General features: G+C 41.2%; 3 protein-coding genes and 4 long non-coding RNA genes across 7 annotated transcripts; 6 read left to right on the top strand and 1 right to left on the bottom strand.

Annotated features, from left to right (window-relative positions):
* Positions 1–26652: 26652 nt before the first annotated feature.
* LOC129250459 (uncharacterized) lies at positions 26653–30511 on the bottom strand. The gene is made up of 4 exons (XM_054890082.1): positions 29577–30511; positions 28718–29429; positions 28136–28476; positions 26653–27394 (listed from the first exon to the last, which is right to left on the bottom strand). The coding sequence occupies exons 1-4, from the start codon at positions 30509–30511 to the stop codon at positions 26653–26655; spliced, it is 2730 nt and encodes a 909-aa protein (XP_054746057.1).
* A 1988-nt stretch (positions 30512–32499) lies between these two features.
* LOC129249987 (ATP-binding cassette sub-family D member 1) lies at positions 32500–102819 on the top strand. The gene is made up of 7 exons (XM_054889635.1): positions 32500–32598; positions 93929–94068; positions 94128–94300; positions 95837–96711; positions 96774–96863; positions 102402–102527; positions 102609–102819. The coding sequence occupies exons 2-7, from the start codon at positions 94008–94010 to the stop codon at positions 102694–102696; spliced, it is 1413 nt and encodes a 470-aa protein (XP_054745610.1). The 5' UTR covers positions 32500–32598; positions 93929–94007; the 3' UTR covers positions 102697–102819.
* A 6713-nt stretch (positions 102820–109532) lies between these two features.
* LOC129249986 (uncharacterized) lies at positions 109533–109956 on the top strand. The gene is made up of 2 exons (XR_008582777.1): positions 109533–109664; positions 109746–109956. It is a non-coding gene; the product is annotated as an uncharacterized LOC129249986 (long non-coding RNA).
* Positions 109957–117369: 7413 nt separating this feature from the next.
* On the top strand, positions 117370–117771 carry LOC129249985 (uncharacterized). Its single transcript, XR_008582776.1, has 2 exons — positions 117370–117479; positions 117561–117771. It is a non-coding gene; the product is annotated as an uncharacterized LOC129249985 (long non-coding RNA).
* Positions 117772–123977: 6206 nt separating this feature from the next.
* On the top strand, positions 123978–124351 carry LOC129250035 (uncharacterized). The gene is made up of 2 exons (XR_008582798.1): positions 123978–124059; positions 124141–124351. It is a non-coding gene; the product is annotated as an uncharacterized LOC129250035 (long non-coding RNA).
* Positions 124352–130377: 6026 nt separating this feature from the next.
* Positions 130378–130779, top strand: LOC129250823 (uncharacterized). The gene is made up of 2 exons (XR_008582814.1): positions 130378–130487; positions 130569–130779. It is a non-coding gene; the product is annotated as an uncharacterized LOC129250823 (long non-coding RNA).
* A 7038-nt stretch (positions 130780–137817) lies between these two features.
* Positions 137818–138316, top strand: LOC129250034 (ATP-binding cassette sub-family D member 1-like). The gene is made up of 2 exons (XM_054889681.1): positions 137818–138024; positions 138106–138316. Exons 1-2 carry the CDS (start codon positions 137837–137839, stop codon positions 138191–138193), a joined length of 276 nt encoding a protein of 91 aa, XP_054745656.1. The 5' UTR covers positions 137818–137836; the 3' UTR covers positions 138194–138316.
* Positions 138317–144179: the final 5863 nt, after the last annotated feature.

Here is a 144179-nt window from a genome sequence, read left to right as displayed (position 1 = left end):
GTATATGGTAACTAAAGTTTTACCCAATGACCGCTACGTAGTAGAAGATCTGCCAGATACTACAACTCGGCGAAAACCTTACGCAGGTGTATTTACAAATGAAAACATGAAACCGTGGTGTATTCAAGGTTTAGTAGACGATGATTTCGATGATGAGAAGTCAGGTCCTGATATCAACCGAAATCACATCGATGACAACGACCGCAGAGAATCGTCCGGAGATACGATCAATCAGGAAAGGCCGAGCTGTCAACGACAAATGGCAAGCCTAGTATCAACGACAAATGGCAAGGCTGGAGGATAGAAGTAGAGTTTGGTGAAGCAGCTTTCGTTTTCCTTTGTAACTGAATTTTCGATTATTTTATTATTTTAACAGATTCATATAACAATAAATATATGAGAATATATATTTAACACATATGTTAAGAATAACAAAAGATAAACATGTTTTTCCTAAACAGGAAACTGGGTGTGTTCGAGCCGTTAAATAATTACTGCAATATTGCAACCCTGTTACTTTACTGATGCTCTGTAGCTGAGACTCAGCTGATACTGTGCAGCAATATTGCAATGTTTATTTTTCGTCGAACGTGTTGCTTAAAAAAATGTAAATTTTAACTTATTTGATAGCAGATGAGATGATGGAAAGGAGTCGTGATAATTGTTAAATAACTTCTGACTTCTCACTTACAAACTTATCTTCCAGACCTGCCCAACAACTTGGTTTCAGTAACGCGTAGTTTTATGCTAAAAAGAAATAATAAACAATATTAGAACATAAAAAGAACATTTTTTGCAAAATTAACTTACTTTTCCTCCTCCATCTCAATTGCGCAGTGAAAATTTTTATGTTGCGTATGATTTACTAGTGATGAAACACCCACTATGTAATATACAAGTCGTGTACTTAAAACAGTAAGATGAGGTATAAGTATAAATACGACTGTCAAATATGTTGACATTCAGTCCAGTATTAACATAGTGTTAAGAACTACCCTAAAATGAAATTCATAAAAATAAATTTTTATATTTTTCCAAAGACAAACAAATCTTTAACTATCTTTCAAGTCTTTAACTAGCTTTGTAACCCAGTCATTAAACGTTGTATTGAATTACTTGAGTAAATAGTACGTTAAAATTGTCTGCTCCTAACAAAATATATATTTTGCGGAAATGTTGACGGTTGCCTACGGGGACCCGACAATGTTGAAAACACTAAAAAACGAGTGAGTACTATGCAATTTCCAAAAAACATTACAACGGTCTATATGACAATAAGTAATTTTTTTACAGATATTTAAGTGATACTGTAAGGGCATTGCTCTTAAGGATCATTTAGGAATATGTAATTAATTTTTTAAATATTTACTATGATAATTTTGATAAGTACATAAACATATTTCTTATTATTACATTACAAGAGGTCAGTTGGTGTTTCTCATTTACATACCTCTCTTCTTATTGAATTATTTTTCAGAAGAAAGCTACCTCATCGTCGGATTTGTGTACGTCAGAAGTCTGCTTACGTGCCGTCTGCTCGCAGTTTGTATTGCTTCGTCAACTGTGTCGATGTTCAAGTCGCGGTGAATGTCAGCGTTTGGTTTATATTTATTATGGTGCATTTGTTATTGTCCTAATTATCTTCAACTGGGCACGTTGCACTATTGTCAAATTGGATTTAATATATTTTATTAGAAGTATTTTACAACATAGAAATCATAACTGTCAATAGTGATGTGGTTGCCGATACCCGAGTGCGCCGACTGTTTATTTGATGACAGGAGGTACTTCGTTTTGTCCTTGTTCACCACCAGACCCATTCACTTTGCCTCTTTATCCAGTTTGGAGAATGCAGAACTAACAACGCGGATGTCAATATCATCGGCATACGCGCCGATTGTGTGCGCTTTTATAAAAAATTGTGCCTGAGCGATTAAGTTCTGCGGCTCACATGACCCTTTCCAACATCAAGTTAATGAAATCAGACGACAGCGAGTCACCCTGTCAGAAACTTCGTTTGGTATCAAACGGCTCGGAGAGGTCCTTCCCAATTCTGACGGCGCTGCTCGAATTGAGCAACGTTATCTTGCATAGCCGTATTCATTTTGCGAGGATACAAAATTTGGACATCGCGGCATATAGGTACCAGAGAACTGCAAGCGGTTGTATTTTTCTGACTTGCGATCCACTCACGAAAAAAGCGGTATCAATATGTACGACCAACGCAAACTAAGCGGTGTTTGCGTTGAGCAGAACCGCAACAGAGCAGTAAATGTTCTATGTATATCGTTTGTACATCCGAGTTTTCCTTTGTTCAGTCTTTGCTTCGTTTATAACTACCGCTTGTGCGATCACTTCGGCTATGCGGTGCTGCATATGACCGCTGCCGAATGACAAAAAAACTGAAAACACCGCCTGCACAAATAGATCATAACACACAAGCAAAAGGGTACCGCTAAAAAATATCTATGCCATCGCGCGTTCACTCAATACATAAATGATTAGCACTCGAAGGAGTCCACTTTCTTATTTATGTTTGTTTATCTTTGTTTTCGTCGGCAGTGCATTAACAAGGGGCACGAATCACTCTACTTGCAGTTTTTTTTTATTATTTACATATATACCATTAAACTAGGTAATAAAATAATTTAAATAACCCAAAAGCAGATATCTATATTAATGTGTGCATGTGATTATATGTTTATTTTTGAAAGATTTATAAAGGCGGAGAATTCAAATTTTATTCCTGAGAAAATTTCTAATGGAAGTTACTCCTTATCTAATAAGCAGAAGGTTAAAAGTTTCATTTGGAACGTGTTGTGCGAAATCTTGAAGGAAGATGGAGCGGTATACTGCCGCAACTGCCATAAATGTCTGAAATACATTGGTCTTCAAGCATTCAGCCTGAATCGTCATAAATGCTGCCGCGCACTCCAACAGCCGACAGTTTTAAAAACTGTTACGGCAGAGGACAAAATCAACTGCATTGAAAAATGTGCAGCGTGGGTGATAGAAGATTGTCGTCCATTTTTGGCTATTGCTGGTTCAGGCTTCAAAAAACTTGTACAATTTTTTATTAAAATAGGTGCAACCTACGCAGAAAATGTAGATGTGCATGATCTACTACCGGACCCAACTACTATTTCACGTAAGTTACAAAAATCGGCAGATGAAGCGAAGGTCCGACTAAAATCCGATATAAAAGACGTTGTCAACAATGGTGGTGCATCTGCTACAATTGATATGTGGACTGACAGTTACGTAAAACGGAATTTTTTAGGCGTAACTTTGCATTTGCAGAAGGATTTCAAGCTATTGAGTTTTGTATTAGGGATGAAATCAATGGATCTTGAAAGGCCGACGGGAGATAATATATTGAAAAAACTGAACTCGTTGTTCAGTGAATTCGGCGTGGAAGATACGAAAGTAGTAAAATTCATAACGGACAGAGGATCAAATATTGGCAAAGCTCTTCAGTATCACACGAGATTAAATTGCAGCAGTCATTTGTTTGCAAATGTCTTACAAAAGTCCTTTGACGAGACAACAGAACTCATGGAGCTACTACAGTCGTGCATAAAAATTGTGAGATATTTTAAGAAAGCAAATTTGCAGCACAAGTTACCAAGTTCCTTAAAAAATGATTGTCCTACTCGATGGAATTCCAATTATACGATGTTTAAATCTATCGTAGATAAAAGGTTCGATATAAACGAGTTATTAAAAGAGACAGAAGAAAGTCAAAGGCTATTGCACATAAATATTTCAATGTTGAAATGTCTAGTGGAACTCTGCGGTGACTTTCAAGTCGTTTTTAATAAAATGCAACTTTGCAGATCGCCTTCTCTGTGCTACGTTATTCCATCAATAAATAAAATTCAAAATCTTTGTGCGCCAAACGATGCAGACATAGCTGCCATTTCGGTTTTAAAGGGCAAAGTTATGGAAAACATCGAGAAAGTATGGATAGCAAATTTGAGTATATGGCATAAGACTGAATTTTTTTTGTTTCTACCAGCTGCAAGTATGCAACCAAACGACCTCAACGAAATTAAAAGTTTTTGCATTTCTTACAGTGATCTACAAACTGTACCACCAAATTTTACATTGCAATCAGCGGTAACAATATTCCCATCGGATAATCGTTATTTACCAACTACTTCTGATCTGACAAGTCCTGTTATACCGTCACTTTTTTCACTAAACACACCTCGTAACATTTGCGAAAATCTTCCAATTTCTTCGACAATACAAAACAGTCATTTCTTTTTTGCGGATTTATTGAGAGTATCAGAAATGTCATCACCAGAAAATGTTGCACAAGAAGTAGAGAGATGCAGTTCTGAAATAGTTATATTAGAATGACAGAAGATTTTGACTTGATCGAATGGTGGCGAAACCATTCAAATGTCTATCCCCAATTATCCAAATTCGCCCTCCAAATACATTCGATTCCTGCCAGCAGTGCAGCTTCTGAACGTGCATTTTCATTAGCGGGTAACATTATAACCGAAAAGCGAAATAGAATTGGGCCCACAACACTTGACAATTTGTTATTTTTGCATTCAATGCATAAAACCTTCAATAAGTTGCAAATGTAAATATTTTCTTTATATCTTTATACATAAGGATAAGTTAAAAGAAAAATTATTATTTGTTTTTGTACGACAAGTAATTTGTAAAAGAATGAATTTGGTTTTCAATTTTTATTTTAAAGTTCATTTTATTTTCTGTCATAATTAATAGTAATATACAATAATATAATAAAATAATATCACTGCTTCAATAAAGAAAGAACTTTTCATTTAAAAATACTGCTACACATGTATAAAAATCCTTTTTTTCCGTGCGCTGCTATGAATTATACTCGTACTGCAGACAATCTCACTACATATTTGCAAGGGATGACGACGCAGTGTTTGCGGTGTTTTCCTCATTTGATAGATTTCACACGTCACACCGCTTAGCCGAAGATGAATATACGATTGCTTTCAAATCTAACACCCGAGTATACGAGATATTCATACACTCAACAATCGCGGTAATAGCGGTATTGATTAGCGCATACACCGCTCTTTTGCTTTCCGCTCAAATGCGTGCAGTTTTTCTGAAAATGTACTGTGAAGATCGAACAAAAAGAGAGCAGTTTTTGCATTTGACCGTCATGGAAATGAATGCTTGAGCTCAAATCACTTGTCGTTTGAGTATGAGTAGTGGTCTTGAAATTTTATTTGTGGAATTTTTGCGTTTCAGTTATAGAAAAACAGAGTACTGAAGCGGTGTGCAAGCAGTAACATTACACCGCTGCAGTTCTCTGATAGGTAGTTCTTTTCGTATTGTCGACTACAGCTTTAAAGTCCACGAAAAGATGGTATTCGTCGATTCGCCTTGCATGGGTATTTTCCAAGACTTGGCGTATTGTGAATATCTGGTCGATGGTAGACTTTCCAGATCTAAAGCAGTGCTGTCCAAAATGAAAAATGTGAGTGTATAAGTGAGAACGAGAGAATGGGAGCAGCCCAGTGGGAAATTTAAACCAAAATAAATAAATATTGGATTGGAGTAGAAAATTTTTGTGGGAGGATTCGAAATGCCTTTGATATTACATCTATAGCTTCCTTTGAACGACTTGTAACATAAAAGGCATTGCAAGTCGCCAAAGGCATTTTCTAGCATAAAAAAGTTTTCACAGGGCATTGTATTGCATACATTAAGCGTCGCGGACAAACGTGATGTTTATTCGTTGCTGGTTTGCTAACGACTGAACGATGGAGAGTAAGAATACGTGTCATCAATTGATGTATGGGATGGACAGCACTGATCTAAAGCCACACTGATAAGGTCCAATCAGTTCGTTGACGGTGGGCTTCAGCCGTTCACACGTTCATACGCTCGCTGGAACCTTATAGGCGATATTTAGAAGACTAATCCAGCGATAATTGCATGCACCTTACCAGCGCCTCGCCGCCATGTTTGAATAGCTCAGCTCTCACCTCGACATGGTCTAGAACGACTCCTCAGCATGACACTCTCCGTCGTACCAATTTTTTTTCGGGCTCGCCGGAATCCGATTCCTTCATTGGTCGTGTATGCTGGATGGTTGGGCAATACTCTCAGAGAGCAGGAGTGAGAGTCGAGTTGCGAATCTTCTGGCTTCTGTTGTGATTGCAGATTTTCGATATCTTACATTCTTTGCGTAGGTAGATGCACGTTTTTTGCTGCACAGAGGAGTGCGCATAGTTTGGCTGCAACGAGGTAATGATCCGAGTTGATGATGGGTCCTCGGATCGTACGTACATCTAAAACACTGGAGCCATGTCTTCCCTCTATCACAACATGATCGTTCAGGTTTCGCGTTTTTCGTCCAGCAGGCAGCTTGGTGTATCTTCTTATGCTGGAATCTGGTGCTGCAGACTGCCATGTTTCGGGCCCCAGCGAAGTAGATCAGCCTCTATCCGTTACCGGAGGCACCTTCCCCATTAAGGGACCGGACATTCCAGGTGCATGCCCTCTAATCATTATTGTTAGTTCGTTTGCAGGGGCGACAATAGTACAGGAAGTTCTCATTCCAGGCTTTGTTCGTATTTTGAATGTGGGGGATTTTTAAGTGGCGGGACACAAACCCAGCGCGCAACCAGCTATCCTGGGATGGTTCGCCTTCTCAAGTTGGCTCACTCCCGAGCGGGTGTTCGGAAGCTACCCAGAGGATACTTGGGCTAATCCCGGAAATTGTGAGCTGCTTGAACCATATGTAGGAGAATCGTCCTGGCCACTCCCAAGTGAATGGCGATCAGTACCTTTCCCCACTTGCGTGGACTTGTACATATGGAACCATCCTCCTAATACACTGGCGTGGGGAATTGCTGCGTTCATAGGTTCAATGTATGAATATACGTCGTTATATTTAATATAAAATTTTCTGCCTTGGATATAACTTTTTAGCATTACAAAGAAATCATTTCGCAATCAAGATTGGAGTTTGTGCAGTAATTCAGGGTAGCATACTTTGTCAAAGGATTTAGCTATGTCAAGATATACAGCCACACATACTTGTTTATTGTTGAAGTCTTAATTAATTTTGTAAGTGACTCTGTGCACCTGTTGGATTGTTTAAGGTTTTCGTCTAAATCCGAACTGTTGCTGAGGAATTAAATTAATTCATATTATAATAGCGGACTCATTGGTCGGTATGACGATGCAAACGCGGCGTCTTTATTGGGTTTTAGGATCGCAATGATTTCGGCAATTTTCCATGTCCTTGGGAAGTATTTGAGTATTATAGCAGCGTCGAAAACGACATAATGCTTAATTTAATTAAATTTTAGTGGACAGTATGCAACTGAAATAGTCAATAAGCCATGAGTGTCATTAATTTGAATTGTCATTGCTGATAGATAGCCCATTTTGCATTCCTCAATTTTATTACATATAATATTACATAATATTTTGTCTCAATAAAATAGCTGAGCGGCCGCTGTAACTGAATAGGTGGGTGATTACCATTCGGAATTCAGAGTAAACGTAGGTCCGAATCTCGGCGAAAGATCAAAGTGAAATGAAAAAAAAAAGTTTTTTCTAATAGCGGTCGTCCTTCGGCAGGCAACGGGAAACCTCCGAGTGTATTTCTGTCATGAAAAAGCTCCTCATAAGAAAATATCTGCCATTCGGAGTCGGCTTGAAACTGTAGGTCCCTCCATTTGTGGAACAATGTCAAGATGCATACCACAAACAGGAGGAGGAGCTGGGCGAAACACCCAGCACCTGCCGTGTACCTTATATCCAGGATGATTTTTACAAAAATTTTGTATCCTGGAATTCTTACAAAGGATTTATGACTAAAATGTGTTTCCGATACCATTAGTATGTCAATGCTGTTTTGTCTGATGAAGTTTTGAGTTTCCAGTATACGAGGGCGGATCAATAAGTCCGTGACTTTTTGTATTTCTGACTTCTTTACTGAAAAAGAAATACTGCTCATGTCAACCAGGCATCTGTCAGTTGACTCCTGTCAAAATTTGAACGTGCTGCGTCAGTTGATTCGTGTTTTACAGCTACCTTTATCAGACTACCCAGTAATTTGAGGAGAAAATGGAAAAAACTGAATTTTGTGTGCTTATTAAGCCGATTCACCCTTTGAAACCCACTGTTTCGACTGTTGTTTGGTCTCTGATGTGTGGTGATGGATCCATGTTTCGTCCACGGTTACAAAACGGCGCAAAAACTCCTCCATATTGCGATTAAACAATGCCAAACCTTCCTGTGAAGTTGTTACACTATTGCGTTTGTGGTCGACTGTGAATTACTGGGTAGTCTGATAAAGATAGCTGTAAAACACAAACTAACTGACGCAGCACGTTCAAATTTTGACAGGAGTCAACTGACAGATGCCTGTTGACAGGAGCAGTATTTCTTTTTCAGTAAAGAGGTCAGAAATACAAAAAGTCATGGACTTATTGATCCGCCCTCGTATGTTGGCTTAATGTTGCATTTTATAAGGCTATTGTCAAGTTATATGCTTTGATCATGAATGTTGGTGACGAGAAGTTTTATGATGTTTATCATGTTCGACATTTGAGTGAATATCTGAATTATCATTGCTTTAATTCATGCGTATCATCGTTTTGTGGGATAGTATTTGTTTTATTTTACACTTTGTTATTTGTTGTCTGTGTTACTACCTGTGCATAAGTCCACGAGATTTTTCTGGCAGTGTTGAGAAACGTTGCACTCTTCGGGATTTGTATATCGTGAAGGGCATATTTAATGTTATCGTCTTTTATATGTATTAATATTAGCGGACCCTCACCCGCTTCGCTGGGTGAAAGAAAAATATAAATGAAAAGTGTTCTTTGTTTTTTTCTTGTTTCATCATTTAATTCATGCTCGGCCATGATTTTGTGACTTATTCTAATAACAATGTTTTATTTATTTTAGTGACTTACTCTAATGATTGTAAACTAACAACTTATTCTAAAGCCTTCTGATACACAAGTTTTTTGGTTTTATTTTCATGCGGTGTATAAATATAAAGTAACGATGGTTTCCCTACTCGAGAACATCCTACATACAGTTGCCCATGTCCAAAGCATGGATAAGTTAGATCAATTCCACATAATTGAAGTGTTTGACCTTGAGACTTATTGATTGTAATAGCAAAAGCAAGGCGAATGGGAAATTGAAGTCGCTTAAAATCAAAAGGCAAATCTGTTGAAATCATTGGAATGCGCGGAATCAAAACATCTTCACCTTTAAATTTGCCTTTCAAAATTGTTGCTTCAATTACATTGTTCATTGTCCGTTTCACTGCTAATCTTGTCCCATTGCATAGTTTCGGCTGATGGATATTTCGCAACATAATGATCACTGCGCCGACTTTCAATTGCAAACGATGTGGTGGGAAGCCAGGCAAATTAAGTGAATTCAAAAATTCAATTGGATAATTCACTACATCGTTGGAATTAGTAATTGAATCAATTGATTTATAGGTGACAACTTCACCTGGAATTTGAGTCAAAATACTGGTATTGATTTCATTGACATCGACATTTTTGGCAGCTAATATAGCTCTCTCGCTTAGCCAATCTTGATTTCGATAGTTTTGTGCAATATTTGGGAATACATTTTGCACTAATTGTACTCTTGATTCTGTTACGGTACAAAAATTAGTTGGAAGTGTGATCATGCCTGTATTCTTATCAATTGGCTTTCGTCCATTTCCAATTTGCAACAAATGTTCGGAAAATTCAGTAGCTGTTGGATCATTCTGTAACTGCACACGAACATCAGTAGTTAATGTGAGTTTTTAAACATATCTCCACAGATTAGAAGATTTAAGGCACGCTCTCAATTCATCAGCTGCTGTTGATTTGGGAATAACAGCAAAGTTTGTCGAAAATCACCGGCCAATAGAATTAGTGCACCACCAAATATGTTGGTGTTATTTCGAAAATCTTTCAGTGTTCTATTTAAGGCTTCCAGTGATTTTTTATGAGCCATCGTACATTCATCCCATAAAATAATTTTACATGTTTGTAAAACCTTTCCCATTCCAGAATTTTTTAGAAATGTTGCAAGTTGGTTCTTCATTTACTTGCATATTTAATGGTAACTTTAATGCAGAATGTGCAGTGCGACCGCCGTCCAATAAAGTTGCCGCTATTCCAGATGATGCCAAAGTCAATGCAATATTATTCTGTGATCGAATGGTGGCCAAAATTAACGACAACAAAAACGTTTTTCCAGTCCCACCTGGTGCATCTAAGAAGGATATTCCTCCTCTGTCATTTGCAACATTGTCTATAATTGTGTCATACGCCTCCCTTTGTTCTGTGTTTAATTTTGGTAGGTTTGTTGTTACAAATGTGTTCAGATCATTTCGATATATTCTTTTTCACGTCTTAATTCTGCATTGTATGCATCATGCATCGGACGATTTGGTGCGATCATACCTAACTCACTCAGAGTTTTATTTGCAATCATCAGGCAAAAGTCTTCGATTTTAATTAATGCCTCATTATATAATTCATCTGTATAATTCAAATTTGGATTTGCAGTAATGCGACGTACTTGATGTAGGATATCTTCTGTCATGTGTCTTGGTAAGTACTCCACAATTCTTTTGGGTTTGCTGGGAAACATGTAGCAATAATAATGGCAAATAATGTTCTTATTTGGTGTGGAGAACTTGTTGCACAAGCATCCATAAGAGTTGCATCCCACTGATTATCATTTTCAAGCAAATTCAATTCTTTGCATACTTGCTGATAAGTACAACAAAGATGACCATTAACTCGTTTCAAACTTTCGAATGATCTTGGGCCGGGAATATCAACTAAGAGTAAACGTAAATAGAAACATTCCACTTCACTTGGATGCATAACATCACCCAAATGAACACCTGGATATCCATCTACAGGTATTCCTCATTGCCTTCGTAACCAGTACCTTGATGATGCATTCCAAGTATAATATTTAGGAACATTTGAATAAAGCAATGTTCTTGCAAATGAATCTGTTTCACATAAGTTGAAAAATGCAGTTAGAGTTGTTGCTGGTGGTCGTTCGGCCATCTGTTGAGCAGTATTTTCAGTAAAATAAACACTTTGTTCATTTTCTAAATGGACTGACAAATGAATAACAGCTGGATGGCAAGCATGAATCGGAAATGATAATATTCTCTAAACTGCTTCGTTGCTACTAATGTATCTTCCCATTTGGTAATTAGTAATTTCATCATTTCGATTTACAACTCCAAATACTGCCATGTCACTTCCTTTATTAATATATTTGCATATGTATTTGATGGATTTTACGGAGTTACAATATTCAACATTTATATGTGCGTTTAATGTTTTCGGTAATAATTTGGAATACGGAACTATCCAACGGTTATCGATCTCCACATCTTGATTATTTATTTTCACAGTGACTGTTTTTCCATTATCTTCTGGTGATCTTCTACGGTACAATGGATATCCATCCATGCAGAAACCGTTGCAACAAAGTAGTTGTAAATGTTTTATTTTGCAAAAAAACAAAAAGTGCGAAACAGGGTTTTTACTCAAAAATTCATTACTCAAAAACAACTCATTTTAGCTACTAGGCATTCAGCTCAATTAAAGTTTGAGATGTCCTTTTGATTTAGAAAAAGTTATAAAAAAAAAATACACTTTTTGAAATATTGAATTTCGAAAAAATTTCAATTTTTTTCTTTTTTGCTAAATAAAAAATTTTCAACTACTTTTTTGCAATTGTTTCTACATGAAGTCGCTCGTGTAAGTAATTACGATCATTTTGAACCCAGAATTATTAAAATCGGTTCATTTTTGACTAAGTTATGGGCATTTTAAAAACATTTTTTCTTATATAATTAAAAAAAATCGAGTTTGAGCCGAAAAACAAAATTGCCGATAACTCTTGAAAAAAATTTTTTTCGGGCGAACAAAAAAATACGTGTCTCATTATTTTGACCAGAGAGCAACATATTTAAATTACATCGAAATCGAAGATCATGACCCGAATAGCCCGGTTAAATTGAAATGGAAAGCATCATATGTATGTCCCAATATTTGGTAAATCTTGAATTTTCGTCAAGTCTAGTAACCGCGGCTCCGTACATATGTATGTATGTATGCATCCATATATTATATATTATGTATGTATATCCTTCTAAATGCTCGACGGCCGGGGCTGCTGTGCGTCAAGTGCGCGCATAAGCGTACAGTAAGTTGCAAAAAACAGCAACAACTAGCTTATAAAAAACTTCTGTATCAGATATTTCAATACTGCAGAAAATCTCTATGCCATTTTTTTATGTTATCTGATAATAGCTAAATAATTAATTAGTATATTACTTGACGTACATATGTAGTTCTCTAATTGATAAAAAGTGCACAAAAACATACATATGTGTGTATAAAACCGGAAAGTTACAAACTTACACTGAAAGAGGAGTGTGACTTACATATTTGAATGTTACTGTACATACATTCAGCCTTCGGATGAAGCCCAAAGTGCCAAATAATTTATATTGAAGCTTCTGTGAACTGTTCAGCGCTGTTCATTACAACACCACAATGCTCTATGAATGCGCGCTGGATTCCTTGGACATTTTTTGCGAATCGTAATATTTTTTCTGTGGCAAGTGCACGCGGCCGCATATGTATTGTATATAAATTCACATATTTGTATTTGTATATGCCATCTTCCTGTGTGCCTGAATCATTTCTCTATGAGGACTATTAATTTAATATGCTTGAAGAATTTAAAATAAAACCTATGAATCATCATCATTCTTACCGAATTTCTAATTAGTGACGACAAGTTGTTAATAATACTATTTTTTTTAAGGTTTTTGTTATTAATTTATTATTATATATGAAGGAAAGAATTTGTTGTAAAATTTTTTTATTTTATTTTATTATTGTTATGAGATAATAAAAATATTTCACGCAATTTTCATATATGTATACTTTTATCCAATCAAAATCAAATCTAATACATGCATACATTTTTTCCAATATTTGGAGCAATTTTCATATAAACCTAATATTATATAACGGGTGATTTTTTAGGCTATTATCTTTTTAAACAGTTGGTTTAAACAGCTGACTCACGCTTCGTGTTTTGTTTCACTGTCAAATATCTTCAGTTTAGTCTATAATTTAACCATGAATCGTCTTACAAAACGAACAACGCTTGCAAATCATTGAATTTTATTATAAAAAAGCGTGTTCTGTTAAGAAAGTTCATCGCGCGCTTCTTCCATTTTATGGCCAGTTTAATCGACCTACTGAAGCGGCTATTCGAGCTATTGTGACTAAATTTAGAACCAAATTTACATTATTGGACATCAAACCACCAACACGCTTACGTAGAGTGCGAACTGAAGAAAATATCGCAGCTGTATGTTAATGATGACCATCAATTATCGATTCGTCGCCGTTCGCAGCAATTGAGCCTCTGTTATTCAAGAACGTCGAAAATTTTTCGAAAGGACTTAGGTGTGAAGCTATCAAAATACAGCTGGTGCAAGAATTGAAGCTGAACGACCTACCGCAACGCAGAATTTTTGGAGAATGAGCTCTTCGAAAGTTGGCCGAAGATCCACTTTTTTATCGAAAAATTGTGTTCAGCGACGAAGCTCATTTTTGGATCAATGTGTACGTAAATAAGCTGAATTGTCGATTTTGGAGTGAAGATCAGCCAGAAGAACTGCAAGAGCTACCAATGTATCCAGAAAAGGTCACAGTTTGGTGCGGTTTATGGGCTGGAGGTATCATTGGACCGTACTTCTTCAAAGATGCTGCGAATCGTAACGTAACTGTGAGTGGTGAGCGCTACCGTGAAATGATATCCAACCTTTTTTTGCCCAAAATGCAAGATCTTGACTTGCATGACATATGGTTTCAGCAAGACGATGCCACATACCACAAAGCACGCGTAACAATGGACTTGTTGAGAGGCGAGTTCGGTGAACATTTTATTTCACGTTTGGGACCTGTCAATTGCCCACCCAGATCGTGCGATATAACGCCTTTAAATTATTTTTTGTGGGGCTATGTTAAAGCTCATGTCTATTCAGACAAGCCTGCTTGAATTAACGCATTGGAAGACAACATTAAAGCATTTATATGTGAGATACCGGCCGAAACATTGGAAAGAGTATGCCAAAAGTGGACTAAACGGATGGACCATTTGAAGTGCAGTCGCGGTCAACATTTGCATGAAATAATCTTCAAACATTAAATTATATGGACTGCACTATCGATTTAAATAAAAATTTCATGAATTTTTCTGAATTTTACGTGTTTTTTTTTAAACTTTCCTATAGCTCTTAAAAAATCACCCTTTATATACATACATATGTTGTATGCTAATATGTATGTATGAAGAAATATGCATACATATACATACCTTGGCGCAATTTTCGTAGCCTAATACACATACATACATTAGTCACACAATTTATTCGTACAACCTGTACGTAGAAAATTTCAGCTTTGCGCAAAATATTTGCTGTGACAATAGTTGCGCAAAATATTTGCTGATGAATTGCAGCAAACAAAACTCCCGTTATTTCAACTCACATTGAGGGATTCCAAGGAAAGCAGGCAGACGTGCAAAAAGCTGCAAAACATTTATTCGTATACAGTGGGTTCTGTTTTTATGCGGCTTTTTTTATGCGATTTTGAAATAGTGCGGTTTTTTTTTTATTAAAAAATGCATGTCGACCTATCGGGAATTGTACATATAAACAAGATTCTAAACCAGCTAATCAAAAACTCATCACAGATTACATCAGAAATGCTAACCCTACAAGTATGGAACCGCCTGCATAACCATCTAGATCAGACGTGTACATTTCCTCAAGTGATGAAAGTGATTTTACGCCAAATCCTAAACGAATGCGCAACATGTGGGTATTGTCTGATTATATTTCTGACGTAAATTTATTTTTTGATTCTGACGTTTCTTAAATAAAGATATAATTTTCAAAAATATTGTATTTACAATATTTTGTTTGTGCGATTTTATTTAATTATTTCAGATTCATGCGGTCTATGGAACGTATCTATAGTAATAATATGGGGCTAGTGCCCTTTTTTATGCGATTTTATTACATTATTTCAGATTTATGCGGTTCTTATCACTTTTGAAACGTATCTATAGTTTTACTATAGAACTGGTAGCTTTTTTATGCTGTTTCTTGCGGAACGTATCTACCGCATAAAAACAGAATCTACTGTACTTTCAGTTCATGATATTGTTGTTACAAAAGTAACAGTAAAAATCGTTTGTGTTTGCTAATATTGCTGAAAACGAAATAATTTAGTTTTTTTTAGTTTTTCTCGCTGATTCAGTTTGAGTTTCGCGTAATATCTCGACTGAAAGTGGCAAAAGAGGACGAAATGCGGATTTACCATTAGAAATGCGTAAAATTCTTATTAAATTGTACATGGAAAACAAGTCTCTGCACGAAATCGACAAAAAATTGGCAATCGCTTCATATGGTGCAAAGTGTTATTGCTAAGTACGGTAATACTGGTAAATTGGAAGCTAATCACCACGAAGCCGGAAGGCGAAAAATATTAACTTCACGTGCGGAACGCAACATAGTAGCATCAGTCGCGCAAAATCCCAAGATAACCTCCACGATACTATGCCGAAATATTCAAGAGTCTTTGCATAAAAAAGTGAGCCCATAAATAGCAGAGGGGCACGCCGCAAGCCGTACTTTTCAGATATTAACAGAAAGAAGAAATTGTAGTTCGCCAAATGCTATATAAATGAGCCAGATTTGTATTTGAAAAACGTTATATTCAGTGATAAGACGAAACTTAATGTTTCCGGATCAGATAGAGGAGGAAATGCAATGGTATAGGGGTGCATAGTTGCATCTGGAGTAGGTAAAATGGTTTTTTTTGATGATCGAATGGACAAACATCTGTATTTAGACATTTTGAAGAATTATTTGCATGATACTGCCATTAAACTTGGACTGAATGCTAGAGGGTTTTTGTTCCAACAAGACAGTGACCCAAAACACTCATCATATTTCGTGTAAGAATGGCTTATTTACCACTGTAAGCAGCTTAAAACTCCACCTCAATCACCGGATCAGAACCTAATTGAGCATATCTGGGGGCTCTTTGAAAGAAGAATTAGAAAGCACAAAATAACATCAAAGGCGTCATTAAAGACAGCTTTAAGTGTATTGGTAAAAAGTATGCACCGACGTTTTGAAGCAGTTATAAAGTCGCCTTTAGCCCAACAAAGTATCATACTAAACACTCGTTTTTTTCATTATTTTTCTAATAAAATATCCCTTATATGGCTATGTACGAATAATATTTTTGCATAAAATTGAGCCTAATTTCGTTATTGCCATAAGTTCTCTAATTGAAGATATGAAATTGAAAGTTTTTGTTCCTTAAATATTGAATAAATATGTTATTCTTTACAATATATAAAAATTTTGTTCGTTTGTATACATACATCTTGCTAAGTATCTGGTGTATCTGTTTATAAACTGTAAGTGTATGATTAAATTGTGTGACAACTGTATGTCCTATGATAATATGTATATATTATATAAACAAACAAAAACCAAAAAGAACAAATCTAAAGCTAAATACACACCAGGCAACCGTTGAAGCAACGGTTGCAGCAACGTGTTGCCTTTGCTTAAGAAACACGTTGCAATCGTTGCTTCAATCTCAGTATTGTGTATAACTGTTGTGCAGGAAAGGTACAAGCGGAAGATACGTAAAATTAAATTTTTTAAATGATCGACGAAATGCGTAAAATTACTTCTCTTATTATAATTGACGAACTTTTGTACGAAAATGAGGAAGAAGAGATGCAACAAAAGAAGAGAAAAAAAATCTGGTCCAAAAATTGGCTTTTAAAAAAATCGAATTTTCGAACGAGAGGCTGCTGAAAGAACTGAAGGAAAATGAGCCAGCGGACTATAAAAATTACATGAGGATGGACGAAGCCCTGTTTAGAAAATTGTTGGACTTCGTAAAGGCCAAAATAACGAAACAAGAAACCATAATGACAGAGGCAATATCAGAAGAAATTAGACTGGCAATAACTTTGCGGTATCTCGCAACAGGAAACGCTTTTGCGGACTTGAAATTTTTATCAATTTTATTGTATTCATTTTTTAATTGTTCGTATGCTTTTTTTCTAAAATTTTTATTTTTATATTTTTCACTACTTATATCCCACAGCTCTCTCAAATTTTTATATTCGTTAATAAAATTAACATAATTTTCATTATTTTCAATTGCCATTTTTTCCTTTTTCACTTTATTTTACTCCGCACGAACCTTCTTCTTTGCTTGTGTTCAACGAACTGAACGAGTAAAAGCAGTAAACAATGATACACACGAAGCAACGGTTGCAGCAACCTATCCCAAAAATTAAATTTATTTGATATTTCAGGCAACGGTTGCAGCAACACGAAAATCATTTGGCAACACAGCTACACACGAGGCAACGGTTGCTTCAACATGGCCGAGTTGCTGCAACGGTTGCCTGGTGTGTATTTAGCTTAATAGCTTCTGGTGACGCTCAAGCATGCATGTCCTGCAGCTTAAATATACATATGTGTGCGTGTCGGGTGCATGACGCTAATATCTAAAACTTTTGATTTTCATCATGCAAAAGCCGACAACAAGTATGTGTGACACGAAGCAAGTTCGTGTGTCCGCCGACACGCACACATACCATATAAGCTGCAGGACATGCATGCTTCAGTGTCAGCAGGAGCTATACAAACATATGGACATATCAAATGAACAAATCTATTGCAGGCAAGCAAATGTAAGCTAATGTAAACTACGTTTTTTTATACTTGCGTGGCACTGTCATTTCTCTTCAGCAGCCATATTATTTAATTTCCCCGGGCCGGGACTGAACCTTCTCTATGAATTTACGTTCTCTGCGTACGGCCTGCTCAGTGCTTAGGCAAAGACAAAGCGACACCGCACTGGCTTCGTGTCGATTTCTTTTTATGTATACGAGCAACGGCATCGTTCTCGCCGCGAATTACAACTCGTTACGATGTTTTTGTTTCTCTCTTCTTTTCTGCCGGCCGCTTATCAATATGCCAGAGAACGTTAATGTATAGCGAAGTCTCAATGACAGGAACGTATGGAATTTCGAGGGGTACTCGTCTCGCGAAGACTTTTTCAACACAGACACATTTTTCACCAAAAATTAACAGTAAGGGGCTGAATTATGTAAATTTAGCAGCAGTCGATAAGAATTTGTTGGTGATTAGAAGCAAAGAATGTTAGGTAGCTTTTAATATAACCTATATATTTGAATTTCTCCAAATCATCCAAAATTATATACATATGTTATGTCTCTCTGTCTGGTGTCTGTAAAACTTTGTTGAATCCCTTCAACTGAATCAAAATCCTCTACAGAAAACGCTTCATTACCAGGCGCACAGGATGATGGCATATGCAAATGTAAATTTGTGAATTTATATACATACTAGCGGATCCTCACCCGCTTCGCTGGGTGAAAGAAAAATATAAATGAAAAGTGTTCTTTGTTTTTTTCTTGTTCCATTATTTAATTCATGATCGGCCATTATTTTGTGACTTATTCTAATAAAAATATATTATTTTATATATTTTAGTGACTTACTCTAATGATTGTAAACTAACAACTTATTCTAAAGCCTTCTGATACACAAAATTTTTGGTTTTTTTTTCATGCGGTGTATAAATATAAAGTAACGATGGTTTCTTTACTCGAGAACATCCTACATACAGTTGCCCATGTCCAAAGCGTGGATAAGTTAGGTCAATTCCACATAATTGAAGTGTTTGACCTTGAGACTTATTGATTGTAATAGCAAAAGCAAGGCGAATGGCAAATTGAAGTCGCTTAAAATCAAAAGTCAAATCTGTTGAAATCATTGGAATGCGCGGAATCAAAACATCTTCACCTTTAAATTTGCCTTTCAAAATTGTTGCTTCAATTACATTGTTCATTGTCCGTTTCACTGCTAATCTTGTCCCATTGCATAGTTTCGGCTGATTGATATTTCGCAACATAATGATCACTGCGCCGACTTTCAATTGCAAACGATGTGGTGGCAAGCCAGGCAAATTAAGGGGTAACACCACTGTACACGCGTAAAATAAACACGATTTTTAAAGAATTTTTTTGTATAGAAGGAAAGGGGAAACAATCACTCTGATTTGGGAAGTTATTACTTATGTACTAAAATACAAAACTACAAAGTTTGATCGAAAAATTTTACAAAATGGCGGCATTGGAGATATTTTTGTAATGTGGTTTCTCTTGAAGGAGCTCCGCGGCACGCAGCACAGAGGGTTCAAATTTTAATCTGGAACAAAGAAACATTTTTTTTCTTAATCTAGATAAGAATAGCTAGAGAAACACGTAGGGGATTTAAAAAATATTTATTTTTGTGGAATTAGCAAGCATTTGAAGGAAAAACTCTATTTTGGACTAAAAAAACGGCACTTAAATAATTATAACAATCGTTTAAATTAATCTATCGAAAATCCCCTAAGCTCTTCTCTTGAGAAGGTTATTATACAGACGTAGTGAAAAACCTGATTAAAAATATTTAAAATTGTTTGAGTTATGCTGCGTGCCAATTTCAGAAAACGTGTTTTGAGAAAAACGCGTTTAAAGTTTGGAAATTTGGAGAAGTCGTTAGGTCGGTAACGTATAAAACTTTTTGTTCTGTATTTTAAAAGGTTCAAAGAATTTTTTAAGCATATAAAAAACAAATCAATTTTTTGAAATTTCTACAGTGGTGTTAGCCCTTAAGTGAATTCAAAAATTCAATTGGATAATTCACTACATCGTCGGGATTAATGATTGAATCAATTGATTTATAGGTGACAACTTCACCTGAGTCAAAATACTGGCATTGATTTCATTGACATCGACATTTTTGGCAGCTAAAATAGGTCTCTCGCTTAGCCAATCTTGATTTCGATAGTTTTGTGCAATATTTGGGAATACATTTTGCACTAATTGTACTCTTGATTCTGTTACGGTACAAAAATTAGTTGGAAGAATGATCATGCCTGTATTCTTATCAATTGGCTTTCGTCCATTTCCAATTTGCAACAAATGTTCGGAAAATTCAGCAGCTGTTAGACACACGAACATAAGTAGTTAATGTGAGTTTTTGAACATATCTCCACAGATTAGAAGATTTAAGGCACGCTCTCAATTCGTCAGCTGCTGTTGATTTGGGAATAACAGGCAAAGTTTGTCGAAAATCACCGGCCAATAGAATTAGTGCACCACCAAATATGTTTGTGTTATTTCGAAAATCTTTCAGTGTTCTATTTAAGGCTTCCAGTAATTTTTTATGAGCCATCGTACATTCATCCCGTACAATAATTTTACATGTTTGTAAAACCTTTCCCATTCCAGAATTTTTAGAAATGTTGCAAGTTGGTTCTTCATTTACTTGCATATTTAATGATAACTTTAATGCAGAATGTGCAGTGCGACCGCCGTCCAATAAAGTTGCCACTATTCCAGATGATGCCAAAGCCAATGCAATATTATTCTGTGATCGAATGGTGGCCAAAATTAACGACAACAAAAACGTTTTTCCAGTCCCACCTGGTGCATCTAAGAAGAATATTCCTTCTCTTTCCTTTGCAACATTGTCTATAATTGTGTCATATGCCTGCCTTTGTTCTGTGTTTAATTTTGGTAGGTTTGTTGTTACAAATGTGTTCAGATCATTTCGATATATTCTTTTTCACGTCTTAATTCTGCATTGTATGCATCATGCATCGGACGATTTGGTGCGATCATACCTAACTCACTCAGAGTTTTATTTGCAATCATCAGGCAAAAGTCTTCGATTTTAATTAATGCCTCATTATATAATTCATCTGTATAATTCAAATTTGGATTTGCAGTAATGCGACGTACTTGATGTAGGATATCTTCTGTCATGTATTCTAGGTAAGCACTCCACAATTCTTTTGGGTTTGCTGGGAAACATGTAGCAATAATGATGGCAAATAGTGTTCTTATTTGTTGTGGAGAACTTGTTGCACATGCATCCATAAGGGTTGCATCCCACTGATTATCATTTTCAAGCAAATTCAATTCTTTGCATGCTTGCTGATAAGTACAACAAAGATGACCATTAACTCGTTTCAAACTTTCGAATGATCTTGGGCAAAGAATATCAACTAAGAGTAAACGTAAATAGAAACATTCCACTTTACTTGGATGCACAGTGTAAAGTCGTCCGATTGCATCACCCAAATGAACACCTGGATATCCATCTACAGGTATTCTTCGTTTCCTTCGTACCCAGGACCTTGATGATGCATTCCAAGTATAATATTTAAGAACATTTAAATAAAGCAATGTTCTTGCAAATGAATCTGTTTCACATAAGTTGAAAAATGCAGTTAGTGTTGTTGCTGGTGGTCGTTCGGCCATTTGTTGAGCAGTATTTTCAGTGAAATAAACACTTTGTTCATTTTCTAAATGGACTGACAAATGAATAACAGCTGGATGGCGATCATGAATCGGAAATGATAATATTCTCCAAACTGCTTCGTTGCTACTAATCTATCTTCCCATTTGGTAATTAGTAATTTCATCATTTCGATTTACAACTCCAAATACTGCCATGTCACTTCCTTTATTGATATATTTGCATATGTATTTGATGGATTTTATGGAGTTGCAATATTCAACATTTATATGTGCGTTAAATGTTTTCGATAATAATTTGAAATACGGAACTATCGAACGGTTATCGATCTCCACATCTTGGTTATTTATTTTCACAGTGACTGTTTTTCCATTATCTTCTGGTGATCTTCAACGGTACAATGGATATCCATCATTTCCAGTCATTGTTTCAGCAATTAATTGCCTTGGGTAGTTTTTTGAACATTTACCATCAACCATACATGGAGAAGTTTGATTTAACGTACCACACGGTCCATGAATCATGTTTTTGGTTACAGTAGTATGTAGTTCTGGATCTTCATTTATATCTGGAATTTCAGCACATATAATATAATATGATCAATTTTATCTGTGGTTAGTTTTTGTTTTAACAAAATCAAAATATGCGCATGAGGCAAGCCTCTTTTTTGCCATTCCACAGAATACATGAAACATTATACATCTCCGTAAACTTTATGTTTTACAATGAAATCCATTAGAGACTGTAGCTTTCGTCTAAACACTCTTGCAGTAATGTCATGCCTATCAGTAGCTGATTGCCCAGTATATAAATGATTCTTAATATCATCCCATTTCGGATTGCATGTGAAAGTTATGAATAAGTCGGGTCGACCATAATTTCTGACATAACACATTGCATCTTGGGCGTATTCATGCATATGCCTTGGACTGCCTGTATACGATAAAGGTAATATTACCGTTTGACCAATGTTATTAACGTTGGTATCGTTGTTAATTGCATCTCGTAAATGTATGTATTCGTCACAGCGTAATTTTCTTTGGTTGAATCTGATGTAATTCAATCGTTCTGTTTCTATTTTCGCATACATGTCAACAATGTACTGATGAAATAATTTACGACATTTTAAAATGTGATTCTCTTGATTTTCTCTTATCATGATTCTGTATGCATAATAATTCATTGCGCTTACAGTTTTATTTGTTTTTTGACCATTTGCTGGATTTATTTGTTTTATATCAATCGAATAACCATCTTCACCACGACAGAACATAACATTGCAAAACAATATCTTTTGGTTGAAATTCATCTCCAGATATAACAATTGCAACCTCGTTGCTTGAAGTTGGTTGATTGTATCTTCCACGATGTTCGCCGGCAGGCGTTTTATTTGCATCAATTTTAATTTTATGATTATCAGATGACAATCTTTCGATTGTTGTTTTAAAACTTTGCACCAAAACATTGTGTGTGTGTAATAAATCTTGTAACTCTCTCATAATGACTCTGTTTATATTTCTGGAAAATTCACACCGTGCTTCAAGTTCATCATCGTTGTCATTAATGAAATAAATTTGCAAAAATTTTGACTCTTGATCGAGTAGTGGTAGTAGAAAGAACCTATTAAGTGATATGCTTGTCCTTGAATCTGAAAAAAGCCATAATTTGTGTCGATGAAATCTAATGGTTCATTAGATGTGTCAGCGAATGTTGTTGAACGTTGAAGTTTATGTATTACCTTGAACGTTGGCATGAAGTTATCGGTTATAATTTTTCCAGCACCAAAAGATGTCATTTGAAAACATAAATTATGTGTGGAAATTTTTTCAAGAAAATGTTTGGAATCGGGTGATGTTCCCGATAATAATGTAGCTAATGGTTCGGGCGGATATTGTATGTCTGGTAAACGAACTTTTCCTGCAGCGCAACACATGCCTGGTGTTTCAGTTTTGAATTTCAATGCTTGACAAAATCCGCAAATTTTATCCATACTTCCAATGACAACGTATTTGTGAGATGAATAATCAAGTTGTGGATTATATTGAAATGCTGCACCATTCAAATTTACAGAATTGATATTTATTAGCCGATTATGAGAACGTGACCTAGTACGATCTCTTTGTTGACTTAATCTATCAGCATGATTTTCCTCACTTTCATTTTGTCTGTGATTTTGCACATTTCTATTGTGACGTGTATTACGTCCGATGTTAGCATGTCTTCTACCTCTTGGCATTTCTTTTGCCGAATCAAAGTGGTCTTCTTTATGTCACTCTGAGCTCTTGATTGCTACTTTTCTTGTTTTTAAACTGGAATTCAAATTAACATACTGTTAGCGCCATCTTTTAAAAATATAATTGAACTGTGAGCACGCGTTGAAATGAAAATTACACAGAATGGGAAATGATCAGCAAAAATAATATATTACATATTTTTGAAATTTTTCTTGAAAATATCTACGGAAAGTGTAAAAACAATCTCTTTTCTTAAATATCTTAAGTAAACACTTCTAAAATATTAATTATTTTTGACGATTTCTGTTGTGTGTATTTTTCACACCATTTATTCACTGTGAAAACAATCTCTTCTCTTAAATATTTCTGACGCACTTTTTTATCTCTTTGGTTGATGCCTGGAAACTGCTTCACTTGAACACTTTACCAAATAAAACACTTTCTTGTTAGTTTTAAAACTTACTTTCACTATGCACTATTACTGATAACCTTTGGTAATCTTCTAAGAAAACGGCCTTGCTTAAGTATTTTTTTAGCGACGACCTGTTCCGGTTCATTGAGCTAATGGTTTTGCTTCGGTTATCCCGAAGTGTGGGTGTAAAGAAGAAGTATTTAAGCAAAGTGTTAAGTTAGTCACAGCAGCATTGTGTTACGATTAATTATTGCAGGCGGTCAGCTACTGCTGTGCCTGCTAATTTGTATGTTTCTATTCTATGCGAATTCAGGCGTGCTGCCACTGCTGTATGAATTTATGTCATTGTATGTATGTTTGCATTCCATTGAAATGTATGTAATGGAATGAAAATTTAGGCATAAATACTGCTGCGTTAACTTGTACATATGTGAGTAAAATGTACGCTCCATGCAACCGTTTACAATAACAACCACACGCGTGAAAAGAACGCTGCCTCGTGTATATTGTGTGTTGACAAAGAAGTAAAGGAGATTTTAACCAAACATAGTTACAAACCTTCTCCACATGTGTTTCTTCAATGTGGCAAGGTTTGGTTAAAATCGGTTGAGCCATTCTCCGTAAAGTTCATCACAACGCGAAAAACGGTTGATTTTTTATATGCATATATAGATAACAGTTCGCTGTTTTGAGCGGGCCTGCACACTTAACGCAATTCTTGCAATAATTTTTTGTATGCCCATATTTCTGGCAATTGATGCACTGAGGCGAAGACCTTTTCTGATGCGGAGATTCGAAATTTATTTTACAGTGAAGTAAGCTCGTCTAGTTGTATACGAGGGCTGTTAAAAAAATAAGGTGAATTTCACAATTTCGCAGGCTACGTACATTCGACCTTCGATTATTTTTTTTATGTTTGTACACTCGGCTCGAAGATATGTTCATGGTTTTAGCAATATAGCATGTGTAGTTGGTTTGTCAGAGGCATAGATAAGACAAGTGTTTTGCGTGTTCGGCGATTTTTTTCTATCGACTCTTGGCTCTCCTGAACTCTTCCATTCGGACGATTGGGCTTTGGTTTCGATGTCATAACCATATACAAATTATTCGTCACCCTTTTAAGTAAATCTGGATCATCGTTGACGTCATTCAACAATTCCTGCGCGATGTTCATGCTACGTTGTTTTTGGTAAAAATTCAGCAATTGTGGAACGAACCTCGCTGCCACACGCTTCATGTCGATATGCCGACGCAACTTCTCTAATTGTGATTCGACGATTCTCCATAACAATTTTCTTTCTTTCTGGGTCGTCCAGAGCGAGCGTTGTCATTCACATCTCCTCGACCTTCTGTGAAAAGTTTGTACCATGTATAAATATTTTTTTTACTCAGCTTTTGTGCCCTTAGTTCCATTTTTGACACAAAATTTTATGCAACTTTTTTTATCTATTTTTTTTGATAGCAGAAAATCGGAAAACATTTGTCTTGTTTATGCCTCTCACAAACAAACTAAACACTATATTGCTAAAACCATGAACATATCTTCGAGACGAGTGTACCAACATAAAAAAAATAATAATCGAAAGTTGAATGTACGTAGCCCGCGAAATTTGAAAATTCGCCTTATTTTTTTAACAGACCTCGTATATCTTTGTGATTTTCATTAAATTCAAGCTTCACAGAGAAGAAGAAAGAGGTTGTTTTCTCTCGTTTTTTTAAATGTTTGAGCGAGCTCAGTGATAATGCCATCCTTATGTGCAGAGTGATGCATATTTCGTAGTGTAACATTAAATCATTTTTCTTCCTTTGGACGAAATATGTATTGCAACATTGTGTGTTTCTTTTGTTTAGTAGTTTTATGGTCGATGTGTAGTGTGTTGATTTTTTTGTCTGTATTTCTATTTCGTTATCGTTAAGTACCTTTAGCTCGTAGTTATTTTGAATGCTATCTGAAAAATCTTCACTATTTTGTGAAAATATTTAACTAGTTTAAAAAAAAACTTTATAAGGGTAGAAGCGCGAACTAAAATGAAGAATGCCTGTAACGCCGCGTAATTAAAATATTAAACACCGTGCATGTCCGATTCACAATTCAAAAGTGGAGTTTATTACACATGTACTGTCCTTATATTAGGCCCTAAACTAAGATACGAGAAATAGCGGAAATGGAAGAACAGTAAGTGGAGAGTTAGAGAGAGTTTGCAGTTAGTAAATAGAAATAGGAAGAACGGAAAGTAGGTATAGCTGGAAAAATAGAGTCAATGCTCGGAAGTAAATAGAAACAGGTAAAGAAATAGGGACAGCGAGAAACAGTAAAGTATACTACATACCTACTTATAAATAAACAATATAAATAACTTATTATTAAGCTTTAATACAATTTCAATTTTTAAACAATATAAAATAACTTAATATTAGGCTTTAATACAATTTCAATTTTTAAATTCAATATTATTTAATTTATATTATATTATTAGTTTGCCAGAATCTGGCTTAACACCGGCCACCTTGAAGGAATCCAACAGCCTTCAATTCTTGTTTTCCACCGGCAGCACGGCGAGTTTGTGAATAGGGCGTCGTACTTCACCCGACCTAGTGGTGATGTCTGCGACTCGAATTTTGCCGTCCGCTCCGGGAATGGTTGCGGTTACTCGACCGAGCACCCAATGCTGCGGTGGTACGTTGTCTTCGTGGACGACGACGAGTTGGCCTGGTTGGACGTTGCGCTGCGGGTGCACCCATTTGTTGCGCTGCTGAAGCTCCAGAAGGTAGCTCTTCGACCACGCGCGCCAAAATTGTTGCTTGAGAGAGCAAACAAGCTGCCATCTCTCTAAGCAGCGGCTGAGGTTGACGGGTACCTTCTCCGGTGGCAAAGCTCGCAAGGGGCAACCGATTAGTAGATGCGCCGGCGTTAGCGCCTCGCCGTCGTTGGGGTCGTTGCTGAGTGGTGCGAGCGGTCGGGAATTCAGTACCGCTTCTACTTCGACGAGAAGCGTTGCGCTTTCTTCGGCGGTTAACAGCGCGTTGCCTACGGCGCGCACCAGCAGATGTTTGGCCGACTTCACTGCTGCTTCCCACAGGCCGCCGAAGTGGGGTGCCCTCGGAGGTATGAAGGCGAAGATGAATCCTTCGTCGGCGGCGTATTGGAGAATCTCCTCTTTCTGTGCCAGAAAGGCTTCCCGGAGCTCCCTCAGCTTCCTCTCTGCTCCCACGAAGTTCGTCGCGTTGTCGCAGTATATTTTGGCTGGCATCCCTCGGCGCCCAATGAACCTTTTGAGAGCGAAAATAAATTTATCAGCAGTTAAATCAGTTACAAGTTCTAGATGAACTGCCTTTGAAGCGAAACACACGAAAATGGCAATATACATTTTCACGGGAGGGCGACCGCGAATTTTTAAGGTTATTTGAATGGGCCCGCAGTAATCTACCCCACATATTGTGAAGGGCCGTTGGGCGCGTAATCGATCGGCGGGTAGATTGCCCATGATCTGACCTTGTAATTTTGGCTTATAACGAAAACAGTGAATACATTCTCTTACAGTTCGACTACAGGCTTCTCGAGCATTTACCAGCCATATTTTTTCTCGCAGAAGCGCTACCAATGCCTTTGGACCGGCATGGTGATTACGAAAATGTAGGAACCGGATGTATGCTTTCACAAAGTGCGAGTCTTTGCGTAATAGCAAAGGGAACTTAGCATCATAGGGGATTGGCGCGTTTAATAAACGGCCACCTACTCGAATCAATTTAAACGATAATGATGATTCCGAGTGTTCATGCAGAAATGGAGTTAATTTCTGCAAACTTGAGGGAAGTACGTTATTTTTCGATAATTTATTTATTTCATCGCTAAATTCAAAATGTTGAATTATTTCGACAATTTTAAGGAAACTCAATTGTAATTCCTTTGCCGTGGGTATTATTTCAGATTCTGCTTTTCGCTCTCGTATTTTTCGAAGCCATCTGAGTATATAAGCGAAAATCCGAAGCACTTTTCTGAGAGATGAGAACCTATCAATTATTTCGAGAAGTGGATTTGTTGTGGCATTGATTGCGGTTAACGTAATTGCGTTCTTCTTCTTCTCGAGTGCCTCTTGTTCTGGAGAGAGACTGAAGTTGACATTTTTTGGCCATGTAGCAGGGTCTTCTAGGAGGAACTGTGGACCACTAAACCATATTGAATTACCCAATTCGTCCACGTTACAACCCCGAGACACTTGATCCGCTGGATTTTGTTTTGTGGGCACATGACGCCACGACACATTTTGGGTCCACTCTTGGATCTCGGACACTCTATTTGCGACGAAAGTTTGCAACGACGATGGATGCGTTTTAATCCAATGGTCGCCGAGCTGCGGTTTCATACGAATGACCGAGTAATTTACGGTCGGTTTTGAAAGGCAGTCTGACTTGAAGCCTTCCACATGGTAAAACCTGTGTGGTTTTCGAAAAAAATTCCTCACATTTTGCCTGCTCTGGAGTCAGTCGTGTGGAATTTATTTGTGCAGGTATTTCTTCCAATTCCCAGAATTTTCGGATTGTGGTATCAATACTAGCAACGCTTTCTTCAAATTGACATAATGTGCTACTTACTTGGGCACTGGAGCTATTATTTGTGGCATACTTGCCTGAAATTATCCAGCCTAACACAGTTTTTTGCAGCGTTGGCTGCCTTGGGCTGGTTCTGATCTGACCCACCGATAACAGATCAAAGAATATTTCAGCTCCTAAAAGTATGTCTATTCTCTGACACTTGTAGAAACTTGGGTCAGCTAGTTCAATATTTTGTGGGATTTTCCAGCCATTTGTGTTTACAGTCCGTTCTAGATGATTGACTGATATCGAACGCATTACCCAAAAGTCCGCCGAAAATTCAAAATTGTTGATCCTCGATTTTATATAAGTTTTAAGCTTGCCTTGGACCTTTTTATTTGAATTGCCAATTCCAACTATATTTAGAGCGAACTTTTCTTTACGGATTCGCAATTTCTGCATAAGCTCTTCGGTCATAAAGTTTACTTGAGAACCGGAGTCAAGTAGAGCTCGCGCTTGCACGTAAACACCGGAGCTGGCCTTTACATTAACTACGGCTGTAGCTAACATGACTCGGTCAGGCAGGCTGCTAATATGCATGGCCTGTGACGTCGAAGGTTGCGGCTCGGTCTCAAAGGAGATCGGATATTGATGCAACATGGTGTGATGCGAACGGTTGCATACACCACAGCGATTTGCTTTGCACTTTGTGACCGTATGTCCCTTGCGCAAGCAATTTATGCACAGGGAAATAGATTTTGCAAAGTCAAATCTTTTAAGTGCAGTAAGCGCTTGGAATGTTGGGCAAACTATTAAATAATGGTCCTTGGATCCACAGTGAAGGCAAGTCGGCAGTTTGGAATTTGTCGCGATAAATGTTGTTTTTGAGTGTCGCAGTTGTTGATTTTTTGTTTTCTGCCGCGTATCTTCATTATTTGGCCTTTGTTGGGATGAGGAAGCTTCTTCAGCTGATAAATGCTGGTATCTCTTGTTTAGCATAGCTTCACACTCAGCCCAAAGCGGCAGCTTATCATAGTCAAGTTGCTCCTCCCACTTTGACCGAGTAGTGGGATCAACCTTCGACATGACTATGTGAATCAACATCGCATTTGAAATAAGTTTATCGTCACCCAGCGATAAGAGGGAGTCATATACTGCAGACACTGTATCGATCATTGATCGCAACGACGACGCAGAAGGCCTTTGGATTTTTGACAGTTCAAAAAGTTTAGACACTGTATTAAAGAATATCAGGCATTTATTGTCATAAACCTTTCTCAAACTTGCCAACGCCTTTGGATAATTTTCTTCCGACATTTGGAAGGACTTCACTGTGCCTAAGGCTTCACCGGATAGACATGATACTAAATAATTAAATTTTTCAATATCCGGGATTGTGGGATCATTATGCACGAAACTCTCAAACAGACTCATAAAGTTTTTAAACTCGGAATATTCTCCTTTGAACGTAGGTAACGACATTTTTGGTAGTCGCGAGCTGTGAGGTGCAGTAAAAGATGTTTCGGCAGTTGACGATTTATTTCTCGCCAGAATGGACTTTATAATGGACTTTGTTTCTACAATTAAGTCCTCTAACTCTCCACGGGCAATGTCTTCTTCGTCGATTTCCTCAATTTTCGACTGACATTTCATGAGTTTTTCACTGTGGGAGTTCAATATGTCGAGTCGGCACTCCAATTCGATTGGATCTAGCGACATGGTCTTTTCAAGGAGACCCGTTTTTATGCGCACTATGCTGGTTTTTGCAACAGTTCTCTGGCGCTTTAAAGACTTTAAGTCAATCATCTCCTTACTTGGAGAGAGACTTGAAATAGCCGTCTTTGGTTTACTCATGGTTTGAGATTAAAGTTCGCTGCTTTAGCCTGTGGCTTTTGTAAAATGAAAACGGTTCTGGAAGTTTGTCAGCACGAAAACGAAAACGAAAGCGATAATACTGAAATATATTATATAATAGCTCAAACTTGACCAGAACCAACGAAAACGAGACGAAATTAAGCAGCGAACAATTGAGTCTTTGCTCAAACAAAATTTGTATTGTCGAAAAGAAAAAAAAAATTTTTTTTTTGAAAATATTGTGGTTGATTAACAAACCGCAATTTCTTTTGGTTTTTTGAAAAAATCCCGAAAATAAACCGAAAAATAGTACTCGCAAATTATTTGGCGACAAACAAGTTCCTCTACCTCGGGTCGTTGTTTTCGGGGGTGAGTTTTGTGCACGGTAAGGGCATGCGGTAAGGAAATTCCGTGCGGGCTTCACTGTTTTCAGCATCACCCCCGAGAAGAACTGCGTTCTTTTAATTACATATTTACACAATACATCGGTTTGTGTGGGGATGTGTTTGGTTGTATCTACACAATGTTGCCATTGATATTTTTGCTTACACACTTTTTCACACATCCGCGTTATCAGTTACAATTTTTCATTGTTTAATAAACCAAAGCCAAAAACTAACAAATGCAAATAGTTCATTTATCTATAATTAACAATATTCAACAGTATTTTTAAGCTATTTTAACAAAAATTATCATTTTTCTAAGTTTATTTTGTAAATGATTTCGAAATGTACTGCTTGGCAACACTGTGTGGTGAGAGAGCAATCAGCTGGGTCGAAATTACGGAATTTTTTTAATAATCGTGAAATAAAATCTACGGTACTACGATACGGAAGGAAGAAACTTTTCGTTTACATGGGGTTCTCATTAGTTTGATTGAAACAGCTGGGTCGGAATTGCGTTTACGGGCTTCACTGTTTTCAGCATCACTCCCATTATTTCCTCTAGGCGAAAGCGTAAATAAGGGATATTATGGGAGCGTACTGAAACGTTTAATAAAGAATGTTCGCCAGAAGAGACTGGAATGTTGAAGAAACATCACAACCAATCGCAAATACATATTTGAATAAAAATTATGTTAAGGGGTTAGGCCAATATAACGGCGGAAAAAATATGTATATTTTTCTAATTTTTTTAAAAGCATAACAAACTAAATCGTAATTCTGGAAAAGGTACTTTAATATAGATGTCTTAAGTTTTAAAAATTATTTTTATCAAAGGAATAGATAACAAAGCGACTGGTTCGTGGCAGAAATACACTCCAGAGTTTGCCATTGCCTGTCGGGGGGCGATCGCTGTTAGAAAAACTGTTTCTATCTTTGATGTTTCATGCACAGTGATTCGAACCTGCGCACTTCCGAGTGATAATCGTGCACCAACCCATTCGGCTACGGCGGCCGCCTCGACTTAAAATATAGTTTCGATAAAAACGCGTTTTTAGTACGGGACGCATCGAACTGAGAATGGATGTGCCAAAATGTGAAAAAAGAGTGTTGAGATATTTTTGCCACCTTCATGCTTTCAGTATGTGTTTATAATTTTAAGGTTAGAACATCTTTCAACAATTTCTTTTTAATTTTCGTATTGGCATTAATACCATTCGCCCGCATTTACCTTACAGTGCTCCGTGTGACTTTTTTCCTCTTCCCATGATACAAGTTTACATGTCGTGGAAAGGGGATCGGAACTATTGAGACGACAGAGATGAATTTACAGATGCCGAAGGTGAGCGGAATATGTGTTTCAGTTACCATGGAGAGAATTTTGAAGGGAATAGAACATGTTACTAATAGATAAGTTAATCCTTTCCATTTTATTGTCATGTTTTAGTTGCCTTTTGAACAGAAGCAATGCCATTATTAAAGGCACACTAGGCATTCGCTATTACATCTATGTATTCGAATTTAATTTTTGAAAATTTGTTAATGTTATGTATCGTTTTAGTTGGCAATAAGGTTATTTAATTATTTTATTTCGTTTTTTGTTAGAACTCGTTTGGTGCGACATTCATATCGCTTGTATTTCAAGAATCAAAATTACTATCGGGTGTCCAATTTGGATGGGCGATTGGAAAATGCGGATCATAGGTAAACCAATGTAGAATAGTGCGTAAGTACAAATATCTAATAAAGCTCATAAAACAAGAAGGTAACATAATTCTATCGTTTATTTATTTTTGCAATGTTTTTTCACGCACAACTTATGTAAAGAGTACAGTAAACAGATTATAAGAAAAGTTTTTGTCTCGTGGCATATCCGAGAGAGTAACATTATAGTCTGTAACATATTTTTTAGCGTGCGTTCCATAGCTGTCTGAAGTGCGGTAATCGAGGAACAAATGCCATCGTTGTGTAATATAGTAGACTAGCAAACCCGGCCCCCTTCGCTGGGCATACTAAAATAGAATAGATATGGTTTAGAACAGAAAATATATGGTTTTCATATTATTTATTTCTTTATTCTTTATTCAAGCGCTTTGGCATAAACAATATTTTTTGTTTTTCTATTTGTTTTTGAGTAAATATAAAATATAAATTGAAAATCAGGAAAAAAGAAGATTGTTTTTAAATTTCAAATCAACGCATATGAATAAACAATCGTCTTTTTTCCTGATCATCCATGAATTTTTCGTTTCAATTTATATGTTTTATTAAGCATTGGAGCTTTTTTAACCATTATCCATTTATATTTTTCAAAAAAAAAAAAAAACGAAAAAAATTGTTTTTTCCACGAACACATAATTTCATTCGGATTTCACATTAAATTCTCAAATTTCGTAAGAAATTATTCACTGTTCCAAAATCCACTCCAAAAAAATTCACAAACAATTTTTACATGTTGCACTTACGTTTTTTCCTTATGGCATCCAAATCAGAAAGAAATATTGACACATTGTTTGTTGTAAGTTTGGTTTAATTCGGTGCAAAGACACGGCGGATCCACGTTTTGGCATATATTTCGAGACCCTAGTCATCAATAGGTATGAAAATTACCCCGTATTAAAGCACTTATCAACAGCTTTCATTTGATACCCATATTGTACATACACAACCAAAGGTTACCCGGGTCCACGTTTTGACCTATATCTCGAGACCCCAGTCACGTAGCGGCATGAAAAATACTCTGTACTAAGGCATTCACCAACAGCTTCAATTTGATATCCATATTGTACAAACACATTCTAGGCTCCACGTTTTGGTCTCTATCTCGAGACCCTAGTCACGGAGCGGATGGAAATACTCTGAACTAAAGCATTCACCAACAGCTTCCATTTGATACCCATATTGTACATACACGTCCGAAGGTTACCCGGGTCCACGTTTTGACCTATATCTCGAGACCCTATCTACCAATAGGTATTCAAACTATACGGAAATTATCTTCAATACCTACTTAACAATGTGTGTAAGTTTGGTTTAATTCGGTTCAAAGACACGGCGGGTCCACGTTTTGGCATATATTTCGAGACCCTAGTCATCAATAGGTATGAAAATTACCCCGTATTAAAGCACTTATCAACAGCTTTCATTTGATATCCATATTGTACAAACACATTCTAGGGTCCACGTTTTGGTCTCTATCTCGAGACCCTAGTCACGGAGCGGATGGAAATACTCTGAACTAAAGCATTCACCAACAGCTTCCATTTGATACCCATATTGTACATATACATCCGAAGGTTACCCGGGTCCACGTTTTGACCTATATCTCGAGACCCTATCTACCAATAAGTATCCAAACTATACGGAAACCATCTTCAATACCTCCTTAACAATGTGTGTAAGTTTGGTTTAATTCGGTGCAAAGACACGGCGGGTCCACGTTTTGGCATATATTTCTAGACCCAATCATCAATAGGTATGAAAATTACCCCGTATTAAAGCACTTATCAACAGCTTTCATTTGATATCCATATTGTACATACACAACCAAAGGTTACCCGGGTCCACGTTTTGAACTATATCTCGAGACCCCAGTCACGGAGCGGCATGAAAAATACTCTGTACTAAAGCATTCACCAACAGCTTCAATTTGATACCCATATTGTACATACATATCCGAAGGTTACCCGGGTCCACGTTTTGACCTATATCTCGAGCCCTATCCACCAATAGGTATCCAAACTATACGGAAACCATCTTCAATACCTTCTTAACAATGTGTGTAAGTTTGGTTTAATTCGGTGCAGACACGACCGGTTAGCGAACACACACAAAAAGTTGACTTTATTTTATATATAAGATTTTTTTCAGTTTGTGTCCGAAAAATCCAAATATCTTACGGAACCCTATCTTTTCCAAAATAAAATGTAATCCATGTTACTCGTGGATAATGTAGTTTTCGAATGGTGAAAGAATTTTTAAAATCGGTCCAGTAGTTTTTGAGCCTATTCGTTACAAACAAACAAACAAACAAACAAACAAAGTTTTCCTCTTTATAATATTAGTATAGATGTAAGGTATGCTTTCAATGTCCTATTCACTTACTAGACATCGACTCGTATTATTACCTTGCGGTTTCTAAGATCAGAACATACCTCTAGGCCACTGCAACCAATTTGGTGTGATTACAGAATTGTTGTGTATTCTGAGCAGCTTTAAATGATGATGTTGTGTACTTTGATATATATCCATGAAACCAAAATTTTGTAAATAATCAATTCATACTAAATATTGCACACACAATTATTTCTGAAATTAATTAAATACTTTCTAAAAGCCGTGAAAACCTGAAAAACATGTATATCCTGACAATAAATCTATTCACATAAGCTTACAAATTATTTGCTTACAAATTATTTGCTTACTATTTATACTAAGAGAATTCGTTTCCAACAAAAGCAATAGAATAAGCAAATGGTTGACAAAAAAGTTCTAACTAAAAAAATATTATTCTTAGACGAGCTCAAGTCTTATGGTACATCTTCAAGGAATCTCATAAAAAAAAATCGTACCGTTCAAATTCAATAATATCTTAGAGTCATTTTATTAGTAACAGCATTCAAAGGGAATTACTTGTAATAAAAAAAACTTCGAATTCCTTGGAAAAACTGTAACTAAAGCAACAAAACCCATTAGCATACCACTTCGACACTGTCAAAAAACTGCCTTTACATTTTGCTTTTCCAATTTCTGAAGAATGTGTTGCGCGATTAACCCCGTTATCTTTGCTTTGCGTAGATCACTTTGTTGTTTTATCGTCGTTTTAAAATTTGTGTTTTATTCAGACTTCAAATTTAAATAATGTGTTTTTAAAATGCCGTGCAAAATATTATCCTTTGATACTACGCAATTATTATACTTATTATAACAATTATTTAATAATTCAAATAAATTCCTTACAATAACTCTCTGACATCACAAATTAATGGTAACACACTCCCTTTACTTTATTTCCAACACTTTACTTTAAATGTACACCTTCAGCTTAAGACTGAATCACTCTTTTACTTTCGTTTATTCGCTTACAAGTTCAATTTCCAACTGAATACTCTTTCTAGATACGTGCTCTTCTGGCGAGTTCTGTTGTAGCAGCAGCTTACTAGTCACCTGTCGTATACGTCTAATTCATCTAGCGGTAAAACTATAACACGTGCACTGTCTCGCTATCTGCTGTCGTCATCAAAAGGTTGATTCATGTTTTTGTTTCGGATTCTTGTTCCCTATTGCTGCCAGTCGGCTCGCGAAAGTTCGCTATTGTAACAGTGCCCTCTGCTTAAGTTTAATCATCGCGATTAAACACCAAATCGTTCGATCTAAATGGAGCTCATCTTTCCAGATGCATTACTTTGACTCATCGTTCCATCGCTGTTTATCTGGGTATGTTACCTCACATGATGGTGTAATTCTTAAATGACATTTTGTAGTGTTTCCCACCTCCTGGACTCCCTTCGTCCACTGCAAGAGCGGCACTTCTTCCAAACGATAAATCCACCGGAAACCTTAAATCGCTTCCAAAAATGGTCCTAGCATGCGATTGCTAAGAAGTTTCATGAACAGATGAGCGATAGGACTACAGGAACATTTGGATGTGTTTGTCCCGATTTCGTTGGCACTTTTCAACTACTTTTCGCAAGTGCTCCTCCATCGTGCTGATGAATGTTACGACCATTCCATCTGATTGGGGGGACAAGAGTCTTGTACGTGTTTTCTTAGTTCCCAGCAAGCAATACATTTCTTTGAATACTGTGGACTCAAAGTTCCTTCCTTGATCTAAATGTAACTAAAATAAGTACTTCAAACCTAGTCACACAATTCTGCGTAAAAACTTTAGCAATGGTTTTGGCCTCTTGGTTTGGTAGAGCGCACACTTCTGGCTACTTACTGAAGTAGTCCATAGCAACAAGTATATAACGGGTGGGCCATATAGCGTTTGCTTTTTGAACCACCTATTTTTTTGAGAATGGTAACACAAAAGACATGTCAAATGTGTTCATAATTTTCTCATAGGTCTGACATTTACGCTTGAACAAAATTGGGAAATATTGAAAACCTATTTCCAAAGTGGTGAGTCTTCTTCTTCTTCCGCGGTTACAGTAAATGGCTAGCGTTACCGTGACATGCTCAACGAGTTTTTGACAGTGCAACTTGTCACACTGCCAAAGTTACACTCGAACTTTTGGTTACCGTTTTTGAAAACCGAATAATCAGCCGAGATTCCGATATCAATTGGCCGCCTCGGAGCTGTGATTTAAGCCCGTTTGACTATTTTTTGTGAGGAGCCGTTAAGGACAAATGCTATGCGAACCATCCAGAGACGATTGATGCTTTAAAACACGAAATCGAAGTTGCCATTCATGAAATTGGAGGCCAAACTATCGAAAATGTGCTTAAAAATTGGGTTCATCGAATGGCCTACTGTAAAGTCAGTCGTGGCAGTCATTTGAACGATATTATTTTTCATTCATAAATGAAAATGTTCAATCTTCAAAATTAAAAAAAGAAGTTTGAAAAAATGATGATTAGTTTTTTTTATAGCCGATTCAAAAATCAAATTTTACATGGCCCACCCTATACTTGTTGCCGGAATCACTGGTTGGAAACGGGCCTACAATATCCATGGTCACTCGCATTATATTCCTGTAATTTTCCACGATTTCTCGCCTTTACAATTTCGAATCCATTCGGGTACTGATTCTCTGCAATTTATCCAGTCAAACCGCTGCTTAATCTTCTCCAGCGTTTTAGTGATGCCCAGATGACCTCCACTTGGCCCATTGTGGAATTCTTCTAAAGCAGATGTAGTTCTGGTTTTAGGAACTAACTATAATCGGATCACAGGGACTATTTCCATCTTAACTTTTCCATACGCGATGCAGAAGTCCATTAATGACTCTTAGTCTAGTCCACTGTGCCCAATACGCCTTAGCCGCAGGACTTCCTTTCGCAATTTCTTTTTTAGATGGTCTCTCTCCAGCCGTTTTTTCCTCCCATATTCTTTTCCAGGTCAGCATCATTCAATTGACTTCTTCTTAGTGCACTTGGTTCGCACTTATCATCGGGTTGCAACTGCATTAGTCTGATATCAACTATCCCTTCAGATCTCTCGACTTTGGAACAATGCTTACACTCTATAGCAGAAGGTCGCCGAGATAGTGCATCAGCGTTTCCATTGTTGTTCCACTTTTCGATGCTCGATCTCAAAGTCATAATTTTGCAGTCTTTCAATCCACCGTGTTTGCGTGATCGATTCTTAACTGGAATCGTTGACCGTACAATTATTTGTGAAAATGTTTTACGCACTCAACAACAGCTAACTGTTCTCGTATGGTCACACAGCAATTAATCTCCGACTTTCCGAGGAATTTGCTATTGTATTCGATCACTTTTTCTTGCCCATTGATTATTCGTGACAGTACTCCACCTATTCCGTATGCGCCAGCGTCTGTATCCACAGCGAATTTTTCTCCAGCTACCGGATACGCTAACATAGGTACAGAACAAAGAGGCTCCTTCAATTGCCGGAACGCTTCCACCTGTTCTTTGCGCAACACAAAAATGCGCAATTCTTCTTATTGAGATTGTAGAGACTCTGGGCAACATTTGCGAACCCTGGAACAAAAACGTACACAGTCCTAGGAAACTTTGAACTTCGTGCACATTTTGTGGTCGTGGCCAAACGTTTACTGCTTTTATTTTCTCCTCGTTCGTCTTAATGCCCCCGGTTGTCACCTTATGACCAAGATACGTGATTATGTCTTGAACAAGGCACATTTCTTCTTATTCAATCTTAATTCCGCGGAGGCGATGCGCTGAAGGACTTCTTCCAAATTTTTCAGATGGTAGCTAAAATTTGTATCCATGAAAGGGATGACATCCGGATAGACCAAACACGTTTTCCAGTGGAATCCCCTCAGCATATCCGAAAGGCATCACAGAAAACTGCCACAACCCAGATTCTATGCTGAAGGCCGTCTTCTCACGATCGCAGTCCTCAATTTCCACCTGCCAATAACAACTTTTTAACCAACCGTGGAAAACCATTTAACGCTGGATAAAATATCGGGAGTGTCATCTATTCTTGGTAATGGTTCTTTTTCGTGACTTCATTCAGCTTTCTATAATCTACACAAAGTCGAGTGCTTCCATCCTTTTCCTTAACCAGCACAGCCGGTGAGTTCCAAGGACTTATTGATGGTTCACTAACTCCACTTTGCTGCATATCGTGGATTACCTAATTTGCTTCTTCGCGCCTTACTAGCGGAACTCGACGTGGGACTTGGCGAATGGGCTTTGCATCTCTTCTATCTATTCGATGTTTGACGATAGTAGGCTTTCCAAAATCGCTGCCTAATAGGTAGCCACATTTCTCCAGCAATTTCTTGGCTTTCGTCCGTCCTAGCCCTCTTACTTCTTGCAACCAAATCCTTATGAAAACAGAAACTTTTCTTCCCGGAACTCTTCCCGTTCCTGTTGTGGTCCATCGTAGTTTAGTATAGCTTCTACATCCCGAAATTTTCCAATTACAGCTCCTTTATCCAAAATAACTGGTGACTTGAAATTATTTGGGACCTTTACTGGAACACTCTTGCCTTTTTCCGTCTTCACTAGTGTCCTTCCCACAATTATGTGTGCCATCTTCTTAGCACTAGCACAGCCTCCTTTCACATTGGCCCATATGACCGCTTCAGATTTTGGCGGAATCCGTTGACGGTGACTTAGGGTTATCTTTCTGGCCTGTACACTTGGCTCATACCTGGAGCAGCAGCACGAAATCTACGCCAATTATTACTTCGTCCGTGATTTCAGTAAGTAAAAATATATGAACTACTGACAAAGCTCCAATAACGACTTCGCAAAGTACCTTTACAGAAATCGAAGGTCTCTTTCCTGTAGCTGTTTGGAGCTTGTAGCCAACCAGTTATTCCACATTACCATTTACCAAATATGGCCGGATGATCGAGTTTGTTGTACCTGTGTCCAGAGTAAGCACCTGATCGACCATTTGCAGCCCCCTTGTCGTCATGTTGCTTTTCCAGACACAGACTGCGGGGCGTTCAATTGTGGGAACAAGTTCTCGCCCCTTACAGCTGGTTCATTTTAGTTTAACGCTTGCTGTGTATCGGGAGCGCCATTGTCAGTTTCAGCGCTTCACTTTCTTCCTCCTGAGTTCGTCATCGATTGACTGTGTGGTATGCGGCAATTGCGGGCAATATGCCCGGTCTTACCGCAGTTGTAACACTTTAATTCCGATCTTCTTCGTGTCAACTGAAGAACTCCCTTATTACTTTCCCCACTTATTGGTAGTCACTGCCATAACGTCTCTCTACTGCTGCCATCAGACTTGCATGGTTGCCCCGATCGGTTTCTGGAACTGTCTGCAGTACTTCGGCGGCGGAACCCTTGAGCGAGACAACCAATGCAGGAATTTGGTCTGCGGTACTTCAGTGATTTGTTGTTGTTTCGAACTTGAGCTTAAATATCGATAATTGTATTCGGACGATTCAATTGCAATTCATTGAGACGAGTCTCCACTGCATCTATCTCAGCCTCAATCATTTCTCGTTGCGACGTGTGTCTTCCCTCCTTCTAACTTGGATATACGTATATCCAGTTTTCCAAATTGCGCATCTAACTTCAACGACAACTTGGCTGACATTGGTGACACCTGTGATGACATTTCCGATGATATTTGTGACATTTTCAATTCCATTTGCAAAGACCGCGGTGACATTTCCGATGACATATGCAACTTTTTAGATTCCATGTGCGATAATGCAGAAATAATCACTTCCATGTCTACATCTGGTAAAGGTCCAGGACGGTCTGTCTTCTCCTCTATTTTGGTTGATAACTCCTCAGCTTCTACCTGGAACACATATTCGTCCACATCGACACCCTCTATCTCCATAGCCTCTCGCAGCCGTACATGTATACCTGCCTTGTTCTCAGTAGTTAACAAGCCACGCTGTTCCAATTCTTTCTTAAACTCCTGAACTTTGAGTTCGCTCAATTTTACTATTTTCACGGGCCTCTTCTTGGAACTCTATTCAACAATCCCACTTCTGACACCAATTGTTACGAATTATCTTACGATCAAATTCAAATAAATCTCTTACAATAATTCCCTGAGTTCGATCACTGAATTGTCGAATAAAACACACAAGCCATACTGCACCACAAATATTCATCGAGATCAGCACGCAAGAGACCATTGCTGTTTGCACGAAATGTAGAAAAACGCGTGTCTTTTACTTTGAACCACATATCCAAGGATAATTGGAAAATTTTCTTTTATTTTTTGGGGTGCATTTCAAGTAAAGAAGTAGAAGACATGGTGTTTATTGGCGGCACAATGGACGACAAACAATATTTAAATATATTGAAATAAAAAAACTTAGTCGACAATGCAAAAAATTTGGGCTTATCTCTGAGAACAAACCAAATTTTAAATTTTACCAAGATAACGATCCAAAGCATAAGGTATTATAATGTGCGAATGTGGTTTTTCTACAATTGCGGTAAAGTTATAAATACACCAGCCCAGAGTCCCGACATAAACGTGAATAAAATTTGTGGGCCTTTTGAAGAAAAGGGTCGCTAAAAGACATCCAAAGGATGCAGCAGCACCAAAAACTGCAAAAATGGAAGAATGGCAGAATATACGGAACGTATATGACGTAAACAAATGGTCGATTTCATGAAAAAGCGCCTGTAAAATGTTATTGAAGCTAACGGTTACCGTATCAAATAATAAATTAATCAAAAAATTACGTATTCACATTATGTACACATGCCCCACAAAGTCTGCGTTCACCCTACAATAACTTTTTAGTGAATGAAACACACAACCTGATTATATAATTTTTATAAATTTGTAGGTATATATTTATATGTTTAAGTTTCAAAAACAAAAATAAATTTCAAGATTCCTCACATAAGTTTTTAGATAACGGTGAATAATGGCTGTAACAAGTAAATAAAGCGACCATAAAGTCTGCCTTCAGTCTTAAAGTCTAATAAAAAACGTGATATGCTATATGCAAAAATTAAATCTTATATTTATGGTAGTTGGATATCTACGTTGCTTCAGTACTTCACTCAGCCTATTTGGCATTGAACTTACTAGTTTCTCTGTTTCCTCTGCTGTTATCTTCCTCCATTCTGCCTGCATGACACTCCGCAAAACCTCTTTACTAGTAATCGCTTGCTGACGAATTCTTTTTTCCAATAGATCCCACAGATGCTCGATGGGGTTAAGATCTGGGGACTGTGGGGGTGTTTTAAGCTGTTTTGGGGCGTTGTACAAGAGCCAAAGCTTAACGATCTCGGCTGTGTGCTTCGGGTCGTTATCTTGTTGAAACCAAAATGTTCTTGATAAGCCGAGATTTTCTGCACTTTGCTTTAAATTCCGTTTTAGTATGTTCAAGTATCCCCATTTATCCATCGTCGAATCAATAAATTCTAACTGACCCACCCCATTTGCCGCCATGCAGCCCCAAACCATAACCCCGCCACCTCCGTGCTTAACCGTGCCAACAAGATTTTGCTTTTCAAGAGCAGTTCCAGGTTTTCGCCAAAAAATTTGACGGCCTTTTATTCCGACTATGCAAAATTTACTTTCGTCTAAAAATATTACTTTTTTCCAGAACTCGGGAGGCTTATTTATGTACTCATTAGCAAACTGAATACGTTTACGTCTGTTCACAAGAGAAATGAAAAACTTTCATCGGGCGACTCTACTATGGTATCCAGCTTGACGTAGAACTTTTCTAGCAGTTTCAGCGCAAATACTTTTTTTAAATGTTTGATTTATGTTTTAAACTAATTTTGAGGATGTAATCCGGGGGTTAACCTTTGCCAAGTTGATTATAGAACGCTCTTCCCGGGTCGATAATTTTTTCGGACGCCATGACCTGGGCTTAGATATAAAAATTCCAGTTTGCCGAAAATTTGTTACAACTCGCTGAACAGAGGAATACGTTCTCCCAATAGATTTTCCAACATTTCGGAAACTTTTTCCGTCTTTCCACATTTTTATAATTATTTTCCTCTCAGAAACCCTTATTTCTTTTCCCTTTCCTTCCATGTTCTTTAATTATCTCCAGTTATAGTTAAATAAAATGTTCAACTCAGCTTTGTTAACATTCAGTCGAAGTAATGCGCAATCAAAAATTAATATAAACAAGGAAAAATATCTTAAAATTAACGGTATCATTAAAATAAACAGGCTGAACGCAGACTTTTTGGTGCCACATTTACATGCTGCTGAAATTATTTTCCCGTTATATAAAAAAGAAAGTGGGGAATCTTGTTTTTTTTTGCCCTTGAAAGCTGGGAATGTAGTGAATAAACAAATTGTAAAGACTTCAATTTAATCATAATATTCTATGTTGTTTTTAATAAATTTAAGAAGGCTATTCGGGTGAACGCAGACTTTGTGGGGCAAGTGTATGTAATAAAAAAAGCCTGTATTAAAGTTTGTGAAAACAGTTTATTGACAGTGTCGAAATAGTGTGTTATTTGTTTTGGTTGCCTAGTTATTGTTTTTCTAAAGAATTTGAAGTTTTTGTATTAATTTCCTTTAAATGCCGTGAGTAAATATGAACCAGTACAAAAAAGAAGTAAAAGATAAATAAAGATTGCTATTTTTTGCTATTGAAGTCGAAAAATTGAATTTAAATTCAATGCCAAAACTCATTCTTGGCATACTCTATTTATATTCAGGGATACCGAGAAAATCGTCCCAGTTCCTTAAAGATGTTATTATTTACGTTATTTCCGATTAATGTGGTTAAATGACATGTTTTTGGTTTTTAATAAAAGGGATTCCAAATAACAGCTGTTTAGTACCCAACATAATTGAAACAATCAAAAAAGTTCGGGTTAACATTTAGTTTGCTGTCAGGAGACCTTTTATGTGTGTACGCCTCACAGTTTTTAATCGCTCAGATATTTTCTAAAGCACATCTACCGCGGGCAAATCGCATAGGCAGACTTAAGAAATAAAAACACGATTAAAAATAGTGAGGTATGCACACATAAAAGGTCTACCGACCGCCAAAAAATATTCACCAGATCCTTTTCGATTGTTCTAATTATACCAGGTATTATGAGAGTTTATACTGAGTGCCTTAATGTACCCCACTCTTTCTACTATACTTGGCCCTAAAATTGGCTTCGGTCCAAGTGTACCTTCCAAGGAACCGCAGTTTGTGAATGCATAGTCCTTTCGATGCCTTGAATACCAGACTGTTGCGCCATACTCATAAGTTCAAGCTCATTCACCTTGCAGCTGAGCTTAGCCTCAACTTATATTCCTGAACAAATTTTGAAGAGGTTCGAGAGACTTTTAAGACCTTTAGAGTAGACCCTGATTTTATTTATGCTTTGCCTAGCTTGGCAGACTCTTTCATGTTGTCAATACCGTTGTAGAAGTCTTTATAAGAGCTTGATTAACGAATTTCGAAGTCCGGCTCTTTCTGCATTTTAATGCTTTATTCATTCAGCCGAAAGTGCGTAGGCTCGAATCTCCGTGCATGAAACATCAAATGATAGAAAAAGCTGTTTCTAATGGGGATGTCCCCTCGGCAGGCAATGGCAAGCCTCCGAGTGTATTTGTGCCATGGCAAGGCTCCTCATAAAAAATCATCTGCCGTTCGGCTTAAAACTGTAAGCCCCTCCAGTTGTAGAACAACATCCAGACACACCACAAATAGGAGGAGGAGCTCGGTCAAATAACTAAAAAGAGTGTAAGCGCCAAATATATATGTAAATAGAAATGTCTTAGCTCTTTTATGATGTGCGGTAAGTTTATCGTTCCATCATCGGAGCGCTTTTCCCTGTCTACTTCCTCTTAGCGGACTTTCTTTTTCAAAACAACTGATTAAAATACTCATTACCTTGCCTATTCAATTTTTTTGAGATTTTTGAATTTAGGGAGATTTGGTATTCAATGAATCGTTGATCATTGAAACGATAATGATTTCTCTTCCAAGACTAGCTATCCTTTGATGTGACCCGCCATAACTTCGTTGATTATTTATGATGATCTAATAGGTTGTTCCCACGGTAGCACTTCGTGTTACTCCACATAGTCATTTGTTAGTTTGCTGCAATGCATACCTCTCGATGTGACGTCTTGAGCATTATTCAGATTATCTCCCTCGAAGGAAAGGGGATGTCTTGAGAGCAGAAATATCTAAGCATAGTGTATGCGACCGAATGCAGTACTACATACTCGTATAATGCAGCCGTGTGGTCTTCCTGTTCCTTTACATTGAAGGGCGTTACCCTAAGAAATCACTCCAAGTCCGCTGATACGACCGCAGCGTACTCATAGTTCATGAATTAGGTTTATTGTGAGGGTAGCGACTACGTCTACTCGCTCGTATATTTTTATGTAATAAATAGGCTTGTATTAATTCGATTGCATTGCGGTATAGGAATACACATAATAATTTTAGTTTAAACGAAATAGGTAATAATGGGCTCGAAACCTAACTTAAATTTGGGAAATTAGAAAAATAGAAAAGCGATCGAAAATCGGTCCCTTTGTCCACTAGAGTGGGTCATAAAATTTGTTTTATTTAAACGCACATTAAGCCAAACAAGAAATCGATATGGCTTGTTACATTACACTATGTTTTGTAATATAATGTTTGTTCAGCAACTTGTGCACCTGACATTAAAATAGTAATATAAAAAGGTTTTAATTCAAAATACTAAGTGATATTAATTATGGTACGTCCGCATCGACAATATTCACACTGTTTTTTTTGTATAGTCAATATAATATGTCAGAAATTTCCGCGCCAACGAAGAAAAAGCTAGATGGATCGTTCAACTTTTTACGTTAAGCAAATAAAACGAATAAATAAGCGAAAAAGAATCCGTTATACATTATTCAAATTACTTTTTACTTAAAGGTTACATAAGAATGGAGCATAAAGTTATCAGAAAGACTGAAATTTATAGTGGTTTAAAGTTCATTCTTTGTATAAACAAATATAGTGTGGGTCAACAACCAGTTCGAGCGTGTAAACAAATGTTATTGCCCGTGCGAAATCAATATCACTACAGCTCCAAAACAATGTTTAAAATTTTACTTCATCATGTTTTCATACCAATAATTAATAAACAGTATAATAATTAAACCTTTAGGAATTCGCCTTGCTACAGCTACCATGTAAAGGAGTGTTAATTCTATTTTGGTTTTGTCATGGGAGAGACACTTTGCTTCGAACTACTATATTCTGTATCAAAGAGAGAGATTCTTTAACATCTTTTTTTTGATGCTAAGATGGGTAAGGAAGGAGTTTTTGGTTCCACAGTCGGCCAATTCTACCTTCACAATGAAACCTCCCCATTTTACTGGTAAGCTCTGCTGATGTAAACACACTTATGAAGAAGTTGTCTTGCTTTGCGGTTCATAAAGCATTGAAGAACGTTAGCTCTGAGATAATAAAAATTCCTGAGCTTAGAGACGGAAATTTACTACTTCTTGTGAAAAATGGTGCTATCGCTAAGAAGTTTACAACAACTAAACAGCTTTTCGGAATTTGTAACGTGAAAATTGAGCTGCACAAATATTTACATTCCACAAAAGGTACAATTTATGCTTAAATGAAGTAGCAGAAAATGAAATAATTGAAAATTTAAAAGAACAGGGTGTCGTAGAAATTGTAAATGGTCAACCAACTCCAAGTGACGTAGTCCTTCTAAATTTTGACCGCCATTACCTTCCGGAAAAAATTGATGTTTCGTGGTATACAACCAAGGTAAGACCATACTACCTAAACCCCATGAGGTGTAAGAACTGTCAGTTTCTTGACCGCACAAAAAAAACGCTCTAATAAGTCCCTTGTTTGCGGTACATGCGCTCTTCGACCCCACAACCCTCAACCATGCCTGACACACGCACATAATGTGTTCTAAAGTTTCCTCAACGTCCTCTCTGCATTTCCTGCATTTGTCAGTGTTAGCAAGCCCTATCTTGTATGCATGTGTAGCCAATAGATTATAACCTGTTAACATACCTATGATAGTTCTGCAGTCCTTTCGCGAGAGCGTAAGTACGAATCGAGTCAGTTTTTTGTCATGACTTTTGCTCCTTTGCATGTGGTTAGATTGGTCCACCTAGCTTCCACTCGTCCATTTCATTGTATATTGTATTTAGCGGTTTTGGTATGTCGTTCTCTTGTTCAGAAGGTAGTCTAACAGCACTTTTTGCTATCTCATCTACTATTTTGTTCCCAATAATGCCTTTGTGACCAGGTACCCAGTAGATATGTAGCTTACTGTTTGCGGCTAGCCTTTCTATGGCCTCCATGCTTCGTTCAACATTTTTGGACTTAATACAATATGAGTTTATTGCTTTTATTGCTGCTTGACTGTTCTCGTAATTATATTAATTGTTGAGTTCTTTCTTGCTTTTGTGTAAGCTAGCTCCGCGGCTTTCCCCACAGCAAAAACTTCCGCTTGAAAAATACTGCTGTGTCTGGCAGCTTGATAGGCTGTCGTCTGTGCAGATGTGAAAAGTCCTATGGCCAGGCTTCATGTCTTTGTGCCATCCCTCCTCTTCAATTGTAGTGCGAAACCTTCTCTCCCAACTAAAGTACGGAATCATGTAGTTTGTGCAATCTGAGCTCCACTTTCCTATTGAGCTGTGACCGAAGGTTCTGCAGGTGAATACTCCAGCAGCCACCAACCTCCTCGCGGATTTCACTGCCAGATATTCCGTATCAATAGGTCAATAGGTGGCATGCTGAGAATCATTTCCAGCGCCGCCGTTGGAGTGGTTTTCATCGCTCCTGTTATGCACAGAGCAGCGAGTCGTTGAATCCTTTCCAGTGGCTTTAAGCATGTCAGTTTTTTTGTTGCAGTCCACCATACTAAGGCCCTATACACCAATATCGGTCTAACTACTGCCGTGTAGCACCAATGCATCAGAGAGGGTGAGAGACCCCAAGTAACGCCCAGTATTCTTTTACATGCGTACCACCCTTTTTCACCCTTTCCTCAACATTGTGCTTCCAACGCCAATTTACTGTCTAGTATTACTCCGAGGTACCTTGCATGATTTTGAGAAATAGTTCGTTGTTGCCCAGCTTCGGGAGGTTCCACGTCGGGACCTCGTACTTTTACCAGGGCTACCATGTCCGTTTTTCGGCGTTTATCCCTAGCCCTGCGCGAGATGTCTATTGGTGTACCGTTTTAAGTGTGCTATTCATCACATTACTGATGGTGTCCAGGTACTTTTCCATAACTACTATTGCAATGTCATCTGCGTATGCCACTAGTTTTGGTGCCCCTCCGTTAAATTTCTTGAGCAGTTCATTTACTACAAGTAACCATAATAGCGGCAATAGTACCCCACCTTGCACAGAGCTTTTGCATGCGTATTTGGTAACGCTCGTTTCGTTCCATTCCGCTCTTTTCTTTCTGCTAGCTAATAGCTGCCTTATCCATAGATAAATAACGGGGTGCACACTAAGTGACTCCATGCTATTTAAAATAGCATCTTTAGTCACGTTGGTAAAGGCCCCTGATATATCTAGAAATACCCCAAGAGCGTACTCCTTATATTCTAACGCCTGTTTAGTACAAGTGAGTGAAGTGCAGTTTCAGTGGATCTGGCTTTGGTGAAGGCGTGCTGCGGATAATACGTCCGGCGCAATTGTATCTCTGATGTATGTGTCTAGAATCTTCTCTAACGTTTACGGGAGAAATGAGGTCAGACTAATGGGCCTGTATTCCTTCGAGTAGAGAGGGTAGCTTTTTCGATTTTTTCGGTCTTCTAGAGAGTCTTCACAGCTGTCAGCCCACTGTCCGTTAATTTTTCGTATTGTTCTTGGCCTAGACGGATTTTTGGATAACAGTTTGCTAAGTCTAGCCACTTCGTTGGTGTCTTTCATACTGCTACAGAAGTCTTTCCAAGATTCTCTCTTGGCTTTACGTATCTCTTTCTTGTATACTTTTAGTAGATCCTTATACTCCTTCCAACAGAACTCATTGTCAGCAACTTTGGCTAACCTATAGAATTCATGTACCCTATGCCTTTGTGCTCCTAATTCCTTGTTCCACCAAAGGGGCTTCACTTCGCGTCTATTACGTGTAAGAGGGCAGGATCTTTTGGCGGCTTTGAGGAGAGTAGTTGCAAACAATTCAACCCCTTTCTCAAGTGCAACGTGTTCCAGTGCGTATTCTTAGGATTTCTAAAGGATATAAGTCTATTTTTTGAGCGGAATATAACTTGAAAGCTTATGTGTCTGTGATTAGAGAATGAGGCCTACTAAAAACTTCCCATTCCTATACCATAACATGCTTGTTTGTGTAGAGTGTTAAATCAAGTCGAGGTTGGTCCAACATATGTCGGTTCTTCACCTATATTAGCTTTTTCTAGGCTACTTTGAAGAATTTAGTTAAATAGTGACTCACCTTGGTCGTTGATGTCTGCACTACCCCAGACTGTGTGATGTGCGTTAGCGTCAGTTCCTACCACCAGAGCGTGCTTTTTTCTGGCAGCTGTTTCTACCAGCTTTCGAAGTTCTATCTGTGGTGCTTCTTCATCATGTGGCATATAGCAAGACCCAAAGAGTAACGTCTCATCCTTGCACCCCTCCACCGTCACCACTGTCAGATCGTCTGAAGAGAGATTATGATCAATATAAGAACATATACTTTTTTTAACCATTATCGCTGTTCTTACCTTATTCTTTGCAATCGGGATGTAGGTGTTGTAGTTGTGTGACTTTAGACCGGAGACTATGTTGTCCGACGCTATTCATGGTTCCTGGACTAGAGCCACTTCGTAGCCGACTCTCCCTATGTTGAGCAGGAGCTCGGCTGAGGCGTTCTTACTCTTGTGGACGTTTATAAGAACGAGCTTCAGCATCTGGCCTCAGTACCTTCTCGGGGTTGGATACTACCTCCAGCTCACCCTTCTCCACTTCCTGTATATTGAGGGAGGCTTCCAGGATCTTTTCTATACCGAGATCCTTTTCCACCTCCCCCGCAACGAGCGTGTTGTGGTTGTCGTCCGCCGGGGTGCGTTTTTAGAGGCGAAGGTGCACGCTGCCAACTCCCTAAGCCATTCTCCCGAATCGCGCGTAGAGAAGGTCCTCTGTCGGCTTCTTGATTTGGATAATGTAGTCTTGCCCTCCATCAGCAGTTGCTGGTTTTGCCACGCTCAACACTTTCCAGTCGTCTGTCAGCACGTCTGTGTTCTGTCTTTGTAGTAGTCGCAGTGCATTTTTCGGTTTTACCACTCCCGGAATGAAAACTTTTGCCTTCGGTATTGAGGGAATGCAGCTGTGATCAACAATTTCTAGTGATGCCCCCTCCCACAGGCCTTGAAGCGTTTTTACTGCTTCCTTTAGCCATGTGAGCATGGGGTCATGCTTACATTTTATAATTTTGATGCCGCTGAACCACCCTGCTCCGTCGAATTCTGGCGTGGTTGCGTTCGGCTCTGCATCCATTTTCGTAAACAGGGTTTCCAGTAGCCTCATCTCCACTACCTTCTACCGTTCCTGCTACATTCGCCCCAGCTGGTCACTACGAGATGCCTCCTGGCAATTTCACTGGCCGCTGCATCTGCTTTCCACGTTGTAGGTCTTTCGTCTCCGTTTTTCGGCTTAGCCATCTCGTACACTGAGGCCTCGCTATTCGCAGAACGCTGCCTCTTGATGGCTAGCTCTTCTTCTATTTGCTGCGTAGAAGGCCCGGCCATTTTTGAGACCCTCTCTGGCAAAAGCTAACCGTTGCTCCTCTTGCTTCGTCAGGATGGACTTGCTGCCAAATCGGTCACAAATTTTGACCACGGCCTTGTATCGATCTTTGGCCTTCAGCTTATCTTTATCGGACTTGATCCTTGGCTGTTCTTGCTATCCGAAGCAGCACCATTGGACCCAGCCGGAGAACGCAGAAGAGCCTCTTCCTCAGCTGTGTTTGTGCTCGCGACGCTTTCGTGGTCCGAGTCTTCGTGGACAACGGCACCTCCGTGATTAAGGGTGTTATGTGTGTGTTTCGCAGTAGCATTACGACCACTGTAGCCTACAATGGAAGTTTTGTCGCTTAAGTTGTTATTTGTATTTATTATTCATCTTTTTCGTACGACCACCTGCTCGACGACGGGGAATTCAAACGGTCCACCACGGCAGCTCCCCATGCAGTTACTTCCTTAGGCGGCCGGTGTTAGGAAGGCGCCGTTGAAATCCTGCCGGTCTGATGAACCCCCTGGCTGCAAACCATCCAATGGGTACTGTGTCGCATAACACCCTGGATTAGGGGGTGGGCAAGGAGAGGAAATAACGGGATGAAGGTGGTTTGGGGATGACAAAGGGATCCTCGTCGGTACGGTGATCTTCGCATGGTGATTGGATGGCCACCAAGTACGCCGTAAAGCAGATAGATGACTAGCCAATCCCCATATGGAGTTTCCCTCTTAGTTCGTGTTGGGTTGGTCCCCATGATACCATAACTGGTAACTCAACTAACAACGAAAGCGTAAACATCAAACATAATGCAAACTGGCACACAAAATTCTCTATCATCTCTACTACCGCAATGAATACAACAATATACACAAAGCCCCCCACAGACACAACTGCAGTCGATGACCCTTTCCCACTACCTATTGACCACGATACAACAACGTCTATTGGCTTTACAACAAAAACCCCACTCATTTCAAACCTATTGTCACACGTCAACAACCAACCTCTTCACCCACAGACATCCAACACACAGGATAGATCATGCGAATTCTTCAGCGGAATTTAAAAGTTCTATTCGACAACTACATTGATCTAAATCTACTCATTAACCAATTTTCACCACACATTATCACACTACAGGAAACTCACCTCCCAGCAAACAAAACTGCATACTCTCCTCAGAAATATACTGGTTACTTTCATAACCTTCCTCAAAATCAATCAGCTAAACAAGGCATTGCCCTTTTGTTAAAAAAATCTATAATCCACAAGCAAATCCCCATCTCCTCTAGTACTACCAGCATGGCAATTGAAATTGACACAGGCTTCAAGCTATCGGTAGCCACCTTTTACATTCCTCCTCATAAAACTTCAGTGTCCCAGAACACATAACATACACATAACAAATACACTCTCCACACCCAAAATAGTTGTAGGTAATTGCAATGCTTGGAGCCACTTTGGGCATCTTCTACCTCAAATAACAGGGGCCAAGCAATTGAAGACGTTATACTATCAAAAAACCTCATTGTCCCCAATAATGGATCTCCAACCCACTTTTCCACCCACAATTCTCTTCCCGCACCTTAGACGATCTCCAAAATAGCGACCATTTCCCCATTGTAACTACCCTCACCACCCCTAACACATATACCATCAAACCGAGAGCAAAATTTCTCACGGAAAAAGCTGATTGGCCTAAATACTGTTCTATAGTTACCACCTTCTCTTCTTCTTTTTAATTGGCGCGATAACCGCTTACGAGATTTTGGTCGAATTTAACAAAGCGCGCCGCTCGTTTCTTTCTCGTGGTAACCGGCGCCAGTTGGACACACCAAGCGAAGCCAAGTCCTTCTCCACCTGATCTTTCCAACGCAAAGGAGGCCTTCCTTTTCCTCTGCTACCACCAGCTGGTACCGCATCAAATACTTTCAGAGCCGGAGCGTTTGTATCCGTTAGGACGACATGACCCAGCCAGCCTAGCCGCTGGATCTTTATTCGCTACACTATGTCTATGTCGTCGTAAACTCATACAGCTCATCGTTCCATCACCTGCGATATTCTCCGTTGCCAACGTGCAAAGGTCAAAAAATCTTACGCAGAATCTTTCTCTCAAACACTCCAAGCGTCGCTTCATCAGATGTTGTCATCGCCCACGCTTTTCGCCATACGTTAAGACGGGCATGATGAGAGTCCTGTAGAGTGTTAGTTTCGTTCGTCGAGAGAGGACTTTGCTACTCAATTGCCTACTTAGTCCAAAGTAGCACTTGTTGGCAAAAGAGATTCTACGTTGAATTTCCAGGCTGACATTATTATAGGTGTTAATGCTGGTTCCTAAATAAACGAAGTTTTTTACAACCTCGAAATTATAACTGTCAACAGTGATGTGGGTGCCGATACGCGAGTGCGCCGACTGTTTGTTTGAAAGCAGGAGGTACTTCGTGTCCTCGTTCACCACCAGACCCATTCGCTTTGCCTCTTTATCCAGTTTGGAGAAGGCAGAACTAACAGCGCGGTTGTGAAGGCCGATGATGTCAATATCATCGGCATACGCCAGCAATTGTACGCTTCAATGAAAAATTGTGCCTGAGCGATTATGTTCTGCGGCTCGAACGATGCTCTCCAACATCAGGTTAAAGAAGTCACACAACAGCGAGTCGCACTGTCTGAAACCTCGTTTGGTATCAAACGACTCGGAGAGGTCCTTCCCAATTCTGACGGCGCTGCTGGTGTTAAGCAGCGTCATCTTGCATAGCCGTATTAGTTCTGCGGGGATACCAAATTCAGACATCGCGGCATACAAGTAACTTCTTTCCGCACTGTCGAATGCAGCTTTGAAGTCGACGAAAAGGTGATGTGTGTCGATTCTCCTTTCATGGGTCTTTTCCAAGATTTGGTGTATTGTGAATATTTGGTCGATGGTAGACTTTCCAGGTCTAAAGCCACACTGATAAAGTCCAATCAGTTGGTTGACGGTGGACTTCAGCCTTTCACACAATACGCTCGCTAGAACCTTATCGGCGATATTTAGAAGACTAATCCCGCGGTGATTAGCACAGATTGCAGGAGCACCCTTCTTATGGATTGGGCAGAGCACACTTAAATTCCAATCGGCAGGACGTCAGTCACCAGTTCGCCGTCTTTGTTCTTACAGGAAAATGCCCCGGTCTTAAAACCTACTGTAAGCGTCGAACGTTCTGGTAGAATTTTGGGGTGTTGTTCTTATTAGCCAGCATCTCAAACTCTTCGCACTCACGTATTTCGGCCTCTCGTTTTTGCTTTTGGATAATACGCCTCCCTTCCTTTTCTAGCTCTCTGTAGCGATCCCACATGGCTGGCGTTGCGCCCGATCGCAGCGTGGTTCTATAAGCAGCATCCTCTCTTTCTGCAGCAGCATGACATTCCTCGTCGTACCAACTGTTTTTTCGGGCTCCCCGGAATCCGATTTCTTCTTCGGCGGCGGTACGTGTTTTTCGTTCAGTAGGCAGCTTGGTAGCTTGGTGTATCTTCTTATGCTTGAATCTGGTACTGCGGACTACCATGTTTCGGGCCCCCGCGAAGTCGATCAGCCTCTGTCCGTTATCGGATGTTTTGTTGGGCAGGCTGAGTTTTCCGTCTGTGTGACCAAAAACTCCCTCCTAGGGTGGAAGGGTTGAAGTCGCCCAGCACGATTGTTATGTCGTGGCAGAGGCACATTCCCATGGCAGCCGGTTCTAATATACGTTACCGGAATGACTCGGGTTTCTCCCGATCAAGGGCTGCCGCCTCAGTATACTAGCCCTGTCTAGTGAACCGTATATCACCCCACCCCTTACGTCACAGGAGCAAATCCTGCTTCTCCTCAGGGCTGGAATCGAATCCAACCCCGGGCCAGAAGTATTCTATTGCTGCGTCTACCACAAACGGCTTCACCCGAACTCCACCTCGGCTGTGTAACAAGTGCAGCGGGTGGAGCCACCTTAGGACCTGTTCAGGCCTTAAGTCACACAGGGAGTGGTTCACACGGTATGTGGCCACGTGTTGCTCCCGCCAGTAGGCGTCTGAAGCCTCCACGGCTACTACTCCCCCTGATAGGCTGGCACTACCAACCGCCACCACAACCCACACCTCCACGGTAAGGAGCCAATCGGAGCAACACAACTCCCCCTCAACCCCTCCCCTTCCTTCCTGCTCCAATCCCAATGCGGGGACAAGCCAGCAGCTCCTGGTCCCCCGCACAGTCTGTTCCGTGTGTCAGACCATAATACCTCGGAATCTGGTGTCAGTCCAATGCAATTCTTGCAATGGCTGGTGAAATATTCGGAGTTGTTCCGGCCCCCGCACCACCCGTGAGTGGACAACTGCCTACGTTGCCCCTTGCTGCAAAGCTCTGCATCTACTACCGCCCCCGGAGGCGCGGCCGCCCACCACCAACAGGCTGCAACAACCACAGTGGATTGCGCAGCAGGTCCAACGCAGACAACCCCACGCGTCCCTCACCCCCCGAGTTGCACTGAACTTACCGAGAAGCTTTAAGCTTCTGCAATTTAACTGTAACGGACTCACGAGCAAGGTCGACGAGATAGTTGACTTCATGAGCCGGCACAGTATCAAAATAGCTGCGGTCCAAGAAACCAAGCTGCACGCTAGGTCATCTCTGATCACCAGGGATGGTTATAACGTGCACAGACACGATCGCGAGCGAGACAATGGTGGTGGCCTAGCGTTTATAGTCCACCACACAGAGCAGTATCGTCTCATTGATGAAGGGATCGTCCGCAGGGACAGCACCTTAGAATGTCAAGGCATATCTGTCCGGACAGGCGACTCCGAGCTCGAAATTTTCAATGTTTATATAGCTTCTGTCACCTGCTGCCGGCAGGATATAACCCTGATATAGGTGCGCTCATCAGAGGTGAAAACCGATTGGTTGTAGATGACTTCAATGCGCATCACGATCTTTGGCATTCAAGCCTGTCAAACTATCGTAGGGGACAGCAATTGGCAGAGCAAATAGACAATCCGACATTCAGCACTGTGAACGACGAAGCCCCCACCAGGGTAGTGGGCAATTGCAGCAGCTCGCCTGACATAACAATAGCTAGCGCGGGTCTGATAAGAAGCATAACGTGGCGACCTATACTATCGCTTGCATCAGACCACTTCCCATTATCGTCTCGATTGAGAGACCTGCTGACTTTGTTTCCCGTAACCACCGTTCCTATTTAAACTTTAAAAAAGCGAATTGGGCGGCTTCGCGGAATTCACCGAAGACACCTTCGCCGCTCTTCCCATCCCCACCGATGTGCGCGCAGGCGAACGCGCATTCCGCAAGGTGCTCACAGCTGCTGCGGCCCGCTTTATCCCAGCTGGAAGTTTCAAGGACATCCATCCTCATTTCCTAGCCAAAGCAGCCAGCTTGGTAAACGAGCGTGATCACCTACGCCAGGTCGATCCCGGGGATCTCTGCATAAGGGATCTCAATTTGGAGATCCGGCAACTGGTAGATCAACACAAGTGGACTAAATGGGTTGAGCACTTGAAGACCTGTAACCTCACCTCTGGGGTGAGTAAGCTCTGGTCACAAAAGTTGGTTAGGTAGGCCGAAACTGTGATAGCTTCGACACTGTTCCCACTCTTCCAGTACATTATGCTTGCAACAACGATATCTCTGGAGGACAGTTCTTGTAACATTGTGTGTTAATCAACCTTGGCATGAATATACATGCTCGCGGTCTCATACTCCTTTCACAGTGAAGTATTTGTCCAAACGACATAGCACCTAGACCACAGATACGCGTGTGACATACCCATGGTTCTTGCATTAGTATTATGTGTGGGTTTGTTTACAGTTTTGCATGCCTGCGGCAGAGGAGAGTCGTAGACGCTTTGCTATGATGCAAATTATATTTACTTATGACTGAATTATATTTACGGTTTCTCCTTCACCATGTCCTGGAGATGAAAATGGATTCGGCCCAGATGTAGGTGAGGACGGCATCCGTACTTCGACTTCATCACCTTGAGAGACCTCCGAAGTGGTAGCGGACTTCTACCTAGTGCCCGAGTAGACTTTCTAAAGAGTCGTGTCAAGATCTTTGTTCTAAACACGGATGCATATGAGGAGTTCTTCTGAACTACAGGAAGGGCACGGAATCCAAGGACACTCGCTCGTACCAGCCTTTCTTTGCTCCTCTCAACAAGAATGAACTTGCAGTTTTCGCAGGTTGGAATTTCGGCTATGTCTTTTTCCAGCCATTCTCGAGAAAAAGCATTGGAACAGTGCACCTCTGCAATGCCATTCACCCCGCTTTTACCCTCGAAAGTCGGCGTGTCTTCCGACTCACCGATAGCTTTCCAAAGGTAGCTGTCAAGATAGTCTCGTTGCCCTTTTGGACAATAGACCGTCTGGTTTGTCGATATGTATCTTTACCGTCATAGTCTTTGTTGCCATTTTCGCGAATGATTCGCAAGACTTTGACGGAAGAGTGCCATTCGACATTTGAGGTCCCTTAGCCTTTGCCTTGTCAGGTAAAGGTTTGTCTGCCTTGGATTGGGTTGAGGATGCAGGCATTTCCGACTTCCGTCTCTCGACTTTCCTCTTCTTTGCCTTTCTCCTCTTCCCGGTCGTTGCCACAGACCCCGTTTCGTTTCCGGAAGAGTGCAACGTTTCAGAAAAATCCTCTGTTCTGCCATGCTTTCCCGTTTCCATTACAGGTGTCGAAGTTGACGAAGCTTGAGTACTTACCTTAGTTAATGCTTCGCCCTCTGTCTTCTTCGTTTGATCTGCCTTGCGAATAGACAAGCACTACGTTCGAATCTCCAATAACTTCAGTCTGTTTACTGGTTCTTACCTGATTTGCACCAGGTTAGCCGTTGTCAAAGACTTACTCGGTATCATAGATCCATATGAGCCTACTGAGAGATTGTCCGCCATCTCCACATCCTCCAAAACTTGTTCAGTTGCTTCGGATCTTTTGGAGGACGGTGTATCGCTCACACTCACTCGGCTCTCCATTCGCATAGCCAATGTGCCATGTTTCATCCCTAGTAGTGCGCTTCCTCCGGGACCCTGGGTGTCAGTTCCGGTCATAAGGGGGTGTGGGGTTCGGGACTGCACATACAATGCCCGACCCGTTTATTGCTCGACGATGACGATTTCCCGAAAGTGGGTTACCTCGTGCAGAGAGATCCATGGTTAACCTCCACATTGTAGGAAATGCATTTTATGCCTCCTGCCAGGTTGACGGTACGGTACTCTCCACATAGTATTTGGGTGGCCACCAATTCCGCCGTTCCGCAGATGGGTGGATACCCAATTCCTATATGGAACTGCTCTCTTAGTTCGAGGTAAGTTAATCTACATAACGTGGGGTTAAATCACCACTTAAGCCTCATGGCAAGCCCCATGGCAAGGAGACGAGCTTGACAAGGGCTCAGCTATATACTAGCCTCAAATCCATATGTAGACCATTTAATTTACGCTGACGATGTTTTAATTTTCTCAGCATTCAAAGACTTGACCCGAGTTAAAGCTGCCTTTACTGGTATCCTAACTTTTGATAAAAAAATACAATAACTTATAAAGACCATTGCAAACATCTTAGAATAAGTTTACTTAGACTTAATATTATACAATACCTTACTTCAAAACATTGTCATATCCATATGTAAACTTTAATCAAGATTGTAAAAGCACTGATGTTATCTAAAATTGACTTTGGTCTTTCAATTAATGGACATTGTGCTAAAACACACCTCGCGCTACTTCAAGCCCCTTACCACACAGATGATGTATTCGCGCCTTTCCTACATCTCCAACGAAAACAGTTTTAACCGAAGAAAACCTTCCAGAAATACACCGCAGAACAACACAGCACCCATGAAATGCATGTCATTTATTAACCAACTCGACATAATATCAACACCACAACTAATAAAAGAGAGCCCTCATCCGCTGTGGCTGACGCTAAAATCTGCAATCGTAGATAGTCTCTACAAACATCAAAAATCAAAAACCAACTCTAAACAATACGTTCAGCTGTTTAACGACGCTATTGAGCCGTACAAAACAGAGTGGAGAATCATCTACACTGATGGATCAAAATCAGACACCCACACAACGTTTGCAGTGACAAATGATCAAAGTATCACAATAACTGTCGGTACTTTACCACAGTACTGCTCTGTACTTACAGCCGAAGCGGCTGCTCTACATGAAGCATTGCTTTTTGCCTTACAAACAGGAGAGAAGTACATAATATGCAGCGATAGTAAGTCGACAATTGACGCATTATTGAACACAAACAACGGAGTTGATCAATCGTATAAAGGAAATTTTACACCAACATAGAAACACAATCAAAGTCATGCTAGTATAAAAGGCAACGAATTTGCAGATGCACGCGCTAAAGAAGCAGTTGGGAACCAAAAATACTAATATATCCGCACTTCACTAAAACAGACATACGCAACTTAGTGAAAAGAGCTGTTAACTCGTCGATTGCTAACGAGTGGACAAACTACCACCATCACTACAAAGATCAAAATCCCTCCGGTATGAAGCCAAATTACCCACCAGTTTGCTCTAGTCAAGACCTTAAAAATTTCGTGCGCCTTAGAATAGGCCACACCTTAAGAACACACTACCACTTCTTGAAAAATTCCGATAAACCAAGCTGTACACATTGTAATTCAGCCAACCTGTCCGTCATTCATATACTGGACGAATGCCTTGCTTTACACCTAAACAGGGAAATCACATTTGGTGAAATCACATTTGGACATGATGCCGACCAATCTACTGAAGGCACCGAACATTGCTAACATCAGTGGTATTAACAAATACTTAAAACTGTGTAATATCTTAGGCATATGTAGGGTTTGATTGAAAAGTAATGAGCCTTCCCGCGCGGGCGTCTGCCAAGCGATCAACCGAATCGGCTGGTGGGGGAAAATGATCGTTGAACCTTCCCCTTCCCCTTCCACTAGAAACCGGTCCCAGTTCGCTGGCAACAGCGGTGCAGTCAACATCGTTCCGCGCGTGAAAGCTGTTTTAAAAGTATGTTAGGATTTTGCTTTGGCGCGTGTGCCACTCCGCACTCTCTCTCTTGCCCTCAGGATCGTACTCAAAGCACCAGGTTTCATCTCCTGTGATACAATTGTCTAAAGTATTATCCTGTTCGTCACTTTCCTATACTTCACGACTCTTTCCACACGCAATTGCTTTTGTTCATCAGTCTAAACCTTCGGAACCAATTTAGCACATACTTTACGCATTTCAAGTTTTCCGGTCACGATTTCCCGCACATTGTAATAAGTTAAATTTAACTTTTCATTGATCTCACGTAGATTAGCACGACGGTCAATGTTCAAAAATTCACGAACCCGGTTCACATCTTCGTCTGTTTGCGTCGTCGAAGACCTTCCAGATCGCTGTTCGTCTTCGACGTCCGCCCGGCCTTCCTTGAACCCAATGGTTGCGGTACTCGTTTTGTTTAGCTATACGCAAAATTTGATCGAGTAACGTTGCTCCAGCGATCGCTGCATTTTCGCCACTGCAAAATCGTAAAATACTTTTTAAAACAGCTTTCACGCGCGGAGCGATGTTGACTGCACCGCTTTTGACAGCGAACTGGGACCGGTTTCTAGTGGAAGGGGATTGTCCAACGATGATTTTCCCCCACCAGCCGATTCGGTTGGTAGCTTGGCAGATGGTCCGCGCGGGAAGGCTCATTACTTTTCAATCGAACCCTGTAAATACATTCAGCAACATACAAAAATAAACTATGTAGATGTAAGATAGTTTGTAATGTATCTTTAAACTTGTAGTAACATGGGCCGAAGGCCCTAGTAGCCAGCACTTATCTTTAGTGGATTAATTATTTATAATAGGTAGGTAGGTAGGTATAGTGGTTGTCGGTTGACACACCTAGGCCTGCTGTAGGCCCATTGTGATACCACCAGGGCTGTCCCCTCTCCTCACTCTACATTGTCCTCATTGAACCAACCTGTGGCTTTAATATATTTAACAAGACTTGTTATTTTTACATTGGCTACTTCTGCCAAGTTATTCAGGGAACTTTTTCCTAAAATATTGAACCTTCTTCCATCCAGAGCCATGCACCCGCATAGAAAGTGTTCTATAGTCTCTTCTTCTTCAATATCGTTACAGCTTCTGCAGTAGTCGTTATAGGGCGCTCCCAGCCTACTGGCATGTCTGCCAATCAGACAATGCCCTGTTAGGACCCCTAGTAGATTTCTCATATTTTTCCTGTTTAGTTTTAACAGTCGGTTTGTGCGGCCCATGTTCCATTCCGGCCACGTCATTTTACTAGTTCTACAGGTCAAGGTCTGAGACCACAGCCTGTTGGCAGCACTGATAGTGTGTTTATCTATAAGCATCTTACAAGTTGCTAAGGGTATAGGAATGTCCGCTTTGTCTGGTTGGATCGGTAACGTGGTCCCCAATCTCGCTAATTCATCTGCTTTGCAGTTGCCTTCTATGTCTCTATGACCCGGCACCCAGAGCAGGTTTATTGCAAAGTACTGTGATAGTTCTGTCAAAACGTCGATACATTCTTTTACTGTCTTCGAGTTAATATTGGGCGATTTTAAAGCTTTCAGGGCCGATTGGCTATCTGAAAATATGTTTATATCCCTTGTGGTGAGGACTCTTTTATTTAGGGCTAGCAGGCCCTCCCTGATAGCCAAAATTTCAGCTTGAAATACACTGCAGTGATCCGGTAACCGGAATGAGGTGTTGGCATACATTCCTTCAGAATAAATGCCTCCGCCTACTTGATCATTTAGCTTGGAACCGTCAGTATAGATGCTGATTCCGCTTTTATTGTCCATTATCCCATTGTCCCAATCTTCCCTCGTTGGGAAAGTTATGGTAAAGGATGTGTTTAAGTGCAACTCTACTGAGCTACAAAAGTCTGTCGCTTGATGTAGGAAGGGATATTCGTCTAGTATTCTAGCGTGACCCCTTCTGTTAGTGGCTAAGTTAGAAGATTCTCTTAGCCTAAGTGCCGATTTCGCCGCCAGCTGCTTGTTGTAGGCCTCAATCGGTAATAAATGCAGCATGACATTCATCGCTGCCGTGGGTGTAGTCTTTAGTGCCCCGCTTATGCAGAGACTAGCACCTCTTTGAATACTTTCTAGGCGTTTTACTGTTGTTCTTTTCTCGAGTATTGGCCACCAGACCAATGCACCGTATGTCATGATAGGCCGTACCACTGCTGTATATAGCCAGTGTACTATTTTTGGGGTTAGGCCCCATTTTGCCCCTACAATTCTTTTGCATGTATAGAGTGCTGTGGCTGCTTTTTTTACTCTATCACTAATCGTTTGTTTCCACGAGAGCTTCCTATCTAATATCAGTCCTAGGTAGCTCGCCTCTTCCCCAATTGATAGTGTGATACCCTCAAGAGTAGGGGGGTTTAGGACAGGTAACCTGTATTTCCTGGTGAATATAATTAGTTCTGTTTTGCTGGGATTTACCCCAAGACCACTCGATGCAGCCCACCGGCTTACATCGTTCAAAGCATTTTGCATTATATTGCGGAGGGTATCTGGGAATTTCCCTCTTATTAATATTGCAACATCGTCTGCGTAGGCCACTACGTGTATTCTCCTTTCCTCTAGATTCTTCAACAATTGATTCATTGCCAGAATCCACAGCAGAGGAGAAAGTACACCGCCCTGAGGGGTGCCCCTCCTGACGGATCTGCGTATCGTCGAGGGGCCCAACGTCGAAATTACTAACCTGCCTAGTAGCAACTGTTTAGTAAATTTCACAAGGCCCTCGGCGACACCCAAGTCAGTCATTGCGCTTGTTATGGCCTCCGGTAGGATGTTGTTGAAAGCGCCTTCTATGTCTAGGAAGGCTACCAGAGAATACTCTTTGTCCTCTATTGATTTCTCTATCTCTGAAACTAGTGAATTTAATGCTGTCTCTGTGGATCTACCTTTACAGTAAGCGTGTTGTGATCTCGCCAGTAGCGACGGGGTCAAGTTTTCCCTTATAAAGGCGTCTATTAATCGCTCTAGCGTCTTTAATAGGAATGAGGAAAGGCTAATAGGTCTGAAGTCTTTAGGCTTTGTATGCGAGCTCCTACCAGCCTTTGGTATGAAAACTACTTTGACTTCCCTCCATCTTAGGGGGACGTAGTTTAGTCGTAATGCTGCTCTGAATATGGTTATCAGCCATTGCATAATGTTGTCCAATGTTTGTTGTAATTGCGCAGGGATTATCCCGTCTGGTCCCGGTGTTTTATATGGATGGAAATTTCCTACAGCCCAAGTTATCTTGGCTTCTGTGACAATGTTGGGGATGTCGGTACCTAGTACCGCATCCGAAGTTGGAGTATTGGCGGTAATCGCTTCCTCTAAATTACCTGGGAAGTGGGTGTTTAGTAATAGGTCTAATGATTCTTCGCTGGATTCTGTCCAGCTGGAGTCTGGCTTCTGAAGATACCCTATGGGTTGAGCAGACTTGGTTAGGATTTTCCTCAGTCGAGATGCCTCCACCGTAGTCTCGATCTCCCCACAAAAAGTTCTCCATGAAGACCTTTTTGCTTTTCTTATTTCTTTCTTATATATTTTTAATTTGTCATAGTATAGGTCCCATTCACATTCGCTTTGGGAGAGTTTGGCTCTGTTGAATTGTTTCCTGCAATTCTTTTGTAGCTTTTTCAGTTCGGGTGTCCACCAGGGTGGCTTATTCTTCCCTCTATACCTGGCTGCTGGACAAGCCTTATGCAGGGCTTGGTTGCAGCAATTAGTCAGTCTATTGACCATATTGTCTAATGCCTCTATGCTAGAGGGGTTAAAGGGGGGATCCATGGGCAAACGTTCTGCTAGTTCTTGGGAATATCTTAGCCAGTTTGTTTTCCTATGGTTCCTAAATTTTTGTGCTTTAGGATGAATGACCTCTTCTTGGAGCGTGCATTCTATATATCTGTGATCAGAGAATGAATGTGCATTAAGTACCCTCCAATTCACTATTCTATCTATAATTGAGTCTGAGACTAACGTAATGTCAAGAACTTCCCGACGATTACGTACAATAAAGGTAGGCTCATTACCGCGATTGCAGAGCAGTAATTTGGTACTCATAATAAAATTAAAGAGTGACTCACCTCGCTCGTTAATATCTGAACTACCCCAGGTAGTGTGATGGGCGTTTGCGTCGCCTCCCATAAGTAATATCTTGCCGCAGGCTTCGCTGTCCAGTATTAGCTCTTTTAACAGCTGCGATGGGACTGGTTCCCCGTGTGCCATATAGAAGGACGATAGCCGGTACTTGTTACCATCTGTCTCCCAGCTTATCGTAGTTGTGTCTTTATTGCTATATTTATAAATCATAAATGTGGTTAGTTCTGTTTTTGCCATAATACAAGACCTTGATTTACCTTCACAGTCTGCTGTATACAGCTTATATTTCGGTGTCCTCAACCCGCAGATGCGCCCTCCATTGATCCATGGCTCCTGAATGAGGACAAAATCAGGGTTGTCTGCTGCCATGCGATCAATTAGGGCTTGTGATGCTAGCTTACTGTGATGTAAATTTATTTGTAGAAGACGCATGGTTAACACTCTCTGAATCTTATTGTGAGTCGCTCAAGAGCTCTTTTTCTGAGTATGTTGTACTCAAACCAGCTGTAAGCTCAGTTGTCGTACTTGTACTCATTTTTTTGAGTCTAGCTGTGAGCTCAGACCCTGACGAGCAGTATCCTTCCATGTCGATGCTTTCGACATCGCTTGAGGACTCCATAGGATCTTCCTCAGCGTCATTGGCCTCAATTTCTGAGGCCAATTGGTCGATGGCATCGGCATCTGTTTTATAGGTTCTGACCTTAACCTTGCCAAAACCATAGTTTATCATACCTTCGCTTTTCGCCAAAGGTTCTAGAGAGTCGTTTGTTAGTAACAGCATTACTTGCGTTGTGGCACGTTTCGTCACCACACCGTCTACTGTTACGGTATTGTCAAAGGCCTTGACAAATTTCCAGCTCCCCGTAGGAAGGCCTGGGTTGCATGCACTTATTATCTGCATGACTTGCTGTGGGTCAGAGGGTGTAGGGACCCAAACTCGTGCCCTCGGTCGAGACGGGATGTCTTTTTTGTCTACTACCACGAGCTTCGCTCCAGGGTAGACTTCCCCGATCTTCGCTATTGCAGTCTTGTATAGCTCCACCGATCTTTCGTCGTCGCAGGCTATAATTTTAATCTGGCCTTGGTACCAGCCAGCGTCAGTACATGATGGGGGCGGACCTGGATTGCTTAGTAGCACTTCCAGCGTTACGTTGGTCAGAGCGGCCTGCACCCATTTCCATTGGGCTCTGGGAATTCTTCCTTCGGGATCACCCTCATCCAGGACACCAATGATGATGCGATTGCGGGCCACTTCCGCAAACGTTTTATTAGGCGCTATGCCTCGATTTTTCGGTCTTTTCGCTGACGGTTTAACCTCTTCAGTAGACCTCTGTCTTTTGGTGGTTGGCCTTTCGAGGGTGAAGTTAGGAAGAACCTTCTTCGCCCACTCTATCGACTCCCTTACCTCCTTCGTCAGCTCCTCCGTTGTTGGTGGAGAATCGTGCAGCCTTTTGAGTATCCTGGCGGCATTACGCCTCTCCAGGTACCCTGCTTTAGTTGGATCAGTGATCCTTACTGTCGGCCATTTTCCGGCAGGAGCACTGGCCTCGGTGCTACCTGTGGCAGTCTCTTCACCAGCTCTCCGCATAGCCACAGGACGTCGACTAATTGGTCTGGTTCCGATAACCACCGCAGGAGGTGCCGATGTCCTGGGGCTAGGCTTAACCTCAGTCCCAGTGTCAGCGCTTGCCGCCGGTCCACTCTGACTAAGTTTGACTACAGTCATCGTGGTGGCAGATTGAGAGCTCGTTTTGAACGCTGCTCGCTTCTCGGAGCTTGCTGCCCCTTCTGATTTGTTTGTTTCTTTTGATTGTTTTGATTTTAAATTGTTCATTTGTTGGTCCCACGAGTGTCGGAGAAGAGATGTCCACCTGTGCATAGCTCCGAACTACACAGGCAAGGCTAGTTATTACGGAGGGCGCCAGGTATCCGTAAGCTCACGTTAGCGACTGGGCTATTTTTGAAAAGGGTCCCCAGCCAGGCTGATCCTCGGCACGGGTCGCATGACACCTTGATCCGGCCCTTTACCTCACACCATGGTAAAACTCCATTTACAAATGCTGTACTATTAAGGAGTAACGAACACTTATCCGTGGAGTCTTACCTTAGCTAGCTACCTCTCAACTGAGTGCAGGATGAGAACTGTGGTACCTATTTCCAGTCGGCACCCTCGGGGAGGGTTCAGTGGAGGGGTTTTGCCGACCTATTTATAATTAGTTTTCATATAAATAATAATAATAAAAAAAACCTTCACTGAAAAGTTCAATATTTAAAGGCTGTAGATAGCCACGCTACTCAAGCAATAGAGCAACATTTCACGATTTCTGCATACTGCGGCCAAAGAAGAAATCTGATTTTGGCGACCCCGAAAAACAACTCGTACGACGAGGAATGCCTCTCTACTGCAGAAATAAATCCTACTGGATATTGAGAAAGGAAGAATGACGAATCGTCCGAAAAAAGAAACGGGAGACCAAAATACGTGAGTCTTAAAAGTTTGAGATGACTTTCACTGGTGGTCGAGAGAAACACGTCCGACTTAGTGACATCCAGAGTATGCTTACTTACTGGAAGGGGACAGCAGTGGAAGTCACAAAGAAAATGAAGACCCCGACCCTCCAATCGTTGACGGTGAAGCTGGCGACAAAGTGAGAGAAACAATAGCATGGTTAAAGAAAACAAGCCGCCTAACTGCTTGATGAGCGATGTAAGAATTATACAATGAAGCTCGTAAGTTGCATGCAGATTCCGTGCAAAATATGGTCGAATAAATGCAGGTTTGTCGATTGAAATTCAAGTTTGCTCTGCCCAATAAAGACTGATCGGCGATCTGCTGTTACTATCGCGGAATTATATTAGTATTCCGAATATCGAATATAAAGTCCTACGATTCTTGGTGTGTTCGAGGGAAAGATCCAAAGGAAAATTAATGAGCCTTTGTGCATTATTAAAGTCGATGCAGAAGATGGAAAAATGAGATGTATGAGCTTTACGACCTTTGTTTGCGGTATATGATCCAACAACAAAACAACAAAAAACAACTATACATACATATAGCTTGCGCTTACATATGTGCATGCAGTTTGCGCTGTATATATAATTAGAATGTTTAGCCTTAGCTCGTGCTATCATATTTAAGGTGCGTGTCGGAATTTTTTTCTACGAATTGAGGAACCTCAGAGGCTTTCCATCCCCTGCCACAGGGCGACCGCTATTAGAAACAATTTTTTCTATCATTTAGTGCTTCCCGTGGTTTCGTACCGGGATTCTACCGAATGCAAATGACGCAACAAACCATTCGGTTGCGGCGACACAAACAACATTTACTACCGGAAAATGCTACTGTTTGTAGCCTTGTACACGGCAAAAATGTCCCATTATTAGTTTATTTGCTATACATTGTTAAGGATGCAACTTGTCGTTTCATCCTTCAATAACATGCACAAGCAAAGGCGAAGATCACTAATTTGCCCGCCGAAAACTCCCCTAGGTACAAACAAACCAAAAAATTGTAAATAAGAGTTGAACAATTTCATCGGGCACAAAACACGCACACAAGCAAATATAACAATTGGGGTACTAAAAATCTATCCATATCGAGTACAATAAATAATGAAAGCTCCACCCAATTAAGAAAAATAATACAACCTTCCCTAGATAATTAAGCGCCTTCTATTTTATTCCACAAAAGACTTTTAGTGTAACGAACGATAAATAAGGATTCTTATTTTTTTGTATTGAAATCGAAAAATTGAATTTATACTCAATGTCAAAACTCATTCCTGACATGACTTTATAAAAACCTATATGATTTTTTTTGAATACCTTCGATTGTTAAAATGCGGGTAGGCCGAAAATATCGTATATATACATATATATATAATTAGCGCGTACACTCTCTTAGGGTGGTTGGCCATGCTTCTCCTCCTATTTGTGGCGTGCGTCTTGATGTTGTTGCAAAAATATCGTTGTATTGCCAATAAAAATAGCGTAAGGTTAGTTTAGTAATTAATGTCGAAACTGTCACGTATGTGTTCCCGTTTCTGTAATAACTCTTTGTAAATGTTAATTATAATGACGTCACATCGATTCGATTTAAGTTGCTCAATTGGAGGAAAAAAAGTGTTTTTGTATGAACTAATCGAAAATTTTTTAAATGGTATGCCATGCACAAAGGAATGTCTGAAGTGAAAACAGCAATCGTCTGTAGCGAAATTGGGTAAAGTACGCATGAAAACCAAAATGTGTATACAAAGTTTTCATATTGATAAATAAGAATTTATTCTTCTCCAAATTGTTCAATCATTTTGCGTTGTGCTAAATACGAGCAGTACGCCTGACGTTTGCATTTCGAAAAGTAGCAATCTAAAGTCCCATATGCTAAATAAATACACTGCCAATGGCTACAGGATGGTTGCTTGGAAACTCTGAATATCTGACCTTATTATGGAACGTTGAGAATATCAGTCAGCAAAGACCGTGCGAAATGATATTTAAAAAACTACTTCTTTAAGTAATTATTCTACAACACATAATTTCAATTCATATTTCAAATTTAATTAAGTAGGTAATACCTCATATTGCAGTAAATTTTATGTCCGACTTAAATAAGTAAGTACATATAAATAATCAAAGTCTAATCTATAGTGGGTCATGGGAAACCTATACCGGGCCTCTGACTTAAACTAATGCACAGATATAACAAACGAAATGTGTGTTATCACCATCTCTAGGTTAAGTGATATAAATGATTGACAATATTTAATTTCATTTGAAATTCAGAAATCCTTTCAGTCGAGTATTCGTACTGAAATGTAATGGAACACGTCAGTTAACTGACCGACTATTTATCAATTTGACTACTTTTTTGCAATAACACAACAATTGAGAGTGTCGTTATTGTGGCGTCAAATCGACTATTTCCATCTAAAACTTGATCTAAAGTAGTTACAGAAATGGGCTACTGATATACATAAGTTATTAGCTGTGTTATTAAGATCAGCGCTATGCAGTAATAATTTGTACGATTTTTGCCTACAAAAAATTATTCACTGAATATAACGGAACCATTTATATTTTCTTTGATATAATCAATCAATCAATCCATTAAGCCCCTCGACGAAAATTGAGAGAATTTTCTTAACTTCAAACCGCTTTTTGACCTTGTTTAAGGGTAGAAAGTGATCTTAGAATAGTTTGTTTGTTTTTGTTTTGAAATTTGTTTTTGTTGATTTGATTTTTTTGTATTTGGAAATAACTTCCTTAATAGTGTGCTTATGTTCAAAGTATATTTTGATATATTGTGTATTCAACAAGTGATTTTAACCGCGGATAGAAGCACGTGTTTTTAAAAAATAAAATGGGATCTTCGAACGCGTATAAGAGGCATATTTTGTATTTTTTTATAAAAGTGGTAAAAATGCAACAACTGCTGCTGCAGAAATAACACTGTTCACGGAGAGGATATCGTGAGTGTAAGGACTGCGCAAAAGTGGTTTTCAAAATTCTGAAGTGGTCACTGCGACATGGAGGATGCCTCACGCGCTGGTCGTCCTGAAGTCTTTAACTCCGACGCCTTGCTCGAACTCGTGGAAGCTGAGCCAAATTTGACAGTCGATATGAAAGCTCGGAGGTTAAATTCATCGCATGGGAAAGCTCACAGGCACCTGGTTCAGTTGGGAAATGTTCCATTTTATGAGGAGCTTTTTCATTGCAGAAATACACTCGGAGGTTTGCCATTGCCTGCCGAGGGGCGACCGCTATTAAAAAATGTTTTTCTTAATTTTGGTGTTTCACCGAGATTCGAACCAAATTCTTCAGTGATTTCTGAAGATAAATTAATTTTTAAAACAGTTTATACGAGGGGAAGCGCGAAATTAATTACCTGTGGATGCGAACGTAAGAAATACGAGGGGTGCCTATTATATGTCGGGATTTGGTAACCCTGGTGTTGCAATCTGGCAACTGACAGCTGCATCGCAAAGTTTGACATTTTTTGGCTTTTACGTACTCAGAACGTTTGGAAATACCAGCGCTATTTGTGTTGTTTACAGTAACTTAAAAGATTTATCTCGGTCCAAAAATGGAATTAAATCGTGAATATTTTCGTGCGATTATTTTTTACAACTTTCGACGTGGATTAACTCAGCAACATTGCATGGATGAATTTAATTCATTTTTTGGCGATGAAGCTCCATCAAGGACCAGTGTTTATCGATGGTATGGTGAATTCAATCGTGGTCGTAGTTCACTCCAAGACAAATTTCGTGAAGGTCTTCCAAAATCAGTTGTTGTTCCGAAAACCATTGATGCTGTGCGCGAACTGATATTGCAAGATCGTCATGTGACCTATCGTGAGATTGAGACAATCTTAGGCATTAGTGGGACCAGCAAGCATTCAATATTGCATAAACATTTGACTGTTAAAAAAAATTTGTTCGCGTTGGATCCCACAAAATTTGTCAATCGCTCAAAAAAAGGCTCGTGTCGATTGGTCGAAGGAAATGCTCAAAAACTACGATCGCATGGCTTCGAAACACGTCTATGACATCGTGACTAGTGATGAATCATGGATTTACGCGTATGAGCCCGAAAGTAAACAGCAGTCGACTGTATGGGTGTTTCAAGATGAGCCAAATCCAACAAAAGTGGTTCGCGCACGAAGCACTTCCAAGCAAATGGTCGCCTGTTTTTTCGGAAAAACTGGACATGTCGCAACCGTACGACTAGAACAACGCAGAACAGTAAATTCTGAGTGGTACACAACCATTTGTTTGCCAGTTGTCTTCCAAGAAATTAGGAAAACCAATCGCCAAAGACGGATCACTCTTCACCAGGACAATGCGAGCTCTCACACATCGGCTCAAACAACTGCATTTTTGAGCACCCAAAACATCGAATTAATGGGTCATCTGCCGTGTAGTCCTAACTTGGCACCGAATGACTTCTTTTTATTCCCGTACGTAAAAAACAAACTGAGAGGTCAACGTTTTTCGACACCTGAAGAAGCGGTCCCGGCATTCAGAATGCATGTTTTGGAGGTACTAAGATAAAAGAAATAGCGGAAATGGAAGAACAGTATGTGGAGAGTTAGAGAGAGTATGTACATTGTTAAGTAAATAGAAATAAGAAGAACGGAAAGTATAGCTGTAGAAATAGGGTCAATGATCGAAAGTAAATAGAAACAGGTAAAGAAGGTAGCGAAAGCGAGAAACAGTAATGTAAAAATAGAAAATAACTTAATATTAAGCTTAAATATAATTTACATTTACATATTTATATATTTTATTTTATTCATTTACATTTCCATATTTATATATTTTATTTTATTCATATATATTACATAATTATCAATTATTAATTTATTATTAATTTTCATTTATTAAATTCAATTTTATATTGTTTTATTATGTTCAAGTAATTTTCCAGAATCTGCCTTGAAGGAATCCAACAGCCTTGAATTTTTGTTGTCCACCGGCAGCACGGCGAGTTTGTGGATAGAGCGTCGTACTTCACCCGATCTAGTAGCAATGTCTGCGACGCGAATTTTGCCGTCCGCTCCGGGAATGGTTGCGGTTACTCGACCCAGCATCCACTGCTGCGATGCCATTTGTTGCGCTGCTGAAGCTCCAGAAGGTAGTTCTTCGACCGAGCGCGTCAAAATTGTTGCTTGAGATAGCAAACAAGGTGCCATCTCTCTAAGCAGCGGCTGAGGTTGTCGGGTACGTTAACGCCTCGCCGTCGTTGGGGTCGTTGCTGAGTGGTGCGAGCGGTCGGGAGTTCAGTACCGCTTCTTTTCGACGAGAAGCGTTGCGGTTTCTTCGGTGGTTAACAGCGCGTTGGCTACGGCGCGCACCAGCAGATGTTTGGCCGACTTCACAGCTGCTTCCCACAGGCCGCCGAAGTGTGGTGGCCTCGGAGGTATGAAGGCGAAGATGAATCCTTCGTCGGCGGCGTATTGGAGAATCTCCTCTTTCTGTGCCAAAAAGGCACAGTTAAATCAGTTACCAGTTCTAGATGAACTGCCTTTGCAGCGAAACACACGAAAATGGCAATATACATTTTCACGGGAGGGCGACCACGAATTTTTAGGTGATGTGAATGGGCCCGCAGTAATCTACCCCACATATTGTGAAGGGCCGTTGGGCGCGTAATCGATCGGCGGGTAGATTGCCCATGATCAGACCTTGCAATTTTGGCTTATAACGAAAACAGTGAATGCATTCTCTTAAAGTTCGACTACAGGGTTCTCGAGCATTTACCAGCCATATTTTTTCTCGCAGAAGCGCTACGAATGCCTTTGGACCGCCGTGGTGATTACAAAAATGTAGGAACCGATTGTATGCCTTCGCAAAGTGCGAATTTTTGCGTAATAGCAAAGGGAACTTAGCATCATAGGGGATTGGCGCGTTTAATAAACGGCCACCTACTCGATTCAGTTTAAACGATAATGATGATTCCGAGTGTTCATGCAGAAATGGGGTTAATTTCTGCAAACTTGAGGGAAGTACGTTATTTTTCGATAATTTATTAATTTCATCGCTAAATTCAAAATGTTGAATTATTTCGACAATTTTAAGGAAACTCAATTGTAATTCCTTTGCCGTGGGTATTATTTAAGATTTCGCTTTTCGCTCACGTACTTTTCGAAGCCATCTGAGTATATAAGCGAAAATCCGAAGCACTTTTCTGTGAGATGAGAACCTTTCAGTTATTTCGAGAAGTGGATTTCTTGCGGCATTGATTGCGGTTAATGTAATTGCGTTTTTCTTCTTCTCGAGTGCTTCTTGTTCTGGAGAGAGACGGAAGTTGACATTTTTTGTCCATGTAGCAGGATCTTCTAGGAGGAACTGTGGACCACTAAACCATATTGAATTACCCAATTCGTCCACATTACAACCCCGAGACACTTGATTCGCTGGATTTTGTTTTGTGGGCACATGACGCCACGACACATTTTGGGTCCACTCTTGGATCTCGCACACTCTATTTGCGACGAAAGTTTGCAACGACGATGGATGCGTTTTAATCCAATGCAGAACTATTTCGGAGTCTGTTCAGAAAATTGTTTGTTCTATTGGTCGACTCAACATTGGTGAAATTCTTGACCATAATTTGTCAAGAAGATGGGCTGCCGAGAGCTCTAAACGCGGAAAAGATTTAGCCTTTAGCGGAGGCACTCTAGACTTTGAAGTAAGCAGCGTACATTTCGTAACACTAGCGGATTGGCTACGTATATATACGCAGCAGCCATACGCTCTTATTGAAGCGTCGGAAAAGCCATGAATTTGGTAGCTGGCACTCGACTCTGTATTTACATACCGAAGAATGCTAATTGATGGAAGCTGCAACAAAATGGCTTTAAAGTTTTGCCAGCTAGTGTCAAGCCGAAATGGAATCGACTCATCCCAATCTAGCTTTTGAATCCAAAGCTCTTGTAATAAGATTTTAGCTTTGGCAACTAGCGGGGCTAATAAACCAAGAGGGTCGAAGAGGCGAGCGGAAACTGATAAAATATTACGTTTAGTTGCTCGCAGCTCGCTAAAATTATCTTCCAGAATGAAGCTAAAAATGTCATCTTTCGGCTGCCAGTGGATTCCCAGCGTCTTGGTGGAGTCAGTATCGCTGAGCTGCAATAATTTTTGGAGACTCTCACTATCCGATGAGCTTGTATGATTGGAAAACCACTTTGCTAATTTCAGGCCTGCCGATCCTAAAATTGTGTTTACTTCCTGTTGTATCTGGGTGAGGCCTTCTATACTGTCGGATCCTGTTAATAGGTCGTCGACGTAAAAGTCATTCCGAATGACTTTGGAATCGAGTGGATATTTGGCTTTATTTTTGTCGCTTAACATTTACAGACACCGTGTGGCGAGAAATGGTGCAGGCGCTCTGCCGTATGTTACGGTGTTTAATCGAAAAATTTGCAAATGCTCCGATGGATCCTGTCTCCACACTATGAGCTGGAAGTTCCTGTCGTCTTCGTGCACCAATATTTGACGATACATCTTCGTGATGTCGGCAGTCATGGCATATTTATGCAATCGGAAGGGAAGGAGGGTCGAAAAAAGCTCCTCTTGAACGATCGGTCCGACCATCAAGGTTTCATTCAACGCAACTTGTGTTGATGTGCGACTCGAAGTATCAAAAACTACGCGCAACTTGATAGTTGTGCTCTGCGGTCTTAACACGCACTGGTGCGGAATGAAATAGTGCGACTCACTCGGGAGTCGATTATTTGTTTCTACTCATATGCCCCAATTCGAGATACTCTTGCATGAAGTCCAGGTACATTTTACGAAGTACTGGATCTTTCAGCGTCCTTCTCTCCAGCGCCTGAAACCGCCGAGCGGTGGTTTCATACGAATGACCAAGTAATTTACGGTCGGTTTTGAAAGGCTGTCTGACTTGAAGCCTTCCACATGGTAAAACCTGTGTGGTTTTCGAAAAAAATTCTTCACATTTAGCCTGCTCTGGATCCATTCGTGTGGAATTTACTTGTGCAAGTATTTCTTCCAATTTCCAGAATTTTCAGATTGTAGCATCAAAGGTAGAAACGCTTTCTTCAAATTGACATAATGTGCTACTTCAGCACTGTTTTTTGCAGCGTTGGCTGCCTTGGGCTGGTTCTGATCTGACCCACCGATAACAGATCAAAGAATATTTCAGCTCCTAAAAGTATGTCTATTCTCTGACATTTGTAGAAACTTGGGTCTGCTAGTTCAATATTTTGTGGGATTTTCCAGCCATTTGTGTTTACAGTCCGATCTGGGTGATTGACTGATATCGAACGCATTACCCAAAAGTCCGCCGAAAACTCAAAATTGTTGATCGGTGATTTCATATAGGTTTTTAGTTTGCCTTGGACCTTTATATTTGAATTGCCAATTCCAACTATATTTAGAGCGAATTTTTCTTTTCGGATTCGCAATTTCTGCAGAAGCTCTTCGGTCATAAAGTTGACTTCAGAACCGGAGTCAAGTAGAGCTCGCGCTTGCACGTAAACACCGGAGCTTGCCTTTACATTAACTACGGCTGTAGCTAACATGACTCGGTCAGGCAGACTGCTAATATCCATGGCCTGTGACGTCGAAGGTTGCGACTCGGTCTCAAAGGAGATCGCATATTGATGCAACATGGTGTGATGCGAACGGTTGCACACACCACAGTGATCTGCTTTGCACTTTGAGATCGTATGTCCCTTGCGCAAGCAATTTATGCACAGGGAAATAGATTTTGCAAAGTCAAATCTTTTAAGTGCAGTAAGCGCTTGGAATGTTGGGCAAACTATTAAATAGTGGTCCTTAGAATCACAGTGAAGGCAAGCCGGCAGTTTGGAATTTGTCGCGATAAATGTTGTCTTTGAGTGTTGTAGTTGTTGATTTTTTGTTTTCTGCCGCGTGTCTTCATTGTTTGACCTTTGTTGGGATGAAGAAGCTTCTTCAGCTGATAAATGCTGGTATCTCTTATTTAGCATAGCTTCACACTCAGCCCAAAGCGGCAGCTTATCATAGTCAAGTTGCTCCACCCACTTTGACCGAGTAGTGAGATCAACCTTCGACATGACTATGTGAATCAACATCGCATTTGAAATGAGCTTATCACCCAGCGATAAAAGGGAGTCATATACTGCAGACACTGTATCAATAACTGTTCGCAAAGACGACGCAGACGGCCTTTGGATTTTTGACAAACCAAAAAGTTTCGTCACTGTTAAAAAATATCATTTATTGAAATAAACCTTTCTCAAACTTGCCAACGCCTTTGGATAATTTTCTTCCGACATTTGGAAGGACTTCACTGTGCCTAAGGCTTCACCGGATAGACATGATACCAAATGATTCAATTTTTCAATATCCGGGATTGTGGGATCATTGTGCACGAAACTCTCAAACAGTCTCATAAAGTTTTTAAATTCGAAATATTCTCCTTTGAATGTAGGTAACGACATTTTTGGTAGTCGCGAGCTGTGAGGTGCAATAAAAGATGTTTCGGCAATTGACGACTTATTTCTCGCCAGAATGGACTTTATAATGGACTTTGTTTATACAATTAAGTCCTGTAACTCTAAACGGGCAATGTCTTCTTCGTCGATTTTCTCAATTTTCGACTGACATTTCATGAGTTTTTCGCTGTGGGAGTTCAATATGTCGAGTCGGAACTCCAATTCGATTTGATCTGGCGAAATGGTTTTTTCAAGGCGACCCGTTTTTATGCGCACTATGCTGATTTTTGCAACAGTTCTCTGGCGCTTTAAAGACTTTAAGTCCATCATCTACTTACTTGGAGAGAGGCATGAAATAGCCGACTTTGGCTTACTCATGTTGAGTTCGCTGCTTTAGCCTTTGGCTTTTGTAAAACGAAATCCATTCTGGAAGTTTGTCAGCACAAAAACGAAAGCGATAAATACTGAAATGTATAATAGATGAAATTTGACCAGAACCAACGAAAACGAGAACGAAAATAAGCAGCGAACAATTGAGTCTTTGCTCAAACAAATTTTGTATTATCGAAAAAAAAAGTTTTTTGAAATATATTGAAATTATTACGGTTGAAATAAGAAACCCCAATTTAGTTATATTTTTTTATTTTTGAAAAAGTCCCGAAAATAAACCGAAAAATAGCACTCGCGAATTATTTGGCGACAAACACGTTCCTCTACCTCGGGTCCCACTGTATCCTTCAGTTCATAGGCAGTATATGTATATGTTGTAGTATGTTCACTTATCGAATGCTCACTGTACTCAGTTGAATGCATAAATATTATTACAAACACATTGTAGCACTTGACTACAATATTCATATAAACAATGTGCAAGCACTTGTGGTAATACGATCCCTTGGACATTGCCCTGCATGGACATTGCCGCGTCGGCATATTTGACATGCGCCGACGGTTCAACAACCAAGTGAACATATTACCTCCTCCCCGCCGTTGCGACCCGCGTCAGCCCTTAGACGTTCTTATGTAAACAATACATAAAGAATTATACATAAGCTGACCGCGTCTCTGCCGGCGTCCCTGACAGCGCAGCCACGCTATCTTTAGCTGTAAGAACCAAATTGTAACAACTGAAAAGGCATTCAATAAAACACACTCGTGGCAACGAGTCGATTACGATTAAGACAAACAGAATTTCTTTGATTACGATTAATACATGGCGGCCGTGACAGGACTCAGAAAATAAGCCCTGGAGTCAAGCAGCAGGAGGAAAGAAAGCTATGCCAACCACATCTACAAAGTATTGAAGCAGCTGGACGCTGGACAACTTTACATCGTAAAAGGCAAAGAGCAGGAACAGCGTTGGAAACTACATTTTTCTTGTCTGAGTGAGTAGAGGTTCAATGAATGCAGTAATCAAAAAGAAAAAAGCCGGAAGAAGCGGCATACGAGTACGCCTCCAAAAGAGGAAGGCGGAAATTCCCAAACTATTGTTTGCCACCAACCCACCATTACGTTGGGAGGCAACAATAGCACTACAAGCCGAGCCATATCAGATTGATCAAGCCCAGAAGGCAAACCATAAGCATTCAACCTCTACCACCACACAAAGACATATAAAAACAATTGATAACACTATTCCCAAATTAAACCAGCCAGGAGCAATAAAAGCCCAGCTCAGTAAACCAGCCAAGAAGTGCCCAGACGACTGCGAGGGACCATTGGACAGTGCGTTCTGCCAATACACGTGCAAGTACTGCACGGCAGCGGATCCGAACACCAAGACGAACAACAACTAGAGACATCAAACGCGAGAGGCACCCCGCCGCTTGCGTCAACGAGGGAGCGCCAGCGTGCCAGATCCGGCGAAGACCAGCTGGTGCAGATGGACGATCAACAGCAGCAGAATTTAGATATATTTATATAATACATAAAAAAAAAAAAATATTGCAATTAATTTAAGACAAATATAGTAAGCGGAAGCGATAACTGCATTGCCCGCTAGAGTATGGCCCGTGAAGCCATACGAACCACTAGGTAGGAGATCGCTGTTGATCGAATCAGGAAAAACTAATTAATTAAATTAAAATTGAGTCCTAAATGAACATTAACATTAGAAATAACAAAACTAAAATAAATGAGCAGAAACAGTATAAGTAAATCTGACGATATATATATAATAACACCCAGAATGGGGTTAATTGATACCAAAACAGTGGACTCCACTGCAAATGTAATAAATAAAATAGAATCGCCAAATACTGATATGAAAATAACAAACATATTGTTGCTGATAATCGTTATTATTATGTGTGCATATATGCATATATTATTTACAAAGCTTACATCCTACATAATAAATGTATAAAAAAGAGAGCCTTAAGCCAAGCTAACGATCTTGATAAGATCTGAAAATAATATACAAGCACACACGATTCTCATGGTAATGTGTTTATATATAAAAAAAAAAAAAAAACATGAATTTGATAGATAAAAAAAAAAAAAAAAATCAAATATGAATACGGAGAAATGCATTAGAATAGTAATGACAAATGAACCCGATTTCCAGAACAGGGTATTGTCTATACTAAAAAAACAGAGTAGAACCCATACTTATCTATGATTTAGAAAGTGAATACATGGAAAAGTATAACTTAGACTTTTCCCCCCTTTACCATTGTACTAGCACCCAAAAGGGAATAGTATTGACTACGGTAAAGAATTGCAGGGTATTTTCAGAGATAGATAAGCACGAAATATTGGGACAAATAAATGTCATAAAAGTTATGTATAAAGAATAAAAAAAAAAAAACAAAAAAAAAAAAAAAAAAAAAAAAACTTTTATATATATACATATACATAATGAATCCCAGGCATGGAATGGGAGCAACTAACCCTAAATATCCGTGAACTAAAAGAAAAATTTGATAAATCTTACAAATGTGTAAGCCAGAATAGGTCAATACAAAAGGATACTTTAAATAAACATGCGAAAATTCTTGTAGAAACATTTAATGATGCAAGAATATTAGTGCATGATAATAGACGCATAATAAATAAAACTAACTGGTCAAAAATATCAAAATTGTTGATCAAATTACGTTCAAATTTATATAACGTCAAAAAAAAGTATCAGCTAGATATTTTCATTCCAACAGTGTTAAATTCACCATTAACACTACATGGAGAAGAAGATCAGAAATCAGTTGAAACAGATTTAGATTCAGATCCTGAATCAAACGAAGAAACTGATATAAAAGAAAACGACCTAAAAGATCTTACAATTCCTGCACAAATCACTTCATCTGAAGAAGATAATGAGATAGAACAGGAAGAAGGATTGAATTCTAGCACAAGCTCAGTAGACACAAAAGAAAACATCATGACGGATGTAAGCGCCCAAAGGGCATACATAAAGGACATATCGAATGCCATTCCAGAATTCAATGGACAGAAAATACATCTTCAAAGATTTGTAACAGCTTTGAAGTTAATAAATCTGACAAAAGGCACATTCGAAGAAATAGCTGTTGAAGTCATTAAGTCAAAAATTGTTGGCTCAACTCTATACAAAGTCCAAAATGAAACGACAATTAATGCAATAATCAAAAAATTGCAAGATACTATAGTTGGTGAAACATCCGACGTAGTAAAAGCCAAATTGTCTAAAACAATGCAAAAAGGGAAAACTGCCGAAAAATTCACGACAGAAATTGACAATTTACGAAAGCTTCGTATATTGACGAAGGCCTATCAGCCGAACATGCTGACAAATTCAGCACTAAAGAAGCCATTAACGCAATGGTTAAAAATTGTGAACACGGAAAGTTAAAAACAATCCTCGAAGCAGGCAATTTCAAAACAATGGATGAAGCCGTCACAAAGTATATACAATGTAGTACCGAAATGACAGGCAATCCCAATTCAATATTGCTCGCCCAAAGGGGCCGTGGTAATTATAACAACAGGAATAATATCGCGGTAGAGGCAATGGTAGAGGCAATGGTCGAGGTTATTATAATAATAATAATTATAATAACAACAACCGCAATAATGGCCAGAATAATAATTACCAATATAATAATTATAGAGGTAATAATAAAGGAAACAACAGAGGAAACCATAGAGGAAATAACCACCAAAATGGAGGTTATAACCAAAACAGTAACAATAATGTAAGGGTGACCCAAAACGCTTCGGGAAACTCCCAACAACCTTTAGATACTCAGCAGTAAATAATAAAATTCATACCATCAATCTCAGCAAACATATACGTAACCTTCACAAATATAAACACATGAAAAGAACTAGTATTCTTGATAGACACAGGTGCAGATATATCTATATTAAAAGAAAATTCAGATGTTTTTCAATACATTCAAACTGATCATATAATAAATATACAGGGAATAAGTCAAGAAGTAACCAAATCTAAAGGACTTACTTCCATTGAAATCCAAACCACAAATTACATAATCCCCCACGATTTTCACATTGTAAATTTACAATTCGCTATTCCATGTGATGGAATACTAGGAATAGATTTCATTAAAAATACAACTGTCAATTAGATTTCAAGCCGTCTGAAGACTGGCTTATAATCAGACCAACTAACTTAAAATACCCAATTTATGTTCCGATAACATACAGTTCTGGCAACAATTCCAACAAATTCTGCCAGCAAGATCACAAGTGGTCCGAAAAATTACAATAAACTCAGTAGAAGACAGTGTATTTATTCCAAACCAAGAAATTCTGCATGGTATCTACATAGCAAATACCATAGCAACAACCCAAAATGCATTCATAAGAATGCTTAATACAACAAATGAAGATCAGTTAATCAACATAAATAAATTAGAATATGAACCACTTTCAAGCTACGAAGTAGTTAAAACAATTCCAGAGAATAGAGAGAAATCTGTACTAAAACAGCTATCAAAGAATTTCCCACCACAATTTCATAATCAACTAACAACAATCTGTAAACAATACAGCGATGTATTCGGACTAGAAACCGAACCAATAACCACAAATAATTTTTATAAACAAAAACTGAGATTGAAGGATGATGAAGAAATATACATTAAAAATTATAGAAATCCTCACAGTCACAAAGACGAAATTCAGAAACAAGTCCAAAAACTAATTGACGACAAAATAGTCGAACCATCTGTATCTGCTTATAATAGCCCTTTGTTATTAGTCCCCAAAAAGTCGCTTCCAAATTCGGAAACAAAAAAATGGCGATTAGTAATTGACTATCGTCAAATTAATAAAAAACTGTTGTCTGATAAATATCCGCTCCCTAGAATTGATGATATTTTGGATCAACTAGGTAGAGCAAAGTACTTCTCATGCCTGGACTTAATGTCAGGTTTTCATCAAATTGAACTTGAAGAAAAATCAAGAGATATTACTTCTTTTTCAACAAACAATGGTTCATATCGCTTCACGCGATTACCATTCGGTTTAAAAATAGCGCCAAATTCGTTTCAGAGAATGATGACTATAGCTTTCTCTGGACTTGAACCTTCACAAGCATTCCTTTATATGGATGACTTAATAGTCATTGGTTGTTCTGAAAAACAGATGCTCAAAAACTTAACCGATGTTTTTGACAAATGTAGACAACACAATCTAAAGTTACATCCCGAAAAATGCTCATTTTTCATGCATGAAGTCACTTTCCTAGGACATAAATGCACAGACAAAGGAATCTTGCCCGACGACAAAAAATACGACGTCATCCAAAATTATCCAGTCCCACACGATGCGGACAGCGCTAGAAGATTTGTTGCATTTTGTAACTATTACAGAAGATTCATAAAAAATTTTGCTGATTATTCCCGTCACATAACGAGATTATGTAAAAAGAATGTAAAATTCGAATGGACAGCTAATTGCCAAAACGCCTTCGAACATCTAAAATCAGCACTAATGAATCCAACACTCCTACAATATCCAGATTTCAGCAAAGATTTCAGATCACAGAGCACTTACTTACCTATTCTCAATGGTAAATCCAAGTTCGAAACTTACTCGAATGAGACTTGAATTAAAGGAATATAATTTCACAGTAGAATATCTAAAGGGCAAAGATAATTTTGTAGCCGATGCGCTATCAAGAATTACAATAAAGGACTTAAAAAACATACAAATAAGTAATAAAATTCTGAAAGTCACTACCAGAAATCAAAGTAAACAGTTAAATTCCTGCGCAGGAAAAGAAAAAGAAAAAGAGGATTTGCGAAAGCAAACTCTAAATGCTTCTCAGCCCAACGTATACGAAGTCATTGCAAATGACGAGGTACGAAAAGTAGTGACCTTGCGAATAACAGACTCTCTATGCTTACTAAAACATGGAAATAAAGTTATAGCAAGAATTGATGTTAGCAATATGTACACCAATGAAATTCTTGACTTAGGTCAGTTCTTTCAAAGGCTTGAAACAGAAGCCGGTATACTTAATATTAGCCAACTCAAAGTGGCACCGAGCGAAAAGATCTTTGAATTAATTTCAATAGATACTTTTAAAAAAATGGGCAATGAAATATTGAAATCATTAAGAGTAGCGCTACTCCAGCCGGTGACCCTAATACAAAAAGATAAAGAAAAAGAAGCAATACTGTTTACATTCCATGATGATCCAATACAAGGAGGTCATACAGGAATAGCTAGAACAATAGCTAAAATAAAAAGACACTACTATTGGAAAAATATGACTCGTCATATCAAAGAGTACATACGTAGATGTCCAAAATGCCAAATGTCAAAGACGACATTACACACAAAGACCCCAATGACTTTAACTGAAACTCCAATATATGCTTTCGACAGAGTGATAGTAGATACAATTGGTCCACTACCACGCACGGAAAATGGAAATGAATACGCAGTCACTTTAATATGTGATCTGACAAAGTACTTAGTAGCAATTCCAGTTGCAAACAAAAGTGCAACAACTGTCGCAAAAGCTATATTCGAATCTTTTATTCTGAAGTACGGTCCAATGAAGACGTTCATTACGGACATGGGAACAGAATATAAAAATTCAATTATATCTGACTTGTGCAAATACTTAAAGATAGACAACATAACGTCTACTGCACACTAGACCGGAGTGAAATACGTAAATTTTTTCAAATCATATCGTAATAGCAGGGAAAAGTTGCTACATATCAATACAAATTTAGGAAAAAAAAGAAATTTCAAATCGGTTAATATCTTCCGTTCGCGCATTGCATTTAAAATTTACAAATTTTATCCCAAATCTAGCTGATTTACGAAAACTTGTAGAAGTGGTAAATGATTAAAGATCGAGCTCCCTTTTTATACATAGCACTTTCAGCATTGAGTAGTAGATTTTTAATTTACTAATCTATCCATTTCTGTGGTTCTGAGCGATTAACTTTTACCAATTTTACACCAAATCTACTAAGGAAGCCTATGCCAAATGAGGCTTGCGTGAAAGCGGCTTACGGCTACTACAACACGTCTGTGCTTTAAATCGTCTTCCACTTGGTTACTTGTATTCCATCGTCTTTCTTTTCATTTTGCTTTTGATTCTGGCATACTGATAAACGAAGTGCACGGAAGAGCTAGTACTCTCTGGTCATTACCAGTTCTGCTTTCACTCTTGTCGAACAGCGCTGTTTGGTCGAAAAAAATTCTATTCGATGTTCTTTTGAATTACATAGTTTACACAATTACTTAACATTAAATCTCTGGAAACATTTTATTCATGTCTCTTACTCGTAAGGACATACACTGCCCATTTTTTTGTGCACCTAAACCACTGCTGTCATCGGTCCTTCCCACTAATACCGACATTATACAATGTTGGCAAGAAGTGAGGTACAAAATGTCAGTAGAATCTTCTGCTGCCAGTTCTGGTCAGAAGTTAAGCTTCACAGTTGTAGCAGATACTGTAGCTCATCAGACTGAGTCCCTTTATTCCAAGGCTTCGATTCCAATAGTTTCCCACACAAGAGTTGTACAAAAGATTAAACATCTACATGATCGATACTACACTCTTCGTAAATCTTATTCAAGGGACAAAGACACACCTGAGAAACAAAAAAAGTACAATGATTTTATTGAACAATCTTCAAGTACATTATTTGACATTTCGTCCTGCAAGTGCGAGATGACACTCAATTGCTTTTGTCAAAGAAGCTTTGACAAGTGTATTTGTCCCAGGCCGGTAACTATCAACTGCACATGCCCTAAAGATAGAAAGATACCGCCATTAGAAATCAAATTTCTATATGCTCAAAGATATCTCGGACAAGGAAAGATTGGGACAGTAGATACCAAAGAAACTCAAAAGCTTACATTAAAATTGCAGAGAAAAGCTCGTCACTTAAGTCAGACCAATTTACCTGGACCTTCTTGTAGTAGTATTGATTCTGAAACAGAGATAACTCCTGAAGTTGACAATGATAAGAATGATCCCGATTTTCAGACCCCACGCTCTATTTCCTCTCAGTCAGCAAGTTCAAAAAATGCACAGATGCGCTTATCACTTCCAGCAACGGCCTTAACAAGTGATCATTTTGGAGTATCTGATAGAGCAGCAGCAGCTATTGTGTCTAGTGCATTTAAAGACGTTGGTCTTATAACGGACAAAGATACTTCTTTTGTTGTTGATCGAAGCAAAATGAGAAGAGAAAAAGAAAAATGTAGACTAAAACTTATCGAATCGGGGAATGCAATAGAGCAATTAAACGATCCGATGTGTGTGTATTTTGATGGCAGGATGGATGACACTTTAGTTTTAGTTGAAAAAAGAAACAAACGTTATCAATCTATAAAAAAAGAAGAGCACATTTCAGTAATAGCAGAACCAGGCTCAAAGTACCTTTGTCATTTAGTACCTACTTCAAAAAGTGGAAAGGACACAGCATACAGCATTGTAAATTATTTTGAAGAAAATGGTATAAATAAATCTAATGTTGTAGTGATTGGATGTGATGGTACGTCAACAAATACTGGGTGGAAGAATGGTGCAATAAAATTCATTGAAACGCGTTTAAAAAGACCAGTACAATGGGCTATCTGTCTCCTCCATTTTAATGAATTACCTATGAGGCATCTACTGAAGATATCTTGCAATTAATTTCTGATAAAGAAAAACCTAAATTAACCATAGATTTAACAAATATTCCATGCCATACGCAAGCTGTGGAGAGTTGCGTAAAACTAGTAACTCAAGCGTCCTCAAAAGTGTATGGGAACGAGAGACGTGATGGGTTTATAAGAGCAGCCTCACTTCTCGTACAGTTATGCCTCAATTTGACACTAAAGCAGACTTTGCCACTCCCGAATAAATAATTTTTCATCTTTGGTTGGTTGGTTGGGAAGGGAGTGGGTGGAACTCGTCGTACAGTAACCTTCACGCGGTGAGTTCTGAGTCGTCCAAAAAGGGCAGGCCAAGAGCTGTACAAAACTTCTTTAAGATAGTGTGGTCAGTGGGCGCGCTAAGAGGGGAATAATTTATTCTACTTATATACTCAAGAAGACTTATACAAAAATTAAAATAGAGAAACTAACCACCCGCAATTACGTAAATTTATACAAAAAATGACATTTTCCACTTCTTTTCAGGGGCTGTAGGGGCTTTGATAGAGCGGTAGACGTTTTTCTTTTCAAACTATACCTGATGTTGTAATAGTCTACAAAAAATGAACTTTATCTAACATCATTTCCACCTCTTACAATTTTTCGAATATTTGTTCAATTTATTATAAAATTTGTAAATTTTAAATGCAATGCGCGAACGGAAGATATTAACCGATTTGAAATTTCTTTTTTTTCCTGAATTTGTATTGATATGTAGCAACTTTTCCCTGCTATTACGATATGATTTGAAAAAATTTACGTATTTCACTCCGGTCTACTGCACACCACCATCAGACCGTTGGAACAGTAGACAGAAGCCACAGAACATTCAATGAATATATCCGTTCTTACATATCTGTTGACAAAACAGATTGGGACGTATGGCTACAATATTTCGTATACTGTTTCAACACGACACCCTCTATGGCACATAATTATTGTCCATATGAGCTAGTTTTCGGCAAACAGAGTAACTTGCCAAAATATTTTACAAATATATATTAGATAAAATAGAACCTATTTATAATATAGATGATTACTATAAAGAAGTTAAGTTTAGATTAGAATCAGCCTATAAAAGGGCTAGATTACTATTAGAAAAACATAAAAATAGAAATAAAGAATATTACGATAGGAATATTATAGATAGTAACATAAAAATAGATGACCTAGTTTTATTAAAAAATGAAACAGGTCATAAGCTAGATAAAACATATTTAGGCCCTTATACTGTAGTAAAAATAGAAGATAACGATAATATAATAATTAAAGACAGTAAAAATAAGAAACAAAAAGTACATAAAGATAGGTTAAAGATTTTCATTTCTTGATATATTAAATACATGTTACTTCATATCAGTTGACTACTATTATAAAGTAAAGTATGGCCATACCTATAATAAGTAATTAATACCATTTATATATATATCATCAAATCTATTAATTAATTAGTATTAAAATTCATAAAATCAAAAAAAAATAAATATATATAAATTTTAAACATATATAAGTAATAACACTAAGAAAATAACTTCATGTAATTACGTTATTTTTCTAAAGGAGGGAGATGTAGTATGTTCACTTATCGAATGCTCACTGTACTCAGTTGAATGCATAAATATTATTACAAACACATTGTAGCACTTGACTACAATATTCATATAAACAATGTGCAAGCACTTGTGGTAATACGATCCCTTGGACATTGCCCTGCATGGACATTGCCGCGTCGGCATATTTGACATGCGCCGACGGTTCAACAACCAAGTGAACATATTACCTCCTCCCCGCCGTTGCGACCCGCGTCAGCCCTTAGACGTTCTTATGTAAACAATACATAAAGAATTATACATAAGCTGACCGCGTCTCTGCCGGCGTCCCTGACAGCGCAGCCACGCTATCTTTAGCTGTAAGAACCAAATTGTAACAACTGAAAAGGCATTCAATAAAACACACTCGTGGCAACGAGTCGATTACGATTAAGACAAACAGAATTTCTTTGATTACGATTAATACAATGTATATAGATAGATATGTATTTATATAAGTATATAAGTATGGTTTATTTGCATATTAGAAGTGGATACACGAGATGCCAATAATTGAAGCCCTTGTACTGTGAGACGATTATTAGTAATCGGTTAATCACAAAACCAATTTTTAGCTTCAATTTTTCGCACTCAATACCTGTTTATCGTGGGCTGGTTTGTTTCCAGCTTCAACTTCCCTTTGGCAGGCCACGTAGTTGCAAGTTATTCCTCCCTCGATGTCCTATGTAACGGTGGATATTGGTTGCGAACAGTTGGTGAACCGGTGAATAGGACGTACAGCTCCAAAGCCGGTGGGTTTGAAGTACAGCTTCACAGATTCACTCCCCTCCGTAACGGTGTTCTATGTTCTAATATTTTTTTTTTTATTAATATTTTATTTTATGTTATTTATTTTTTCAATAATTAATTTTTTAGTTGATAGAATTTTTGGTTTTCTTTCTTGGGGGTCACTGTCACTGCGCTTTTCACGTCACTGCACTGGTTTATGTGACTGCACTGATTTCTGTTATTTCACCGCTTGCTTTTGTTTATATATTTATATACATATGTATACATTTATTAGTTTAATATTGATTTGTTTGTCTGTTTGTCTATTTTTTTTTGTTTTGCGAGACGACTTTTGTTTCTGTTTGTGAACGGACCGCGCCGGCAACATTCTTTTTGCACTATATTAGCACTTATGATTGTTTATTTACTTTAATTATTAATTATTAAATATTTCGCGTGCAGTTTACACAATTTGCCAACTTGTGGCCTTTTGTCACCATCACTTTATTTTTTTTTTTTATTAAACATTTTCGCACTAATGTCCCTGCTCGGGCGCCATGAAAATTCTTCGTTGCTTTCTGAAGATAAATTAATTTTTAAAACAGTTTATACGGGGGGAAGCGCGAAATTAATTGCCTGTGGATGCGGACGTAAGAAATAACACCGGACACGTCCGATTAACAATTCAAAAGTGTCTTTATTTTACTATGTTCTGTCCTTATATTATGCCTAAAACTAAGTTAAAAGAAATAGAGGGAATGGAAGAACAGTATGTGGAGAGTTAGAGAGAGTATGTACATAGTTAAGTATATAGAAATAAGAAGAACGGAAAGTATAGCTGTAGAAATAGAGTCAATTATCGAAACAAATAGAAACAGGTAAAGAAGGTAGCGAAAGCGAGAAACAGTAATAAAAATTGAAAATAACTTAATATTAAGCTTAAATATAATTTACATTTACATATTTATATATTTTATTTTACTCATTTACATTTCCATATTTTTATATTTTATTTTATTCATTTACATTTCCATATTTATATATTTTATTTTATTCATATACATAATTATCAATTATTAATTTATTATTAATTTTCATTTATTAAACTCAATTTTATATTATTTTATTATGTTCAAGTAATTTACCAGAATCTGGCTTGACAGGATCACCGCAGCTAAAAGAATTCGCCAAAATCTAACTTGGAAAATAAATAAATGGCGAATAAAACTTGCTAAACATTTACTTTTTTACTTTACTCTACTTTTACTTTACTGGAAACCGCAAACCTTACAATGAAATGTGGAATATAATTTCTTTCAATTGATAGTCTTCAGTAGGTAGGTAGGTTAAATGGTTGAAGTAATATACTATACTGCCGCTAGCCACGTAGCACTAAAGCGCCGTTTTGAAACTACCAGATCTGTGTATACAACGGTTAATGGGATTTATGTTAGAGCACTGCCCCTAGCTGGAAGAAAGGAGCACCCAGTGACCTCAACCGTCTGGCTACCAAACCCGGGCATTTACAGAGAAAGTGCTCAATAGTCTTTTTCTCTGAAAGGCCCCCACAGCTTCTGCAATGGCGATTAAATGGAAAACCCAGCTTTTCTGCATGTGTGCCTTTCGTCCAATGACCTGCAAGTACAGCTGCAAGTTTGGAAATTGAATTGCGTGAAGTCCCCAGGACTGTCTGCACCCTGGATCTAAATACTGGGGCCGTAGCGTTTTCGAATAGCGCACGAATAATGAAGCTCCATCTGTGCTTTCCTCAGAAATACGTTGCTCAATTCCCCTTTAACTACAGTCAAGGAGATGCCGGTGACCGGTTGGGAGACCTTTGAGACTAATTCAGTCGACCCCTTCTTGGCAAGTTCATCAGCAATGTAATTTCCTCTATGTTCCTATGTCCTTGAATCCAGATCAGAAAAATGTTACCTGCACACCCAAGAGATTGGATCTCTTTGATATCTCTCTCGCTCCCACGTTCCCTAAGCATGCTTGTAGGATCCCAAAGATCTCTTACCTGAAAAACACTAGCAGTATTCGGCAGTTTTAAGGAAATAGATAAATTTGCTGATTTAGAGAAACCCCCTGCTTCGACTCTCGATTCCATCTTGGAGCCGGCAGTGAAGACAGAGGGGTTTAACTTCAAAATTTCACAGCAAGCTTGAAAGTTTCTAATTTGGTAGCATTCATTGAAAACTCTCCTAACCGAACCTTCTCTTTAAGTCGGCCGGCGTCTTGTTCCTTCGGACCCTCCAGCCTCCAGTGACTCACCTGTGAATTATATTTCCGCCGTTCATAACTTCTATATATATATAACCGAAACCTTCAAAAAGTTTAGAATGGTATAATCATAGGCTAGGAAGCCAGTTTTCATCACCCAAACAGCTGATAGTTAAGTATATATAATATAAAGACTGTAATATCAGCAGAATCCCTCAAAAATCTATTAATTCTCTATACAACAAACCCACTTTGATGCTGGATAGATTTTTGAGGGTTTTTGCTGATATTACAGACTTTATATATTATACATATTTGTAAGTATGTCTTCCTTTTACTCCTAGTGGAGCATAGAGCGTCTTTCCAGTATCGAGGAACCAACCACCACAATTTCATACACCGGGGATATATTGTTGAATTTCTAAATGTGATTTACGCATTTCGTATTTGAATCAAGTCATGTGCAACCATATGCCATAATCATGCGAGAACAACTGCTATTTCGAAAAGAGCTAGGTTTACAAATAAATACCCAAAGTTCTATTTAGACGGTAGTAAAAATATCAACTTTAGTAGTTAGAATAACAATAACAATTTCGAATAAGGAGTGTGTTTTTAAAGTGCGTTCTTGAAAAGGTACGTTTTAAGGGGAGTATAATTTTCTTTTTGTAGAAAAAGAACCGTTTTCTAACACTGACATAACCTTCGTATATGCTGGTTTTAAATAGCTTCTGTTATAAATGATAATTAGCCTTATTGTGCCATGAGTTTCATTTTCGCCTTTCATATTTCACTTTTAATTTTCGCTTAATAAGAATTTCGCCTGGAACACAACACAACAGAAACTTCGGTCGAAAATAGTAGAGACTTTCTGTATCATTGAACAATGAGTTAACAATTTCAGAATGTTTTTATTTTACATTAAAAAATAACAATAAAACCATTACAAATTCTATTTCATTTTATTTATGGAGTAAAATTATAAATAAAGTTCAAAGCGACATTTTGTCGAATAGGATCCAGAAATATCCGGAAATTGTGAGTGAGTGAGAATAAGTAGAATGTGGCACAATTTTGGAAACAATTGACGTTGGAGTTGAATAGGAAGTTTACCCATTTTTTTTTGTATGTATGTATAGTATATACGGTTGTTGATTTTGGAAACTTAATATTTAAATTTTTTATGTCTACTTCCAATATTTCTGTCTTTGATATATATGTGGGAGCTAGTGAATAGCGAAAACGATGTGTTCACTTGTACGGCTCGATCCAAAAAGAACGAGACCGAAGATTATTTTGTTTATTAGCTAGCTCAACAGTACAAAGCGAAAGAATGAGAAGTTAAAAGCAAATGAAAAGTCACACATGGTTGCAATTATAAAGTATATGAACAAATTAAAGGATAATTATTAAGAGTGTAATAAGCTTAATCTAGTTGTGGTGTCCCCACAGTACTCCCCTCCTAGTTACAGGGTGTGGCAATGAATGCTGGCTTTAACCGGTCAATGGAGATGTTCACCTTGTTGTCGTTGATGCTCACAGTGAAGTATTTAGGATGACGTTCTAACACTTTGTATGGTCCTTTATAAGGTGGCGTTAATGATGGAAGAACAGAAAGATCTCTAACGAAAACTTGATCGCACGTCGTAAGATTAGTGTGCACAAAGGATTTTTCTTTTGTGTGCCAAGTAGTATCAACTGGGCGAATATTTCTCATGACATGTCGAAGATGTGTATCATTTCCGTTTCGCTGGTAGGTCGGCTGTCATCTATGAAGAACTCCGATGGTAAACGTAAGGTTGTTCCAAAAACTAATTCAGCCGAGGATGCGCGAATGGCAATCTTGAATGAATACCGAAGTCCTAATAAAATAAGTGGTAAAAAACTTGTCCATCGTTCGACGTTATGACATAAGATTGCCGATTTTAGAGTTCGATGCCATCGCTCGACCATACCGTTGGTTTGCGGATGATAAGCAGTTGTGCGTAGATGCTTTATGCCAAGACATTGTAAAAGTGGTTGAAATAAGGAACTTTCGAATTGACGCCCAAGATCTGAAGTTATGTCAATTGGAACGCCAAAGCGCGCTATCCAGCTCTCTATCAAGGCTTTTGCTACAGTCAGGGCCGTGCTTGCTATCGCATCTGGGTAGCGAGTGAAGCGATCAATTATGGTGAGGCTGTAGCGCTTACCGTCAGATAACGGAAACGGTCCTACGATGTCAATATGTACATGTGAAAAACGTAGGCTCGGGCATTCACGACGTTTAAACGGTGACACGCTATGTCGGCCAATTTTGTTACGTTGGCACTGGATACAGTGCTTTGCAAACTGGCGACTATCCCGTTGTATACCAGGCCAAACGAAACGCTCGGTCATCAACTTTGATGTAGTTCGCATGCCTGGATGCGAAATGTTGTGTTTTGCTCGCAGTACTGCCTGCCTAGACTTTATTGTTACAAAAGGTCGTATGCGGCCAGTTGAGCTGTCACAATAAACTCTCTTCTAGCCTGAAGGTAGAACATAGCATGTTAGTTTAAGTGAATGATTCACTTTACCATTTAAATAGGATTGGAGTTCTTCATCTTTTGCTTGGTGATCGGCTAGATCATCGTAATTAATCGGCTCCGCTGTTATGGGCTCAATGCGAGATAGGAGGTCTGCCGTAATGTTTTGTTGACCAGGAACATGCCGAATGTCCGTTGTATTTTGAGCGATAAAGTCAAATTGACGAGCTTGACGATTGGAAGCTTTTTCAAGGCGCTGCCGAAAAGCATAAATTAGCGGCTTATGGTCTTTGTAAACGTGCCAATCTCGTCCTTCTAGCATAAAACGAAAGTAGCGTATAGCACGGAACATCGCAGTAAGTTCTATATCGTAGGTGCTGTATCGTTATTTAGCCTTTGAAAATGATCGTTGAAAGAAACCTTTGCAAGGCTATCCTTACATGCTTCGAAATGGCGAATGTTTTTATCAGACCAAGCTAACACTGTTTTATCGTTGCGTATGTTCCCAGGGACCATCTTTAACAACGGCGCTTGATGAAGCAGTGGTTGAGACAAGAACGGTCTCTAAAAGCTAACCATAGCGAGGAAACGTTTCAGGTCTTTAGCTAATGTAGACAGCTTAATTTTTGTAATTGTCTCCACACGGCTTGGGATCGGTGTTATACCATCTCTTTTGATGAGATGACCAAGAAATTCAAGTTCTGTTACGCCAAGAACTCACTTTGCGACGTTTATGGTAAGTTTGTGCTCACGCAAGCGTTGAAAAACAAATGCAGATCTTTACAATGATCCTCTTGAGAACATGAAGCTACGCAGATGTCATCCAAATAGATGAAAATGTTATCAATTCCATACAAAACCTCGTTTAAAACTCTTTGAAACGTTTGCGCGGCATTGCGCAACCCAAATGTCATGTGTGTAAATTCGTATAAGCCGAATGGTGTTGTAATGGCAGTCTTACAAACGTCTTCTGGGTGAATGCAACTCTGCTGGAAGGCTCTCAGCAAATCGAGTGAGTAGAAGTACGCTTCAATATTATCGGGAGCGGGATGCGTGGAATGCATGACGTAGCCGGAATTGATTCTCCTTGTGAAGATCCAGTTGGCGGTGCCGCAGTATCGTCTAAAGACATTTAATCAATAAGAAATGTGTAAATTTACCGTTCGGGGTCACCAAATTGTGGGAGCTGGTGAATAGCGAAAACGATGTGCTCACTTGTACGGCTCGATCCAAAAAGAACGAGACCCGAAATTATTTCGTTTATTAGCTAACTCAACAGTACAAAGCGAAAGAATGAGAATTTAAAAGCAAATGAAAAGTCACACATGGTTGTATTTATAAAGTATTAAGAATGAATAAAAGTATATGAACAAATTAAAGGATAATTATTAAGAATGTACCTAATAAGCTTAATCTAGTTGAGATGTCCCCACATATATGTATTGGTAGAATTGAATAAATCAAGGACAATATTTTAATTCAGAAAATTTTATTTTTGTAAATACATATAAATTTTTTATTTGTGTTGTAAAAAAAGGAAAGCTATAAAATTTTCAGAGGGAGTTGGTGATATCTGTTAATTTAGGTAGTTTGTTAAACGTTCAAATTAATATAAGCAGGTATGACAGTAAATATGTTAATATGAGAATCAACATTAAAATATAATCAACAAAACTTTTTTTCGAAAAATTAGTTAATATTAAATATTAAAAGTAGTTTAAAAAAAATTTAGCTTTTAGCTACGTGTTAATAGGAAAGGCATTCACCATATCGACATAATTAGTGAAACAAAAGTGTGATCCTTTATCAATGAATAAAAACCGAAATAAAATTGGCCCAATCTGAAACTTTTTATGTGGCGAAATTCGCAATAAGTATTTTCTTTTCGGGCGAATGGGAAAATTGTCCATTAATTTTTCTCGGGGCAAAATCAATATAAAATTGAATATAACAGTAAAGTAAAAAAAACTAAAGTTGTTTATATCTATCTTTTTATGATATTAGATTGACCGAGGACATTGCGGTATTTGCCAGCTCAGTAGCACATTTATACAGCAGTGTTACCAAGCCTTGCTTGGATCTTATGCTTATTGGCTTCGCTTTAATGCGATCTACTCAAAAAATGAAAGCCAACATTTACTCAGGTACCTTCCGTTGAAATTTGAAGATGTCTCATGACTGAAATACTCTTCTATTCTAATAGGTCCAATATTGGCTGTTGCCGTAATATCATTAACAGCACATATAATGCGAGTAGTTTCACCAAAATTCGGTCAGCTTGTAGCAGAAGAAGCCAATCGCTATGGTTATTTACGGCATATACACTCTCGAATTATTACAAACTCTGAAGAAATAGCATTTTACGGAGGACATAAAGTAAGTTTTATTTATTTTTTGTTTCAGTATTTCATTTATTTATTCCAAGGCTAAACATATAACAACATTACAATCTATAAGTATATTGTAAAGAAAATAGTTTATCTTCTTTGATTCCAGTGGCTCACACGGGCAAGACTTTTCCGAAAAATTATTTCGAACTCTCCAAATGCTTCCTGAACTGATTTCTGTGCATAAAGATATTACTCTGCTTTAAGATTTGCTAAAAGTTTTGATTTGCATACTCTTCTACATGCCTTCAAGTGTAGACACAGCGACAATGAGGCTAATGTAAAAAGTTTAATAAATTTAATGCTAAAATCAGAGCTGATTTACATCCAGTTGCTGCCGAACAATCGGCTGTTTCAGAACCCGCACGGAAAGGCGATCCTGAAACGGACCGCTTTTGACTTGATAACGTCTTATAATTCGATTTAGCCGGCTGCACGCACGAAAAAATGTGTGGTTACTTTGCTCATTCGTCGTTACCATGCTCATTTGTCGTTATCTTGCTCATTTGTCGTTACCTTGCTCATTGTCGTTACCTTGAATGAACTGCAAGCGAAAGCGCGGAACGAACGACAAAGCAAACAAAGCAGACGAACGGCAACGTTCGACATCTTGCTCTCTCCTACTTAAGAGAGCCTGTATATGTATGTAGGTATATGCGCATATGTACATATATAAATTCACGTATTTGTATTTGCATATGCCTTCTATTGATATTGAACGAACGACAAAGAGCACAATCGGCCCCCGCGTTCGGCAACGTTCGACATCTGGCTCTGTCCTACTTGAGTGAGCATATATATGTATGTATATGCGCATTTGTATATAAATTCACATACTTGTATTTGCATATGCCTTCTTCCTGTGTGCATGGTAATGAACCATTTCTCTGTTGAGAATAGGACGATGATAGAAAAAGTAGGAAATGAAAGGGAGTGTTTTCGAGTGTAAAGTGTCTTGAAAAAGGCAAATCGATGACGGTGCTTCTTAGTGTTGTTGACTTATTAACGTCTGATGCACAATCGAAATTGAAGATATCTTTCATGAATTTGATAAATGTATTGTCATTTTTCACATTTGTGTAAATGTAACTTGACCTATTCCATTGCAATTCCATTTACCTCCTCCTCTATATCCATACAAAATATCTATCAAACAAATAAAATTAAAATTTTCTTTTGAAAATTGCAACCATTTCATCAATATTTTCTTATGACGTTGTCACGTTATACTATCGTCAGTAAACCGACTTTACAGACAACATCTTTTTTTTGCCATCAACTTCTGAATTACTTGAACCTTTAAACGAGGTTTCTATGCAGAATTCTACTTTAATTATAAATGTACTATTTCTATGACCTTCTCGAACTCTTGCTTATACTGGCAGAACATTTTTCACACATTATAGTATTCAAGGTGTGTTCAAACGTTAATCAGATGCTGCGCAGATTTGATACTGACCACTAAACAAAATAGTAGGGGGTTCAAAACGAAAGTAGTCTAAAACAGGTGTTTTCATATTTTTAGGTAGAATTGCAGCAGTTGCGTCAAGCTTACAATCGACTTGTTAATCAAATGAACAATATATTCGCGCAAAAATTATGGTTCGTCATGCTCGAACAATTTTTCATGAAATATGTGTGGTCTGGGACGGGTATGGTTATGGTCTCATTGCCGATTTTAACTTCCGGCGCAACTATGAAAACAATCGTGACTAAAGATCCAGATATGAAGGAGGTATTAGACTCTACGGTCAGTGAACGGACTCAATATCTAACCACCGCACGAAATTTACTTATTTCTGCTGCTGATGCCATAGAGCGTTTGATGTCATCGTATAAAGAAATTGTAGCATTGGCTGGATATACTTATCGTGTTGCCGGAATGATGGAAGTTTTCGAAGAGACAGCGCAAGGGATTTATGATAAAAACACCGTTGTCGAGTATAAAGAAATGAATGGCATCATTGAGTTCAAAGATGGTAAGCCGATTGCGCGAGGTCGTATCATATACACGGATACCCCAAATGATATGACAATCACAGTGCGAGCAGTGCCTGTGATCACTCCGAATTGCGACATCGTCGTACCAAGTCTAACGCTTTGCATTGAACAAGGCATGCATCTGCTAATTACTGGACCCAATGGCTGTGGTAAATCAAGCTTATTCCGGATTCTGAGCGGGTTGTGGCCAATTTATTCTGGTGAATTATACATACCACGTCCGGTTGAGGATAAATTGTGTATGTTTTATATTCCTCAACGCCCATATATGTCGACAGGCAGTCTTTGCGATCAAATTATTTATCCCGATAGTCGTGAAGATATGATACGCAAAGGGGTTACTGAAAATGAGCTTCGAGACATATTGAAAATGGTCTGTTTGGAACAAATAGCGCAGCGGTAAATAAAAAAATACAGTATATTTTCCTTTCTCAAGGGTACTTAACATGGATTATTTTTAGTGATAACTTTCACGTCGTCCGGGATTGGAAAGACATACTGTCCGGTGGTGAAAAACAACGTATGGCAATAGCACGTCTTTTTTATCACAGGTAAAAACAGTCATATACGTACAAAGATACTCGTCGGAATTCAAAGATCTATAAATGTCATACATGAATTTATTAAGCACGTTATGGCTGAAAATACATTTAATGAAGTATTTGTTGTATTATTTTGCTGACCTAATATTCAGATTCAGGGGCGAAATTTATAGTAAAAAGTATTGGAAACTCTTTTTTTTTTGTATTATAATTTGTATATAATTGTCGCATGCATCCGTTTTTAAGTGTGCGTTGTAATTTTGTATTAGGAAGGAAGTGACCTTTCACTTTTCTTCCAAAGTGGTAGTCTAGGACAGTGGTCGCCAACCTTTTCAATGTGTTGTGCTACTTTCATGATTTTGAAATAAACAGCGAGCTACTTGCTCAAGCCAACATAAATTAAATAATACACAGTTATATTCGACATACAATGCATGTATTTATTTTACTAATATACGTTCTATATATAATAAACTTATGACTTATAGTGCTTATACTTATGCATAACTACATCCATGTTCACACCTATCAATCGTAATAAAATTTTTTGCGGTCATAATGGCAAATCACAAGCGACTTAAAAGAACAACAAAACAGTAATAGTACATTATTATATATTGTAAATAAAATATGGGCAGATAAAAAGAGCATATTTAATGAGAAGGCTGACATTCTGACTCATCGATAATTTTTTTAATATTTGCAGTATAATTTGATTTAATTTCTCTGTAATGTCCACAAGAAAACCAAAATCTCTGAGCCAAGTCGAATTTTCCAGTTCAGGAATCGGTTCATCGCGTTCTTTGAAAAATTGGAGTATAGCAGGCAGGACATCATTGAAACGTTTGAGCACTCGTCCTCTGCTTAACCATCGCACTTCAGAGTGAAGAAGTAGCTCTCCGTATTGACAGTCAATTTCATCAGCCAAGGTTTTAAATAACCTTCTTTGTAACGCTTGAGCTCTAATCTTGTTCACAATTTTCACCACCAGTTTCATAACGTTGTTCAAGTTTAGAAAATTTCCACATAATGCCTGCTGATGTATAATACAGTGGTAACTAAGAAATTGTGTAAAACTTTCATCCTTATGACATAGCGCCGCGAGCCCCTTATCACAACCCACCATAGCTGGAGCACCGTCAGTTGTCAAGCCTACAATTTTTGATATTGGAATTTTCTCAGAAGAGATAAGATTTTTTAAATGAGAAAACAGTTCTAGCCCAGTAGTATGTTGTTTGAGTGGAATAAACTTCAAAAGATCTTCTTTAATTGTAAAATCACTAAAAGCCATCCTGACAAATATGGCCATCTGTGAGGTGTCAACTACATCTGTTGATTCATCCAGTTGCAGTGAAAAATAAATACAGTTATCTAAGTCACTTCTTAACTGTAAAAAAAATATCATTACTCATTACTTCTACTCGCCTCATCACTGTATTAGCAGAAAGTTGCTAAGATTTTATAGCAGACACTATTTCGTCTTTATTTCTAAAGTTGGCGAATAAAGAATCTGCAGCTTCCAAAAATGCTTGTTTTATGATTTCCCCGTCTTCATAAGGTTTTTTCTTTTGTGCAATTATCTGGGAAACACGATAAGATGCTTCAGTTGCAGCCTTATTTTTGTCGATTGTTTTCAAAAATATTGACTGTCCAATTAACTGGATTTTTAAATGTTTCAGTTTTTCTTTTCTGGTGGCAGAATTTAACAGAAATGCCTTCTCAAAATTCGACTGTACAGTTTTATGATGCCTCTCAATATTTCCTTTTTTAGGAACTGACCCAGATGTATTACATAACAAACAAACACTTTTGACTTTAACTTCTGTGAAGAAGTATTGTTCTTCCCGTTCCGAATGGAAATGGTATGTCTTCGCCTTCTTACTACTGCTTGCCATAATGTTTCGAACTCTAACCCAACCGCTGCACGCAGAACGTTGATAATGCCGTTCAGTATTAAACTGAGCGCAATGTCGACGTGCATTGCGTATATATAGGGTTTTTCAGTAAGAGCGCTTCAACTTTTGAACTTTTTTGAATAAAACACAAACGGTTTGACTTTTTTAACTAATTTTTTTTTTTATTATCGAGTGTGAACATATACATTTAAGTATGAAATTCGATTTCTTTTACATGACCACCACGTGCACGTTTCACGAAGTCCAATCGTTGAACCCAATTTTCGACCACTCTTTTGCATAAATCGGCCGAAATTCCAGCAATTTCGCGTTCAATATTGGCTCTGAGATCACAAATCGTCGCCGGCTTGTTACTGTAGACCAATGACTTCACATAACCCCAAAACGGGACAGCTTGTTAAATGGACCGTAAAATGGCCGTAATGCTCTTAAAGTAGCAGCAACAGAACGATTATTTTCATAAAAAATTTGCACGATTTGCAATCGTTGCTCAAGTGTGTAGCGTTCCATGATGAAATGTATACTAATGAAGTTTACAAATGACAAGCGGAAAATAAAAAATATTGCGTCGTTCGCCCTCCCTATCGGAAAAAAGTTGAAGCGCACCTATTGAACAACCCTATATAAAGCCAAAAATTCTCGAACACGCTAATCGGTTCCAGCCGATCCTAGAACGGAGACGCGACTTCGCGTCGTGTTTGTCGGAGCGAAATCGCTTACCGCAGTGTTGCCGCTGTTTATCTATTTATTATGAAAATTTCTGAAATTTGCTAATACTGGTATGATTTTCAGACTTTTGGATTTTTTGCAACGTGAGCAGCGCGAGCTACCGGTAGCTCGCGATCGACGGGTTGGCGACCACTGGTCTAGGATAAAGCCACACGCTTATAGTGGGCGCTGAGCATGATTTGTATTGCTTGAATAAATTTTGGGTTGCTATGACAAGTTCGTCTAAGTATAATACAAAACAAAAGGTGTGTGTGCCACATAAAGTTTTTATTTGGGATTTGATTTCTAAACCGGGCTCTGCGATAGGTAATAAATATGAAAAAGTTTAAATATCGTTCCTTTAAATTAAAGATTAGCAGTGTAGTGGAAGATGAAATGTGCGCGTATGCGAAAGCGCATTCCGCAAGGTGCTCACAGCTGCTGCGGCTCGCTTCATTCCAGCTGGAAATTTTAAGGACACTCGTCCCCATTTCCCAGCCAAACCAGTCAGCTTAGCAAACGAGTGTGACCACCTACGCCAGGCCGATCCCGGGTATCCCCGCATAAGGGATCTCAATTTGGAGATCCGGCAACTGGTAAATCAACATAAGCGGACCAAATGGGTTGAGCACCTGAAGACCTGTAACGTCACCTCTGGGGTGAGTAAGCTCTGGTCCACCGTTAGGTCCCTGTCGAACCCGACGAAGCACAACGAGAAGGTGGCTATTACCTTCAACGGTTGCCGGCTTTTCATACTGCATCCTCCGGTCGAAAGAACCAAAGGTCGTGCTACCAGAAGGCTGCACAAACTGACGAGTGACAGTGCGGCACTTACTTTCTTCGGTGATGAGGTTCAGGGGGCCATCAACAAATCGAAATCATCAAAAGCCATTGGCCCTGACGGACTAAACGCTCTGATGCTGAAGCATCTGGGACCTCTGGGAGTAGGATTCCTCACAAGGGTCTTCAATCTGTCCCTGGCCACTCTCATCATCCCTGACAAGTGGAAAGCAAGGAGAGTGGTCCCACTACTGAAACCTGGGAAGCCCGCCAACCAAGGAGAAACTTAGTGGCCGATAACTCTCCTTTCCCCAGTAGTGAAGACACTTGAAGCCCTCCTACTGCGACTCTTCACGAAACACCTGGCCCCAGCCACATATCAGCACGGCTTCCGACGAGTGCATAGCACCACCACTGCACTCACTGCCATAAACGCCCAGATAAACCGCGGGCTTAACCAAAACCGCCCCTGCAAGAGGAGTGTCCTAGTAGCGTTGGACCAGAAGAAGGCTTTCGATACAGTCAGCCATTCCACGCTACTAGATGATATTTATCAGTCGACACTCCCGCCAGGGCTGAAGAGTTGGTCCGCAAACTATCTGAGCGGTCGTCACTCGTCAGTGATTTTTCGAGATCAAACATCAAAGCAGAGGAAGATAAACCAAGGTGTACCGCAGGGAGGTGTCCCTTCTCCCTTGCTGTTCAAGTTCTACATCACGAAGCTCCCCTAACCACCAGCGTGAGTTTCCCTGATCTCATACACTGACGACTGCACGATAATGGCGTCGAGCAATGACATCGATGACCTGTGTTTCAAAGTGAACAACTACCTCACCGACCTTTCTCGCTTTTTCACTGCGAGGAATCTCCAACTTTCCCCCACTAAGTCCACGGCGACCCTCTTTACCACCTGGACAAAGGAGGTCAAGCTGTACTTTAAGGTAAAAGTCGACGACCCACCAATTCCGACGGACCATAATAATACCAAAATTTTGGGTGAAACCTTGAACAGTTTGCTCTCCTTCTCTGAGCACACAACAGCAATTGCCACTAAAGTCCAAAATCGGAACAAGGTCCTCAAATCGCTGGCCGGAAGCTCTTGGGGCAAAGACAAAGAACTGTTGCTTTCGACATTTAAGGCAATTGGTCGGCCGGTTCTGAACTATGCTGCGCCTGTCTGGTCGCCTGGAACTAGTGACACGCATGTCAAAATACTGGCATTCGGACAACACCTCCATAACGAGGCACAAATGCTTCCAGTAGTGGAGCACAACAAACTGCTCAGCAAGCAGTTTCTGCTTGGATGTTACCGCAGGTTTCACCCCTGCAGACACCTGCTTGAGCCTGAGCCGCCTCCCAGGCACGTCAGGAGGCACCTTTTAGACTACGCTGATGAAATCCAGGACAAAACTGACCGCAACCTACTGGACCGGATAGTATTTAGACAGTTAATAAACGACATCCACCGGGAGACCATCACCACCTTCATGAACTCCCGTCCTGTGAATGCCGTAATCGGAGTCCAACCACCACCTATTGCAGACGAAGAGCTCCAGCTTCCCCGTGAGACTCGTGTAACACTGGCACAACTACGTTCTGGATAGTGTAGCAGTGTAGTGTGAATCGACCCCGACATTCCAAACACATGTCCTTCATGTGAAGGTACCCCGCACGACACTAGCCACCTCTTCACATGCCCCCTAAAACCGACTCATCTAACACCCCTCTCCCTCTGGACCCAACCTGTTGAAACAGCATGTTTCCTGGGCCTACCCCTAGATGAGCTAGATGAAGATGACCGGTGATATGCCTACACTGACAGGGCTACTAATACTGTTAAAACAACAACAATCAAAATGCTTCAGTATTAGTTTTGCCCATAATAAAGTATAATAAACCACAGCGATTCCATTTTAAGTATTCCAGTATTAAGGGACTCCCATAAATTTTTGAGTTACATTCAAATACGTAAAGGGAAATAAACCTGGTGAAATATACCGCTCTATCGTAGCGCTAGTATACATCTGACGATTTATAAACTGGTGTAATACACGAGAACGTATGCATGCGCTTCGCGTCGGATGAGACACATTGTAAAAAATAATAAAAAAATTTGGCCATTTATAGCTATATCATTTTTTAGGCCAAGATATGCTTTACTTGATGAATGCACGAGCGCTGTTTCTATTGATGTAGAAAGTTCAATATATGAAATCGCAAAGAGTATGGATATAACATTATTAACAATAACGCATCGACCAACATTATGGTAAGTTTAATTCAAATATATGTAGGATTAAATATTAATAAAAATATAAAATTCTTGTGTAACTTTGCTAACTTTTTATAGGAAGTTCCATACGCACATTCTGGAGTTCGATGGTCAAGGTGGTTGGAGTTTTCGACAAATGGAATCAAATGAGCAACAAAAATCTTAGTTCCTAGAATTTTAAAAACATTTTTATGAATATAACGTAGTACTTTTGGCTTAAAACAAGCATTTTAATTGTAGCTACCTTATCTGTTTCCTTAATAAATCTTTTTTAAATTTTTTCTTTCAATTGGAATAACCTATGAAATAATGCAAAAGAGTCCTCATGGCTGGCTAATTAATGATTATTTCCGGTGTTTTGATATCACTAGTTTACTAACAAGTAATGGTTTAAGAGGACTTATCAAGATGAAGTCATGGTTTATTGGACCATTTTTTTTGCTTGGAAATTTTCAAATAAAATTACATGGCAGTTAAGCATTCCGAACGGATACTATTATATTATTTTTATATTTATTTGGCTTTGTAATGCAAATAAATTTAACCTTATACAACGTAACACATTTTGCGCGAACCAAATTGTATATTTCATTCGCAACACAATTAATATTACGGTCAGGTAATTACAACTTACACAACAAAATGGTGCTTAAAGCCATAAACTGTGTGGTGTGAATGAACTGTCCTAATACCGTAAGACTTCTTCAAAGCATTCACACTGTCATCATTCGTAACATAGGGGTAATACAGAGTGTTTTACAAGATTATGTACATTTCTATAATTCGAACATGTCCCACCCTCCGGCAGGAATTTCATAGATGTTGTTGTTTTAGCAGTTTACTAAACTCTGCCAGTGCGGTGTAGTCACCGACCGTCAGCGTCTAACTCATCTAACGGTAGGTCCAGTGCTGTTTCGACAATTTGAGTCCAGAGAGAATATCAACTTTTCAATTTCGGCGGGGCGGTCGACTGTAGAATATCATCCAGTAGCGTGGCTGACTGTATCGAAAGCCTTCTTCAAGTTCAGCGCTACTAGGACAGTACTCTCGTAGGGGCGGATTATGTGGGTGTTTGTGGCGGTGAGTGCTATGATGGTACTGTGTACTTTGCGGGATTCATTCTGATGTGTGGCTGGGGTCAGATGTTTCGAGTAGAGTGGGAGTAGGACGGCAGGTTTCAGTAGTGGGACCCCTCCCTTTCCACTTCAGAGGAATTACGAAAGGGTCATGGACACGTTGAATACCTTTGCAAGATATCCTACTCACAATGGACCCAGATTTTTCAGCATCAGCATGTTAGTCCACTAGGGCCGTGGCTTTAGAGGCTCTTCCCTTTCTGATGGCTCTTTGAAATCCATCGCAGGAGAAAGTAAGTGGCGCACAGTTGCTCGACAGCTTGTGCAGCCGTCTGGTCGCACGACGCTTGGACCTATTGACCGAAGAGTGTAAAGTGAATTGCCGGCTGAAAATTCTCGCGGGTCTTCTTGGGTCTGGCGAAACGGTTGCACTTTGCACTTGTTTTAAATGGGATTGTCACCTTGTCGGTGGACCGACGAAGTGTGGTTGCAGGTCTTCAAGTGCTTCTCCTATTTGTTTCGCTTTTGCTGGATGACCAGCTGCCGGATCTTCAAATCGATATCCTTTATTCGGGGACCACCGGAATCAGCCTGGCGTACGCGGTCACACTCGTTTGCTAAAACTACTTCTTCGGCTTGGAAAGTGGGACGTATGCCCTTATCCTTCCAGCTGAAATAAAGCGAGTCGTAATAACAGTGATCACCTTGCGGAATGCTCTTTAGCGTGCGCGCACATCGGTGCTCTGTGAATTCCTAGAAACCGGCCCAATTTTCATGTATGTTAACATAGGTTCAGCAGATATGAAACTTAAACAGCAGTAAATCTGCTGAATCTATATAACGTTAATAAAAATTGGGCCGGTTTCTAGGGATTCACAGAGGAAACCTTCGCTGCTCTTCCCATCCCCACCAATGTGGGCCAACGCTAACGAGCATTCTACTGCGACCATTCAGCTTCAGTAGATAAAAGCGGAGTGGAACGATACAAGCGTTACCAAATATGCACGCAGAGGTACTCCGCAAGGTGGGGTACTATCGCAAATGAACCGCTCAAGAAATTTGACGGGGGGCACCAAAATTAGTGCCATATGCAGATTATATAGCTATATTAGTTACCGGAAAGTACCTGGACACCATCCGTCATGTGATGAACAATACTCTTAAAACTGTACACCAATGGACATCTCGCGCAGGGTTAGGGATAAACGCGAAAAAAAAGGAAATGATACTTTTTACAAGGAAGTATAAAGTCCCGGCGTGGAACCTCTCGAAGCTAGGCAACAACGAACTACTTCTAAAAATCATGCGCGGTACCTCGGAGTAATACTAAACAGTAAATTGCTGTAGAAGCACAATGTTGAGGAAAGGGTGAAAAATGTCAGTAACGCGCTGTACTCATGTGGGTGTTACTTGGGGTTGTTACTTGGGGTTTGGCACCCTCACTGCTGCATTGGTGCTACACGACAGTAGTTAGACCGATATAGCTGTATAGGGCCTTAGTATAGTGGACTGAGCCAAAAACACTGACATACTTAATGCCACTGGAAAGGATTCTGCGGCTCGCTGCTCTGTGCATAACAGAAGCAATGAAAACCCGTCCAACGGCGGCGCTGGAAATGATACTCAGCATGCCACCTATTGACCTTATGGCGGAAAATCTGGCAGCGAAATCCGCGAGGAGGTTAGTGGCTGCTGGAGTATTCAGCTGTGGAACCTTCGGACATAGCTAAAGAGGAAAGAAGACTTCAGGTTGCACAGACAACTTGACTCCGTACTTTAGTTGGGAGAGAAGGTTTCGTACTACTATTGAAGAGGAGGGATGGCATAAAGACATGAAGCCTGGCCATAGGACTTTTCATATCTGCACAGACGGCTCTAAAGTATTAAACGGAGAGGGAGCGGGCATTTACTGTTCAAAATTAGGGTTTAGCAGCCTGTCAAGCTGCCAGACCACAGCAGTATTTTCCAAGCGGAAGTTTTTGCTGTGGGGAAAGCCGCGGAGCTAGCTTACACAAAAGCAAGAAAGAACTCAACAATTAATATTATATATACGTGAACAGTCAAGCTGCAATAAAAGCAATAAGCTCATATTGTATTAAGTCCAAAAATGTTTAACGAAGCATGGAAGCCATAGAAAGGCTAGCCGCAAACAGTAAGCTGCATATCTACTGGGTACCTGGTCACGAAGGCATTATTGGGAACGAAATAGTAGATGAGATAGCAAACAGTGCTGTTAGACTACCTTCTTAACAAGAGAACGACATACCAAAACTGCTAAATATAATATACAACGAAATGGATGACTGCATGAAAAGGCGAGTGGAAGCTAGGGAACTAATCTGACCACATACAAAACAGCAAAAGTTATGTGTAGCACAAAGTACAAAAAACTGACTCAATTCGTGGTTACGCTCTCGCGAAAAGACTGCAGAACTATCATAGGTAAGGTGACAGGTGATAACCTATTGGCGGCTCATGCGTACAAGATAGGCATTGGTAACGCGGACAAAAGCAGGAAATGCAGAGAGGATGTTGAGGATATTCCCATGGCAGCCGGTTCCATGTTACCGGCATGACTCGGGTTTTTCCCGACCAAGGGCTGCCGTCTCAGCAAATTAGCCCTGTCTAGTGAACAGCATATCACCATACCCCTTACGTCACAGGAGCAACTCCTTGCAGCAACCTTGCTCCAAGTGCTTCTCCTCAGGGCTGGAATTGAATCCAACTCTGGGCCAGAATGTATTTTATTGCTGCGTCTGCCATAAACGGCACCATCCGAGTTCCACCTCGGTTGGGTGTAATAAGTGCAACAGGTGGAGCCATCTTAAGAACTGTTCAGGCCTTAAGACACATAGGGAATGGTCCACACGTATGGCCTCGTGTTGCTCCCGCCAGCAGGCGTCCGAGGCCTCCACGGCTACTACTCCCCCTGATAGGACGGCACCACCAACCGCCACCACAACCCACACCTCCACGGTAGGCAGCCTATCGGAGCAACACAACTCCCCCAAACCAGGAGCACTTCGTCCCCCGCACAGTCTGTTCCGTGTGTCAGACCGTAATCTGGAATCTGGCATTAGTCAAATGCAAATCTTGCGCACAACCCGTGATCGCATAACGGACTACGTTGCTCCCTGTTGCAGAGCTCTGCAGCCGCAACGGCCCCCCGTGGCGCGGCCGCCCACCATCATCAGGCTGCAACAACTACAGCGGATTGCACAGCAGGCCCAACGTAGGCAACCCCACGTGTCCCTCATCCGTCGAGCTACAACGACCTTACCTAGACGCTTTAAGCTTCTACAGTTTAACTGCAACGGACTCACGAGTAAGGTCGACGAGATTGTCGACTTCATGAGCCGACAAAGTATCAAAATAGCTGCGGTCCAGGAAACCAAGCTGCACGTTAGGTCCTCTCTGATCCCCAGGGATGGCTATAACGTGCACAGACATGATCGTGAGCGAGACAATGGTGGTGGCCTAGCGTTTATAGTCCACTACACAGTGCATGCGTCTCATTGATGAAGGGATTGTCCGCAGGGACAGCACCTTAGAATGTCAAGGCATAGCTGTCCGGACAGGCGATTCCGAGCTCGACATTTTTAATGTTTATATGCCCCCTGTCACCTGCTGCCCGGCATGATATCGCCCTGATATAGGTGCGCTCATCAGAGGTGAAAACCGATTGGTTGTAGATGACTTCAATGCGGATCACTATCTTTGGCATTCAAACCTGCCAAACGATGGTAGGGGACAGCAATTGGCAGAGCAAATAGACGATCCGACATTCAGCACTGTGAACGACGATGCCCCCACCAGGGTAGTTGGCAATTGCAGCACCTCGCCTGACCTAACAATAGCTGACGCGGGTCTGATAAATAGCATAACGTGGCGACCTATGCTATCGCTCGCATCAGACCACTTGCTCCTTATCGTCTCGATTGAGAGATCTGCCGACTTTGTTTCCGCGAACCACTGGTCTTATCTTAACTTTAAAAAAGCTAGTTGGGCCGGCTTCGCGGAATTCACCGAATACACCTTCGCCGCTCTTCCCATCCCCACCGCTGTGCGCGCAGGCGAACGCGCATTCCGCAAGGTGCTCACAGCTGCTGCGGCCCGCTTCATCCCAGCTGGAAGTTTCAAGGACATCCGTCCTCATTTTCCAGCCAAAGCAGCCAGCTTGGCAAACGAGCGTGACCGCCTACGCCATGATGATCCGAGGGAGCCCTGCATAAGGGATCTCAATTTGGAGATCCGGCAACTGGTAGATCAACACAAGTGGACTAAATGGGTTGAGCACTTGAAGACCTGTAACCTCACCTCTAAGGTGAGTAAGCTCTGGTCCACCGTTAGGTCCCTGTCGAACTTGGGAGAACCGCCAACCAAGGAGAATCTTATCGTCTGATAACTCTCCTTTCCCAAGTAGTGAAGACACTTGAAGCCCTCCTACTGCCACTCTTCACGAAACACCTGGCCCCAGCCACATATCAGCACGGCTTCCGACGAGTGCATAGCACCACCACTGCACTCACGGCCATAAACGCCCAGATAAACCGCGGGCTTAACCAAAACCGCCCCTGCAAGAGGACTGTCCTAGTAGCGTTGGACCAGAAGAAGGCTTTCGACACAGTCAGCCATTCCACGCTACTAGATGATATTTATCAGTCGACACTCCCGCCAGGGCTGAAGAGTTGGTCCGCAAACTATCTGAGCGGTCGTCACTCGTCAGTGATTTTTCGAGATCAAACATCAACAAACAACGTTCTCCCTTGCTGTTCAAGTTCTACATCTCGAAACTCCCCCAACCACCAGCGGGAGTCTCCCTGGTCTCATACGCTGATGACTACGATAAGGGCGTCGGGCAATGACATCGATGACCTGTGTTTCAAAGTGAACAACTACCTCACCGACCTTTCTCGCTTTTTCACTGCGAGGAATCTCCAACTTTCCCCCAGTAAGTCCACGGCGACCCTCTTCACCACCTGGACAAAGGAGGTCAAGCTGTACTTTAAGGTAAAAGTCGACGACCCACCAATTCCGACGGACCACAATAATACCAAAATTTTGGGTGAAACGTTGGACAGCTTGCTCTCCTTCTCTGAGCACACAACCGCAATTGCCACTAAAGTCCAAAATCGGAACAGGGTCCTCAAATCGCTGGCCGGAAGCTCTTGGGGCAAAGACAAAGAACTGTTGCTTTCGACATTTAAGGCAATTGGTCGGCCGGTTCTGAACTATGCTGCGCCTGTCTGGTCGCCTGGAACTAGTGACACGCATGTCAAAATACTGGCATTCGGACAGCGACCGGTTGGCTCCTGATGTCTCCCATTCAACACCTCCATAACGAGGCACAAATGCTTCCAGTAGTGGAGCACAACAAACTGCTCAGCAAGCAGTTTCTGCTTGGATGTTACCGCAGGTTTCATCCCTGCAGACACCTGCTTGAGCCTGAGCCGCCTCCCAGGCATGTCAGGAGACACCTTTTAGACTACGCTGACGAAATCATCTAACACCCCTCTCCCTCTGGACCCAACCTGTCGAAACAGCATGTTTCCTGGGCCTACCCCTAGATGAGCTAGATGAAGATGACCGGTGATATGCCTACACTGACAGGGCTACTGTTACTGTTAAAAACAACAACAATCAAAATGCTTCAGTAATAGTTTTGCCCATAATAAAGTATAGTAAAGCACAGCGATTCCATTTTAAGTATTCCAGTATTAAGGGACTCCCATAAATTTTTGAGTTACATTCAAATACGAAAAGGGAAATAAACCTGGTGAAATATACCGCTCTATCGTAGCGCTAGTATACATCTGACGATTTATAAACTGGTGTAATACACGAGAACGTATGCATGCGCTTCGCGTCGGATGAGACGCATTGTAAAAAATAATAAAAAAATTTGGCCATTTATAGCTATATCATTTTTTAGGCCAAGATATGCTTTACTTGATGAATGCACGAGCGCTGTTTCTATTGATGTAGAAAGTTCAATATATGAAATCGCAAAGAGTATGGATATAACATTATTAACAATAACGCATCGACCAACATTATGGTAAGTTTAATTCAAATATATGTAGGATTAAATATTAACAAAAATATAAAATTCTTGTGTAACTTTGCTAACTTTTTATAGGAAGTTCCATACGCACATTCTGGAGTTCGATGGTCAAGGTGGTTGGAGTTTTCGACAAATGGAATCAAATGAGCAACAAAAATCTTAGTTCCTAGAATTTTAAAAACATTTTTGTGAATATTACGTAGTACTTTTGGCTTAAAACAAGCATTTTAATTGTAGCTACCTTATCTGTTTCCTTAATAAATCTTTTTTAAATTTTTTCTTTCAATTGGAATAACCTATGAAATAATGCAAAAGAGTCCTCATGGCTGGCTAATTAATGATTATTTCCGGTGTTTTGATATCACTAGTTTACTAACAAGTAATGGTTTAAGAGGACTTATCAAGATGAAGTCATGGTTTATTGGACCATTTTTTTTGCTTGGAAATTTTCAAATAAAATTACATGGCAGTTAAGCATTCCGAACGGATACTATTATATTATTTTTATATTTATTTGGCTTTGTAATGCAAATAAATTTAACCTTATACAACGTAACACATTTTGCGCGAACCAAATTGTATATTTCATTCGCAACACAATTAATATTACGGTCAGGTAATTACAACTTACACAACAAAATGGTGCTTAAAGCCATAAACTGTGTGGTGTGAATGAACTGTCCTAATACCGTAAGACTTCTTCAAAGCATTCACACTGTCATCATTCGTAACATAGGGGTAATACAGAGTGTTTTACAAGATTATGTACATTTCTATAATTCGAACATGTCCCACCCTCCGGCAGGAATTTCATAGATGTTGTTGTTTTAGCAGTTTACTAAACTCTGCCAGTGCGGTGTAGTCACCGACCGTCAGCGTCTAACTCATCTAACGGTAGGTCCAGTGCTGTTTCGACAATTTGAGTCCAGAGAGAATATCAACTTTTCAATTTCGGCGGGGCGGTCGACTGTAGAATATCATCCAGTAGCGTGGCTGACTGTGTCGAAAGCCTTCTTCAAGTTCAGCGCTACTAGGACAGTACTCTCGTAGGGGCGGATTATGTGGGTGTTTGTGGCGGTGAGTGCTATGATGGTACTGTGTACTTTGCGGGATTCATTCTGATGTGTGGCTGGGGTCAGATGTTTCGAGTAGAGTGGGAGTAGGACGGCAGGTTTCAGTAGTGGGACCCCTCCCTTTCCACTTCAGAGGAATTACGAAAGGGTCATGGACACGTTGAATACCTTTGCAAGATATCCTACTCACAATGGACCCAGATTTTTCAGCATCAGCATGTTAGTCCACTAGGGCCGTGGCTTTAGAGGCTCTTCCCTTTCTGATGGCTCTTTGAAATCCATCGCAGGAGAAAGTAAGTGGCGCACAGTTGCTCGACAGCTTGTGCAGCCGTCTGGTCGCACGACGCTTGGACCTATTGACCGAAGAGTGTAAAGTGAATTGCCGGCTGAAAATTCTCGCGGGTCTTCTTGGGTCTGGCGAAACGGTTGCACTTTGCACTTGTTTTAAATGGGATTGTCACCTTGTCGGTGGACCGACGAAGTGTGGTTGCAGGTCTTCAAGTGCTTCTCCTATTTGTTTCGCTTTTGCTGGATGACCAGCTGCCGGATCTTCAAATCGATATCCTTTATTCGGGGACCACCGGAATCAGCCTGGCGTACGCGGTCACACTCGTTTGCTAAAACTACTTCTTCGGCTTGGAAAGTGGGACGTATGCCCTTATCCTTCCAGCTGAAATAAAGCGAGTCGTAATAACAGTGATCACCTTGCGGAATGCTCTTTAGCGTGCGCGCACATCGGTGCTCTGTGAATTCCTAGAAACCGGCCCAATTTTCATGTATGTTAACATAGGTTCAGCAGATATGAAACTTAAACAGCAGTAAATCTGCTGAATCTATATAACGTTAATAAAAATTGGGCCGGTTTCTAGGGATTCACAGAGGAAACCTTCGCTGCTCTTCCCATCCCCACCAATGTGGGCCAACGCTAACGAGCATTCTACTGCGACCATTCAGCTTCAGTAGATAAAAGCGGAGTGGAACGATACAAGCGTTACCAAATATGCACGCAGAGGTACTCCGCAAGGTGGGGTACTATCGCAAATGAACCGCTCAAGAAATTTGACGGGGGGCACCAAAATTAGTGCCATATGCAGATTATATAGCTATATTAGTTACCGGAAAGTACCTGGACACCATCCGTCATGTGATGAACAATACTCTTAAAACTGTACACCAATGGACATCTCGCGCAGGGTTAGGGATAAACGCGAAAAAAAAGGAAATGATACTTTTTACAAGGAAGTATAAAGTCCCGGCGTGGAACCTCTCGAAGCTAGGCAACAACGAACTACTTCTAAAAATCATGCGCGGTACCTCGGAGTAATACTAAACAGTAAATTGCTGTAGAAGCACAATGTTGAGGAAAGGGTGAAAAATGTCAGTAACGCGCTGTACTCATGTGGGTGTTACTTGGGGTTGTTACTTGGGGTTTGGCACCCTCACTGCTGCATTGGTGCTACACGACAGTAGTTAGACCGATATAGCTGTATAGGGCCTTAGTATAGTGGACTGAGCCAAAAACACTGACATACTTAATGCCACTGGAAAGGATTCTGCGGCTCGCTGCTCTGTGCATAACAGAAGCAATGAAAACCCGTCCAACGGCGGCGCTGGAAATGATACTCAGCATGCCACCTATTGACCTTATGGCGGAAAATCTGGCAGCGAAATCCGCGAGGAGGTTAGTGGCTGCTGGAGTATTCAGCTGTGGAACCTTCGGACATAGCTAAAGAGGAAAGAAGACTTCAGGTTGCACAGACAACTTGACTCCGTACTTTAGTTGGGAGAGAAGGTTTCGTACTACTATTGAAGAGGAGGGATGGCATAAAGACATGAAGCCTGGCCATAGGACTTTTCATATCTGCACAGACGGCTCTAAAGTATTAAACGGAGAGGGAGCGGGCATTTACTGTTCAAAATTAGGGTTTAGCAGCCTGTCAAGCTGCCAGACCACAGCAGTATTTTCCAAGCGGAAGTTTTTGCTGTGGGGAAAGCCGCGGAGCTAGCTTACACAAAAGCAAGAAAGAACTCAACAATTAATATTATATATACGTGAACAGTCAAGCTGCAATAAAAGCAATAAGCTCATATTGTATTAAGTCCAAAAATGTTTAACGAAGCATGGAAGCCATAGAAAGGCTAGCCGCAAACAGTAAGCTGCATATCTACTGGGTACCTGGTCACAAAGGCATTATTGGGAACGAAATAGTAGATGAGATAGCAAAAAGTGCTGTTAGACTACCTTCTGAACAAGAGAACGACATACCAAAACCGCTAAATATAATATACAACGAAATGGATGACTGCATGAAAAAGCGAGTGGAAGATAGGTGGACTAATCTGACCACATGCAAAACAGCAAAAGTTATGTGTAGCACAAAATACAACAAACTGACTCAATTCGTGGTTACGCTCTCGCGAAAAGACTGCAGAACTATCATAGGTAAGGTGACAGATGATAAACTATTGCCTGCTCATGCGTACAAGATAGGCATTGGTAACGCGGACAAAAGCAGGAAATGCAGAGAGGATGTTGAGGACATTCCCATCGCAGTCGGTTCCACGTTACCGGAATGACTCGGGCTCTTCCCGACCAAGGGTTGCCGTCTCAGCAAATTAGCCCTGTCTAGTGAACAGCATATCACCCCACCCCTTACGTCACAGGAGCAACTCCTCGCAGCAACCTTGCTCCAAATGCTTCTCCTCAGGGCTGGAATTGAGTCCAACTCTGGGCCAGAATGTATTTTATACCTGCGTCTGTCATAAACGGCACCATCCGAGTTCCACCTCGGTTGGGTGTAATAAGTGCAACAGGTGGAGCCATCTTAAGAACTGTTCAGGCCTTAAGACACATAGGGAATGGTCCACACGTATGGCCTCGTGTTGCTCCCGCCAGCAGGCGTCCGAGGCCTCCACGGCTACTACTCCCCCTGATAGGACGGCACCACCAACCGCCACCACAACCCACACCTCCACGGTAAGCAGCCTATCGGAGCAACACAACTCCCCCAAACCAGGAGCACTTCGTCCCCCGCACAGTCTGTTCCGTGTGTCAGACCGTAATCTGGAATCTGGTATTAGTCAAATGCAAATCTTGCGCACAACCCGTGATCGCATAACGGACTACGTTGCTCCCTGCTGCAGAGCTCTGCAGCCGCAACTACCCCACGTGGCGCGGCCGCCCACCATCATCAGGCTGCAACAACTACAGCGGATTGCACAGCAGGCCCAACGTAGGCAACCCCACGCGTCCCTCATCCGTCGAGCTACAACGACCTTACCTCGACGCTTTAAGCTTCTACAGTTTAACTGCAACGGACTCACGAGTAAGGTCGACGAGATTGTCGGCTTCATGAGCCGACAAAGTATCAAAATAGCTGCGGTCCAGGAAACCAAGCTGCACGTTAGGTCCTCTCTGATCACCAGGGATGGCTATAACGTGCACAGACATGATCGTGAGCGAGACAATGGTGGTGGCCTAGCGTTTATAGTCCACTACACAGTGCATGCGTCTCATTGATGAAGGGATTGTTCGCAGGGACAGCACCTTAGAATGTCAAGGCATAGCTGTCCGGACAGGCGATTCCGAGCTCGAAATTTTTAATGTTTATATGCCCCCTGTCACCTGCTGCCCAGCATGATATCACCCTGATATAGGTGCGCTCATCAGAGGTGAAAACCGATTGGTTGTAGATGACTTCAATGCGGATCATTATCTTTGGCATTCAAGCCTGCCAAACGATGGTAGGGGACAGCAATTGGCCGAGCAAATAGACGATTCGACATTCAGCACTGGGAACGACGACGCCCCCACCTGGGTAGTTGGCAATTGCAGCACCTCGCCTGACCTAACAATAGCTGGCGCGGGTCTGATAAATAGCATAACCTGGCGACCTATGCTATCGCTCGCATCAGACCACTTGCTCCTTATCGTCTCGATTGAGAGACCTCCCGACTTTGTTTCCGCGAACCACCGGTCTTATCTTAACTTTCAAAAGGCTAATTGGGCCGGCTTCGCGGAATTCACCGAATTCACCTTCGCCGCTCTTCCCATCCCCACCGATGTGCGCGCAGGCGAACGCGCATTCCGCAAGGTGCTCACAGCTGCTGCGGCCCGCTTCATCCCAGCTGGAAGTTTCAAGGACATCCGTCCTCATTTCCCAGCCAAAGCAGCCAGCTTGGCAAACGAGCGTGACCGCCTACGCTATGTTGATCCGAGGGAGCCCTGCATAAGGGATCTCAATTTGGAGATCCGGCAACTGGTAGATCAACACAAGTGGACTAAATGGGTTGAGCACTTGAAGACCTGTAACCTCACCTTTAAAGTGAGTAAGCTCTGGTCCACCGTTAGGTCCCTGTCGAACCCGTCGAAGCACAACGACAAGGTGGCTATCACCTTGAACGGTTGCACTTCGTCAGATCCGATGAGATGCATGAGCTATTTTAGCGGCCTTTTTATACTCCATCCTCCGGCCGACAGATCCAAGCGTCGTGCTACCAAAAGGCTGCACAAACTGACGAACGACAGTGCGCCACTTACTTTCTCCGGTGATGACGTTCAGGGGGCCATCAACAAATCAAAAACATCAAAAGCCATTGGCCCTGACGGACTAAACGTTCTGATGCTGAAGCACCTGGGACCATTGGGAGTAGGATTTCTCACAAGGGTCTCCAATCTGTGTTTGGCCACTCTCATCATCCCTGACAAGTCGAAAGCAGGGAGAGTGGTCCCACTACTGAAACCTGGGACAGCCCCCAGTAGTGAAGACACTTGAAGCCCTCCTACTGCCACTCTTCACGAAACACCTGGCCCCAGCCACATATCAGCACGGCTTCCGATGAGTGCATAGCACCACCACTGCACTCACCGCCATAAACGCCCAGATAAACCGCGGGCTTAACCAAAACCGCCCCTGCAAGAGGACTGTCCTAGTAGCGTTGGACCAGAAGAAGGCTTTCGACACAGTCAGCCATTCCACGCTACTAGATGATATTTATCAGTCGACACTCCCGCCAGGGCTGAAGAGTTGGTCCGCAAACTATCTGAGCGGTCGTCACTCGTCAGTGATTTTTCGAGATCAAACATCAACAAACAACGTTCTCCCTTGCTGTTCAACTTCCACATCTCGAAGCTCCCCCAACCACCAGCGGGAGTCTCCCTGGTCTCATACGCTGATGACTACGATAAGGGCGTCGGGCAATGACATCGATGGCCTGTGTTTCAAAGTGAACAACTACCTCACCGACCTTTCTCGCTTTTTCACTGCGAGGGATCTCCAACTTTCCCCCACTAAGTCCACGGCGACCCTCTTTACCACCTGGACAAAGGAGGTCAAGCTGTACTTAAGGTAAAAGTCGACGACACACTGATTCCGACGGTAAACAACCCCAAAATTTTGGGTGTACCCTTCGACAGTTTGCTCTCCTTCTCAGCGCACACAACCGCAATTGCCACTAAAGTTCAAAACCGCAACAAGGTCCTCAAATCGCTGGCCGGCAGCACTTGGGGCAAAGACAAAGAACTGTTGCTTTCGACATTTAAGGCAATTGGTCGGCCGGCTCTGAACTATGCTGCGCCTGTCTGGTCGCCTGGAACTAGTGACACGCAGTGGATAAAGCTACAGACATGCCAAAATACTGGCATTCGGACAGCGACCGGTTGCCTCCTGATGTCTCCCATTCAACACCTCCATAACGAGACACAAATGCTCCCAGTAGTGGAGCATAACAAACTGCTCAGCAAGCAGTTCCTGCTTGGATGTTACCGCAGGTTTCACCCCTGCAGACACCTGCTTGAGCCTGAGCCGCCTCCCAGGCACGTCAGGAGACACCTTTTAGACTACGCTGACGAAATCCAGGACAAAACTGACCGCAACCTACTGGACCGGACAGTATTTAGACAGTCAATAAACGACATCCACCGGGAGACCGTCACCACCTTCATGAAGTCCCGTCCTGTGAATGCCGTAATCGGAGTCCAACCACCACCTATGGCAGACGAAGAGCTCCAGCTTCCCCGTGAGACTCGTGTAACACTGGCACAACTACGTTCTGGATACTGTAGCAGGTTAAACTCCTACATATCCAGAATCGACCCCGACATTCCAAACACATGTCCTTCATGTGAAGGTACCCCGCACGACACTAACCACCTCTTCACATGCCCCCTAAAACCGACTCATCTAACACCCCTCTCCCTCTGGACCCAACCTGTCGAAACAGCATGTTTCCTGGGCCTACCCCTAGATGAGCTAGACGAAGATGACCGGTGATATGCCTACACTGACAGGGCTACCAATACTGTTAAAACAACAACAATCAAAATGCTTCAGTATTAGTTTTGCCCATAATAAAGTATAGTAAAGCACAGCGATTCCATTTTAAGTATTCCAGTATTAAGGGACTCCCATAAATTTTTGAGTTACATTCAAATACCTAAAGGGAAATAAACCAGGTGAAATATACCGCTCTATCGTAGCGCTAGTATACATCTGACGATTTATAAACTGGTGTAATACACGAGAACGTATGCATGCGCTTCGCGTCGGATGAGACACATTGTAAAAAATAATAAAAAAATTTGGCCATTTATAGCTATATCATTTTTTAGGCCAAGATATTCTTTACTTGATGAATGCACGAGCGCTGTTTCTATTGATGTAGAAAGTTCAATATATGAAATCGCAAAGAGTATGGATATAACATTATTAACAATAACGCATCGACCAACATTATGGTAATTTTAATTCAAATATATGTAGGATTAAATATTAACAAAAATATAAAATTCTTGTGTAACTTTGCTAACTTTTTATAGGAAGTTCCATACGCACATTCTGGAGTTCGATGGTCAAGGTGGTTGGAGTTTTCGACAAATGGAATCAAATGAGCAACAAAAATCTTAGTTCCTAGAATTTTAAAAACATTTTTGTGAATATTACGTAGTACTTTTGGCTTAAAACAAGCATTTTAATTGTAGCTACCTTATCTGTTTCCTTAATAAATCTTTTTTAAATTTTTTCTTTCAATTGGAATAACCTATGAAATAATGCAAAAGAGTCCTCATGGCTGGCTAATTAATGATTATTTCCGGTTTTTTGATATCACTAGTTTACTAACAAGTAATGGTTTAAGAGGACTTATCAAGTTGAAGTCATGGTTTATTGGACCATTTTTTTTTTGCTTGGAAATTTTCAAATAAAATTACATGGCAGTTAAGCATTCCGAACGGATACTATTATATTATTTTTATATTTATTTGGCTTTGTAATGCAAATAAATTTAACCTTATACAACGTAACACATTTTGCGCGAACCAAATTGTATATTTCATTCGCAACACAATTAATATTACGGTCAGGTAATTACAACTTACACAACAAAATGGTGCTTAAAGCCATAAACTGTGTGGTGTGAATGAACTGTCCTAATACCGTAAGACTTCTTCAAAGCATTCACACTGTCATCATTCGTAACATAGGGGTAATACAGAGTGTTTTACAAGATTATGTACATTTCTATAATTCGAACATGTCCCACCCTCCGGCAGGAATTTCATAGATGTTGTTGTTTTAGCAGTTTACTAAACTCTGCCAGTGCGGTGTAGTCACCGACCGTCAGCGTCTAACTCATCTAACGGTAGGTCCAGTGCTGTTTCGACAATTTGAGTCCAGAGAGAATATCAACTTTTCAATTTCGGCGGGGCGGTCGACTGTAGAATATCATCCAGTAGCGTGGCTGACTGTATCGAAAGCCTTCTTCAAGTTCAGCGCTACTAGGACAGTACTCTCGTAGGGGCGGATTATGTGGGTGTTTGTGGCGGTGAGTGCTATGATGGTACTGTGTACTTTGCGGGATTCATTCTGATGTGTGGCTGGGGTCAGATGTTTCGAGTAGAGTGGGAGTAGGACGGCAGGTTTCAGTAGTGGGACCCCTCCCTTTCCACTTCAGAGGAATTACGAAAGGGTCATGGACACGTTGAATACCTTTGCAAGATATCCTACTCACAATGGACCCAGATTTTTCAGCATCAGCATGTTAGTCCACTAGGGCCGTGGCTTTAGAGGCTCTTCCCTTTCTGATGGCTCTTTGAAATCCATCGCAGGAGAAAGTAAGTGGCGCACAGTTGCTCGACAGCTTGTGCAGCCGTCTGGTCGCACGACGCTTGGACCTATTGACCGAAGAGTGTAAAGTGAATTGCCGGCTGAAAATTCTCGCGGGTCTTCTTGGGTCTGGCGAAACGGTTGCACTTTGCACTTGTTTTAAATGGGATTGTCACCTTGTCGGTGGACCGACGAAGTGTGGTTGCAGGTCTTCAAGTGCTTCTCCTATTTGTTTCGCTTTTGCTGGATGACCAGCTGCCGGATCTTCAAATCGATATCCTTTATTCGGGGACCACCGGAATCAGCCTGGCGTACGCGGTCACACTCGTTTGCTAAAACTACTTCTTCGGCTTGGAAAGTGGGACGTATGCCCTTATCCTTCCAGCTGAAATAAAGCGAGTCGTAATAACAGTGATCACCTTGCGGAATGCTCTTTAGCGTGCGCGCACATCGGTGCTCTGTGAATTCCTAGAAACCGGCCCAATTTTCATGTATGTTAACATAGGTTCAGCAGATATGAAACTTAAACAGCAGTAAATCTGCTGAATCTATATAACGTTAATAAAAATTGGGCCGGTTTCTAGGGATTCACAGAGGAAACCTTCGCTGCTCTTCCCATCCCCACCAATGTGGGCCAACGCTAACGAGCATTCTACTGCGACCATTCAGCTTCAGTAGATAAAAGCGGAGTGGAACGATACAAGCGTTACCAAATATGCACGCAGAGGTACTCCGCAAGGTGGGGTACTATCGCAAATGAACCGCTCAAGAAATTTGACGGGGGGCACCAAAATTAGTGCCATATGCAGATTATATAGCTATATTAGTTACCGGAAAGTACCTGGACACCATCCGTCATGTGATGAACAATACTCTTAAAACTGTACACCAATGGACATCTCGCGCAGGGTTAGGGATAAACGCGAAAAAAAAGGAAATGATACTTTTTACAAGGAAGTATAAAGTCCCGGCGTGGAACCTCTCGAAGCTAGGCAACAACGAACTACTTCTAAAAATCATGCGCGGTACCTCGGAGTAATACTAAACAGTAAATTGCTGTGGAAGCACAATGTTGAGGAAAGGGTGAAAAATGTCAGTAACGCGCTGTACTCATGTGGGTGTTACTTGGGGTTGTTACTTGGGGTTTGTCACCCTCACTGCTGCATTGGTGCTACACGACAGTAGTTAGACCGATATATCTGTATAGGGCCTTAGTATAGTGGACTGAGCCAAAAACACTGACATACTTAATGCCACTGGAAACGATTCTGCGGCTCGCTGCTCTGTGCATAACAGAAGCAATGAAAACCCGTCCAACGGCGGCGCTGGAAATGATACTCAGCATGCCACCTATTGACCTTATGGCGGAAAATCTGGCAGCGAAATCCGCGAGGACAAGAGAACGACATACCAAAACCGCTAAATATAATATACAACGAAATGGATGACTGCATGAAAAAGCGAGTGGAAGCTAGGTGGACTAATCTGACCACATGCAAAACAGCAAAAGTTATGTGTAGCACAAAATACAAAAAACAGACTCAATTCGTGGTTACGCTCTCGCGAAAAGACTGCAGAACTATCATAGGTAAGGTGACAGGTGATAACCTATTGGCGGCTCATGCGTACAAGATAGGCATTGGTAACGCGGACAAAAGCAGGAAATGCAGAGAGGATGTTGAGGATATTCCCATGGCAGCCGGTTCCACGTTACCGGAATGACTCGGGTTTTTCCCGACCAAGGGCTGCCGTCTCAGCAAATTAGCCCTGTCTAGTGAACAGAATATCACCCCACCCCTTACCTCACAGGAGCAACTCCTCGCAGCAACCTTGCTCCAAATGCTTCTCCTCAGGGCTGGAATTGAATCCAACTCTGGGCCAGAATGTATTTTATTGCTGCGTCTGCCATAAACGGTACCATCCGAGTTCCACCTCGGTTGGGTGTAATAAGTGCAACAGGTGGAGCCATCTTAAGAACTGTTCAGGCCTTAAGACACATAGGGAATGGTCCAGACGTATGGCCTCGTGTTGCTCCCGCCAGCAGGCGTCCGAGGCCTCCACGGCTACTACTCCCCTTGATAGAACGGCACCACCAACCGCCACCACAACCCACACCTCCACGGTAAGCAGCCTATCGGAGCAACACAACTCCCCCGACTTAACCCATCCCCTTTCCTCCTGCTCCAACCCCAGTGCGGGGACAAACCAGCAGCTCTTTGTCCCCCGCACAGTCTGTTCCGTGTGTCAGACCGTAATCTGGAATCTGGTATTAGTCAAATGCAAATCTTGCGCACAACCCGTGATCGCATAACGGACTACGTTGCTCCCTGCTGCAGAGCTCTGCAGCCGCAACCACCCCCCGTGGCGCGGCCGCCCACCATCATCAGGCTGCAACAACTACAGCGGATTGCACAGCAGGCCCAACGTAGGCAACCCCACGCGTCCCTCACCCCTCGAGCTACAACGACCCTACCTAGAAGCTTTAAGCTTCTACAATTTAACTGAAACAGACTCACGAGTAAGGTCGATGAGATTGTTGACTTCATGAGCCGACAAAGTATCAAAATAGCTGCGGTCCAGGAAACCAAGCTGCACGTTAGGTCCTCTCTGATCCCGAGGGATGGCTATAACGTGAAAGACATGATCGTGAGCGAGACAATGGTGGTGGCCTAGCGTTTATAGTCCACTACAGGGTGCAGTATCGTCTCATAGATGAAGGGATCGTCCGCAGGGACAGCACCTTAGAATGTCAAGGCGATTCCGAGCTCGAAATTTTTAATGTTTATATGCCCCCTGTCACCTGCTGCCCGGCATGATATCACCCTGATATAGGTGCGCTCATCAGAGGTGAAAACCGATTGGTTGTAGGTGACTTCAATGCGGATCACTATCTTTGGCATTCAAGCCTGCCAAACGATGGTAGGGGACAGCAATTGGCAGAGCAAATAGACGATTCGACATTCAGCACTGTGAACGACGACGCCCCCACCAGGGTAGTTGGCAATTACAGCACCTCGCCTGACCTAACAATAGCTGACGCGGGTCTGATAAATAGCATAACGTGGCGACCTATGCTATCGCTCGCATCAGACCACTTGCTCCTTATCGTCTCGATTGAGAGACCTGCCGACTTTGTTTCCGCGAACCACTGGTCTTATCTTAACTTTAAAAAAGCTAGTTGGGCCGGCTTCGCGGAATTCACCGAATACACCTTCGCCGCTCTTCCCATCCCCACCGCTGTGCGCGCAGGCGAACGCGCATTCCGCTAGGTGCTCACAGCTGCTGCGGCCCGCTTCATCCCAGCTGGAAGTTTCAAGGACATCCGTCCTCATTTTCCAGCCAAAGCAGCCAGCTTGGCAAACGAGCGTGACCGCCTACGCCATGATGATCCGAGGGAGCCCTGCATAAGGGATCTCAATTTGGAGATCCGGCAACTGGTAGATCAACACAAGTGGACTAAATGGGTTGAGCACTTGAAGACCTGTAACCTCACCTCTAAGGTGAGTAAGCTCTGGTCCACCGTTAGGTCCCTGTCGAACTTGGGAGAACCGCCAACCAAGGAGAATCTTATCGTCTGATAACTCTCCTTTCCCAAGTAGTGAAGACACTTGAAGCCCTCCTACTGCCACTCTTCACGAAACACCTGGCCCCAGCCACATATCAGCACGGCTTCCGACGAGTGCATAGCACCACCACTGCACTCACCGCCATAAACGCCCAGATAAACCGCGGGCTTAACCAAAACCGCCCCTGCAAGAGGACTGTCCTAGTAGCGTTGGACCAGAAGAAGGCTTTCGACACAGTCAGCCATTCCACGCTACTAGATGATATTTATCAGTCGACACTCCCGCAAGGGCTGAAGAGTTGGTCCGCAAACTATCTGAGCGGTCGTCACTCGTCAGTGATTTTTCGAGATCAAACATCAACAAACAACGTTCTCCCTTGCTGTTCAAGTTCTACATCTCGAAGCTCCCCCAACCACCAGCGGGAGTCTCCCTGGTCTCATACGCTGATGACTACGATAAGGGCGTCGGGCAATGACATCGATGACCTGTGTTTCAAAGTGAACAACTACCTCACCGACCTTTCTCGCTTTTTCACTGCGAGGAATCTCCAACTTTCCCCCACTAAGTCCACGGCGACCCTCTTTACCACCTGGACAAAGGAGGTCAAGCTGTACTTTAAGGTAAAAGTCGACGACCCACCAATTCCGACGGACCACAATAATACCAAAATTTTGGGTGAAACGTTGGACAGCTTGCTCTCCTTCTCTGAGCACACAACCGCAATTTCCACTAAAGTCCAAAATCGGAACAGGGTCCTCAAATCGCTGGCCGGAAGCTCTTGGGGCAAAGACAAAGAACTGTTGCTTTCGACATTTAAGGCAATTGGTCGGCCGGTTCTGAACTATGCTGCGCCTGTCTGGTCGCCTGGAACTAGTGACACGCATGTCAAAATACTGGCATTCGGACAGCGACCGGTTGCCTCCTGATGTCTCCCATTCAACACCTCCATAACGAGGCACAAATGCTTCCAGTAGTGGAGCACAACAAACTGCTCAGCAAGCAGTTTCTGCTTGGATGTTACCGCAGGTTTCATCCCTGCAGACACCTGCTTGAGCCTGAGCCGCCTCCCAGGCACGTCAGGAGACACCTTTTAGACTACGCTGACGAAATCATCTAACACCCCTCTCCCTCTGGACCCAACCTGTCGAAACAGCATGTTTCCTGGGCCTACCCCTAGATGAGCTAGATGAAGATGACCGGTGATATGCCTACACTGACAGGGCTACTGTTACTGTTAAAAACAACAATCAAAATGCTTCAGTAATAGTTTTGCCCATAATAAAGTATAGTAAAGCACAGCGATTCCATTTTAAGTATTCCAGTATTAAGGGACTCCCATAAATTTTTGAGTTACATTCAAATACGTAAAGGGAAATAAACCTGGTGAAATATACCGCTCTATCGTAGCGCTAGTATACATCTGACGATTTATAAACTGGTGTAATACACGAGAACGTATGCATGCGCTTCGCGTCGGATGAGACACATTGTAAAAAATAATAAAAAAATTTGGCCATTTATAGCTATATCATTTTTTACTTGATGAATGCACGAGCGCTGTTTCTATTAATGTAGAAAGTTCAATATATGAAATCGCAAAGAGTATGGATATAACATTATTAACAATAACGCATCGACCAACATTATGGTAAGTTTAATTCAAATATATGTAGGATTAAATATTAACAAAAATATAAAATTCTTGTGTAACTTTGCTAACTTTTTATAGGAAGTTCCATACGCACATTCTGGAGTTCGATGGTCAAGGTGGTTGGAGTTTTCGACAAATGGAATCAAATGAGCAACAAAAATCTTAGTTCCTAGAATTTTAAAAACATTTTTGTGAATATTACGTAGTACTTTTGGCTTAAAACAAGCATTTTAATTGTAGCTACCTTATCTGTTTCCTTAATAAATCTTTTTTAAATTTTTTCTTTCAATTGGAATAACCTATGAAATAATGCAAAAGAGTCCTCATGGCTGGCTAATTAATGATTATTTCCGGTTTTTTGATATCACTAGTTTACTAACAAGTAATGGTTTAAGAGGACTTATCAAGTTGAAGTCATGGTTTATTGGACCATTTTTTTTGCTTGGAAATTTTCAAATAAAATTACATGGCAGTTAAGCATTCCGAACGGATACTATTATATTATTTTTATATTTATTTGGCTTTGTAATGCAAATAAATTTAACCTTATACAACGTAACACATTTTGCGCGAACCAAATTGTATATTTCATTCGCAACACAATTAATATTACGGTCAGGTAATTACAACTTACACAACAAAATGGTGCTTAAAGCCATAAACTGTGTGGTGTGAATGAACTGTCCTAATACCGTAAGACTTCTTCAAAGCATTCACACTGTCATCATTCGTAACATAGGGATAATACAGAGTGTTTTACAAGATTATGTACATTTCTATAATTCGAACATGTCCCACCCTCCGGCAAGAATTTCATAGATGTTGTTGTTTTAGCAGTTTACTAAACTCTGCCAGTGCGGTGTAGTCACCGACCGTCAGCGTCTAACTCATCTAACGGTAGGTCCAGTACTGTTTCGACAATTTGAGTCCAGAGAGAATATCAACTTTTCAATTTCGGCGGGGCGGTCGACTGTAGAATATCATCCAGTAGCGTGGCTGACTGTGTCGAAAGCCTTCTTCAAGTTCAGCGCTACTAGGACAGTACTCTCGTAGGGGCGGATTATGTGGGTGTTTGTGGCGGTGAGTGCTATGATTACTGTGTACTTTGCGGGATTCATTCTGATGTGTGGCTGGGGTCAGATGTTTCGAGTAGAGTGGGAGTAGGACGGCAGGTTTCAGTAGTGGTTCCCCTCTCTTTCCACTTCAGAGGAATTACGAAAGGGTCATGGACACGTTGAATACCTTTGCAAGATATCCTACTCACAATGGACCTAGATTTTTCAGCATCAGCATGTTAGTCCACTAGGGCCGTGGCTTTAGAGGCTCTTCCCTTTCTGATGGCTCTTTGAAATCCATCGCAGGAGAAAGTAAGTGGCGCACAGTTGCTCGACAGCTTGTGCAGCCGTCTGGTCGCACGACGCTTGGACCTATTGACCGAAGAGTGTAAAGTGAATTGCCGGCTGAAAATTCTCGCGGGTCTTCTTGGGTCTGGCGAAACGATTGCACTTTGCACTTGTTTTAAATGGGATTGTCACCTTGTCGGTGGACCGACGAAGTGTGGTTGCAGGTCTTCAAGTGCTTCTCCTATTTGTTTCGCTTTTGCTGGATGACCAGCTGCCGGATCTTCAAATCGATATCCTTTATTCGGGGACCACCGGAATCAGCCTGGCGTACGCGGTCACCTTTCGTTTGCTAAAACTACTTCTTCGGCTTGGAAAGTGGGACGTATGCCCTTATCCTTCCAGCTGAAATAAAGCGAGTCGTAATAACAGTGATCACCTTGCGGAATGCTCTTTAGCGTGCGCGCACATCGGTGCTCCGTGAATTCCTAGAAACCGGCCCAATTTTCATGTATGTTAACATAGGTTCAGCAGATATGAAACTTAAACAGCAGTAAATCTGCTGAATCTATATAACGTTAATAAAAATTGGGCCGGTTTCTAGGGATTCACAGAGGAAATCTTCGCTGCTCTTCCCATCCCCACCAATGTGGGCCAACGCTAACGAGCATTCTACTGCGACCATTCAGAACCTATCAGCTAGCAGGAAGATAAAAGCGGAGTGGAACGATACAAGCGTTACCAAATATGCACGCAGAGGTACTCCGCAAGGTGGGGTACTATCGCAAATGAACCGCTCAAGAAATTTGACGGGGGGCACCAAAATTAGTGCCATATGCAGATTATATAGCTATATTAGTTACCGGAAAGTACCTGGGCACCATCCGTCATGTGATGAACAATACTCTTAAAACTGTACACCAATGGACATCTCGCGCAGGGTTAGGGATAAACGCGAAAAAAAAGGAAATGATACTTTTTACAAGGAAGTATAAAGTCCCGGCGTGGAACCTCTCGAAGCTAGGCAACAACGAACTACTTCTAAAAATCATGCGCGGTACCTCGGAGTAATACTAAACAGTAAATTGCTGTGGAAGCACAATGTTGAGGAAAGGGTGAAAAATGTCAGTAACGCGCTGTACTCATGTGGGTGTTACTTGGGGTTGTTACTTGGGGTTTGTCACCCTCACTGCTGCATTGGTGCTACACGACAGTAGTTAGACCGATATAGCTGTATAGGGCCTTAGTATAGTGGACTGAGCCAAAAAAACTGACATACTTAATGCCACTGGAAAGGATTCAGCGGCTCGCTGCTCTGTGCATAACAGAAGCAATGAAAACCCGTCCAACGGCGGCGCTGGAAATGATACTCAGCATGCCACCTATTGACCTTATGGCGGAAAATCTGGCAGCGAAATCCGCGAGGAGGTTAGTGGCTGCTGGAGTATTCACCTGTGGAACCTTCGGACATAGCTAAAGAGGAAAGAAGACTTCAGGTTGCACAGACCACTTGACTCCGTACTTTAGTTGGGAGAGAAGGTTTCGTACTACTATTGAAGAGGAGGGATGGCATAAAGACATGAAGCCTGGCCATAGGGCTTTTCACATCTGCACAGACGGCTCTAAAGTATTAAACGGAGAGGGAGCGGGCATTTACTGTTCAAAATTAGGGTTTAGGCAGCCTGTCAAGCTGCCAGACCACAGCAGTATTTTCCAAGCGGAAGTTTTTGCTGTGGGGAAAGCCGCGGAGCTAGCTTACACAAAAGCAAGAAAGAACTCAACAATTAATATTATATATACGTGAACAGTCAAGCTGCAATAAAAGCAATAAGCTCATATTGTATTAAGTCCAAAAATGTTTAACGAAGCATGGAAGCCATAGAAAGGCTAGCCGCAAACAGTAAGCTGCATATCTACTGGGTACCTGGTCACAAAGGCATTATTGGGAACGAAATAGTAGATGAGATAGCAAACAGTGCTGTTAGACTACCTTCTGAACAAGAGAACGACATACCAAAACCGCTAAATATAATATACAACGAAATGGATGACTGCATGAAAAAGCGAGTGGAAGATAGGTGGACTAATCTGACCACATGCAAAACAGCAAAAGTTATGTGTAGCACAAAATACAACAAACTGATTCAATTCGTGGTTACGCTCTCGCGAAAAGACTGCAGAACTATCATAGGTAAGGTGACAGATGATAAACTATTGCCTGCTCATGCGTACAAGATAGGCATTGGTAACGCGGACAAAAGCAGGAAATGCAGAGAGGATGTTGAGGACATTCCCATCGCAGTCGGTTCCAAGTTACCGGAATGACTCGGGCTCTTCCCGACCAAGGGCTGCCGTCTCAGCAAATTAGCCCTGTCTAGTGAACAGCATATCACCCCACCCCTTACGTCACGGGAGCAACTCCTCGCAGCAACCTTGCTCCAAATGCTTCTCCTCAGGGCTGGAATTGAGTCCAACTCTGGGCCAGAATGTATTTTATTGCTGCGTCTGTCCTAAACAGCACCATCCGAGTTCCACCTCGGTTGGGTGTAATAAGTGCAACAGGTGGAGCCATCTTAAGAACTGTTCAGGCCTTAAGACACATAGGGAATGGTCCACACGTATGGCCTCGTGTTGCTCCCGCCAGCAGGCGTCCGAGGCCTCCACGGCTACTACTCCCCCTGATAGGCCGGCACCACCAACCGCCACCACAACCCACACCTCCACGGTAAGCAGCCTATCGGAGCAACACAACTCCCCCAAACCAGGAGCACAGGTGGCTATCACCTTGAACGGTTGCACTTCGTCAGACCCGATGAGATGCATGAGCTATTTTAGCGGCCTTTTTATACTCCATCCTCCGGCCGACAGATCCAAGCGTCGTGCTACCAAAAGGCTGCACAAACTGACGAACGACAGTGCGCCACTTACTTTCTCCGGTGATGACGTTCAGGGGGCCATCAACAAATCAAAAACATCAAAAGCCATTGGCCCTGACGGACTAAACGCTCTGATGCTGAAGCACCTGGGACCATTGGGAGTAGGATTTCTCACAAGGGTCTCCAATCTGTTTTTGGCCACTCTCATCATCCCTGACAAGTCGAAAGCAGGGAGAGTGGTCCCACTACTGAAACCTGGGACAGCCCCCAGTAGTGAAGACACTTGCAGCCCTCCTACTGCCACTCTTCACGAAACACCTGGCCCCAGCCACATATCAGCACGGCTTCCGACGAGTGCATAGCACCACCACTGCACTCACCGCCATAAACGCCCAGATAAACCGCGGGCTTAACCAAAACCGCCCCTGCAAGAGGACTGTCCTAGTAGCGTTGGACCAGAAGAAGGCTTTCGACACAGTCAGCCATTCCACGCTACTAGATGATATTTATCAGTCGACACTCCCGCAAGGGCTGAAGAGTTGGTCCGCAAACTATCTGAGCGGTCGTCACTCGTCAGTGATTTTTCGAGATCAAACATCAACAAACAACGTTCTCCCTTGCTGTTCAACTTCCACATCTCGAAGCTCCCCCAACCACCAGCGGGAGTCTCCCTGGTCTCATACGCTGATGACTACGATAAGGGCGTCGGGCAATGACATCGATGGCCTGTGTTTCAAAGTGAACAACTACCTCACCTCCCCCACTAAGTCCACGGCGACCCTCTTTACCACCTGGACAAAGGAGGTCAAGCTGTACTTAAGGTAAAAGTCGACGACACACTGATTCCGACGGTAAACAACCCCAAAATTTTGGGTGTACCCTTCGACAGTTTGCTCTCCTTCTCAGCGCACACAACCGCAATTGCCACTAAAGTTCAAAACCGCAACAAGGTCCTCAAATCGCTGGCCGGCAGCACTTGGGGCAAAGACAAAGAACTGTTGCTTTCGACATTTAAGGCAATTGGTCGGCCGGCTCTGAACTATGCTGCGCCTGTCTGGTCGCCTGGAACTAGTGACACGCAGTGGATAAAGCTACAGACATGCCAAAATACTGGCATTCGGACAGCGACCGGTTGCCTCCTGATGTCTCCCATTCAACACCTCCATAACGAGACACAAATGCTCCCAGTAGTGGAGCATAACAAACTGCTCAGCAAGCAGTTCCTGCTTGGATGTTACCGCAGGTTTCACCCCTGCAGACACCTGCTTGAGCCTGAGCCGCCTCCCAGGCACGTCAGGAGACACCTTTTAGACTATGCTGACGAAATCCAGGACAAAACTGACCGCAACCTACTGGACCGGACAGTATTTAGACAGTCAATAAACGACATCCACCGGGAGACCGTCACCACCTTCATGAAGTCCCGTCCTGTGAATGCCGTAATCGGAGTCCAACCACCACCTATGGCAGACGAAGAGCTCCAGCTTCCCCGTGAGACTCGTGTAACACTGGCACAACTACGTTCTGGATACTGTAGCAGGTTAAACTCCTACATATCCAGAATCGACCCCGACATTCCAAAGACATGTCCTTCATGTGAAGGTACCCCGCACGACACTAACCACCTCTTCACATGCCCCCTAAAACCGACTCATCTAACACCCCTCTCCCTCTGGACCCAACCTGTCGAAACAGCATGTTTCCTGGGCCTACCCCTAGATGAGCTAGATGAAGATGACCGGTGATATGCCTACACTGACAGGGCTACCAATACTGTTAAAACAACAACAATCAAAATGCTTCAGTAATAGTTTTACCCATAATAAAGTATAGTAAAGCACAGCGATTCCATTTTAAGTATTCTAGTATTAAGGGACTCCCATAAATTTTTGAGTTACATTCAAATACGTAAAGGGAAATAAACCTGGTGAAATATACCGCTCTATCGTAGGGCTAGTATACATCTGACGATTTATAAACTGGTGTAATACACGAGAACGTATGCTTGCGCTTCGCGTCGGATGAGACACATTGTAAAAAATAATAAAAAAATTTGGCCATTTATAGCTATATCATTTTTTAGGCCAAGATATTCTTTACTTGATGAATGCACGAGCGCTGTTTCTATTGATGTAGAAAGTTCAATATATGAAATCGCAAAGAGTATGGATATAACATTATTAACAATAACGCATCGACCAACATTATGGTAAGTTTAATTCAAATATATGTAGGATTAAATATTAACAAAAATATAAAATTCTTGTGTAACTTTGCTAACTTTTTATAGGAAGTTCCATACGCACATTCTGGAGTTCGATGGTCAAGGTGGTTGGAGTTTTCGACAAATGGAATCAAATGAGCAACAAAAATCTTAGTTCCTAGAATTTTAAAAACAGTTTTGTGAATATTACGTAGTACTTTTGGCTTAAAACAAGCATTTTAATTGTAGCTACCTTATCTGTTTCCTTAATAAATCTTTTTTAAATTTTTTCTTTCAATTGGAATAACCTATGAAATAATGCAAAAGAGTCCTCATGGCTGGCTAATTAATGATTATTTCCGGTTTTTTGATATCACTAGTTTACTAACAAGTAATGGTTTAAGAGGACTTATCAAGTTGAAGTCATGGTTTATTGGACCATTTTTTTTGCTTGGAAATTTTCAAATAAAATTACATGGCAGTTAAGCATTCCGAACGGATACTATTATATTATTTTTATATTTATTTGGCTTTGTAATGCAAATAAATTTAACCTTATACAACGTAACACATTTTGCGCGAACCAAATTGTATATTTCATTCGCAACACAATTAATATTACGGTCAGGTAATTACAACTTACACAACAAAATGGTGCTTAAAGCCATAAACTGTGTGGTGTGAATGAACTGTCCTAATACCGTAAGACTTCTTCAAAGCATTCACACTGTCATCATTCGTAACATAGGGGTAATACAGAGTGTTTTACAAGATTATGTACATTTCTATAATTCGAACATGTCCCACCCTCCGGCAGGAATTTCATAGATGTTGTTGTTTTAGCAGTTTACTAAACTCTGCCAGTGCGGTGTAGTCACCGACCGTCAGCGTCTAACTCATCTAACGGTAGGTCCAGTGCTGTTTCGACAATTTGAGTCCAGAGAGAATATCAACTTTTCAATTTCGGCGGGGCGGTCGACTGTAGAATATCATCCAGTAGCGTGGCTGACTGTATCGAAAGCCTTCTTCAAGTTCAGCGCTACTAGGACAGTACTCTCGTAGGGGCGGATTATGTGGGTGTTTGTGGCGGTGAGTGCTATGATGGTACTGTGTACTTTGCGGGATTCATTCTGATGTGTGGCTGGGGTCAGATGTTTCGAGTAGAGTGGGAGTAGGACGGCAGGTTTCAGTAGTTGGACCCCTCCCTTTCCACTTCAGAGGAATTACGAAAGGGTCATGGACACGTTGAATACCTTTGCAAGATATCCTACTCACAATGGACCCAGACTTTTCAGCATCAGCATGTTAGTCCACTAGGGCCGTGGCTTTAGAGGCTCTTCCCTTTCTGAAGGCTCTTTGAACTTCATCGCAGGAGAAAGTAAGTGGCGCACAGTTGCTCGACAGTTTGTGCAGCCGTCTGGTCGCACGACGCTTGGACCTATTGACCGAAGAGTGTAAAGTGAATTGCCGGCTGAAAATTCTCGCGGGTCTTCTTGGGTCTGGCGAAACGGTTGCACTTTGCACTTGTTTTAAATGGGATTGTCACCTTGTCGGTGGACCGACGAAGTGTGGTTGCAGGTCTTCAAGTGCTTCTCCTATTTGTTTCGCTTTTGCTGGATGACCAGCTGCCGGATCTTCAAATCGATATCCTTTATTCGGGGACCACCGGAATCAGCCTGGCGTACGCGGTCACACTCATTTGCTAAAACTACTTCTTCGGCTTGGAAAGTGGGACGTATGCCCTTATCCTTCCAGCTGAAATAAAGCGAGTCGTAATAACAGTGATCACCTTGCGGAATGCTCTTTAGCGTGCGCGCACATCGGTGCTCTGTGAATTCCTAGAAACCGGCCCAATTTTCATGTATGTTAACATAGGTCCAGCAGATCTGAAACTTAAACAGCAGTAAATCTGCTGAATCTATATTAACGTTAATAAAAATTGGGCCGGTTTCTAGGAATTCACAGAGGAAACCTTCGCTGCTCTTCCCATCCCCACCAATGTGGGCCAACGCTAACGAGCATTCTACTGCGACCATTCAGAACCTATCAGCTAGCAGGAAGATAAAAGCGGAGTGGAACGATACAAGCGTTACCAAATATGCACGCAGAGGTACTCCGCAAGGTGGGGTACTATCGCAAATGAACTGCTCAAGAAATTTGCCGGGGGTACCAAAATTAGTGCCATATGCAGATTATATAGCTATATTAGTTACCGGAAAGTACCTTTACACCATCCGTCATGTGATGAACAATACTCTTAAAACTGCACACCAATGGACATCTCGCGCAGAGTTAGGGATACTTGCGAAAAAAACGGACATCATACTTTTTACCAGGAAGTATAAGGTCCCGGCGTGGAACCTCTCGAAGCTAGGCAACAACGAACTACTTCTCAAAATCATGCGAGGTACCTCGGAGTAATACTAAACAGTAAATTGCTGTGGAAGCACAATGTTGAGGAAAGGGTGAAAAATGTCAGTAACGCGCTGTACCCATGTGGGCGTTACTTGGGGTCGTTACTTGGGGTCTGTCACCCTCACTGCTGCATTGGTGCTACACGACAGTAGTTAGACCGATATAGCTGTATAGGGCCTTAGTATAGTGGACTGAGCCAAAAAAACTGACATACTTAATGCCACTGGAAACGATTCTGCGGCTCGCTGCTCTGAACATAACAGAAGCAATGAAAACCCGTCCAACGGCGGCGCTGGAAATGATACTCAGCATGCCACCTATTGACCTTATGGCGGAAAATCTGGCAGCGAAATCCGCGAGGAGGTTAGTGGCTGCTGGAGTATTCACCTATGGAACCTTCGGACATAGCTAAAGAGGAAAGAAGACTTCAGGTTGCACAGACCACTTGACTCCGTACTTTAGTTGGGAGAGAAGGTTTCGTACTACTATTGAAGAGGAGGGATGGCATAAAGACATGAAGCCTGGCCATAGGACTTTTCATATCTGCACAGACGGCTCTAAAGCATTAAACGGAGAGGGAGCGGGCATTTACTGTTCAAAATTAGGGTTTAGTAGCCTGTCAAGCTGCCAGACCACAGCAGTATTTTCCAAGCGGAAGTTTTTGCTGTGGAGAGAGCCGCGGAGCTAGCTTACACAAAAGCAAGAAAGAACTCAACAATTAATATTATATATACGTGAACAGTCAAGCTCATATTGTATTAAGTCCAAAAATGTTTAACGAAGCATGGAGGCCATAGAAAGGCTAGCCGCAAACAGTAAGCTACATATCTACTGGGTACCTGGTCACAAAGGCATTATTGGGAACGAAATAGTAGATGAGATAGCAAAAAGTGCTGTTAGACTACCTTCTGAACAAGAGAACGACATACCAAAACCGCTAAATATAATATACAACGAAATGGATGACTGCATGAAAAAGCGAGTGGAAGATAGGTGGACTAATCTGACCACATGCAAAACAGCAAAAGTTATGTGTAGCACAAAATACAAAAAACAGACTCAATTCGTGGTTACGCTCTCGCGAAAAGACTGCAGAACTATCATAGGTAAGGTGACAGGTGATAACCTATTGGCGGCTCATGCGTACAAGATAGGCATTGGTAACGCGGACAAAAGCAGGAAATGCAGAGAGGATGTTGAGGATATTCCCATGGCAGCCGGTTCCATGTTACCGGAATGACTCGGGTTTTTCCCGACCAAGGGCTGCCGTCTCAGCAAATTAGCCCTGTCTAGTGAACAGAATATCACCCCACCCCTTACCTCACAGGAGCAACTCCTCGCAGCAACCTTGCTCCAAATGCTTCTCCTCAGGGCTGGAATTGAATCCAACTCTGGGCCAGAATGTATTTTATTGCTGCGTCTGCCATAAACGGTGCCAGTGCGGGGACAAACCAGCAGCTCTTTGTCCCCCGCACAGTCTGTTCCGTGTGTCAGACCGTAATCTGGAATCTGGTATTAGTCAAATGCAAATCTTGCGCACAACCCGTGATCGCATAACGGACTACGTTGCTCCCTGCTGCAGAGCTCTGCAGCCGCAACCACTCCCCGTGGCGCGGCCGCCCACCATCATCAGGCTGCAACAACTACAGCGGATTGCACAGCAGGCCCAACGTAGGCACCCCACGCGTCCCTCACCCCTCGAGCTACAACGACCTTACCTAGAAGCTTTAAGCTTCTACAATTTAACTGAAACAGACTCACGAGTAAGGTCGATGAGATTGTTGACTTCATGAGCCGACAAAGTATCAAAATAGCTGCGGTCCAGGAAACCAAGCTGCACGTTAGGTCCTCTCTGATCCCGAGGGATGGCTATAATGTGCAAAGACATGATCGTGAGCGAGACAATGGTGGTGGCCTAGCGTTTATAGTCCACTACACGGTGCAGTATCGTCTCATTGATGAAGGGATCGTCCGCAGGGACAGCACCTTAGAATGTCAAGGCATAGCTGTCCGGACAGGCGATTCCGAGCTCGAAATTTTTAATGTTTATATGCCCCCTGTCACCTGCTGCCCGGCATGATATCACCCTGATATAGGTGCGCTCATCAGAGGTGAAAACCGATTGGTTGTAGGTGACTTCAATGCGGATCATTATCTTTGGCATTCAAGCCTGCCAAACGATGGTAGGGGACAGCAATTGGCAGAGCAAATAGACGATTCGACATTCAGCACTGTGAACGACGACGCCCCCACCAGGGTAGTTGGCAATTACAGCACCTCGCCTGACCTAACAATAGCTGACGCGGGTCTGATAAATAGCATAACGTGGCGACCCATGCTATCGCTCGCATCAGATCACTTGCTCCTTATCGTCTCGATTGAGAGACCTCCCGACTTTGTTTCCGCGAACCACCGGTCTTATCTTAACTTTAAAAAAGCTAATTGGGCCGGCTTCGCGGAATTCACCGAATTCACCTTCGCCGCTCTTCCCATCTCCACCGATGTGCGCGCAGCCGAACGCGCATTCCGCAAGGTGCTCACAGCTGCTGCGGCCCGCTTCATCCCAGCTGGAAGTTTCAGGGACATCCGTCCTCATTTCCCAGCCAAAGCAGCCAGCTTGGCAAACAAGCGTGACCGCCTACGCCATGAGGATCCGAGGGAGCCCTGCATAAGGGATCTCAATTTGGAGATCCGGCAACTGGTAGATCAACACAAGTGGACTAAATGGGTTGAGCACTTGAAGACCTGTAACCTCACCTCTAAGGTGAGTAAGCTCTGGTTCACCGTTAGGTCCCTGTCGAACCCGTCGAAGCACATCGACAAGGTGGCCATCACCTTCAACAGTTGCACTTCGTCGGACCCGATGAGATGCGTGAGCTATTTTAGCGGCCTTTTTATACTGCCTCCTCCGGCCGACAGATCCAAGCGTCGTGCTACCAAAAGGCTGCACAAACTGACGATCGACAGTGCGCCACTTACTTTCTCCGGTGATGAGGTTCAGGGGGCCATCAACAAATCAAAAACATCAAAAGCCATTGGCCCTGATGGACTAAACGCTCTGATGCTGAAGCACCTGGGACCATTGGGAGTATGATTTCTCACAAGGGTCTCCAATCTGTTTTTGGCCACTCTCATCATCCCTGACAAGTCGAAAGCAGGGAGAGTGGTCCCACTACTGAAACCTGGGACAGCCCCCAGTAGTGAAGACACTTGAAGCCCTCCTACTGCCACTCTTCACGAAACACCTGGCCCCAGCCACATATCAGCACGGCTTCCGATGAGTGCATAGCACCACCACTGCACTCACCGCCATAAACGCCCAGATAAACCGCGGGCTTAACCAAAACCGCCCCTGCAAGAGGACTGTCCTAGTAGCGTTGGACCAGAAGAAGGCTTTCGACACAGTCAGCCATTCCACGCTACTAGATGATATTTATCAGTCGACACTCCCGCCAGGGCTGAAGAGTTGGTCCGCAAACTATCTGAGCGGTCGTCACTCGTCAGTGATTTTTCGAGATCAAACATCAACAAACAACGTTCTCCCTTGCTGTTCAACTTCCACATCTCGAAGCTCCCCCAACCACCAGCGGGAGTCTCCCTGGTCTCATACGCTGATGACTACGATAAGGGCGTCGGGCAATGACATCGATGGCCTGTGTTTCAAAGTGAACAACTACCTCACCGACCTTTCTCGCTTTTTCACTGCGAGGGATCTCCAACTTTCCCCCACTAAGTCCACGGCGACCCTCTTTACCACCTGGACAAAGGAGGTCAAGCTGTACTTAAGGTAAAAGTCGACGACACACTGATTCCGACGGTAAACAACCCCAAAATTTTGGGTGTACCCTTCGACAGTTTGCTCTCCTTCTCAGCGCACACAACCGCAATTGCCACTAAAGTTCAAAACCGCAACAAGGCCCTCAAATCGCTGGCCGGCAGCACTTGGGGCAAACACAAAGAACTGTTGCTATCGACATTTAAGGCAATTGGTCTGCCGGTTCTGAACCATGCAGCGCCTGTCTACAGACATGCCAAAATACTGCCATTCGGACAGCGACCGGTTGCCTCCGGATGTCCCCTGATCAACACCTTCACAAATGCTTCCAGTAATGGAGCATAACAAACTGCTCAGCAAGCAGTTCCTGCTTGGATGTTACCGCAGGTTTCACCCCTGCAGACACCTGCTTGAGCCTAAGCCGCCTCCCAGGCACGTTAGGAGACATCTCTTAAACTACATCAACGAAATGCAGGACGAAACTGACCGCAACTTACTGGACCGGACAGTATTTAGACAGTCAATAAACGACATCCACCGGGAGACCGTCACCACCTTCATGAAGTCCCGTCCTGTGAATGCCGTAATCGAAGTCCAACCACTACCTATTGCAGACGAAGAGCTCCAGCTTCCCCGTGAGACTCGTGTAACACTGGCACAACTACGTTCTGGATAGTGTAGCAGGTTAAACTCCTACATATCCAGAATCGACCCCGACATTCCAAACACATGTCCTTCATGTGAAGGTACCCCGCACGACACTAACCACCTCTTCACATGCCCCGTAAAACCGACTCATCTAACACCCCTCTCCCTCTGGACCCAACCTGTCGAAACAGCATGTTTCCTGGGCCTACCCCTAGATGAGCTAGACGAAGATGACCGGTGATATGCCTACACTGACAGGGCTACCAATACTGTTAAAACAACAACAATCAAAATGCTTCAGTAATAGTTTTGCCCATAATAAAGTATAGTAAAGCACAGCGATTCCATTTTAAGTATTCCAGTATTAAGGGACTCCCATAAATTTTTGAGTTACATTCAAATACCTAAAGGGAAGTAAACCAGGTGAAATATACCGCTCTATCGTAGCGCTAGTATACATCTGACGATTTATAAACTGGTGTAATACACGAGAACGTATGCATGCGCTTCGCGTCGGATGAGACACATTGTAAAAAATAATAAAAAAATTTGGCCATTTATAGCTATATCATTTTTTAGGCCAAGATATGCTTTACTTGATGAATGCACGAGCGCTGTTTCTATTGATGTAGAAAGTTCAATATATGAAATCGCAAAGAGTATGGATATAACATTATTAACAATAACGCATCGACCAACATTATGGTAATTTTAATTCAAATATATGTAGGATTAAATATTAACAAAAATATAAAATTCTTGTGTAACTTTGCTAACTTTTTATAGGAAGTTCCATACGCACATTCTGGAGTTCGATGGTCAAGGTGGTTGGAGTTTTCGACAAATGGAATCAAATGAGCAACAAAAATCTTAGTTCCTTGAATTTTAAAAACATTTTTGTGAATATTACGTAGTACTTTTGGCTTAAAACAAGCATTTTAATTGTAGCTACCTTATCTGTTTCCTTAATAAATCTTTTTTAAATTTTTTCTTTCAATTGGAATAACCTATGAAATAATGCAAAAGAGTCCTCATGGCTGGCTAATTAATGATCATTTCCGGTGTTTTGATATCACTAGTTTACTAACAAGTAATGGTTTAAGAGGACTTATCAAGTTGAAGTCATGGTTTATTGGACCATTTTTTTTGCTTGGAAATTTTCAAATAAAATTACATGGCAGTTAAGCATTCCGAACGGATACTATTATATTATTTTTATATTTATTTGGCTTTGTAATGCAAATAAATTTAACCTTATACAACGTAACACATTTTGCGCGAACCAAATTGTATATTTCATTCGCAACACAATTAATATTACGGTCAGGTAATTACAACTTACACAACAAAATGGTGCTTAAAGCCATAAACTGTGTGGTGTGAATGAACTGTCCTAATACCGTGAGACTTCTTCAAAGCATTCACACTGTCATCATTCGTAACATGAGGGTAATACAGAGTGTTTTACAAGATTATGTATTATACATTTCTATAATTCGAACATGTCCCACCCTCCGGCAGGAATTTCATAGATGTTGTTGTTTTAGCAGTTTATTAAACTCTGCCAGTGCGGTGTAGTCACCGACCGTCAGCGTCTAACTCATCTAACGGTAGGTCCAGTGCTGTTTCGACAATTTGGGTCCAGAGAGAATATCAACTTTTCAATTCCGGCGGGGCGGTCGACAGTAGAATATCATCCAGTAGCGTGGCTGACTGTATCGAAAGCCTTTTTCAAGTTCAGCGCTACTAGGACAGTACTCTCGTAGGGGTGGATTATGTGGGTGTTTGTGGCGGTGAGTGCTATGGTGGTACTGTGTACTTTGCGGGATTCATTCTGATGTGTGGCTGGGGTCAGATGTTTCGAGTAGAGTGGGAGTAGGACGTCAAGTTTCAGTAGTGGGACCCCTCCCTTTCCACTTCAGAGGAATAACGAAAGGGTCATGGACACGTTGAATACCTTTGCAAAATATCCTACTCACAATGGACCCAGACTTTTCAGCATCAGCATGTTAGTCCACTAGGGCCGTGGCTTTAGAGGCTCTTCCCTTTCTGATGGCTCTTTGAACTTCATCGCAGGAGAAAGTAAATGGCGCACAGTTGCTCGACAGTTTGTGCAGTCGTCTGGTCGCACGACGCTTGGACCTATTGACCGAAGAGTGTAAAGTGAATTGCCGGCTGAAAATTCTCGCGGGTCTTCTTGGGTCTGGCGAAACGGTTGCACTTTGCACTTGTTTTAAATGGGATTGTCACCTTGTCGGTGGACCGACGAAGTGTGGTTGCAGGTCTTCAAGTGCTTCTCCTATTTGTTTCGCTTTTGCTGGATGACCAGCTGCCGGATCTTCAAATCGATATCCTTTATTCGGGGACCACCCGAATCAGCCTGGCGTACGCGGTCACACTCGTTTGCTAAAACTACTTCTTCGGCTTGGAAAGTGGGACGTATGCCCTTATCCTTCCAGCTGAAATAAAGCGAGTCGTAATAACAGTGATCACCTTGCGGAATGCTCTTTAGCGTGCGCGCACATCGGTGCTCTGTGAATTCCTAGAAACCGGCCCAATTTTCATGTATGTTAACATAGGTCCAGCAGATCTGAAACTTAAACAGCAGTAAATCTGCTGAATCTATATTAACGTTAATAAAAATTGGGCCGGTTTCTCTTCCCATCCCCACCAATGTGGGCCAACGCTAACGAGCATTCTACTGCGACCATTCAGCTTCAGTAGATTTGCTGAACCTATTAGCTAGCAGGAAGATAAAAGCGGAGTGGAACGATACAAGCGTTACCAAATATGCACGCTGAGGTACTCCGCAAGGTGGGGTACTATCGCAAATGAACTGCTCAAGAAATTTGACGGGGGGCACCAAAATTAGTGCCATATGCAGATTATATAGCTATATTAGTTACCGGAAAGTACCTGGACACCATCCGTCATGTGATGAACAATACTCTTAAAACTGCACACCAATGGACATCTCGCGCAGAGTTAGGGATACTTGCGAAAAAAACGGACATCATACTTTTTACCAGGAAGTATAAGGTCCCGGCGTGGAACCTCTCGAAGCTAGGCAACAACGGAGTAATACTAAACAGTAAATTGCTGTGGAAGCACAATGTTGAGGAAAGGGTGAAAAATGTCAGTAACGCGCTGTACCCATGTGGGCGTTACTTGGGGTCGTTACTTGGGGTCTGTCACCCTCACTGCTGCATTGGTGCTACACGACAGTAGTTAGACCGATATAGCTGTATAGGGCCTTAGTATAGTGGACTGAGCCAAAAAAACTGACATACTTAATGCCACTGGAAACGATTCTGCGGCTCGCTGCTCTGAACATAACAGAAGCAATGAAAACCCGTCCAACGGCGGCGCTGGAAATGATACTCAGCATGCCACCTATTGACCTTATGGCGGAAAATCTGGCAGCGAAATCCGCGAGGAGGTTAGTGGCTGCTGGAGTATTCACCTGTGGAACCTTCGGACATAGCTAAAGAGGAAAGAAGACTTCAGGTTGCACAGACAACTTGACTCCGTACTTTAGTTGGGAGAGAAGGTTTCGTACTACTATTGAAGAGGAGGGATGGCATAAAGACATGAAGCCTGGCCATAGGACTTTTCACATCTGCACAGACGGCTCTAAAGCATTAAACGGAGAGGGAGCGGGCATTTACTGTTCAAAATTAGGGTTTAGCAGCCTGTCAAGCTGCCAGACCACAGCAGTATTTTCCAAGCGGAAGTTTTTGCTGTGGGGAGAGCCGCGGAGCTAGCTTACACAAAAGCAAGAAAGAACTCAACAATTAATATTATATATACGTGAACAGTCAAGCTCATATTGTATTAAGTCCAAAAATGTTTAACGAAGCATGGAGGCCATAGAAAGGCTAGCCGCAAACAGTAAGCTACATATCTACTGGGTACCTGGTCACAAAGGCATTATTGGGAACGAAATAGTAGATGAGACAGCAAAAAGTGCTGTTAGACTACCTTCTGAACAAGAGAACGACATACCAAAACCGCTAAATATAATATACAACGAAATGGATGACTGCATGAAAAAGCGAGTGGAAGATAGGTGGACTAATCTGACCACATGCAAAACAGCAAAAGTTATGTGTAGCACAAAATACAAAAAACAGACTCAATTCGTGGTTACGCTCTCGCGAAAAGACTGCAGAACTATCATAGGTAAGGTGACAGGTGATAACCTATTGGCGGCTCATGCGTACAAGATAGGCATTGGTAACGCGGACAAAAGCAGGAAATGCAGAGAGGATGTTGAGGATATTCCCATGGCAGCCGGTTCCATGTTACCGGAATGACTCGGGTTTTTCCCGACCAAGGGCTGCCGTCTCAGCAAATTAGCCCTGTCTAGTGAACAGAATATCACCCCACCCCTTACCTCACAGGAGCAACTCCTCGCAGCAACCTTGCTCCAAATGCTTCTCCTCAGGGCTGGAATTGAATCCAACTCTGGGCCAGAATGTATTTTATTGCTGCGTCTGCCATAAACGGTACCATCCGAGTTCCACCTCGGTTGGGTGTAATAAGTGCAACAGGTGGAGCCATCTTAAGAACTGTTCAGGCCTTAAGACACATAGGGAATGGTCCACACGTATGGCCTCGTGTTGCTCCCGCCAGCAGGCGTCCGAGGCCTCCACGGCTACTACTCCCCCTGATAGGACGGCACCACCAACCGCCACCACAACCCACACCTCCACGGTAAGCAGCCTATCGGAGCAACACAACTCCCCCGACTTAACCCATCCCCTTTCCTCCTGCTCCAACCCCAGTGCGGGGACAAACCAGCAGCTCTTTGTCCCCCGCACAGTCTGTTCCGTGTGGCAGACCGTAATCTGGAATCTGGCATTAGTCAAATGCAAATCTTGCGCACAACCCGTGATCGCATAACGGACTACGTTGCTCCCTGTTGCAGAGCTCTGCAGCCGCAACGGCCCCCCGTGGCGCGGCCGCCCACCATCATCAGGCTGCAACAACTACAGCGGATTGCACAGCAGGCCCAACGTAGGCAACCCCACGCGTCCCTCACCCCTCGAGCTACAACGACCTTACCTAGAAGCTTTAAGCTTCTACAATTTAACTGCAACGGACTCACGAGTAAGGTCGATGAGATTGTTGACTTCATGAGCCGACAAAGTTTCAAAATAGCTGCGGTCCAGGAAACCAAGCTGCACGTTAGGTCCTCTCTGATCCCCAGGGATGGCTATAACGTGCACAGACATGATCGTGAGCGAGACAATGGTGGTGGCCTAGCGTTTATAGTCCACTACACAGTGCATGCGTCTCATTGATGAAGGGATCGTCCGCAGGGACAGCACCTTAGAATGTCAAGGCATAGCTGTCCGGACAGGCGATTCCGAGCTCGAAATTTTTAATGTTTATATGCCCCCTGTCACCTGCTGCCCGGCATGATATCACCCTGATATAGGTGCGCTCATCAGAGGTGAAAACCGATTGGTTGTAGCTGACTTCAATGCGGATCATTATCTTTGGCATTCAAGCCTGCCAAACGATGGTAGGGGACAGCAATTGGCCGAGCAAATAGACGATTCGACATTCAGCACTGGGAACGACAACGCCCTCACCAGGATAGTGGGTAATTGCAGCAGCTGGCCTGGCGACTTATGCTATCTCTGCCTTCAGATCATTTTCCCATTATTGTTTCGATTGAATTATCTGAGGACTTTGCTTTCACGAACCACTGAACCTATGTAAGGTTAGGTTAGGTTTGCCTAGTTGGCATTAAGCCACGCATAGACCTTTTGGTCCATCTGCTCTGCCAAAAGCTTTTTTTTACGATCGTTTGGTAGGCTTGCTACTACCAATAGGTTTTCACCATTGACGAACGCATCAATTTCCGGGTGATACCCTGCCGGGCAGCAGGTGACAGAGGGTATGGTAGGTAGGTAGAAGTGACAGTCGGGGTCTAGACCAACTCACTTTGACCTTTGTCGATCTATTGTGATGCAATTGATGCATTGTAATGAAGAGATTTGGTGGCTCCTAAAACACTCAGGCTAAAAAGCCCGTTGAATTTAGAGCTCTGAAAAGAGGGTAGATAGTCAATAAGGGAAGGAGAAAAGTTTTGGAGAAAGAGGTAGAAAAAAAGAGACAGAGACAGAGGTAGTTAGTCCTTTGAGAATATTCCTGATTCTTTAGCAAATCTGTAAATATCTTTCAGTTTTAGACAACGCATATTACTCATTCTCACGACATCAGAACCCGAAATTCGAAGCCTTATTCTAGTAAAGGCAGGACACTCACAGAGGAAGTTCTCAGTGCTATCCGCCGCCTCCAAGCAAGAGAGGCACATTGGGCACTCACTGATTCCAATGGTGGTCATATCCTGACCATCAACCGACCGTCTTTCCTTCCAAGTTTTAGTAGAAATTTTCACAGTTTTCTGTTCAGACCTGTCACAATTCATTATTTCTGCGGAACTGATTCCGATTATTGTTTCTGGCTCTTGTGGGGGAACCGCTGATCCACGGTTGGCCAATTCATCGACAATTTCGTTACCTTGAACACCGGAGTGTCCTGGAACGCATTTAAGTACAAGCCTGTTCTGTTTTGCAACAGAATTAAGCTTCTTCTAACATTCTTGAAAAATCGTTGAGGTTTGCTTCGCGTTCTCCAAAGCCCACAGTGCAGCCTGACTGTCACTGAAAACTCCGATCTGTTTCCCGCTCCATCTCCTCTCGATTATCCATTCGGTTACTTTTAGGACGGTATAAATTTCCGTTTGAAGAACAGTTGCTATTCCCCCATAGCATTCTGATACTTATTACTATCGTTTGAGTACCATCCGGCTCCAGACCCTATTTCAATGGTTTCTGAACCCATTG

The sequence above is a fragment of the Anastrepha obliqua genome, chromosome 6 (genome assembly GCF_027943255.1).
Source record: "Anastrepha obliqua isolate idAnaObli1 chromosome 6, idAnaObli1_1.0, whole genome shotgun sequence".
Taxonomy (NCBI): Eukaryota; Metazoa; Arthropoda; class Insecta; order Diptera; family Tephritidae; genus Anastrepha; species Anastrepha obliqua.
Note: the sequence above shows the minus strand (reverse complement) of the source record. Positions and strands in the feature narration are given on the sequence as shown.

Coding starts and splice junctions, on each gene's coding strand:
- LOC129249987 (XM_054889635.1), top strand. CDS start 94,008: ATGCTTATTGGCTTCGCTTTAATGCGATCTACTCAAAAAATGAAAGCC. Junction 96,864..102,401: donor GCACGTCTTTTTTATCACAG/GTAAAAACAGTC, acceptor ATCATTTTTTAG/GCCAAGATATGCTTTACTTG. Junction 102,528..102,608: donor ACGCATCGACCAACATTATG/GTAAGTTTAATT, acceptor AACTTTTTATAG/GAAGTTCCATACGCACATTC.
- LOC129250034 (XM_054889681.1), top strand. CDS start 137,837: ATGAGACACATTGTAAAAAATAATAAAAAAATTTGGCCATTTATAGCT. Junction 138,025..138,105: donor ACGCATCGACCAACATTATG/GTAATTTTAATT, acceptor AACTTTTTATAG/GAAGTTCCATACGCACATTC.
- LOC129250459 (XM_054890082.1), bottom strand. CDS start 30,511: ATGAGTAAACCAAAGACGGCTATTTCAAGTCTCTCTCCAAGTAAGGAG. Junction 28,477..28,717: donor ATAATAGCTCCAGTGCCCAA/GTAAGTAGCACA, acceptor ATGAAACCGCAG/CTCGGCGACCATTGGATTAA. Junction 27,395..28,135: donor CTTCTCGAAATAATTGATAG/GTTCTCATCTCT, acceptor CGCTCTCAAAAG/GTTCATTGGGCGCCGAGGGA.